Source organism: Peromyscus californicus, unplaced genomic scaffold, assembly GCF_007827085.1.
Source record: "Peromyscus californicus insignis strain IS unplaced genomic scaffold, ASM782708v3 Scaffold_16__1_contigs__length_79575227, whole genome shotgun sequence".
Lineage (NCBI taxonomy): Eukaryota > Metazoa > Chordata > Mammalia > Rodentia > Cricetidae > Peromyscus > Peromyscus californicus.
In genome coordinates, this window is record NW_026294458.1 from 45,664,887 (window position 1) to 45,809,065 (window position 144,179).

The following is a 144,179-nucleotide window of genomic DNA, read 5'->3' on the forward strand; positions in this document are numbered from 1 at the left end:
AAGCTCTAGAAAAGAGGACCTCAAACTTCTGAATATAAAATAATGATCAAGAGACAGAAATGTTAATTGGCCTTTATTTAACCAGCTCACATTAGCTACAGGTATATAATGATTAAGATGTATTGAAAAACACTGGAAATACATACTCATAATTGTTACTAGTTAGTTATAAAAATACATTTTTTTTAAATTAAGAGACGTATTGGACCTAGCAGCACATACCTGAGGACTCAATATTTGGAGGATTGCTGCAGGTGATTCCTGAGTTCAAGACCAGCTATAAGTGCATAGTGAGACCTGACTTTAAATAATGCTGAGAGAACATAAAATCATATCCATTCAAAACAAGCAAGGAGCCGGGTGGTGGTGGCGCACGCCTTTAATCCCAGCACTCGGGAGGCAGAGCCAGGCGGATCTCTGTGAGTTCGAGGCCAGCCTGGGCTACCAAGTGAGTTCCAGGAGAGGCGCAAAGCTACACAGAGAAACCCTGTCTCGAAAAACCAAAAAAAAAAAAAAAAACAAAAAAAACAAAAAAAAAACAAAAACAAAAACAAGCAAGGAAGGAAGGATACTTTCTGCAATGATAATGGAGGAAAATCATTTTAAAGTTAGTTATTTAAATGTTTACAATTGAAATAACATTGCAACTTTTAATCTTCTCAAACCTATTTCATAAATATATATATATATATATATACACACACATATATATGGAATAATATACAGCCATGTTTTAAAAGATGATAAAAATCAAAGCACAACCTTATGCATCAATTTTGACTTCACCTCCTACATGCAATTACTACACTTGAAACTCTGTCCACAGTCTTGAGGAAACTTAATTGAATAAGCCTGTTTAGAGAAACAAAGGAAATGTCACATTTCTCTGAAAGAATTTTGTTCCCTGGGTGTTACTGTTATTACATTGCTTTCAAGATGGTAAACATAATCCCATTATTCTATTCCTAATACATGTTTGAATATAGATTTGTAGGAGTGATTTAGAAGATGTGGAAGACTAGATTTCCATTATTGTCAAGATGTTTAAGGAGCAGAGATGCCAAAGTGGATGAGAATCATCCACAATGTCTCATCCCTACATGAAGAACTACAGGCAACGAAGCAGCTGTGAGAGGAGGAAAAATGGTCTTCCCTTGGGAAGATCACACATTGGTTCTGTGATCCTGGTTGGTAAGTTCTGAAAACATAGACATGCAAGTAATACTATACAGACTGAGCAAGTTACATTTATGAATATTTATGTATACCCATATACATATATCATGCAATATCAACTAATGAAAAAGAAGCCATGAATTTGAAAGAGAGGCGAGGAGGGGTATAAGGGAGAGTTTGAAGGGAGGAAATGGACGGGAGATATGTTGTAATTATATATGCTGCTGTATAGATGCAACGTTATATTTTTATCACATAAAATCTCAAAACTAAGACGCTTAAAAAAACATTACATATATTATACACATTAACCTCATGATACAGATTTGTAAATATAAAATTCCATCAAAATACTGTCCTTTCTGTATGTGAGCATCTTTAGGAAAAAGAAACACTCAATAATCTAACTTAAAGTATGTTTAGAAAAGTGCATGGTCTTTAGGTTTTTATGTGGCTTTATGTGATTTTTTTATTTCTGTTCTGTGTGCGCAGCTCTCTGGAGAAAGATTTTACCTTTGATGCTACAGGAAATCAGAGGAAACATAAAAGAAAAGAAGGATCTTAGAGGACGTATTGATGGTTGGCTGCAGCCTTTTTGGGCTCTGCTTAACAATCTGTGGAGAATGGAGCCTGAACTGAACATCGAGCAGACGTATTTTACTCGCCTTGTGAGAGCGACAGGTGCAAAGAAGCTTGAGGAAAAAGCATTCATTATGGGCAAGGTTAAAATTAGGTACTTAAAAATCGTCATCTAATTTAGGTCATTTATCATTCTGCTCAAAGCCCCTTTTGTACGACTGAATGCCGCAGTGCTTACTTTACTATTAGATCATGTCAGCTGCTCCAGGATCGCTTAAAGCAGATGTTTCACAGACAGAGAGGGCCTGGCTGATTCTAACAGAACCGTGGTAACAGCGAGTCACTTCTTGGCAGTTCCAGTGGTGAACGTGGTACACCATGCAGGTGCAACCATATGCAGCGAAATAGAGGATAAACGCTTAGAGAAAGGGAAAGTGATATTGGTGAGAGACCCTGAAAGGGTTTTATTCCCAGCAGGTTAGAAACCCAGAGCCTGTGGGCTGACGTTCCCTGTGATGAGATTTAAACTATTCTTTCCACTTTAAAGTAGAAGAGAAAAAAAAAAAAAACACATACACACACAACCATGAAATGCATGAAATGCTGAGCTAAATATAATGCATTCTTCCAAACATTTTCCTAACCAACTTAAAAAATGGAAACAGAATAGGTGAGGAATGTCTGTCATCTAAATGATTAAGCCGTATATTACTACCTTCTTGAAGTATGTCTGCCGAAAGCAAGTTATATATTTTTATATGATTAAGCATAAGAATGTGCATATATGCAGAGCAAAGAGCACTTACAAAATTTAGAAACATTGAGCACATAAGAGGACCACATTGGCCAAATGTTTATTATAATTCAAACTATTAAATTTGTGTGGAAGAAGTCTTTTTTACTTCCAAAAGTCTGATGCAAATATTTTTACAAGAAGCTACTTTAATTCTTAGTTTTTATTTGAACTAAATAGAACAGAGCCCACTGTTTTACTAATAAGAACTTTTAGAAATAAGAATTACAACTCTTTTATTTTTAATACTTTTCAAATAATCATCCAGAAGAATGCATATCTATCATGTTAACTTTTGGAGGGAATACGTGAATGAGCACCTATTTATCCCAGCGAAGGCACTGAAGGCAGACCAAAGAAATGATTCCTTCCAAGTTTAGCTCAGGGAACCAAAGAGTTTTTCTGGAGGTAGTTATAGAAACATGGGTGAGGACTTACCATGAGGAGCATGGACAACTCATTGCCAGCTACACTACTGGAGAAAGTCTTCCTCCAGCAACTGCTCCACAACTATTCTTTCTCCAGGACAGGGCAGACCTCACACTTTTAGTGAACAGCCTTGGGACCTTTTCTTGACTCTCCTCTGAGCCCAACTTCCCACTCATGAAGAAAAGCTAGTGGGTCTAATATTGTACTCACTTCATGAGAATAAACACGGCAGCTGTGACTGAAATAATAGTTACCACAGCATGCTAAGAGGGCAGAATTCCCCAAAAATATCTATCCTTACGTAATATCCATCCCTAATTTATTTGTTTACTCATTCATTACTCACTTGCTTTCTTACTTTTCTAGCTCTGGAAGTCCAACGTTATATTTCTAAAGAACATGGAGAAGGTAGTTTTAGGCATTGTTGCAAGTGTAAAAAGCTAGGTAATTGTGTTGGTTTCCCGAAGCTCCCAAGAGAATGGCTGAAGACGACAGCCACACATTCTCTAACAGCTAGAGTTTGCATTCCCTGCCATGGCTCCAGCTCTGAGTCCTTCATTGGTGTTTTAGCTTCAGGTAGCGACAAATTTTCTTTGGCTTTTGGCTGTGTAACCATGACCCCTCCCTGCATCTTTACATGGTCTTCTCCAATTTTTCCCTGCAACTCCTTTCTTCTGCCTCATGTAAAGATGCCTAACATTGGATCTATAGCTGACCCAAATAATCAAAGATGACCTCACCCCTGATTTTTAATCTTACCCACAAAGACAAGGTCACATTCACAGGCTCTGATATATAATTGCTTTGGAGATTTCTATTTCACCTATACTAGGTGTTGTACGTGTGCATATATGAAGATCAAAGAGAGACTATAAAACATAGAAACACTCGCCGGGCGGTGGTGGCGCACGCCTTTAATCCCAGCACTCGGGAGGCAGAGCCAGGCGGATCTCTGTGAGTTCGAGGCCAGCCTGGACTACCAAGTGAGTTCCAGGAAAAGGCGCAAAGCTACACAGAGAAACCCTGTCTCGAAAAAAACCAAAAAAAAAAACAAAAAAAAAAAAACATAGAAACACTGAACATGCAATGTAACTCCCGAATACTTATTTTTATAATTCAATTTATGTTATACTCCTATCCTTTAAGTTGTGATACTCCAAATGTAATCCTCCCATGGCTACCAAATTTGTGGACTGTCACTTGCTTATGCTGAGCAGGATATTGCACAAAAACACCAATCAATTTTCCCACAGTTAGATTCAGCTGCCTTTTGGGGAAAGGTTTTCTTGGATAAATGAAATTGTACAATGCTTTAGTTTCTTAGTACCATTACCTCATCACATTATGCAACAGTACTTTTAGACTTGTAAGGTTTTGAAATATAGTGGTTAAATTGACTCTACCTTCTTTACTTTGTACCCTCATTGAGTTTAGAGTCCAATATGGTTGCTTTGAATGACAGTTTATTGAGAAAGAAGCAATTAAATAAGATACTTGGTCATCACAAGAATTATTAATTATTTCTACAAGTAAAAACTATGTTAAGCTTGATGTCGAGAAGTGTGATGGACTAAAATGAAGGAAAGGAAGCCTAATCCTGTTGCATACTGTTGTCTGACCTCTAGGGCATTGGCTTGGCATTTGTTTACTAAATTACATTACTCTTTTGCCTGAGTAGTAAAAACTGTGTGAAAAAATATAATGTTAGTTTTTATTGTTATTATATAGGATACATAGTGTGAAAATCCCAGCCACTGGATTTTAATATCACCTATAAAGCTGATGTCACTGTCTCTGAGGTGCTATTTGGGAGTACTGTCTTCTGGCCCTTTCAACACTGTGGGTATCTCAGTTGGCTAAGGAAATTTAATTTGCCTTCAGTTGTATTCAAGACCCCTTCCCTTGGATTATTTTGAAATCTGACATGTTTCTTAATATATTTGAGCAAGCAATCAGATACTGATATTTTGTTTATAGTGCCATATTAATTTTTTCTAATAATTTTTCTCCAAATATCTTCATATTTGCTAACCAGAATGATTCAGGGTTATCTCTACATCTAACTAGCTCTTAACCCCTACTCATTGTTTATTGTACATTTCTATGCTTATCTTGTAACATATTGTTTTAATTTTCAAAGCTATGACCATGAAGTTGTATTTCTCAACTATAAAAAATTCTGTATCAAATTTTAAAAATATATTCTGAAAGCAGCATTAAGTGTTGCATCCCACCTTATTACACCGTTGAACTAAGAAGTTAAGATTTTAATGTCAGTCTAAATCACAAAATTAAAGTCTCAGGTCATCACAGCCCATTCAGACCTGTCATTTGAGTATACAGTATATAGCATGTCCCCGTAAAACTCCCAACATATTTTAAAAATAATTTCCTCTTTTTTCTTTCACTCCAGGGAACAGTTTTAGGCAAAGCATTTCCATATGGAAGGAGTGAGGCAGTTTAATGAGCTGTATAGCATCACTCATGAATAGTATTAAAATCTCAAGAGCATAACTTGGGCTTGAAGAGCAGGGCATATAAAAGCATCTCATTTTTGAATATGTTCACATATTGTCAGAACAGGAAATGCTACAAACATAATTTTAAGCAACCCCAAAGCCCATTTTATGAAGCCTGCCATTGTAAGATCTCACTAAAACATAGGTGCTCCTATTTTAATGGCAAAAAGGAAATCAGCACGACAGTGTTCGGTGCAGTTATTCCTGTACAAATGCAGTCACAATGCGCATCTCATGTTTAATCTTGTCTCAAATGGTGAAAAGGAGCCTGGAAAAGATGAACAGGCTTGTATTTAGTGATGCAATAATCATCTGTCAATTACTGAAATTAAAAAAAATAAAATGTGTACTCTCCTTCTTGTGCCTGCCTATATAAACTTGTAGGTAGGCAGTGGCTCAAAGTCCTGTGTACACAGGTGATATGAAGTAGCTGATGCACTTTACTAGTACCAGATGCTCAGGCCCGATGCCCACTTAGTACTGCGGCTCACTCTATTCAACTTTTTCAAAGCCCCCAGGTGATTTGAATGTGTCAGCAGGTTGAAGAACCAGGGATTGTTCAAGAGGAATGATTACCAAATTCTAGCATGTAAGAACCACATGGGAGCTCAATAAAATGCACTCTCTGGTGCCAAACATCCACAGATTTTGATGGAGTAGTTCTAAATACAGGTTTCATGATTGCGTTTTTGGGAGCATCCCAGGGGATCCTATGCCCATGTTCTATGTACTTTGCCAGCTGAGAAAAAAGGCGGAATCCTTAGGGAGAAGTACTACCAATTCAAACAGTTTTATACAAGACTGATTCATAATAAAGTTTATCTTGGCTTATATAATCACATTCATGTGCAGTTTTCTTCTACAATAGAATTAAAATTATATGAAAATTCCATTTTTTATATAAAGAAACCAATTGACAGATTGTTAAAATGACGGTGAAAGGGTTGTATCACTTGTAGGATAAACCCTGGCTTATTTCTTAGTTATCGCTTCACAGACATTTATAAATGTGAACATGTTAAAAGCATGTGCCCATGTAAAACTGAACAATCAAAGTTTCAATTTTGTCCAAATACAATTATGGCAGTCTAGTTCTAGGTTCAAAATCCAACGCTAAAGTAGGATTGAAATCTGATGCCAAAATATAGCCAGCCCAAGAACATCGCCCATTTAAAAATGTGTATAGAAAACAAACAGGCAAACAAACCAAAAAGCAAACCAGAATTTTTTTAAAAATAAAAAAATATGAGAAATATACACACACACACACACACACACACACACACACACACACACACACACACACAAAACCCACACACACAAAAAAACCCAAATTGGAATCTAAAATATATAAGCAAAACAACAACAAAAAGTAAGACAAAAATTGTCCAAACAAAACAACGTGAGACAAATGTCTACAAAGATACCATTGAGTTAGTTTTGTGTTGGCCATCTGTGGTTGGGCATTGTGTATCCTTAGGTATGGCTTGTATACCTAGTGAAACTCCATTGGAGAAAACTAATTTTTCCTTTGTAAGTGTATATCAGTTGGTGAACGCTTCATCATTAGGGATGGGAGCTTATGTCCAATTTCTCCTGTCTGCACTGGGAACCTTTCTGGCTTGAGTGTGTGCAGGCCTTGTGAGTTCGGCCACAGTCTCTGTGAGTTCATATATGAACCAGCCCTGTTGTGAAAGGAAGACACTGTTTCTGCGGTGTTATCATCCTCTCTGGCTCTTATAACCTTTCTGTCTCCTCTTCCACAGAACTTTCTAAGCCCTGAGGGGAGGGGTTTGATGAAAACACTACTTAGGACAGGGTGTTTCAACATCTCTCACGCTCTGCAAATTGTCCAGTTGTGGGTTGTAACTGTATTAGTTCCCATCTACTGTAAGAGAAAGCTTCTCTGATGGACGTCATTGCTATATTCCCTTTGCTGAGCCATAGCATTTGATTTTCCCCTGGACCTCAGGCCTATCTAGTCTCAGGTTCTTGGCCATCTGAGTAGTGTCCAGCGTATGCTCCACCTCATGGACTGGGCCCTAAATCCAATTAGATAATGGTAGGTAACTTCCACAATATATGTGCCACTGTTGTACCAGGATATCAAGCGGGCAGGTCACCACTGGAGGTCACGGGCTTTGTAGCTGCGATGATGATTACTTTTATCTTTTAATAGTGTGCATAATGCCTTCCAGTACCATCATTTTGAGAGGCGGAATATTCTAACCATGATGGTCTTGTTCCCAGTAACCAGACTGCAAAATATATGTCAACCTTATGCATGACATACACTAGCTTTGTGAGGCTAGGAAATTACACAATATCTTTGTTTCCTAGGTTCCTCATTGTTAGATGGTGGTAACTACCACTGGAGGAATTTCCTCTTTCCTAAGACTTGGAAAGTTCTATGAACTGTTTTGTGGCAAATCTAGGAAAGCAATTGTATAATGAAAATCACTACATCGTTTTAAATTATGAGTAATTGGCTTTGTCACTAGACAAGTAGCACCGGATATTTGTTGAATTTATAATTGGTTTTGATATTCATATTAAAGTCATATTTACTAAAATGCATTCTAGTAAAATTTTTATCAAATTGTAATTTGTGTTTGTTCATAAGGTACAGTGAGAATATGTTTCTATTTAGTTAAATGAGTTGGAATTGCATAATAAGGATATATTCCTCAAAATGTAAAGGGATCAGTTCTATTTGTTTATCATGTGACTATACTTTCTGAATAAAAGATGAATGTAGAGAAAAGAAATTGCCTCTCTCTCTCTCTCTCTCTCTCTCTCTCTCTCTCTCTCTCTCTATATATATATATATATATATATATATTGAAAAATAGTAAAAAGTAAAGTCTGATTTAGATGTGAAAGCAAAGATTCCATCCAGCAAATGAAAAAGAATGCTTTCAGGCTCATTGTGAGAGCTGGGGGGTGCTGAGCTGACCTCCTAGGTAATCACCGCATAACTATAGACACATCAGGGATTGAGTATAGGAGGAAAGACTCTTAGGAGACATGCTCTTTACACAGTTCCAAAGGGGAAAAAAGGAATCAATCATCTCAGAGCATCCCCACTCACCCAGCTCTAAAAGCTATCCTGACATTTCTCATCAGCAGGGACACCCAAGAGCAATAGCCAGTGCCTGAACAAACTGCAAGTAAAAGACTCTAATGACATTGGATGGCAGCCATAGAGAGTGGAGACCCTGCCAATGTAATGAGCAACTCTGAAATGATAATAATGACTGACTGAGAAGAAAGGTTTTAAAGCCTAATTTTAGGGATACATATAATGGTCATCTCTTAGCACCTTCACCCCATTGCCTACTGTAGCTTATTGGGTTTGACTTTGTAATTCTCCTTCCTCCTAAATCACTCAACTACACAGGAAGCCTTTTGGTATATGTGCAAAGGTACATGGGTAGCTTTAAGTGTGTCTTTCTGCAACAGAATACAGTGTCAGGATGTATAAATGAGTAACAATATTTCGATAGATGAAGGTGAATTTGGTCAGCAGTGTCTGTCTAATGAACTACTCTCTGGTTGTGCTTTATGTGGCTGTTGTACCATAGATAATGCTAGACTAATTTTGAAAGATATACCTGGGGCACAGCTCAGCGATACAGTGCTTACCTGGTACACACAAGGCCTTAGGTTCAATCCTGAGTCCCACAAAAAAAAATGAAATACAAGAAGTCCAGAATCGAGAAGGGTATTTTACTTTATCCTCAAACAATTCTGTCTTTATTTACGTAAAGTACACGTCATGTTACCTGCTGTTCTCATAAGGTAAAAATGTTATGCTATCTTTCCTCAGAAACAAAGTCTTATTTTGATTCACAGTCGGCCATTTTATTTCATTTCCTTTCTGTGATTGCAGTTGCTTTATGAGAAGAGTGAGGTCTTGGAGCATCAGCTTAATGGAATGACTTCCTGAGCACTGAGCTGGCAGGAGGAGCCAGAACTCTGTGTATTTAGGAATGAGCAGTGCGTACTTCACTCTATACAATCATCCCTTTCAACTCATTTCAAATGCAGCTGGTATTTGCCAAGTGCTTTAAACATCCGAGGGTTTATTGCTCGGGTTGACCAAAACTCGCTGACCTAACATTACTTGTAGTACTAATAAATCTTTTATAATGAAGCCATCCTTAAACCAAAAATAAGAGGTGGAGGCAAAAAGGAGATACCATGCCATTTTTAGATACTGTCCATTTCCTGCTTTTGCTGGATTTCTTTTCGTACTTACTAAACCCTGGTTTCTTCGTGTCTTCAGCTCAAATACTGTGCATGGGAATATGTACAAATGAATGCTTTAAGGTTAGAAAATAGGTGTTTCAAATCTAATCCTCAAGATGTACTTAAAAAAATCTTCTTTAAGACTTGGATGACTTGATTAAAAGCTGATAGATATTTTTAGTTAAATACCTCACTTTTTTATTGATTACCTGTGAAGTTAAACTCACTACAACTTACTACATAGAGAAATTTTTTTTGACTCAGGCAAGCTCTTCCCCTTGAGGTTCTACAACCACTTGATGGCGATGTTGTAGAAAGGATCCAGCAACAGTTGGGGTTAGATAGACAGAGGCCCTTCTCAGTACCTGGGTAAGTACTGTGATTTACTGAATTACAGTCCATAGTTATTATTTAGATGGTCTCAGACCCCAGGCCGGCTCAAATTTTTAATGGCACAGTGATAAAAGATGTCACATATATGTACATTTCACAAATACATCCACTATATAAATGAACAAAAAGCAAGCTGAGTTAAGGAATCTTGATTTTCTTCAAAAGTAATTAGAAAATTAGATGAAATATAAAGTAAGTTAATAAGTAATACAAATTTAAAACCTAAACTTAGTTCATGCTGTATAAAAAGCATAGCAAGTCCTTCCAAGTCTGTATCTAATTTACCTCCATAGCTTCTCAATCCTACTCAATTTTCACCCTGAATGAAATGCTGAATCCAAGGTGAGCTCATTCCCCCCTAAAGATTCTTATCCTTTAGCACATCCTTTTCCATGTTACACTCTTTCCTCTGGTCCTAGTGGACTTTCACTCCAATACCTGAAACCAACACATGTTGTCTCCCCCTTCTTGTTAGTGTCCTTATTCCCTGTTCCTTACTTCTCACCAAAATGTCACAACTCGGCCGGGCGGTGGTGGCGCACGCCTTTAATCCCAGCACTCGGGAGGCAGAGCCAGGCGGATCTCTGTGAGTTCGAGGCCAGCCTGGACTACCAAGTGAGTTCCAGGAAAGGCGCAAAGCTACACAGAGAAACCCTGTCTCGAAAAACCAAAAAAAAAAAAAAAAAAAATGTCACAACTCTCTTAAACTATGTGCACAGTGCCTATCTGTTTCCACAAGAACATGTTTCTCCAGAGGGTGCTTTCATTCATGACTTGCTGATCTCCTATTTCCCTTCCCTCTCTCAATTCCTCCTTTGTAAGTAAAGTAGACTAGAGGGGACATTCTGTAGTTATTGAAGATACGATAAGTTCCGTGTGTTCCTCTAATTCATGGTATTTATATTCCAGTAAGATGTGGAATCAAGTAAACAATCTCTCTCTCTCTCTCTCTCTCTCTCTCTCTCTCTCTCTCTCTCTCTCTCTCTCTCTCTCTCTCTCTCTCTCTCTGTGTGTGTGTGTGTGTGTGTGTGTGTGTGTGTGTGTGTCTATGTCTGTGTGTATCTGTGTCTTTGATGGAGGACATGCACCTGTTATTACAACTAAGTGCCAAGAAATACTAAAAGTGGAAAAATAAAAAATGGCCATGTATGATATCTTTAAAGCTCTATAACAAACCACTAATATTACACTCATTTTAAGGGTGAAATCTACAATTTTAAAGAGATTATAGCAATACATCCTAAGACAAGGATCTACATTTTTAGTGAATAGGCTCCAGAGTATAGACCTTTCACCATTCATAAAACTGTTTCTTTTTATAGGGAGAGTAGAAATATGTATTAATTAATTAAATATGAAAACATTCTAACAACTTTTATGGCAGAAAGAAAAGACAGATTGTACTTAACTAACTACAATGTGGTATATTACTTGAGGAATTACTGTGAAAATTTTCTTTTTAGACATACACTATACTTTTAATCTTCCAAGTACTGAATTTTTCTCTGAATTATGGTCATATTCTCACTTAAATTTTAAATTCTTACAATACAGACATCTTCTAAAACACATCTCCTTCAAATTTTGAAGTTGTTCTAGACTCATAAAAAATTTACAGTAGATTTTTAATAAAAAAATTATTATACTTCCAGTGTGGGTTAACCTTAAGCAAGGTTTTTTTGGTGGAAAATTACTGATTGATTCAATTTAATAAAAGTGCAACTCAGTGTTACCTGTGGAATATTTATTATGATATATGTAATTTGATTTCATGCCAAAGTACTCACTGGTCTGTTACTCAAACAATTAAGAGAAACTTGGTCTTCCTAGAAGGTGTGAGGCTTGAGAAATGAACTCAAGAAAATACTGACACGCTTGCTACGGCTCTCTCTGTTGGCCCAGTTCCGTGTCTTCCAGGCAGCATATGCTGTTAGTTTGTGTTAGCTTGCACTCAGTGCACCCATCTGTACTTGTGAAGTGGCCTCGGTGTCATGCTGTCCTCTGTAATCTCCAGCTTCAGCTTTCTTTCCATCCTTGATTATTGCCTTAGACACATTAATGCAGGCTTTTCTCAAGTCCTTCTTTCCCATGACTAACATCCCATCGAAAATCATACTAAATGCCCCTTATTTTATCCTCCCTGATATCTTTTGAGTCTTTTAAATGGCCAGATAAGATTTCAGAACACTTAAATGAACCTGGTACAATAATTACTGTCATGGTTTCTCCTATACTATAAACTCCTAAGCTGTCATGTGGTCATATTCATTTTGATGACTGGTATGACACATACTCTGGCATAGTGACTTGAATTTATTGATTAATACATTGTTTAAATGAATGATTTTGAATGTATAACATGATTTCAATGTAGGTATTTAATTTCTTTTTATAATTCCCCAAACACACCAAAAATGTTTTGCAACCACAGAAGTACTGGTAGATAACTTAGATGTCCAAGGTTTGTGCTTTTTATGTAATTTTAGAACAGTTAGAATATATAACAATGGGTTGATTTTGAAACCAAATATTTATACAGTATTTTTCTTTGTATCTGTTGGTTCAACAATTGCATCTGTATGAAATGTGCATAGACCTTTTTTTCTATGTCATTATTGCCTAAATTTTGTGGTATAGCAACTATTTACATATCATTTACATTACACTATGTACCACAGGCAATCTAGAGAAGACCTAAAGCATTCGAGAGGGTGTGTATAAGTTATGGGCAAATACAGTACCATTTTATGTGAGGGACTTGATCATCATCAGAGTTAGGTATCTGGGAAATGCTGAAACCAATCTTTGAAGGGTATGATGGAATTCTGTATTAAGTTTCTTGATCTGAAAAGTTCCATGAATAGTGAAATGAATACATGCCTTTCACAACTAATCAGTTGAAATTATGTTTTATTCAATGTACAGACATAGGTTAATTCCTTATGACAGACTTACAAACATTGTCTTTCATGCATCACCAGAGTTATGTGAAATCAATAAGAGTTCTGCTCAGTAGGAGCCACATGTTCAAGGTTCACTGACAAGATATTAAATATATCAAAGCAGCATGTAGGAAGAAAGTTTTCTTTGGTTCTAGGTAGTATTTTATTTGATATCTCTGTTTATTCTGCCCCTCCTTCTCTATGTGAGCTCTCAACTTCTCTGAAAACTATTTAAATCTCAGAGTTGGGACTCCTAGCATCTACTCTGAACTAATGAATATCTATCCTCAGTGTATAGATCTAGAGTAGTCCTTACTAATGATACTATCAATTACAAAGTACACAACGAAAAATACATAGATTTTAAAGGTCATAGAAGCTGATTTTTATTATTTCATCATAATATTTTCTCTCCATATGCAATTATAAGATCTCATGCAATATGAAGAATGCTACACTTTCTTGGAACATAAGTAAACTGAGAGCAAAGGAAGATGACTCAGAAATGTATGGTGTGCTAACAGACACTGTAGATTGCAAATATTTGCAAAAGAAAAAGGATTCAAATTTGAATTTGAAGATGTGAATTTGAATTTTGGCTCAGGGCAATGTGTCAATATAAGATATGATAGTTTGTGACTTAAACTTTAGGACAAAAAAAAAGACCTTTCAGTAATGAGTGGATAATACTTTAGAGGAATAATATTTGCTGGCAGCAGGGTAGTTTGATGACTGTTAATTGGGAACAGGACAAAAGCATTGCTTTAAAAATTCAGAAAGCATTTTAAAAATCTAAGGAAAAGAACAAAACATACCATGAACAAAAATGTTTCTTAGGTTTCTGGTTTTGACAAATGAAAGATTTGTGTTACTGAAATGCTACCCAAATATTTGCTCAACTTTGATAATTTAAGTATTTGATATATTTAAATATATCAAGAAATACGTTAATGGATAATTTTTATGCTGACAGAAGTAAAATATTGAGGAGTGGAAAGTGTAGGAATGATGTCTTTCTGAATTTTCCTTATTGTTAAATGTTGACTTTTATAGCAAAGCATTTCATATATTAAAAAATGATAGGATAATAAATAGTAAATCTATTAGGAAAATATTTTGCAAAAGTAGAAAACCCCCTTATGTAGATATTTTCTTAGCATTGAGACATCCCCTCTTGTGGGGAGGCTCTTCAAGACTCAGGAAGTAAATAAAAACCCACTAAGCCTAGGAAGCTCCTGATGCAAGATTCACAAGGCCACTCTATGAGCTTATGCAAGCAGAAGGAATTGCTGCCAAGACGAGACTCTCTGAACACCAGAGCTGCCTGGAAATTGTACAGTGTGGTCCCAGGTGCAACTTTTGTGAGCCCCCACTTTTGTGAGCCCCAACATTTGTGAGCTTAGGTTTTGGTGATGTTTCAGCCTTTGTGAATTTATGCTCTTATAAGTAGCCCTAATACATTCACTGGTACGTTATGCTGGACTTGAATAGAATAGTTCCTGTAATCTGTTGTCAGTGCACTACCTGGTGTGAATAGATCCTTGTGCATGTCTTCCCAAGGAGGGTGAAAAATCATACACCAGCTGGGCAACATATCTGTTTTGAAGTTGTTTGTGTAATGCATGGTAAAATAAATGCTTTAAGTGTTTTTTGTTTTGTTTTATAAACAAACAGAATTTGTTTTCCATGTTCCTGGGGTTTAAGAATGTCAAGATCAAAATTCCAGTGATTTGTCATTTGAAAGGGCCTGATTTTGGCTCATAGGTGTCTTTGTTCCCACTTCATCATGCCATGTTGAAGCCTCAAACACCTACTAGAGTACAGATTTGGAAACATGTACCTCAGCACACGTGTTCTTAAGACAAAACTAGCTCTCAAATGCATTCCTAGGACATATTGCTAATCACATTATTGGTATTTTTACAGAAAAAAATATTACCTGTTTGTTGATTTTCAATAGATTATCTTTCAATATTGTTAGGAACTATGAATGTTAAGGAACAACACATGATAGTTGGAAGACTTATTTTGGTTCTAGACTATTAATATGAATTTTTATATTATTTTTAATCTGTTTCAAGCAGGAGGTAGCAAAAATGCTTAGGTTATGCTCTGTAAAATTATTTTTTTAAAAAAACTGAGAACTTCTGAGCAATAACCAATTTTAAGTACCAACATGTGCAAGTAAAAGGTTAGTATTGTTAGGTAGTTGTGGGAAGAAAAAAATTGTGGACTATTAGTTCTGAATCCTTCCAGGAAACGATATTAAGAGGTGCCAGAAGGTTCAATTTGGAACTCTGACCACAGTTTAATAAGCGTGCATTAAATTTCCATAACCTCAAAGAATTAAATAAAATGATCTTTAGAATACTAGAAGCTCTCAAAATTATGAGTCTAGACTTTAGTTTTAGAAGAACAACATTGGTACCTGATTCAAGATACTGCCATGACTAGCAGAATGTAGAAGATGGTGCTCGTACTAGAGTTACCTTGTTGAATGAACGACTTACGTGTGGTGGGGCAGAAGACCTACTTCATAAAATCACTACTGTCTCCTTCCCTTAGCATGAGAAATTAATTTAAAATAAGTTATAATAAATTTTCTTTTTATAAAATTTTGTTCAATTCGAACTTGTTTAATTATAATTAAAATTCATCAGGTAAAAAGTATAAAAATAATGTGCCTTCTGTGATTTTATACTGCCCATTTTAAACATGTTTATTTTATTTCATTTTGAATTTCTTTTGCACCAGTATCTGAGGGGTTCACATCACCTTTGACTTTTTTTGCCTAGGCTTCTTTCCCAAGCATTTTATCGTCCATATGAAAGAGGACTTCCTGCCATCTGCCTTGAATTTCCCCCTCTCCCGCTCCTGCGCTCTCATCTTGCTATCTCCTGTAAGTGGAAAATCGTCTGCCTGACATCATTTCTATCATGTTTGGCTCTGTATTTTTCAGTGAAATCTTTCTTAATTATTTTCTTCCCAAGGGAGTACTTAATCTTTTTCAGACTGTCTTTATAGATTTTTACCTGTTGGCCTCAGGATAAACTCCACTGCTTTTAAAAACAACTGTGATAGTTTGCAAGACTTAGGTATTCTATCCAAAGGAGCCCCCTTAAAATAATATTTACAAAATATACAGACTCAATTTTCATACATTGGAAGAATCTCTGTGAAAATAGGCAGAACATCTGAAGAATAAAGGAAGGAGATTAAATACAGTACATCACTCAGAAATATTTTATTCCATTTCTTTTCTCTTTTGTTTATTACCTTCAGTGCCTTGAGGGTTCAAACAGAATGATGAAAGATTATTTTAAGTGTTCACTTTTCTTTAATGTTTACTTCATACTCAACAGAGCAGAAAGATCTAATACTTGGAAGAGATTAAAATTAAATTAATCTTACTATTTTAGTTGTTTCCTATATTTATTAACCTCAGGTCAGAGCAAGAAAGGGGGGAAGGATGAAAGAGAGCCATTATGAAATAAAAGAGAGAAGCCAATTATTACTTTGTTTTAATGGTCGATTAAGACAATAAGTTTAAGATTCACAACTTGAAATATAAAAGAGAACACACACGTTATCAGCGATACGATTTTTCCAATATACAGTGTGAATGAACGACTCTTTGTGTAAACAACAAAGGAAAAGGACTCATTTTCACAGTGCCAAGCATTATATGTTTCTGTATTAGAGCATCCCCAGATAAAAACGATATTCTAAAAGAATGTAATAGCTGACGCTATAGCAAAGATTATTTTAGACTGCTTGCTGTTTCCTGTGCATATAAAAAAACAAAGCTATTTAATAGAATTATAGAATAAGTAGTGTTCAAGTTTGGATCTCATGATTATTTTAGTGAATGTTTCATTTGACTAGCTTTTATAATAAATATGTAAATTAATAGATTTTCAAAATTACCTCTAAGTCAATAATTTCATTAGAAGTGCAGCAGTGTTAGGAATCCTGGATACATGGTCAAGCAAGGCAAATCTAAAAATATTCCAGAGCTTTTACATCTTTTATTTTCCTAGGAGAATTTACATCAACCCAGATCTGTGAATGACTCAAAGAATATACTTTTTTTGTAGATGCATGGGATCTGTGTATGCAGAAAAAAGTGAGATGGGGCTTTCAGACACAAAGATCATTCACTTAATACATAACTAGATTCCTTTCCATCATTGTGTATGGCAAACCTAACATATAAAAGCATTATACCATAAAATTGTATTTAGCAGTTTTTGCCTCTTTCCTAAGCAATTGATAGAGGCTTAATACTAACTATAAATGCCCAGCCAATAGCTCTGGCTTGTTACTAGCTAACTCTTAGATTTTCAATTAACCCATATTTTTTTTATCTACACTTTGCACGTGACATGGTACCGTTTCTCAGTATGGCATATTCATCTCACTTCTCTCTGTGCCTGCTCACTACTTCTCTGACTCCACCCTTCTTCTTCCCAGCATTCTCTGTTTGGCTCCCCCCCTAACATTATCCTGTCCAACTCCTGGCTGGTTAACTTTTTTTTTTTTTTATTAAACCAATCATGGAGATATACATTCACACAGTGTAAAGGAATATTCCATACATTCATGCCATTATTGTATTCATGGACATATCTTTCCACCATTGGAATCATTATTGAAGTTCACAGTGTTTACAGATGGGGAAGATTGTTGATGTCACTCCATATAGGGATATATGATATACCAGGCACTAGGATTTTGGTTTTGTGACCTATAATTTCTGGGGAGCTACTTTAACTCTCCCTGCAGAGCAGCTCTATTCATACTGCTGCTTCTGCTGCTGCTCTGTCTGCCTCCACTTTCTCCAATTCTTGGTTCCTACATGGATTTTTTTTTCATATTTTCTTAGTACAAAGTTTGTAAATGATCATCCCTTCCAAATGCCTTTTTCGCCCATCTCCATCCTACTGCCAAATCCATATTATTTGCCCCCTCTATTGCCGTATCACATGTGACTTACTATCTCACTTTCAGCCCCTCTTCTACTCGAACGGTCTTCTCTTGCTTTCTGGCCTTGATAACCATTCACTCTAACTTAGCACAGAAATGTAAAATTTCACAAGTAGAATCTACACATGAGAGAATACATACAGTGTTTGTATTTCTTGACCTGGATTACCTCACTCAGTATTGTCTTTTCCTGTTCTTTTCATTTTCCTAAAATTTTCATAATTTTTTCTTTGTTAGTGCTGAATAAGATTCTACTGTGTAAATGCATCACATTTCCCTTAGCCATTCATCTGTTGATGGACATCTGGTCTGGTACATGGTGCCACTTCCTTGCTATTGTGAATAGTGCAGTGAGAGCATGAATGGGCAAGTATCTCTGTGGTAGGTCGAAACAAAGAATCCTTTGAGTGTATGCATCTGAGTGATACGACTAAAGCATATGGTAGTTTATCTTTTGAAGGAATCTCCACAGCGGTTTCTGAAGGGGCCGCTCCACTTTACAGTCCTACCGACCGTGAGAGACAACAGCTAGGGAAGCCACAAACGATGTGGAACAATTTGTTACTGATGTTTTACTAAATGAACCTATAGTAAAATTTCCTACTGAATAATTACATTTATGTTTATAGACTAGTGAAGCTCTTAGCCTTAGTCAGAGAAGCCTCATTTTACAATGGTCAATGGCCAAAGTAGAGAACATAACCTAGTAAAGTGCTGAGCATGAGGGGCTGCTGAGTAGTCAGTTCTATCATCCACATCAAGACACAGGGCCTTTCAGGAGAGGCATGTGGAAAGATTCTAAGAGCTGGAGGATCGGGAGGAGGACTTTAAAGATGCTGCCTTCTGCATATAGCATGGCTGTTGCAATAGTGAATGTAGCAGCTGTGACAACCAACACAGAATCTGCACAGATATGAAAACAAGGAAGGGACTAGTAGGGACAAAGCATGAGGTCGGCAGGAGTGGGAGGGGAAGAGTGAAGCTGGTGGGGAAAATATGATCAGAAGGCCATACTCAGACAAAACTGTCCAAGGAAAAAGAGAACCTTGGTTTTATTGTTTTGTAAGTTAGCACGTCCTATCTCCCAAACATTATTGTCCTATCTCCCAAACATTATTTCTCTTCTTGAGAAAGAGTTGGTTGCTTGGAGTTATTTCTTTCTACTCTGGTTCAGTCCCTTTCAAACATGAAATGCTGCGTTAAAAGTGGGAGCTTCCAGCGAGTGGTGCTGTGGGATGGTCTGTATGTCAAGTGTGTTGCTGATTGGTCAATAAATAAATCACTGATTTGCCAGTGGCTAGGAAGGAAGTATAGGCTGGACAAGGAGGAGAATAAATCTGGGAAGTGGAAGTCTGAGTCAGGGAGACATTGCCAGCCACCAAGATAACAAACAGCATGTGAAGATGCCGGTAAGCCACGAGCCAAGTGGCAAGGTATAGATTTATAGAAATGGATTAATTTAAGCTGTAAGAACAGTTAGCAAGAAGCTTGCCACAGCCATACAGTTTGTAGCCAATATAAGTCTCTGTGTTTACTTGGTCAGGTCTGAGCAGCTGTGGGACTGGCAGGTGAGAGAGATTTGTCCTGACTGTGGGCCAGGCAGGAAAACTTAAGCTACAGAGTGGTGTTTGAGTTGCTCTTCCATAGATGAGCCTCAAAAGTAAGGGCACCCTATACTCACAGCTGATGAAAGTCTGTCCTAGTGAAGAAGATGTTGGTGATCCCTTGCTTTTAAATAGTAATTAAAGATGACAACACAAAGTGAGGCTGCTTATGCTACTTCTTCTTTCTTCCCTGTATTATGTTGCTAAATAATCCTTACCCCACTGAATCCTTTGTGACCCCAATTTTATTACTTATTTATCAAACTCAATCTGTTTTCTCAGTAATATGTTTTTTGGAGTTGCTGGCAAATAGATTTTGTGTAATTATTTTTTTTCTGGCTAGTTTTAAAAAACCTTTATCCTTTACTTTCTAATTTTAAGCACCATAATGTTTTGGTGAATTTAATATGTTGTATTTTAATGAAGGTTTTGAAACTATATTCACATGAAGCAATTAATATTTGTGAATGGCACACATACAGTGCATTTTGAACATACTTTCCTCCTCCAACTCCTATCAGGTCCGCTTTCATCTCTCAATCCACACATGTTCTCCCCACTACCCTCCCTCTCTTAAACCCATCCATCCCAGTTTGTGTTGGCTAACTACTCTACAATGTAGAGCCTGCCCTTGGGTGTGGTTGATATACCAGGAGTCACACCATTAAAGAAAACTGACTCTCCCCCTCCTAGCACCTATCAAATGCAACAGCTCCTCAGCTAGTGGTGGACTTTATGCCCACCTCCTTGCCTATATTCTGTCTTTTTCTGGCTTGAGCTTATGGAGTTCTTTTGCATGTCATTACAATCTCTGTGAGTTCATATCTGCAACTTCCTTATTGTATCTGAAAAACACCATATCCTTGAAGGCACCCATCACCTGTTATACTTAAGATCCTTCTGCACCCTCTTCCTCATAGATTTCTGAGCCTTGAGGGGAGGGGTGTAATAGGATGTCCCATTTAGGGCTGAGCACTCCCAGATCTCTTATTCAAAGTTTCTGCCCTTTGATCAGATGGAGGGGATGGTTCTATGCTAATTACCTTCTACTGTAAGAAGAAGCTTTTCTGATGAGTGTTAAGAGATGCACTGATCTATGAGCAAAACAAGAGGTCATTAGGAGTCATTTTAATGCTATGTACATTTAGAAGAATAATAGTAGGGTCTCTTCTAGGGTCTATGGCCTCATTGACAGTGCCAGGGATGGGTTCCATGTCGTGGAGCGGATCTTAAAGCAGTCATAATGTTGGATACTCCTATAATATTCATCACATTATTTTGCCAGTGGCCAGGCAGGTTTTCATTGTAGCTTTGCATAGTTCACTTTTTGGTGAAACTAATGATTACTTTTATCATCCAATAGTGTGCATAGCATCTTCCCAAACTGTGAAAGCTAGCCAGTAGAGATGGAGCTCCTAGATGAGTACTATCCAGATTTTTCTGTGTTCTATGACTCAAGTACATGGTGTCTTCAGCACTAGTGTCCCTACAATCAAGTTCTAGAGAGTAACAAAGAGCAATAGCAAAGATTAGTACTCGGAAGTGTATGGGACCCCATGGAATAACAACACAAAGAGAGGTAACCCATTCTTGATGTTGGAATTAATATTTCTATTTTCATTGATTAAAATAATGTATTGTGGAGATTTATCAAGGAAACTCCATGCAGTTAAAATGGAGGTTTATTTTGGGGTAACTCACAGCCAGTAAAAAGGTTGGTTGCAGGATCTGAGAGAGGTGATGTGCAGTCCAGCAAGGTTCTCTGGAGGACTCTGACTCAGTCTGTCTTCCAGCACCCAGGATCACCAGGAACCAAGAGAGCCTGCACATCCGGATCTCTGGTCTTAAGGGCTCCTGTCTCAGCCCCTGCCCCAGGATTCATCATAGGTAGGTGTGGCAGTTACCAGAAGCCTCACTGGGGGTTGTACTTCCAGGTCAAAGCTGCAACAGCTACCCACTACAATAATGTGCATACAATGTATTTCGATCATATTCTTTTCCCCTAACTGAAGTCCTCCCAGATCTCCAGATCTTCCCAACCTCTCTAACAACCTAAATTCGTGTTTTTATCTCTCTCACACAGAATAGACTCCATATTTGTTATTGTTATTATGTTTTTTTTTGGTCTTTTTGGTTTTAGCTTTGTTGTCTTGGAGTTGCTATTCTTAATAAGTGGCTTTAAAACAAGTTACTGTGACAAATACAAAAATTCTGATTTTTATGATATGAAAAGTTTTTTAATGAGTATTGAGGTTTGGGGCAAGTAACATTTTTTGCCCTTCTTTATCATCATGTACAAAGTAGAATTGATAATATTACATCCCTTACAAATACTATCAACTGTTATTAGTTCTTCTTACTGGATTTGTGTGCTCAGTCTCTAATCTAGCCATGAACATTAGCATTGACTATGGCCAATGTTATAACAATTAAAGAAACACTAAAAATAACAGATTTTTCTCTTTCTTTTGTTTTCTCCAAACAAAGAATATTTTGTACATAAGAAAATATTTTATGGCTTACTTTCATTCCTAAATTATAAGAGGCACCTTGATTAGAGAACATTTATATTTAAAATCAGCTGGTAGTTACATACTATTATGGGGAAATGAGTGTATTTTTCTTTTAAAATGACACAATTTTGAAGGAAAATCTAAATTTTAATGTACCATGAAGTTTCTGATTTTAAATGATTTCACATCAACTCTAACTGACAATTATACAATTTTCTTTGTTCAGACGCAGCATATAACATGTGTTTATAGAATGTAATTTTCATACTAAATGAGAAAAATCAAGAAGTGGATTATTTTTTAATATAAATAAAAGTTTGGTTTTGATTCAATTTTATAATGAGGTGCCTAGAAATATAAGATGATAAGGGCATATTTTCAAAGTATTTAATTGGGGGTATGCTATTAATACCTGACCAAAATACTGATTACTACAGGTTGATCCTATTTAGGTTCATCTCAATTGAATACCTGTATTTTTCTATCTAAATGTATTATTACTCAAATGAGTATGCTCCCACTAACTATTTTGGCTGGGAATCAAGAATAAATATATTTAATTAGGTAAAATTATCAAATGGTTTATGAATGCACTAAATTGGCTAGAGAGTAATCCTGGGGCTAGTGAATATATATGGACAATTTTAATATCCCACCAGTATAGCCAATTTAAACAGATGTCACAAGGACGTCATTGTTTTTCTTTCAATCTTGAAATCTATAGAAAGAGTACCCTTGTTTTTGTCAACCTACCCAAATATCCTGTCTAACTCATTCTGGAACCATATTTCTCTACTAAGCACAGTTCCCCAATAACTCTGTCACCCGGGAGTGTTCTATCTTCTTTATCTTTTACATGAGACTTCAAGTCCTGAGCATAGGTGGTATCCTTTTTTTCTGACATTTCATGTTTTTTTTAAATATGCCTTCTCTTACAGAAGTTCAGTGTCTGTTAAGTACATGCTATCAGGATCCAGATGAAACCCTTTAGTTGCAGCCATGTCCTCCCCTCTCAGTCACTTTCCACCTACATTACATTTACGTATGACCTTCATATCAATAACAGCAACCTCCTCTACATTACTATGCCTGGGCAGATTATCATTTCTTTTATGTTTCAATGCCTTATTCTTCATCCGCTCTACTTTTTGTACATTTCACAGAAACATTTGAGATAATTCCTTTAACAATATTTGTATCACAGCACACAAATCAATTTTAGCCATTGTACTCTGACCATCTACTTCTAGCTCATCTACACTTTCACAACATTCAGAAACTTGTAGCCTTCTTCAGTGTGGAGAATTCATGGGTTTTTGTACCATACAATCTAGAAGGCAATCTGTAACATGTTACTAAAGTACCACCAGTAAAAATACCTTATACAGTTGTGCAATTTCTTTCTTTCTTTGGTCTCTACTTTCTACTGAAATATTTTATAACTTACTTAAATGTTTATCTGCAGCAGTGGCTGGAGAGATGGCTCAGCAGGTAAGAACACTGGCTGTTCTTCCAGAGGACCAGCATTTGATTTGCAGAACCTACATAGATGCTTGCAACTGTCTGTTACTACTGTTTCAGGGGATCTGTTGCCATCTTCTGGCCTTTCCAGGCACTGCACACATATGGTACGCAGAAATACAAGCAGGCAAAACACAAAACACTATTTACATGTACAACAAAAATTGAAAAAAAAATTTAAAGTATATCTATATAGTTATATAATTTGTCAAGTGAGATCAGGCTCAAGTGAGTAGTTTAAGAACATAACTGTGTATTAGGCTACAGGTGGCTGATTCTTGACAGAATCCAGTAAAGAAGTAAGCAGTAAGCAGTTGTCTTTAAATATACTGAGAGCAGGCCACCATCAAAAGGTGGACTGTTGAATCACCCTAACTAAATTGGTTCAATTTATTGTAAATTAGAGGAAAGAGTGCAAAGGAGTTGTGCTTATAACAATGAGTTGCGGGATATAATTAATTAGAGAGTTGAGTGAGCACATGAGGTTGGTGGGTGGAGAGAATGTTGACAGAAGGTCCCATTGGCCTGGTAAGTTTTTAACCTGATTTCTTCAGTTGTGCTTTGTGGGCAAGCATCAGAAATTGAATGATAAGGTCAAGGATTTAGATGTGTGAAATCAAGATTGTGGATGCCGTGTAATTATCATTAACAAGGTTTAGTGAGCAGTCATAGGAGAGAAATGGAAAATACATACATATCAACTGATTTTTAAAAGCCTTGGTTTGTGAAAACATCTCCCTGACAACAAATGATTTAAGGAGCTACATGCTGTTTCATACCAAAACCTCCAATGTATTTTTTACTTTAATTATCTTGTACATCCTAGGGTAAACGATCTGTATTTATAATCTCAGTTGCTTATCATAGACTGTGGGAATCTGCTCCATTATGCACAATGCCCTGCAAATTGTGATTACATACAAAACAAGCACATGTAAAAAATTGGGGGATTTGTATCACTGAAACTTACTGTTCAGTCTCTTGAGATAAGTATCAGCTGTAGAAATGGCTCCTGTTGCATTTTTTCTAGTACCTTTTAGCTTTTGATGAACCAGCCATTTTGGTTTTTAAGCATCCTATGTTAAGGTGATAAAGGCACTTTGTGGTAAAAACCTCCAAATGAGATAAATTGCTCTATTTAAGCCATCGTCTCTTGATGAGAGTCCTCCTTAGAGACAGGTGTACAGTGAAACACATTTTCCTTTTTAGCTCCACATCGTGGAATTCCAAACTAAACTCAACTGCATAAATGAGCATTAAAATATCACTGCCAGACTCACAAGACTTGCAGCTTTTCTATTTCAAGCCTAACTCATATACTTCCTTTATTTCGGAACTAAGGGTTTTGGTAGGTTTCCTTCCTTTCCTGTGACTTACAAGGCAGGTAGCTTCTCTGAAAATGCTGTGGGCTGTGACCTAAGAGATCTACATTGTAGTCCTTTATCTTTTAGAAGTGTATGTGTGTGTGTGATCCTGAAAATTCATATTTCATTTTATTTTTCTTAATAGTTATCACATTTCCTATTCCACCTAGTGAGTCTGAAAGATAATTAAAATGAATATTTAACATAAAAGTTCTATCATACCATAATGACATTGTTAAATAGTTTTCTAGATAATATACTGCCCATGGTCTGCATGCCATGAAAATATTATAAATGACATCAGTATTGATTATCCAGTGCTTCCTAAGACCTCATCGGTTTACCAACAGAAACCTTTATAATTAAAAGGTTGAACATTGTTCAAATATCTAGTGTTCAGATTGTCTCCATCATTCATTATGTTTAAGTTTAATTAGTTGGCTGACTAATTGCAAATGATGGTGAACAAGCTACTGATCCTCATGTTGTGACTACATTAAAGATAAAGTACAAGTCACTGGATACATTTGCTAAGTTCTTATGCTGTGTTGAGTGCTGTACTCTGTAGACACTGTCAGAGATATGAAGATGGAGAAAAAAATCCATGTTCTTAAACAGCATACGATCTATCTATCTGTGATTAAGTGCAAAATTATGTCCTTACATTTTGTTAATGTAGACCACTAGTTTTATTTAATTTACTTATACTGACCATGCTCTCAGGTTTGCAGGTGATGTGAATTATACAAGGCTATTTCAATAAATCTCTCCAGTAAAGATTGTCCAGGACAAGAGTTGTGCAGAGCTGCATTAGTTCTAAACACTCTATCACCACAAGTTTGGGGAATTCAAACAATATATTTATAATATCCTAGTTTCCATGGGTCAGAAGTCCAGGCATTGTGAATGTGTCCTCTACTGCAAACCTCACTAGAGTTGAATTCTAGAACTGGCCAGATTGCGTTCCTTTCTGGAACTCACAACTTTCTTCCCATCTCACCTGGTTGTTGGCAGAACTCAGGCTCCCAAATTTGCAGGCCAAGAACCCTATTGTTTTGCTTTCTGTAATCTCATGGCTATGCAGAGCTCTTAGAGCCCCCCCCCATTTTTTTTGTATCACCTTGTGCCTCAGAAGCTCTTTTACAAGGCACATCTCAAGTTCTAAACGCCAATGAGTTACTGTTCCACAGCAGTAGGCTAAATCAGAGTCCAATACTTAATCATTGGAATAATAAATCCATTATTCTTGATTGGTTAACCACATGGAAGAAATGTCTAATTACCGTGATCTACAGGTGAGGAGCAACTCTGGGAGGACCGAACGCTGTGGGATTGTGACTCACTGGAGATTGTGTAAGATGCTTCCTATGACAAGACAAACACCGGTGAGAGGCAGTATAGCATCTCCCAACAGACATATTTTATGATGGGAAATATGTCTTCATTTCACTGGTCTTCCTATGCATAAAAAAATCAATTCATAAACTTGATAATGAATAGTATTTTAAAGTGGCATATGAGGGAGAAAGAAATGCACAGAGAGATAGAAAGGAAGGGATGGAAGGAGTGATGGATATAGGGAGAAATAGATAGATAGAGAGGTAGATAGATAGACAGATAGATAGATAGATAGATAGATAGATAGATAGATGATAGATGGTAGATAGATAAATAAATAGATGATAGATTGATAGATAGATAAGATAGATAGATAGATAGATAGACAGATAGATAGATAGATAGATGATAGATGGTAGATAGATAAATAAATAGATGATAGATAGATAGATAGATAAGATAGATAGATAGATAGATAGATAGATAGATAGATAGATAGATAAGATAGATAGATAGATAGACAGATAGGTAGATAGATAGATAGATAGATAGATAGATAGATAGATAGATAGATAGATAGATAGAGGATAGATAGAGAGAGGATAGATAGATGATAGATAGATAGATAGATAGATAGATAGATAGATAGATAGATAGATAAATGATAGAGAAAATGGAATAGTGGAACAACCATAATAAGTCCTATAAATTTGTTACTGAAAGACAGTGACTTTTCTAATGAAACTATCTCAAGTGAAAAGTGACGACCCGAATAACAGGAGTGAGTTCAGCAGATTAGTGAATATCTGAGGAAGGGACACATTGTTGGATGCTGATATTCAGACAACAGACTTGGAGGATTTAGTGAGAATTTGGACCAGTTGAGCAAAGATCTGGAATTTATGGCATAACTTATATTTCTGGATACTGAATAAGCAGGTTAGCCAAAGCTAACTAATGATCATATTCTGTGTAGTACTCTCTAATTTAATCTCAGAAAAACTCAACAATGACAGCATCACTGTTCTTGAGGTAGATTATTATATTTTTTTCATGATCACACATTCTGAGTAAGGTGGTTCCTTTCCTGGAAGAAGAAAATCAGGCAAAATAATTTTATATTTATTTTGTGTATGTCCATATGTGTGTGTTGGGGAATGGGTGTTCACATGCCACAAAATGAATGTGGAGATTTGTCTTAGTTAGAGTTTCTAGTGCTATGATAAAACACCATGACCAAAAGCAACTTAGGAGAAGTTTTACTTGGTTTACATATTCCAGGTCATAAGCCCATTGAGGAAAACTAAGGCAGGAACCTGGAGGCAGGAACTGAAACAGAAGCCATGAAGGAACATTGCTTACAAGCTCGTTCCCCGTGCCTTGCTCACTTTGCTTTCCTATATAAACCAGGACCACCTGTCCAGATGTGGCACTGCCCCCACTGAGCTGGGCCTTCTCACATCAGTCATTAATCAAGGCAGTCTTTAAAATTTTCAGTGTTTTAACAGATCAGCTTTGCTTTAAAAATTTAACATCTCTTTAAAAGTTTCAACTCTCTCAATTAGGGGCTTGTGTAAAATCAAAACTAACTTGCATACTTTCTTCAAGAGAGAAGAAAGAAGGCACAGTCATAACCAAATGGAAGTGAAACCAAACTCTACCCACGACAATACCTTAATGGCTGAAGTCTGGGATGCTTTTCTGGGTCAGCCATGCCTTTTTGGGCTCCAATGTGCCCCATGTCTCCAGCTCTCCTACCCATAGTACACACTACTTGATTTGTAGGCTCAGGTGGGCTCCACTCCACACTTGCTACTGCCTTTGGCAGTCATCCCATGGTACTGGCATTGCCAATATACTGGAATCTCCACTCCAACTGAGGTTGTACCTTCATAAATAGCGTCCCCTGGTCTCTCTTCAGGGCCTGTAGCTCTGTCCCATACTAACTCCAGGATCTCTCCATGACCCCTTTATGCCTTCAAAACCCCAACTACCTGTATGATATGCAAACATTACCAAGTTAGTCTACCAGCATGAGGAGCTTTGCTCCCTAAGTTCAGAGTCTAGACAATGATTTCTGTATGCTGACCCTGGGGAAATAGTTACAGGAGACCTCACCTCAATAATACTGGTCTCTTTATAATCACTGATAATTTCTCAACTCCAGCTAATTAGCATCAATTGTCTCAGAAAAGTGAAGGTTTCACTTCAGTGGTTCTGTTTTCTTCTTAATCTCACCTGATTTTTCAGCCCCAGTTGACAAATCCCAGAGTCTTAATACAAAATAGCAAATAAATGACCTCAATAGAGTCTTTATTTCCATCTGAAACTTTACCAGCCAGGCCTCCATCATCTGCACTGCTCTCAGCATTGACTTCTTGGTTTCCACAACAGCTCATTAAGCTCAACCTTCCAAAATCCTTCGACAATCTTCCCTAAACTAACCCCACATCTGTCATAGCAATATCTCATGAACCTGGTGCTAATTTCTGTCACAGTGAGGGGATTTCCATTGTTGTGATAAACACCATGACCAAAATCAATTTGGGAAGAAAAAGGTTTAATTTCACCGCTTGGGTTATAGTCTATCACCAAGGGTAGTCAGGGCCACAGAGGAGCTCTGCTGCTAACTTGCTCTTGATGTTCTCTTACACCAGCAAGATCTATTTGTCCAGAGCAGGCACTGCCCACAATGAACAGGGCCCTCCCATGTCAATTACTAACCTAGAAAATGCCCAATAGTTGTCTACAGGCCAAATTTATAGAAGTATTTTCTCAATATTCCCTTTCCCCAGATATATCTAGGCCTGTGTGAAATTAGCAAACAAACAAACAAACAAACAAGACAACAGCACAAGTTTATATAACAACTTGTTGCTCTCCTCTAGCGTGTAGGGTAGGGACATCAAACTGAGGGCATTAGATTTGGCAGCACGCACCTTGATCAGCGGAATGATCTTTCTGGTTCCATAACATCAGGCTTATGATTATGCTATTTGCTTGTTTCCTTCCAGATGTTGTTTCATGAGTGTTTTCACTTAATTTTAAAGAAATAAGTTCCATAACACAGTAGAACCGACTCCTTCTAGTACTAGTTTTTTAAACTTTGAAGCTTGTTTATATACTATACCTTCAGCATTTTTCTAGTGAAAATCTTTGATACATCCATTTAAACTAAATGCAAATCGGATAACATATATAGACAAATGCAAGAAGTCTCAGACAGATCTTGTAGTCAGTCGTCACTGTGGGAATGAACATCCGAACATCCCATTGAAAGGAAACATCACGTCCCTTCTTATGAAATTACATATATAACTTGGTTACAGTTTTAATTTTAATGTATGCTTTCTAAACATCTGGAACAGAGTTACTTTCTGCTGATTTAGCAACTTAGAGTTTTTCATCATTCTTAACTGAACTATTGACATCTTTGCCTCATTGGTTCTGTTCATGCACTGTGGTTTACAAAGCAAATATTGCCTTAATTATACAGAATGATGAAACACTTTTCTTTATTCATTGTGTAGGGTGGTTATATTCTTTTGTCTTAGTACAAGTTAGTGTGGTTTTTATTTTACTTTAGTTTTAATGTTTTTATTTAAGTTCTACATATTTTTAAATCTAGCTTAGAGTGTTTGTGTTTTATTATTGCATAGTATCCTAAGATCAATAGTTCTTATATTTTAAACATTAATTTAATTTTAATTGTTATAGGTATATCCTTGCAGCCACAGCATTGAAATGTTTCTTTAAGTTAACGTACAGGTTTACCTTTTTCCATGCAATGAAACAATGGTGATAAAAATTTTCAATGGAAACCTCACTTCTGTTTAGTGAATGGAACAGGACCTTGACAAAGATTCATTTACCAAATGAAAACAGTTGTGATTCAAATGTCCAACCTGTATTTTAAGAGGCTTTCTGACCCTTGTATAGGGAGGCTATGGTACAGATGTAGCAAGGTACATTTAGGACTGAGCATTTCATACACACCTATTCTCTGTAATTTTGACTAGTTGTAAGTTTGTTGGTTTCTGCATTAACCATCAGCCACTGAACAAAAATATTTTTTTTTCAGACATAGATTAGCCAATCCTGTTCTCAAAGAGAAATTTAAGTTTCTTTAATTCCTGTGAGGTATGGTATCATCTTTCTTTGGATATCCCTTCCACATATTTATAACGTAAAGGTCCACCCATAGTCATCTGTGAATTCTATGATGAATTTCAAGTAATCTTTCTTATTGTTACACATACAAAAATTTAAAAGATCTTGTATGAAAAGTATTGGAAATGTTTGCATATGTTATATTGACAATAATCTGTGTTTCAAACTTGTGACTGGCTTGATTAATACTTCGACTTCAATTATTTGTAGGGGACTAGCAGGGGACTTTCAACACTGACAGGGACAAAAGGAGAACAAGGAAAGCTTAGAAAATATTATCCATGTGAATTACTTGGGGAGGAGTGAGTGGACTTCATATATTTTGCTTCCTTGATGTCTTCCTTCACTCGCTGTGTAATTTGGAAACTGCCACTCTCCATATTGATAACCTACTAAAAGTGTGGGTAGGTATGTGTCACTTCTCCTCCCAGGGCAGCAAAATGCAGTCTTATATTTTTGTTTTATGTTTAATGCTTTCCTAGTTTTTATTCTCTGTCTTCTGACATCCTCACCAAGCCTTTCTTATTTGTGATCAAGAAAAGCTTTCACGCCGGGCGGTGGTGGCGCACGCCTTTAATCCCAGCGCTCGGGAGGCAGAGCCAGGCGGATCTCTGTGAGTACAAGGCCAGCCTGGTCTACCAAGTGAGTCCCAGGAAAGGCACAAAACTACACAGAGAAACCCTGTCTCGAAAAACCAAAAGAAAAAAAAAGAAAAAGAAAAGCTTTCACAACCAATGTTTGCCCCTCTGCAGTTAAAATGTTGAACTTTCATGTGTCAGAGACTGATTGTACCTGATAGAATTAAACACTTAAGACCTCTTGTCTTAGTTAGGGTTACTATTGCTGTGAAGAAACACCATCACCAAAAAGCAAGATGGGTGAGGAAAGGGTTTATTTGGTTTACACTACCATATTGCTGTTCATTATTGAAGGAACTCAGGACAGGAACTCAAGCAGGGCAGTGTAAATGGAGGCTTTTCTGACCCTCCCAGTCCCACAGCCACTTTAAAAATAATCACTCAGAAACTTAATGTTAATTACAAACCATTTGGTCTGTTGTTCAGGCTTAGTACTAACTAGCTCTTTCAATTTGATTTAACCCACTTCTATCAATCTACATTTTGCCATGTAGCTTCGTGACATTGCCTGTTCTCTAGTACATCTTGCTGCTCCAGGGGCTCGCTAGTATTTGCTCCCGACTCCAACCTTCTTGTATTTCTGCTTGGATTTCCTACCTGGCTCTATCCTTCCCTGCTGTAGGCCAAAACAGCTTCTTTATTAGCCAGTGGTAAAACATATTCACAGCATACAGAGGGGTTATCTGTGGGAGCCCACAGAGGTTTCCTAGTAAGAACTTACTCAAGGTCAGATAATCTGAGCTTGCTTTACCCAGCAGGGCTGCATAATGGGATGATTTGACCATGGGCATGGTTACCAGGTGTTTGGAAGGGTTTACACTTGGTTGTGTTTTGATCTTGCAAGGGGGAGGTCTTTTGCCTCTCCCCTTGGCCTGTCATAAAAAACTCTTTTCAATAAAGAACGAGGCTGTTTGGTATTTATCCAGGATCTCCCGAAGCAATCCTGTGTTTCTCTTTTTTCTCATCGTCTAGGTTTCTCTTTCTATCTTATATTTTCTTATGCCTCTCTCCTCCTCCTAAGAACCCTAGAAAAGGTGGAAAAGGTAGGAGCTGGACTCCCACAGTCTCCCACAGTTATCCCATATCAGGGAAGGATCCTGGAGGCAAGAGGTGATGCATAAGCCATGGAGGAGTGTGACTTACTGGCTGGCTTCCCATGGCTTACTCAGCCTGCTTTCTTATAGAACCCAGGACCACCAGCCCAGGGATCGCACCACCCAGCATGGGCTGGGCTGTCACTCATGGATCACTAATTGTGAAAATGTCTTATAGCTGGGTGTCATGGAGGCATTTCTTCAACTGAGGAACCTCCCTCTCTGATGACGCTAGCTTGTGTCACGTTGACACATAAAATCAGACAGTATTCCTATTTATTCAAGTTTCTTGCAATAGGAGAAGAAGACTGTCCCCCACACTATTGATAGCAAAAGCCAGAGAGTATGTAGAGATTCTGCGCAGTCTTAAGAACTAGGAAGAAGCCGGGCGGTGGTGGCGCACGCCTTTAATCCCAGCACTCGGGAGGCAGAGCCAGGAGGATCTCTGTGAGTACGAGGCCAGCCTGGACTACCAAGTGAGTTCCAGGAAAGGCGCAAAGCTACACAGAGAAACCTTGTCTCGAAAAACCAAAAAAAAAAAAAAAAAAAAAAAAAAAGAACTAGGAAGAAATGGTGGGAGTCAGCCCTGATGCTCTTGGTAATTCTTAAACACTAAGGTAAGCTACTGAGAAAGCATCAAATGACATTTGATGAGACTGGTCCTGTATATAAAGTGTTTTCTCATTGATATTCGTGGTAGTGGAGCTTCCACCTCCCCACAGAAATGAAGGCATATGGACTATGAACATTTTTAATGATTATCTATCAAGAGGATAGATTCTAGGTCCTTAAGAAAGACATAATTGCCATGTAAAACTGGAAAGAGACATCTTATAACTTCATAGGGGCAAAGAATGAATCTATAGCCACAAACGTTGTGAAACAAATCCTCTGATAAATGGGACATCTAGGGTCAGGCAGAAATCAGTCTAAACTTTAATCAAGCTGAGGGGAATCATGAACTTAATTACTTTTTGTGGCACAGTGAACACTGGGTCTGAGTTATAGTGACAAGCCAAATATGTGTTGTCCTTTTCCTAAAAGTCAGGTTTCTTTCAGTGCCTATGCTAAAATCTATGTTAAAGCTTTTTCTTAACAAACTCCAGATTTGCTTCATTAAAAAAAGGAATCAGTGAATTAACTTAAGTGTATGAAAGTAAGTGGCCCTCAGGAGAAATTAAGTCAAAGAGGTTTTGGAGGATTTTTCTGAGAATGTTTCCTTAGGTTAGGTGAGGCTAAGCACCAACGGTAAGCCTCGTTTCTATCCAGTTTGGGTGATCTGCCTCCAAGGGCTCTGGGCTATTTTTGTAAACATTTAAAATATCTTTCACTTTATTTCCTAGAATCCAGTTTTTATGTGAAGGCAGTAAATTTTAATTACTGGCTGTAGGAATTTGGCTTTTTATTGTGCATATACTATCCGGTAGATCCACATCGTTTTATTAGCTGGCATAGAGCTGAGAGGTGTGAGTTAATGGTCGGTTAGGACTTTTCCTTTGTAGTTTTGTTTGCAGATGGATAGCCTGGCCTGCGGCTGCACATTAGATAAACTGTGTTCTAACCTTTGCTTGAAATGTTCATTTCAGTATTTAGATGTAAATATTTCCTCGTTTGTTGGAAAGACATGAAGTATTTAAAATAAGGCTTTCCTAAGTCATTTCGAAGAGAAACCTTAAGCATAAAATCATTGAAGTTTCGTAAGTCTGTATTGTCTTTAACTGTCTGTAGGTGTGTGTGTGTGTGTGTGTGTGTGTGTGTGTGTGTGTGTGTGTGTGTGTGTATGTTTGGTGATATGGACAACTATTCAAATAATGACGAATTTAGACACTGAAATTCAACTTCAACTAGATTTTTCTTTTATATAAGATGAAGTGCAAAATTCCTTGATCCTCTTGTCTTCACGAACAGTGCTAGGTGTGTTTGAAGCACATTACAGTTCTGCTAAGTGTTATGTAGAAGATATGAATTATGTGGTTGTAGTTGCAAAATATTTTTCTTCTACCCTACTTGCTTGAGAGGCATTAGTTTTAAATCCCCCCCCCTTTTTTGAAAATCAAGGTTTATTTAGAAATTATTATTTTTATTTCAAAACAAAAGTCAATAGCTAACTGTGGTGTTTTATTATTATGTGTAGGGGGATTGATTTACCTCCTTTGGTAGAAATAGCTTGGGTTGGTACATTTTAATTCAATATTAAAACATCCCTGATAAATATTATTGCTATAGGCAAAGTTGCATGAAATAGCCTATGGCCAATGAAACTGATGAAGTAATTATTTTTATTGATAAAGCAGTTATTTTTATTTTCTCTCAAGTGACATTTCTTCAAAATAATAGCACATTTTTTTTTCTCTAATGACATCACTGAAACAAGAGATTCTTAATAATAGACACAGTCTCCCTTGGTGACAGTAAAGTGGTCGTCCAAGGAAATTTATTGTGTGATTTTAGTTTTCTATGAAATATTTAAGGGTTTTTAAAAATAAACTCACTAAACTGTCGAGGAAATTGACACAAACGTACAACTAATGCGTTAGAAAGGACAAAATGCAGCAGCACTAGAAGGACTTGGCTTCTGAGGGAGCCTCAAGCATCCATCACTGCTTGTGTGTCAGGCATTTTATTGCCTGCAGGAAAGCTGGAACCTCAGAGTGAAGGACTTTGTCTGACCCTGTAATCGGTGTGGACCATTCAGTCAGCAGGGAAATGAAGTACAGTTTTCAATGTCACTACTTTCACTTTTACTTGCTCTTAATTATGATGCAAAATATCCTATCTTCAGTGAGTAAAAATAACCCCAAAGAAATAGTTTCAAAGTGTTTTCTGGATTTTTTTTTTTTTAAGTTGACAGTCACTTTTATATCTGGTACTATTGGTCTACTGAAGTATAGACCTTCCAAGTGACTGATCCATAGGCTAAAATTGTAGTACAGGTGCTCACAGAGAAAAATATCCTAGTTAGCATTCTGAAGGCTCATCTGCATAATGATGCTGATGTGAGGATGTAGAAGGATGCAGATAAGCATCCTAATTTCAGGTAGTATTCCAGTTTGAAAAGTAGGCCAGTTCCTGTCATCTGAAGATCCTAAGGAAGTGGGAAGATTTGGCTGAAATTAAGATGTAGGCACTGCTGAGTACTTTAAAATAAAGAATATCAGCTTACAAATTCTTAACCCAAAATGTAGTTTCCCAAGTTAATAGTATTAAGCTACTACAAGTGATGTGATAGCTTCTGAGAACTCAAATCACCTGCAGAACATTCTAAGCAATATGAACTAATTTCGTATTCTACCTCATGCTTGGCTTGTAGGATAGGATTCAGATGAACTTATAAATACATATACAGTTATTACAATTAGTATTGTAGAGTAAACTGCATTCCCATTTTTGTAGTTAGAAAGCTATTAGTTTCATTTATTGTTATCAAACAATATTCAAATAAAGTAAGCATTAAAACTGTTCACATTTGAATTCTTGTAAATTTTCCTATCATGTCCTGCTTTGTAGCAACTCTTGGAAATATCTTTCTTTATTTTCTATACTCCTAATTCATGTTAGGTGATGCATCCTAGATCGCTCTTGTATATCACATATTCATATTGTTAGATATATTTGAATTTGGAAGCTTCAGAATTTGCATCTGTATCTCATTAATCAACTTTCATCTTTTCAGGTGTTAATGATGTAATTACTGCCAGGTGCACAGTCTGGCTTCATGGACTCTTATTAGTTGTGCATCACATTATCACCTTTACTATTTGGCTCTAATTGCATTTTCTTGACTACCTAGAATTCTATAGGATTTCTTATTGCATTAGTATTATTATATACACTGTAAATTGCTGAAACTACATAAGTGGGTTAAAAGAAAATGTTGGAATCACATATCTCCCGAGAAGGATGACAACACAGTTTCTTTTGTATTTCTCACTTTATGATCTCATCTCTGACTTTACTCAAATGGAAAAAAAAGACATCGCTACTTATTTATAGCTTTTATGTTATTTAATTGAGGTACCTTGTTTTTTTAAGGCAATTACTATTTTCTGAAATAAAATAATATATATATATATATATACATATATATATACTTCAAATATAGCTTCAGATATAGAATTTCAGATAGAGTCTCACTATATAGCCCTGGCTGACCTGTAATGTGCTATGTGTGTAGATCAGGCTGGCCTTGAACCCACAGAGATCTCTGCCTTTCTCTGCTTCACAAGAGCTGGGATCAAAGGTAAGCACTACTACAAAAGGCCTAAGAGAAATTTTTGAAGATTTCCTCATCCATGGATGCATTTCTTTGATCCTGGTTGTCTTTATCTCCAATGTCATCCAATTATTCATGTAGAATTTACCTACCTAGTCACACACCTATCTCTTCATCCTTTCACTTCTTTAGGAGTGTTCAACTCATATTGCCTTATTTTGATACCCAGCTATTCATTTGCTTGAGTATGGAAGGGCATAAATGATTGCTAGAAATCATTCCATTAGAAAGTAATATGCAGTACACATTTGTCCTATGAAGTTCTTGCAATTATATCCATACTCAGTGTAATAATAGCTTCTGAGTCTTACTTTTAATCATGATATTGAAATAATGTCAATCTTCATTATTGCTTTTTCAATCATCAGTATCTCATTCATTTTTCTTTTCCTTGGAGTATGCCTTGGGAAATTGAAATGAAGTCACTGTTTTGTGTGGTGTTTCTGACAATTTGATATTAAATTGTTGTGTTCTGGGAGTAAAAATGAAACAAAGGAATTCACCAAATTAGAATATTTGTTTGATTCATCTATCCATTTGCATTTTAAATTTTTCTTTCACTTGTTTTTAGGGCCAGCGCATTAGTCTCCAGACTGATGTACTCCATACCCACTGATGTCCTTTATCATCCCATATTGACTAGATTCTTTTCTAAAGGCAAAATATCTACGTTCTAAAATTTACTCCTTAAGTCAAAAGTTATAGTTTTAATCATAAGTGTAACCATAATTTTACATCAAAATATTTAAATGAACTATGCTTATTATCACCATTCTATATGTTTTTTTTTTTAAATATTCAGTAGCAATCTGAAATGAGGCAGAATCTTTACTTTCTATCTTCATGTGGCATGTTTTGTGATTTTGGGTGTCTCTCCCATGCTGTTGTATGAAATTGACAGTTTGGAGGAGCACTGATGCCAGATGTCTCTCCCTCTGCTGAGACTTGCCTGTCCTTTTCCTCCTCTTTAGATTGAGGTTATGGGTTTGGGAGAAAGGTAAAACAGGATTTCATCACACTTAATCGAGGTTGTGCTATCAAAATGATTTATCACCTTAGATGTTGACCTTGATCTTGTATCTGAGCCAGTGCCTATCAGATTTTCCCCTGAAGTTTTCTTTTTTTCTCAACACACTGTACTCTTTGAAAGGACAACATGCCATACAATATATTTGTAAGATGTCTGGTGTTCCAATCAACTTCTTTAAAGGTGGAATAGCTGCATAAATAATTTGGATTCTGCTTGAGAAAATCATCTCTTCCTCATAATTCATGCAATTATTCATCATTTATTTATGTAGATATGGCCTCAGAGATGTTTGGGTTTTATTTTTATTTATTTTTTTGTTCTCATGTCAGTCTTGACTGATGAGAATACTTTGTCTTGGCCCTTTGTCCCTTGAGTTCCCTTATTTTATGATGCTATAAGATGCATCAGACTACACTTATGTATTTTCTGTCTAATCTGTATAATTAGCTACTACTTCAAGGAGCCCTGATTTCTCTTTCTTAATACTCTACAATTATAAATCCATTCTATGTCTGATGAATGTAATGTGTAATGTTTACTGTGCTTTATCTAATCTGGTTTCCCCAAGATACTTTGACAGGCAACATGGTCTAGGCTGGTTTCTAACTCAACTGATCCTCCTACCTCCTACCATGAGTTTGTTCCACTGTGACTGGGTTCATTATTCTTTTGAATGAAGGTATTGCTGTCAATTCTAGGGTATATAAATTTCTTCAGGAATACAGAACAAAACCTTGCAGTCATACTGAAACCATTCTGGCATAAATGAAAGTATTCAAAAGAGATACCTGTGGCTCTCACCTTGGCTATCAACCAATAATGCAATACATCCAGAAGAGCCTGCTATTTCCCCAGGAATGGTACACCAGGAGAAGAAAAATGCTGTAAAGCAGAAGGAACCTTTGGTGCCAGCCAGGAGAGGAAGTAGTCTCTTGGAAAGCAATTCCACACTATTCTAATAACTTCTTAGACCAGGAGGTACTGGAAGCTAGACAATGTTATAAATGGAAGTCCTTACCAGACCACTTACATATTCATAACTTTCATTTTCTGTTTAAACCTAAACCTCTTATCGGGACCTTAGAGATGGATTTAAGGAGTTAATGAATCTGTTACTTTCCTCTTCCCAATGTGGCCACATTGCATACATTTCCTTTTTCTGATTTTCAATACTGCTTGTTTAATTGGCATGCTAAGGATGGGTGGCTCAGCCTGGATTGTTGGGGGGCTACTAGGGCCCCAGCTCTGATGTAACAACTTCAGCAACATCATAGCATCCTTTCTGGAAGTATGTTGCTTGAACATTCAAGAGAGACAGATATCCACAGCTCTCATGATCTTTTTTTTCCCTCAAGATTTAATGAAAACTTCTGAGAATACGATATCATATGCATGTTTGGGTAATTAAAAAAAGGAGAATTGTCATTCAAGGTCACTGCATGGAGAAACTTACCTTGTATAAAGGGAGGGTAACCTGCAAGGAAGTTCCCTGGGCTGGAGACGGGAATTGGACTTTTCACAAAATTAACACTCCAAATCACACTTTGAAATTAATAGTCTCATGAATACTCCATAACTGTCAGATGTGGAAAAAGCTCTTGTATAATGATTAAATCCTCAGAAAACAAAAATTAGTTATGCTAAAGGAAGAATCTACTTATTCTTCATTTTAGAAACAGCTCACATTAACTTTGCTTGAAGAAAAGTTTACACCTTCTATCAACTTTATAAACACAAATTCATCCAATAAAAAGCAAAAACTATAACATTTAGCATATGCAGGTATAGAACCAAATGAATTTGGAATATTGATGTGTTTGGAGAATATATATACATATATATGTATGTATATATATTGTTTAGAATTTTATAAACAACAAAAATCTGGTTTAAAATATCAGATATAATATTTGTGATGACTGAATAGTATAATGGACTTAAATGTTTAACTCGCAGAAACTGTTCTACAAATTTTAGCCATTAACACAATTGGCAATACTAACAATATTCAAATTAGTATTCAATTTAAGGAAATGTTTCTGACATTTATATATGTTTCTATATAATAGAAAACACAAAATTTAAGGTTTTTGCTTTACTCCTATGTTGGAACTCAAACTCAGGGCTTCACTATTTAGTAAAATGTTCCAGCAATGTTCTATATAAGTCTACACTAAAATATTGTTACAATATAAGTAGGTGTAGATTATTTTATGAGTGAATGGATATATTCTTCCATTTAAAAACTACTGAGTTGTAGCAGGTTGTCTAAATAATGGCAACATTGATTGCACAGGTTTAAATAATTGAATGTACTCAAAGGACTCCACTGAGTACACTAATGTACGGCCTCAATAAAAATGAATGATACAGTAAAGAAGGAGAAAGAAAACAAAGGAAGGTATCAGGGGATCTAGAAACTTCCAGGTGCAGTTCCCTAGGTTCCTCAATAGGTCACACGGGATGGACTTTGTTTTAGGATTGCAAAGCATATGGTCAGGAGTCTGAGTTTAAAGACAGCTTAGGCAAAAGTTACCATCTGGGTTTTCCCATATCACTGGTGTAGCTTTACTGGGATGTGTAGTAGGTTTAACTGGGTATAAGTCATGTTTCTGGTGATCTCTAAACAATATAGACAAGTTAGACCCCACAATGGGGAATTTCAAATGACATACACAGCACTTTAATTTGCTAGCTAGAACAGCAGTGCCCTTGGAGAGGAGTGAAGGCAGTCTTTTGTCCAGCTGTACAGTCACTCTACTGTGTGCAATGGTTGGCAACAGTCCCTGCTGTCACTGTCTGCAGGCCATGTCTCCTCAGGAGGAACACTTCACTTTGCCTTGTTCTGGGTTTTTGTCCTGTCTCTAGTAATGAAAGTAAATGGAAGTGACATTGTCACTATATTATTAGAGAGGGCCCCTAGCTTCCACATTTGCTTTCTTAGTCTGAGCTTCTATTGAGAAAAGTCAAACCTAACTAACTTCTTACAAATAGATTTCCTATGGTGCAGTTCTTGACTCTAAAATAGATTTGTATTACCACCCCCAAGGCTCAGGGAACTTCACCAAAGAGGGGGCAGAAAAGTGTAACAGCCAAAAGCTGGGAGTACTGCTAGGCCACAGTGACTTCTTGACACAGCATGGCTGCGTGACTTCTTTACAGCTGTGGTTACCTGTAGTGGGTAGCCATTCCAGCTTTGATCTGGAAGTTCCAACCCCCATTGAGACTTCGGCAACTCTCACCCCTACAAGGCAGGGCCAAGGGAGGCACCTGGAGACCCGAGATCTGGATGGGCCAGCGCTCTCTCTCTGTTCTGGGACCCTGGATGGTGGAGGTGGGCCAAGCAGAGCTCCAGAGAACACCGCTGGACTGCGATACACCTTCCCCAGACCCCGCAACCTACCTACCCCTCAATTTGTAAGTTACGCCATTAAATAAATCTCCTTTTAACTACGTGGAGTGGCCTTAATAATTTCACCAATATCTGGCGTCCAATGTGGGGCACGAACCCATGACCCTGAGATTAAGAGTCTCATGCTCTACCGACTGAGCTAGCTGGGCTTTTTTTTTTTAATTTTATTTATTTATATTTTATGTATGAGTGCTCTGCATATATGCCTGACGCCAGAAGAGGGCATCAGTATTTTCTACTTCTGTTTAGGATATTCGGTATATTGATATATATTTAAGATTATTGTCATAATGCATATCGCACTATATATTCCTACCTCTGTTATAAATATCTTGTGTATTGTCACAATTTTGAAGTCATTGTTCTTTACCATACATTTGCTTATAGACTGTTTACCTTGTTTACTTGAAGCCTTAGTCCTTAGGTTTTTTCGGTAGATAAGACTTATAGATTTATAGTCACCTATGCTTGTCATCTCTATAGTTACGTTAGTTAGGTTATCCAGATTTACAGATACATAGGTCAGATGGACAGATAATCTTCAAACACTTCATAGACCTAGAGAATATGGCATTTAAATAACTTAGAATTCTGTTGACGTGAGACACAATTGCTCCTGGCTGCACCAATTTGATCCCGAGAGAATGTTGGGCTTCTAAGACATTTCCATTTGGAAGTTTGTCTTCTTGGCACAAAATGGCCTATTGGGCAAAGAACTGCCCTTGCCTCGATGGCTGACAGTACAAATGCAATGCTGTCCTTTCTGGACAAGTGGGACACAAGGAAAGCGACCACTGTACTCTGCCAAGACAGGGTAAGATGGTCTTTCAGAATTCCTGCTCCTGAAAATGGTCTGTCAGATACTTTAGGTCTGTAGCCAATTTTGAATGCACCAACAATACTGAGAAACATTAGGTGACTGTCCAGGCTGCCAGCTGTCTCAGTCTACTCTTACAAGATTCTCGAAAGTTGCTTGCATCCATCTACCATTTCTCAGGTACCATTATATTCCTTCTCAGGTCTTTGATGGGATTAAAGACTAACAGTTATAGTTACAACTTAGTAGATAGAGCATATTAAGTATTAGATTCAGGTTCTTTAGGATAGGACACCTTTTGGAATGATCTTTGTAACATTTCATTTACCTATGCTCTATACTTCTTTGGATTTTAGTATGTGTTTCTTGCTTGATATTGTTTGCATTGGTTGTACTTCCATCTTATCTAGGTCATTATCCCTCATTATTCCTGGACAATATTTGATAACCATTCCTTTGTATATAGTCTTGTATTAGGTTAGAACTTTCTTATTTAGACAAAAAGGGGGAGATGTAGTGGGTAGCCATTCCAGCTTTGATCTGGAAGTTCCAACCCCCATTGAGATTTCGGCAACTCTCACCCCTACAAGGCGGGGCCAAGGGAGGCACCTGGAGACCCGAGATCTGGATGAGCCAGTGCTCTCTCTCTGTTCCGGGACCTTGGACAGTGGAGGTGGGACAAGCAGAGCTCCAGAGAACACCGCTGGACTGCAATACACCTTCCCCAGACCCCGGGACCTACCTATCCCTTAATTTGTAAGTTACACCATTAAATAAATCTCCTTTTAACTACGTGGAGTGGCCTTAATAATTTCACCAATAGTTACCTGCAGAAAACCTGAATAACATGGGACATGTGTCTATTTCTTCATGCACAGGGGAGGCACTCATGTGTCACACCCCTCTCTGAGGGGCTATGGTCAGTTAATAAGTGCTGAGGGAGAAGGTGGGACAGTCACGTATATGTTGCCCATGTTCCAGTGAATAAGCCCCAACTCATGCCAACCAATGTAGTTAAATTCAATGGGGAAAAAAAAACCTAAAACTCAGAGTGGACTTGTTCAGATGAAGCAGGGTTCCAGCAGGAGAGAGGTAGGGATACAAGATGATGAAGGGAGAAAATGGCCCAAATTTAGTATATATGTTATATGAAATGCGTGCGGAATCATCAAATCATTTTGTTTTATTTTTTGAGACAGGGTTTCACTATGTAGCTCTGGCTGTGAGTTTTAGCTCAAACTCACAGAGATGCACTTTCCTCAGCCTCCCAAGAACTTCACTTAAAGGCATGAGCATTACGCCTGGCTGTCATTTAATAATTTTTAAAAGAAAATGTAATAGATACCCTAGAAAACTAGAAACCCTACAAACAAAGAGATCATGTGGAGGAAATCTCCATAAACCTGTGCTGGCTGCCAACATCATTACCCTAGGCATGAGAAGGGACTTGGAATTCTTGAACTACAATCATGGATCAAGGTTCCATCCAATGTTTGTTCCAGTGATACCTAAGTGAAATCTAGAATATTCACATACAGTTGTGCTGATTTATAAACTTTAGTTAGCATTGACTTTGTCCATATTTTGTTACTCATAATTACATCCCATAGAATGAAATTTTGTACATTCCGTAGAGCATGTGGTGGTACTCAATCATAAAATTTAGTATTTGTATACAAAATTCTATCATTTACATGGGGATTCCAAATTTTTACATAAGATAGAGCTTTTAGAAGTGTCTTCAGAAAACACACATATGTGATTGTTGGAATAAAAAGATATTTAGATATAAAATCAAGAGTATTATGAAATCCAAATAACATTGGTTGGAATTGGGAAGATAACTTTTGGACTGCCTAGTTCAGTTTAAACCTGTCAATTCATGTATTCTTTCTCCCTGGTTTATATAATACTTTATAAACATTTGTATTCTTCTTACACTGCTAATACAACTGTAACTGGAGAGTTTCTCTCCAGCTCCCACCAAGCCCCGACAGTCCGCAGCCCACTTATAAAATAAACACACAGACTCTTATATTATTTAAACTGTTTGGCCTAATGGCTTAGGCTTCTAGCTGACTAGCTCTTACGTCTCAAATTAACCCTTTTTCTATAAATCTATACCTTGCCACATGGCTTGTGGCTTACCAGTATCTTACATGTTGGTACTCATGACGGCAGCTGACAGTGTCTCCTGATTCAGTCTTCCTGTTCCCAGAATTCTCTTCTCTGCTTGTCCCACCTATATTTCCTGCCTGGCTACTGGCCAATCAGCATTTTATTTATACAGAGCGATAACCACAGCACACAACCTTTCTGTCTTTCACATACTTTGTTTCTGTACAGTACATACCAACTGTCACTGAATTCTTAGTGCATTTTCTTTTTCAAGATTATTATCACTATCAATTAATAATACAAAACAATGGGTTTCATTATGGCATTTTCATGTGTGTAAATAATATACTTTGATGATATTCATCTCCCATTCTCCTCCCGTATGCCTTAACTCCCCCTCCTGTTGGCCTAGTTCTGCTTTCCAAGTAATAGTCCCTCCTTTACCTCCATTTATTTTTAAAAATTACATATATTGGGCTCAAGAGATAGGTCCATGTATCAAGGTAGTTTCTGCCATGCCTGACAGCCTGAATGATCCCTGGGATAAACATAGTGGAAGGAGGAAACCACTCATGCATGTTGTCTTCTGATCTCCACACATGGGCATTCATACATATACACAATAAATAAATAGGTGTGAAAAATATTAATTATAACAAAGACATACACTACATACAGTGTTTTCAGTGACCATTTAGTGAGTTTCTTAATAAGCAACTGATTACTGTATATTGTTCTATGTACTTATCTGTAAATACAGAAATTCTACATCAGATTTCAACAGGAGTAGATTTAACAAAGCCTATCATCCCTTTTGGATCATTCAGGTGGATATGTAAGCCTCTCATCATGAGGGATCCAACAGCACTCAGGAATACTGTGGAGAGATAGCCCTTCCAAGGTAGCCTATGTCAGACACACAGAAATAAATATTTGTTTATTACAATGATGATGTAGTGTTGTTCTGGATAATTTTATAAGACAGCTTCATGAGGCCAAGGGATATACTGACATCTGATAAAATATTATTTCCGGATGTGTGAGGGTCATTCTAAGAGAGCTTGGCAGGCTATCCTTCTCCTGGTGGCAGCTATTATCTCATTGTGGATGGGCCTATGAGACCAGCAGGATATGGGGGGTCTCTCTGCCTGGGAATCTGCATGAATTGTAACATTGGTCTTCTTTTGCCTTCCACTGAAACTTGTAATAGTTACTTCCGGTTTCCACATCTTTGAACTGAAGAATTACCTAATAACAGCCAATAACGTATTCTGCCAGCTTCCATAGCTGAAACAAGCACCTAGAAGCTGCCTTTGCTTTAAATTATTGTCTCTCCCTTGACTGAGAAGACAACTAAAAGTATGATAAAAACCTGACATCTCTGCTCCAGTCTGTGTCCATTACTTTGGGCCACCAGCTTCCTTGTACAGGCCAGCATGTTAATCACTCAAGGGGTGCCTGTGTATCCAATCTCATGCCCCTCTAGAATGCTGTCCCCTTTTCTCTTGAGTCATCTTACATTCCAAAAGAAGAAAAAAATCATACAGAACAGGACCCATCTTTCCAGGTGAGGATAGTTATCCAGGGTGGATAGGAGAGCTATTCCATATGTCAGAAGTAACCATCTTATAGGAACCAGATTGCTTCTCTTGGGTGATGACAATGATAAACAGATTAATAATTTACCTCACCCCCTTGCAGGGCCTGGCCAGAGACAAAATGAGTAAAACCACACCTTGACCAGTTTTTAAATCTAACCTTCATGTCATTACGGCGAAGATGGATAGTGTCACTAGACTCCTTATTTGTTCCTCTTCCCAATGTGGCCATGTTGAATCAATCTCTTTTCTCTGCTTTTCACCATTACTCATATGGTTAGTTGGTATATTGTAACCAGTGGCAGAGCCTCATTTGTTGGCAGTGCCAGAACCCAGGTTTTTGCTTTAAAATATCATGCTACATAATTGGCTGAACATATTCCTTATGATAAGTGTCGTGTTGAGGGAGAATCCTAGTATAAGCACTTTCTGTCTCCAGCTTCACTGGATGATACAGATGGATTATTTGCTATCACAGATTCAGCTCAGTCCAGTTATGTTTATTTCACATTTTATGTGATCAGGTTCTGCATATTGGTTTCTTTCATAAAACTATTGAAACTTTTGGAAAAATTGTCAATAAGAAGTTGTGAAGATTCTGACACTTTTTTTTCAATTTTCCAGTATAAAGAGAAATGATCTTATAAATAATTATTATAAAGTAGATGAAGAGATAACAGCAGTTTTCTTATGTGAAAAAAGTGAAATTGCTCTATCAGAAAAAGGAAACATTAAAAAATTGTGATATTAGTAATGGCTGTAGATGAAATATTTTCAAACTAAAAATCACTCCTTGGTGAATTTTGGATTTTTAATTATAGGCATGGGATACTGTGTACTCAGTACAGATGGATTCCATGGAGAACAGAGTTTGATCATTATCTTAGCTACTCTCACCCCCCCCCCCCCCCGGTGGTGTGATCTATTTGTTTGTCCCTCCCTCCAGTTCACATGTATTTATTTTGTTTGCCAAGGGAGAAATCACTGGGGCTGTGTTAAGGCTTCATGGACTATTGAGTGACAGGCACACTGAATAGTGAGGTCTAGTCATGGTTTGTAATGATTTTTTTTTCTGCTGCCTCTGCTGTTCCTTTATGCACTCTATGATTTAAAAAATACTGAGCACAAACATTTCTCTGTTTCTATACTGTTCACTTATGCTAACAGTGTTTTGATGCAAATATAGCCCCATTGCAATCCAATAAATAAAATGGATAAATAATTCAAAGAATCTATGTATTTTTCAGCTTTTTTTCATACAATGACTTTATTATTTTTCTGAATTGTAGACAGAACAAATTTCTTCCCTTATGGATGGAAAGTAGCTTTACAGTTGTGTCATAGGGATTAACTACCATGGAGGCCTTTTTTCTCACTGTTGACTTTGGACACCACTTCTTGTTTCCATGGTAACACTAGAAAAGGAAGCTTATATGGAAAAACTGGAGGTATCTGATTTTTGTTGATGCAAAGTTACTTCTTCCTGGTCACAAGAATATTTCCTAAGTTTTATCCCTTGCCTTGCCTTTGGTAGAGACCAGACACCCTGACACCCTAACCTACTCAAAACATTACATACTATTGTCTTCTCTTAAGAACTAAAAAAAAAAAAATAAAAATAAATAAAAAAGTTTTAGTTCAGATGAGTCTGTCAATCACGTGTCCAGGAGCTCAGACTCTCCAGACCCTGAAATCTGTTTTACCTGAAGATCTAGTAAGAAGGATGAAGAATTTACCATATCCTGTGACACTTGCTGCACTTCTTTGGAGCACAGCTGCAGAACCTACTTGTTTTCTGAGTCCTAACTCAAAAAGGGTGATTTTACCTTTTCCTTCTATCACTTTGTCTTCGAGATACTGGCCCAAACCCTAAGTATGCTCTCCTTAGTCCTCTGGGCTATCTCAGTCTTTTTCTGCCTTCCCCTCTGCCATGGGGCTGCTTTCCAGTCTCCATTTCAAAAGGCAAGACTTTCTCTCAGTGCCCCTCCTCCTGGCAACTGCCAAGACTTATGTTTGCCCACCCTATGGTTTGTCTCTCCAACTGGAAATCTATCCTAGAGCTTCCTCCCAAGTCTTTTAAAAACTTCTTTTATTAACAAGACTAAAAACCCAAAAGGGAAACCTTTGATTCCCTAGTAATAGTTGTTCCTATGATTTGAAAGAGAAAGGGAGGAACAGAAGGAAGGAAGGAAGGAGAGAGAGAGAGACAGAGACAGAGAGAGACAGAGAGACAGACAGAGAGAGAGAGAGAGAGAGAGAGAGAGAGAGAGAGAGAGAGAGAGAAATAGGAAACAGTCAAAGTCTCCATCTAATATATAGTGTGAAAAAAATCAATAAGTAAACGTACTTTACTCTTGCAGTATACATCAAGCAAACAAACCGTGTAAGTATAATTCATTTTTCTCTCACTTCAAAAACTGTAGGATGATCTATAAAGCCAGAGTGTTTGAACAGGAAGAAGTATATGTCCAAAAGGATGCTGAATTTGCATATTGCTAAGTCATACTTGGATGAGGGCAGTGAATGTATTTAGGGTGCTTTCTGGATAAAGGCATCATGTGTGAAATGACATGGATTGACTTTCTAGGTCTGCCTCCCTGCTGCTTGCAAGTAGGCAGTAATGCTACTTGGCTGATCTCCTAATAAACTACAGGTGGCTGGGTGTTGAGGTTGTGCCATTACAAATCATCTTCTGTTAGATCAAAGTGCAGAGAGAAGGACAGCAGGTGTGTAGTATTAATAGCTACATTTATCTCTCCAGTCATTTAATAATTGGTTTTGGTGTGGCTTCCTTGTAACAGAGCATTGCATGGCCTCCAAAAGCATTTTGATGAGTCTTAATGTGCTCCATGCTGGCAGAGGTCTCCTGTGCTGAGTGTAGGGGGTGTGTATTTCATTTTCTAATGAGGTACAGGGTTAGCAAACAGATACAGGGAGCTAAGTGTGACTTCTCATTCATGCTCCTCTTCTGAGAACAAATACTAGGGAAGGCCATTGTGTTCTTCACATTTGAAAATCAAAGCTAGTTTATGAGTTACATTTTTACAATTTTTTTCTGATATTTTGCAATTGCTGACCTATATCAAGTGTTTTCTGTATGCCAGCCCAATGCTTTCTTAGTTTCTACATACTTATGTACTTATAGTTTCTCTAATTTTTGTGTCACCTACTTTTAATTGAAAGCAATGCTATCATGAGTTATAATAGTAATCAGATATTGAAGACCAACAGGCTAAAAACATTTGCCATTTTTTTGTCTTCTTGAATAACTTAAAACTTACATTGCTATGGATGAGGGAAGTCTTTTTCAGAGACATGAAAGATTTTTCTAGACTTTCGAGTACTTCTCTAGTTTTATGTGCATGACAAATCAATAGCTGAGTTTTACAGCGTTTAATATGACTCTGATATAAAACTTGGATGTCATTTGACTATGTTTACATGTTTGCATTTGATTTTGTACACTATAAAGCTAAAGACAGCCCTGGCAGGTGAAAGGAGATGCAAATTGCAAGACACGTACTGTGTGTATTTCCGTATACACAACTACAGCGCAGCACTGCTGTGGTCTCATTGATCCCCAGTGAACAGTGTTTGTTTTGCTTGTGTTCCCTGTTCCCCATTCATACTAAGTAGCCATGGATTCATAATTATGTTCAGTCTTCCTTGTTGCTGTTTCTCAGATAATGACTTTCTTGGCTTTGGAAACAGCAAGCCAGCTGTCTCATTCTAAGACACAGAGATGCAGACATTAGAAAACGTGGAACTGAAATGGAAAGATAGTAGATTTCTTCCCAAAATGTGAAGTGATATAATGTCATTGAAGAATTTGTTAAATGTATAAAAATATGAATTCTGTTAGTTCTTGAGGGGACAAGTCTGTGAATATGTTTAAGATGTGAGCCGTTTTTATAAAATCATGAATGATGGATGTGTTTACATCATTTCATTTTCTTCTACAATGTTAATTGAATAACTTTAATGACTAATTTTTATTCTGCTCATTACAACAAGAAAATCCATTTTATTGGAAACTTCTGCATTTGCTAGTAACATTTCTAGGTTATTTATATTTCTCTACAACACAGCATGAAAAGCAAATAAACTTTCTCTGGGAAGAAAAGATTATGTGAAATCTTTATCTTTATGAAGAGGGAAGCGTGTGGGGGGTAATTGGACAGGAGGTGACCCACTCTAATATAATAGAGATCCCTACTTGGTCAGACACAAGAGTTTAAGAATCTCGGTTGAAACCGGCACTGCCTCAGCTTTTATTACCCATGAGAGAAGAGACAAGAGCAAGGCTTGGGAGAGAATGGTTTTAAGATGTATGCAAGAATGTAAGCATGTAGCTATGATACCCCAACCTCTGATCGCCCTCATGTAGAGTCAGCCCTCTTATTATTATTGGATCCTTTAGGTGTGGACAGCAGGAATTAGGGGGACTCTAGTACTTCAACTTTTACCTTTTTTCAAGCCCACAAATGCTTATTTAAATTTCTAGCTATTCTTTAGCATCACAGAAGAAGAAATCAAGCTTAAAAAGTATGCTTGAGATAGCACCTCAGAACTTGAAGAGCAGAACGTAGAACTTTGTTCATTTGTTTGTTCTTTTCTTCCTTGTGGTTCTGGACATGAACACCAGGAATTTGTCTCATCTGCAATTTGGTACATTTTTATTAGTTGGAAAAAAATTAGAGTTTGGAGTGATATTTGCTTTTGGAACACACACACACACACACACACACACACACACACACACACACACACACATATATATATATATATATATATATATATATATATTGCCTGTATTGATCATGGTTTCATAGAGTAATTTCTGTAGTACCCAAATAAAACAGTATATGGTGCAAAAGTTCTACATTGCCCTTTCTTTCTTTTTATATCTAATCACTAAATGCTTTGTTTATTTGTACAAGGAATCATGTTTTCCAAATGTACTACAAATTAGCTATAATAGGAAATATCCTTTCTATTATTTCATTGCTAATATACAGAAACATTTTTATTAAATTTGTTTGTGTGTGTGTGTGTGTGTGTGTGTGTGTGTGTGTGTGTGCAACATAAAGCAGAAATGGAGGTCAGAAGACAACCTGTGGAAGTCAGTTATTTCTTTCTACCATATGTGTCCTAGGAATCAAATTCAGGCTTTCTGTTTTATGGTAGCAAATGACTTTACTCTCTGAGCCATCTTGCCTGCCCCTAGAAATGATTTTATTGGTAATTTGGTAAGAAGATAACTTGTAGGTCTTTTTTTTTTCAATACCACCATTGCCATTGTTTTTTAAAAATTGAAAATAGATTTTTCATACATTATATTCTGATTTCTGTTTTGCCTCCTCCAGGTCCTCCCAGATCCTCTTTGCTTCTCTACATACTCTAGTCCACATGATTTCTTTCTAGCTTTCATTAGAATAAAAGCAGGCATCTTAATTGAAATTTTCTTCAACTTTAGAAATATAAGATTTTTATTTCAAGGCTCCTACAATAAAATAGTCACTTAACTTACATGTCTTTTTTGGTTTTGTTTTGAGGCTTGTGTACTTATTTATTGCCGATTATGTTTGGATCAACTACAACCAAAATAAGAAACAATAGAATTATCAGGCAAGTCACAGACACATCTTTTGTTGGCACAAGCAGATCTAGGTTTACCCCATATTTTTAGATGACATACTCTAGGTTTGCTCAAAGGGTAATTAAATTAAACTTTCCCCCCACTTCGTTTTTTTTTCCTTATTTGTATACTCCAAATTTGATAATATAAAGATAAGTCACAGTTGCTCATTAGTAATTGTAGTTTGTTTTCTCACATATCCACACTAGAGGTTCATGTGTCAATATCATGACAAAAGTTTTTTCTGCTAGGAATAGAAACACAAGGAGAAAGAGCAGGCAAATGCAGGTTAGGATCCCGATAGAGTTCTGGAACAGAAAAAGAGGACTAGGTACAAAAATTAGTGAAATTCAAATATGAGCTTAGATTTCATTAATATGTTAATACCGTGATCTTTATGTTTTAGTTTTACAGGATCTTAACACTTGGGAAAACAGTGTGGAGGATGTAAGGTGGGCTTTGTGCAATTTTACAACTTTCTTATGAATCTAAAATGAGTTTTCATGAAATTAAAGAAAATTAAAGTTTTGAAATGCTTAGAAAACTGTCCTGACCTAAAATCACTTAGCATATCATTTAAAAAAAAACTTTTAAAAGAGTTATTGATTTTATGTGGATGAGTGTCTGCCTGCAGGTATATATGTACACCAATTGTGTGCTCACGGTGCACAAGGAGATCAGAAGAGGGCACCAGTTCCCCTGGAATTGGACTATGGATTGTTGTGAACCACCATGTGGGTATTGGGAATTAAAGCTGAGTCATCTATAAGGATAATAAGACTCTTAACAGCTGAGCCATCACTCGGTTCTTCACTTAAAAACTCTTAATGATGCTTTTGATCTTCAAAGAAAACCATTCTAAACTATTAAAATGATTTCTCATATGTAGTTTTCTCCAAGGGACTCTTGGGGAAACAAACTAATCTGAAGGGTAGACTGCATGCCCAGTAGTAGATGACCCAAAGAGAGCAAACTTGGGGCATCTTTGGACGTTCCTTGTGTCATAATGTTGTGTCAGGGATTTCCTTTTTGAATTCTCTCTCTCTCTCTCTCTCTCTCTCTCTCTCTCTCTCTCTCATATATCTATATATGTATATATATATACATATATATATGTATATATATATGTATGTATGTGTAGAAGTAACCAGCCATCTTATTAAATGAGAAACACAGAGCCAATACAGAGATAAAAGCCAAGAGGTCAGAGCAATAGCTAAGAAGCTTACCCTTCACTATCGCGGGGTCCTACCTCTCTGAAAGAGACTTACTCCCTATGTGTCTGTCTTTATAAAGACTTTCTGTTCTGCTTTCTCATTGGTTGTAAACCCAACCACATGACCTGCTAGTCACTGCCTGTCTGTCCAGACCTCCAGGTCTCCTATGGTTGGTATTGAGATTAAAGTCATGTGTCTCCATGCTGGCTGTATCCTTGAACACACAGAGATCTACCTAGCTCTGCCTACCAAGTTCTGGGATTAAAGGCATGCACCACCACTGCCCAGCTTTCACTATGGCTTGCTAATAGCTCTGACACCCGGGCAACTTTATTTATTAACATATAAATTACATTTCAGTACAAATAAATATCACTATATATATATTTTTTTCCTTTTCTCTTTTTACCCTACAGCTCCTTTGTGTGCATATTATAGCTTCTAGTTTAGTATGTTCATGGGAGAATATAGGGAGTTAATAGGGAAATGTTTTAGAAGTAGATGAGTTGGGGGACAGAAATGGTGACATCCCTTGTAGGGTGTGACTCTTGGCTAAACAAAGCTAGGAGGCTGAGTTTGCTCTAGAGAGTCTGCCAGTTGAGCCTTGAACAAAAGTCTGACTACATAGTAAGGAAAGACTTGCCCCCGAGTCACATGTCTCTAAGGGTTACTGGGCTGGTACTAGACTAGAACCGGCTTTCATATGAAAAGAGTGAAGAGTCATTGAGCTGTCACAGCAATCAATTTCAAAAGAGTAGATATGAAGAAATATATACATATATTATATATAATATAAATATACAATAACATCACACACATATTTACTATATATTTATTTACCATATATATATATATATATATATATATATATATACACACAAAACAAAGATACAGTAGACTTTCTTTGAGACAAGTCATCTTTTGAAGCTCATGCTGGCACAGAACTCAAAATTTTCCTGCCTGACCAGATATACAGATGTCTAAAAAGAGATTATCTGGTAAAGTCATCTTAGATTATCCAGGCATGTAAATAGGGTCTTGCTTGGTAATGGTGCACTTTGTTTTCTTCCTGACCAGGAGAACATGAGCTTGTGCTGTCACTGAACACTGGTGGGTAGCTCACGAGCCCAGGTATCAGAGGCATCCTTCAGTCTGTACCTTCTGGATAAATCTCATCTGTCTTCTCCACTGTCTCTTAGAGCAGTGGTGTAAAAACCACCGTCCTTGGGCCAGGTATGTGACTAGCCCCTGCAGACATATAGGCAATAACTAGACAGTCTGAATCAGGAAGGGGTGGGACATAGTAGTGTTTTTCACCAAGCTCTCTAAAGTGTTCGGATGCAGTCACGTTCCATAACCCTAGGCTACAATAATTTATTCCAGTGAACTATTCTCAGCTCACTAATTGTTAACATTACTTTGGGTACTTACGGGTCTTCTCTGAATGTCTTACCTAAACTTTAATGCCAGGCATTCTTCAGTCTTGCCTGTTCATATTTCTCCCCTGGAAATCCTGACAAAATGACAGAAAACATTTTGACACTCTCTGTTGTTCTGGTAGAAAAACAAAATAATTGTGTTAGTGCAGGTTGTAAAAACAAAAATAGGGTTATTTTCATCTCTTAAGTAACTGATTAAATTGAGGTCACAGAAAACTTGCAACCAGGTCTGTGGAACACTAGTTGGATTGAATCAATTCAGGAAATAGTTGAGTCTTTCATGTGTAAGCATTCCTAGACAGACATGACTTGCACCTGTTCAGCTATTTCAAAGAATAAAAATGCTTATGTACTTGAGCCAGAAAATGCTACTCGTGGCCAACTCCACTGTGAGGTATCATATAATCTGAGACTCACAGACAGGGCAGTGGCCATTTCTTATCCCAAAGTGTCACGAAACAACTGGTTTTCTTTCTTTCTTTCTTTTCTTCTTTTTGAATTCTCCAAACAGCTGTATTTACAGAAAGTAGCATCCTGATTAGTTTCAGTCTTGATTTCTAACTGTGCAGTTTGGTGGTCTAATGATTTTAGTTTGTGGTACTCATAAAATCTGTATGCTAAAGTAGCTTGGACGTTTTTCCCTTTCTTCTTTTTCATGTTCCCATTATTTATAATGAGTCTTCCCAGAAAGTTTTCAGTGTGTTCCTCAACGGCATGGACATGGCCAAAGCAGGCGAGATAATCAACTCCAGGCTGGAGCCACTCAGCAGCGCCAACAAGCTACTCATGACTCCTGCAGATGTTTCTGCTTTGGGGGGGGCAACAGAAATTTTATAGGGTTTTTCCTCCCTTTCAGGGAAAATTGCCAGAACAGTCAAGAAATGGGAAATATATAGGCATGCTCACATTTCCAAGTTGGGAGGGATATTATAGCCTATAAAAGGAATCCTGAAGGAAAGAATTTCTGAAGACACCATTTCATAATAACTATGTAAAATGTCCACCAGGAGGAAAGGGAACCAAAAAGAGTGTGCTTGCATCGGATTTCTCTGTGTATGGGAAACTGTGGGAGTGCTATAGTAGTTAGAAATGATATCCATTCATGGCAAAAATGCACCTGGGAGTCAGAAAGGATTCCCTCGTTCCACACATATACAAAACAGAGTGAAATTAAAACGAGAGGAAAAAGACACAGATGCAGAACTCTGAATCTCTGCCTCTTTTACTTTTGCCTCTCTTAAATTATTGTGAATTGTGAGTCTAGTGAAAGACAGGACACATGCAGCGCTGTGGGTCTTTATTGTAGCTTATCTACTGACTATGTACCACACAGTATCATTTTACTCCAGAAATGAGAAAAGTAGCAACAATTTCTTTTTGAGTAGGAAGATTTGAGATTTTCAGCTACCCTGGAATAATTTCCTTGATTTTTTTTTGCTCTTTGGGATCTTAGGAGATGTGCTATGTGCCATGTGCCATGGTGTTGAATATCAGACTACTATTCACATGATATTCATGTAAGGGAATCCATACAGCAGTACATAAACATAGTTAGATAAAGTTAGAGATGCATGGAGGGGAGGAGCTCCAAATTTTTTGTCTGGTTTGTATAACAGGACTAACGAGGACTGGTTTGGAGAGCAGGGCTTTTGGGATTTCTGCTGTCCTTTCTGTGTAGGAAAACTATCTGTATATAACGAGAGCACCGAGCAAAGCCATTCCAATAAACTCTTGCTACTGTGAATTCAAAATCACCCACAAACAATTAACACAGGGAATATGACTGATGAGAAAAGGTAGTCAAGCTTATCCGGTTCATCTTTCATATTTTCCCAGCTTATGCTTCAAACGCTTGACAGAATAAAAGTGATTTGAGATGATTCTGTTAAAGAATAGTACTATTAAGGAAATACATCAGCAGTCTATTATACTTCTGACAGGAAGGTGTCCACTTTAAAATCCATTAGCAATTTTATTGTGGGAAATGGAAATGCTAATTGAAATCCTAGCAAAATGTTAGGAAGCCCTTTGTGAGCTCCGAGAAGAGGCCACCTCAACCTGTTAGATGCTCTATCACAATAACAGTCTATACTTTTTAATGCAGTCCAAATTACTTAGCTTATCGCTGCATCTTAATTAACACTTGATGGGTGAATAGTATTTGGGTGACATTAAGGAGTAGTCTACCAAACTGAGAAAAAATGTGCAGAATAAAACCTAGAGTTAAAAAAAATGAGATACTTTAAAACTAAAGTTAATACACATAAGTATCACATATATTATAAGGGAGATGTGAGAGATGAAATGAATATTTTCCAGACGTGAAATTTAAAATCTGACTTCCATTCCATAACAAATGCTTTGGTAGGAGAGAAGTCAGTTTCAATGTGGTGAGATTGTTCTTAACACATGGTATGTGGGGAAGTGGAAGAATTAGAGAGAAGCTCGTAGAAACAGAAGCTACTAGAAACAGAAGCTACTCAAGAGTTTTAGTTGACATACTTGGTCTTGGTCTTTGAGTGTGTGGAGAATGATTGGGAAGGGACCTCCTGGTTTGAACAATTGGTTGGGAAAGAGCCACCCTCTCAAGGATTTGCAGGTTGGAAAGAAATTGTGATGATCTTTGTGTAGTTTAACTGTAGGCCAATTATTTCCATGTATCCCAATCATGTGTGTGTTCTCCAACCCAGAACATACTTTTATTTCTCTCCACAGGCTTTCCTGTAGTTCAGGCAATTAATGGTCAGCTGAGAAAGAAATAACAGGGTCTTTCTCCTCGGTACCAGTGTGACCATGGCTGTCAGAATCTTTTTGACATACCAGTTATAGCTGCTGGTCTGTGGAGGTCTTGGCTTTTGTCCCAACAATTACTGAAGAAGCTGTTCAGCCTACCTCTGCTCTGCATTGTCACCAAAGGCCAGATTATCATAGATTGTAATGATGCTATTGAACCGTTAACTGCATGATCCTTTTGTTAGCATTTCAATAGCAGCTCAGGATTACAGACTGAAATATCATCTCATTCCTCTCTTGCCAACATCAGCTCTTCTTGTGTGACTTTGACTTTCCTTCACTTCACACTAAAACAAAAAACATCGTACACTCATGTTTGTGTGGAAAATTACATATCCAAAGAGATCACTATTCTTTTCTTATACAGAAAGCTAACGCAGGGACTTTATTATGAGCTAATGTGGGCACTCTCCTCAAATATCAATCCCTTATGCTGTGTTTTTAGCCCAGCAACCATGGGTAATTGACAAAGATATTTTGAAGTTAATCTACATAGTGCAAACCAATAAATACAGCGCTGTCCACTTATCAACTGAATGAGAAAATGAAGATTTAAAAATAAAAAAGAAAGTGCAGTCCACATCCTTCTCACTATAAACCCGAGGATCCTTCCACATTGGAGTCTAAACAAACACCTGTTTCTCCCATAGAAACATCTCTGCAAAGAAGGTGATGATAGCCAACAGAAAAGAAAGCCATCTGTGATAGGAGTTTTATAGTTTCTCACTAACCAAAACTGATTAGATAACACTTTTCTAGTTGTCTACGCTACTGGATGTGATAGTTTATTAAACCTTTATAAATGTATACACAACACATTTCCTTAAACGATCTTAGTAGATGGTGTTTGATGTTCTGTATTAGTGATACTATTATTCAGCAATATGAGTGACTTCTCCTTTTAAGGTGTTTGCATAAAAATTACAGTATAGGGTCTGTTTTATTATGATTTTGCCATTTTCCAGAAGAAAACTACTTGTTCAATTACAAAACACTTTACTTTCACCTCCTGCCCTGCCAAAGCAATTCTACCCAGAAGAGGTCATGGGTCTTAAACCTAAGAGGAAAAGCAAAACTAGAAAAGTGACAACAGGGAGAACTCAGCATCATTGGATTCTAACACTGGATGGGAGTGCACTCCTCCAACCCAACCATCTGGCAGTCAATGCATACCTGGATTTCTTTACATTTCATCCTTTGCCTGACCTTTTCCCTTCTTTAGGTTGCTATCCAAGTTTAAATAAATGCTGTCAGGGAGCAGATGGACTCCACTCCAGGATGGGGAAGAGCCAGTAAGACATAATGCAAGGTGTTCTCTTTTGACCTAGAGGTGACTGTAAACCTGATCAAAAGGGATCTTTCCCTCTAGGGAGGAGAGGTAATGCAGCCTGCTGCTGGCTCAAAACTCCTTGCTAAAGGCAGCCAGTTCAGCTGTGGTTTCTAAGGAAAGTCCACCGGACGATGTCCTGAAGCCATCAAATTCAGATCCCATGGAATGCCTCCCGGGATTCAAGCACTGGCCAGAGAACAGAAATGAAGTAGCTGTTTCCAGCAATTTACAGTTCTCTTAAATATGAGGAAGAAAATGCATGGAGACATTTTAGCTCAGCAGGCTCTTCAGCTGAAGACTTTAGAGAAGTTTCCATTGCTGCCAAATGCATCGTATGACTCCACATGTAAATGGATGCTCTACCATCTGAAACATTTCAGGACTACTCAACCCAGTCTGAAAGGATAAATCCATCCTGTGTTAAACAGCAACATGTAATATTTATTGAAAATCTTAAACTGTCTTCCCAAATTAATATCTGATCCAAAAAGGAGCCAAATGTGGAAGCAGCGGTCAGGATATATATGCATATATATTCTATTCATAAATCTCTCAAATAGAAGGGATTAAACAGCCTTCACCTCTATTAGAAAGGTTTGAGGGGCCTATAAAAAATGGAAATGTATTAACTGTGTCTATGAAAATTTATATATACACATAGCCATGGGTTAAATCAAGCTCTGGACCTAATGTAGAATATAAAATACTCAATACTTACTTTCTCTTTTCTGAGCAACTTTTGTAAAGGGATCCATTCAGCATTTGGTAAATATGCTACTTTGGCTCAGACATATGAGTAGCAGAAAAGGGGGGATCAACAGTGGCTTTGAAAAAATGAAGACATAGCATTAACTCATGGCAGTGGGTCCAATATGGAATTTTTTTTTTTTCGAGATAGGGTTTCTCTGTGTAGCTTTGCACCTCTCCTGGAACTCACTTGGTAGCCCAGGCTGGCCTCGAACTCACAGAGATCCGCCTGGCTCTGCCTCCCGAGTGCTGGGATTAAAGGTGTGCGCCACCACCGCCCGGCTGGAATTTTTTTTTTTTACTACAGAGAATCTTAGTAAATAATCTGGGGTAATAAGCCCTTGCAGAAGGGAGGGAAAATTATTCTATCTAATAATTCATATACACAAAATTGTTATAATTTTTAAATATTTTGAAATATGAACACACTTAGAGAATATCTAGATCATGTTACTATTTGGAAATGGTTTCCTTTATGTGCAGGACCAGCCCCCACCTTTTACAGGGTTCCTATATGAGGAAAAGAGAGGAATAAAAAATATTAGGTAGAATGATAGGCCTAGCCGATGAGAGGAAGAAAGACAGAAACACAGGATAGCTTTAGGAGGACCTGGGTCAATACCCAATGTCCCCGAACTTTATTCAAAAGGGCTTTTCATAACAATGCCAAGGGGCGAGGCAAAAGAACTCCTCCTGCTAGATACAACCAAGTGTAGACCCTCACAAACACCTGGCACCCAGGCCTATGGACCAATCATCCTCTTAGGCAGTTCTGCTGGGTAAAACAAGCTCAGATCTCACTAGGAAACCTCGGTGGGCTCCCACACCTTTATAAAACTTAACTAGTTAGAACCATGGTGTTATCTCAGATGTCTTCAAACGTACCATATAATTTTAAAATCTGTGTTATAGAAACTATTGTGCAATTGTCCTGCTCTTTCTAAAAATAGATAATTAAATAGGATTGCTTATTTAATTATCTTTTTTTAGTAAGAGCAGCACAATGCCACAGAAGTTCCTAAACAAGAATATATATATATATATATATATATATATATATATATATATATAACACATATATATATATAAAATATATGTACACACACACATACACACACGCACACACACACACATATATATATATATATATATATATATATATATATATATACACACGCTGCAATTGTGTTTAGGTTTAGAAATGATTTTCTAGTTAATATAAGGTTTGATCATTCCTAATATTCTTATTCAGCTGCTTCACACCTTTAAATTACTTGCTTAGTCTTTGAGGGAATGTCAACTTGCCGCATGGCTTTGCTATCTGACTTCAAATGTTGTCGTCTTTCCCTTGATATTGTACACTCTTTGAAAGTGACATAGTACTTCCTTGATTTCCTTTAGCACCAATTATCACAGTTTCTTAGGAACTGGATACTTCTTTCCTATTTTTCATGTGATCCGCAACTGTATACTGTGCATTTGTTCTGTTTTAAACAAGATTTATCTCGTTGGCTGAATGGTCATAAGCCAACGAGATAAATCCAGTTACCACTTTAATGAACTTTAGTAGTGAAGTGAGAGAAGCTTTGTTCTTTAGTAAATGAATTATAGCTGTATGAAGTCTTTTGTTATTATACCTTAGATCAGAAAAGGCATTATTATTATCATTCAATGAGTAATGATAAAAATGTATATGATGAATATTATCCCCAATATAGAGATTTTACAGCCTTCATGAACAGAAGGAGATTAAATTCAGAGACAGTCTTTAAATAAGCTAAATGAGGTCATGAGGGTAGATCCTTATCCAAAATGAATATTTTTATAAGAAGAGGAAATTAGATACAGAAGAAGGACCGTATAAAGACATTAGAAAAAAGCACCCATCTTCTAGCCAAGCATAGAGGCCTCCAGAAAAACTGACATTGTTGACTCCTTGATCTTAAGAATTGTAGATTCTAGAACTGTGGAAAAATAAATTGTGTTGCATAAGCAACTAAACTCATTTTGTAGAGCTGTGTTCATGATGGATAGATAATAAGCTACATTGTGCCCTGGCCCTTAGTCTCAGGAACCTATGTAGTGGTTGGATATAAGGCCTTATTAAAAAGAAATACAAACCTGACTTAAGCAATGGATTATAAGTTTATAGCTAAGTAGTCTGATTGCATAATTTGTGGAGACCTCTTTTTTGTACTTATTAACTATTTTAGCAGTCTTGGATTATCCAAAATAGACAAGCAGGGCAGGAACTGATTCTCCAATAGATATAAATAAATAATATGTAAGGATGCAGACAGTGACATTTGAATCTTCACTTTATTTCTAATATCTTACCTTAAGGACATTGTCAGATATTCATACAAAGATTTAGCCCAATGTTTTAATTATCTACAGAAGAGAATACAATAAAACTCTAGACTCCTGTCATTATATAACTTATTATGCAACTGTATCTGTTGTATTGACAGATATTTAAAATAAAATCTTAGTGAAAATATGACACATGGTATATTTCAATTGTTTTTAAAATAATGCAATACAAATATTCATAAAATCTAACAAATTTATGTATCAAAATATGCAGTGGTTATTATCTCTAGGTTATCATGTTAAAATACTTTTATTTAGTCATTCATATATAAGATCCAAATATTATCCAATAAATGTGTTATTTCAAAATAAAAGTCATTTCAAAACATTGTTTTATTAAGTGGAATTATAAATGCCAAAATTCCATTCTGTGGTTATATGCTTTTACTAGATCAGCCACAAGAAAATTTTCTAACTAACACTAGTTCTCAAAATATTATAGGTGTGAGTAGCAGACAAGTCATCCTTGTTCCACATCTAGTATCCTGCTATGAGTGAGTACATACCATGTTTGTCTTTCTGAGTCTGGGTTACCTCACTCAGGATGATATTTTCTAGATCCATCCATTTGTCTGCAAACCTCATGATGTCGTTGTTTTTCTCTGCTGAGTAGTATTCCATTGTGTATATGTACCACATTTTGTTTATCCATTCTTCAGTTGAAGGGCATCTAGGTTGTTTCCATGTTCTGGCTATTACAAACTCACATCACCAGGGAGGCTACCTGGAAAACAGGACCCCAAGAAAGACACGGGGATCGCCCAATGACAGAGAAATGGAATGAGATCTACATGAACAGCCTGAACATGAGTGGGAGTAGTGAAAGGCGAGGGTCGAGGGAAAGAGAGCTTGGGGGAGCGGGAGATCCCAGCTGGATCAACAACAGAGAGGGAGAACAAGGAATAGGAGACCATGGTAAATGAAGACCACATGAGAATAGGAAGAAGCAAAGTACTAGAGAGGCCCACAGAAATCCACAAAGATACCCACACAACAGACTGCTGGCAATGGTCGAGAGACAGCCTGAACTGACCTACTCTGGTGATGGGATGGCCAAACACCCTAATTGTCATGCTAGAAACCTCATCCAACTACTGAGGGATCTGGATGCAGAGATCCATGACTAGGCCCTGGATGGATCTCTGGGAGTCCAATTAGCGAGAATGAGGAGGGTTTATATGAGCGAGAATTGTTGAGACCAAGGTTGGATAAAGCACAGGGACAAATAGCCAAATGAATGGAAACACATGAACTATGAACCAGTGGCTGAGGGGTCCCCACTGGATCAGGCCCTCTGAATGGGTGAGACAGTTGATTGGCTTGATCTGTTTGGGAGGCATCCAGGCAGTGGGACCGGGTCCTGTGCTCATTGCATGAGTTGGCTATTTGAAACCTGGGGCCTATGAAGTATTGCTTGCCTCGTCCTGGGAGGAGGGGACTGGACCTACCTGGACTGAGTCTACCAGGTTGAACTCAGTCTGTGGGGAAGGCTTTGCCCTGGAGGAGATGGGAATGGGGGGGGGGGGCTGGGGGGAAGGTGAGGGGGATGGGAGGGGGGAGAACAAGGTAATCCGTGGCTGATATGTAGAACTGAATTGTATTGCAAAATAAAATAAAAAAAAAGAAAAAAAATATTATAGGTGACCTGGCTTTCAATATTTAAAATGGTAACTTTGAAACTCTGATTGAAAGTCTATATATGCTTAGTCTATATATGCTTAGATACACAAATACTTGTGGAAAACCCAAGGTGAGCTCCCAGTGAGTAAATAGTAGTGATTCCATTCTCAGTAACTGGTTGATACTCAGAAGATTAAAACTTCACCCAAGTGCGTGCAGACAAATGCTACCTTGGTGTTGGCTTATTATTGTGTTATTTTTCAAATTCAAAATACTGTGTTGTTTTCCTTTATAAACACTTTTTATGCAGTAGGCATCTGTTTAAAAATTCATTACACTTACATATTTATTTATGTGTGTGTGTGCATTCATGCTAGAGTGTGCATGTGGAGATCAGAAGAGAAGTTGTGGGAATTAGTTGTTTCTTTCCACCATGTGGGACCTGGAGTTTACATTCGAACTGCTGGACTTGGCAGCATACATCTTTCTCCACTGAGCCACCTCACTGGCCCATATAGCAGGATATTAAATCAATTTCTTAAGCATCTTTTGGTGGTTAGACATCAATGACTTAGATATACATTTACCCAGCTCCCCACTGGCTAAAACATGAATCAAAGATGAATAAAACATAATCACTGCCCAATCCAATATGTACCTGTGTGGTTAAAAAAATATAAAGTCATATCCAATGTAAAATTTTATTTTCCTGAATTATTTTGTAGTCAGCTAAACCATGTGTACTATCTACTTCATTCAGATATATTTATGACATGCCAATTTATATCCGGCACATCTTTCTCCAAATTGTTCATTCCATCATTACAAAAAGTCTTATCTCCCTACTAAATTAAAAATTAATATTGAACCAAAATATTCTTATGGTGATATTTTATTTGTGCTGAAATGTGATATTATTTGTATGTTAATAAATAAAAGTGCCTGGGGGTCAGAGCTAATAGCAAGCCATAGCAGAAATCTGGCAGTGGTAGCACACCCCCTTAAGCTGATCACATGGCAGGCAGAGTCTGTGTGTTCATGGACATAGCCAGCTTGGAGACACATGCCTTTAATCTCAATACCAACCATAGAGACCTGGAGGTCTGTATAGACAGGCAGTGACGAGGAGGTCATGTGGTTGAGTTTACAACCAATGAGGAGGCAAAACATAAAGTCAATAAAAAGACAGACACACAGGAAGTAGGTCTCTTTCTTAGGGGAAGAATGACAGCGGCAGGGGGTGGTAAGAAGGTGGTCTTGGTCTCAGCTCTTAGCTACTGCTCTCTGACCTCTGGGGCTTTTAACTCTGCATTTGGCTCTGTGTTTCTTATTTAATAAAACCATTCAGAATTACATCTACATATTCTGCTATATTTGGAGGTTTTTCAACAATGCTAAATCCCAAGATGAGTTTTTAAATGATCAAATAAATCAAAGAATCTACAGATAATAGAGTAAGAAAAATCACAGTAAAAATTAATCTATTTTTAAAAGCCAGGAGAAGACTTATTTAAAAGTTGTTTTTTTCAGCCTGGCAGTGGTGGTGCATGCTTTTAATCCCACTACTTGGGAGGCAGAGGCAGATGAATCTCTACGAGTTCAAGACTGAGTTCTAGGACCGACAGGGTTGTTACACAGAGAAACCCTGTCCCGAAAACCAAACCAAACCAAGCAAACAACAACAAAAAAAAATGTTTTTACATTTAGTGTGTGAGGATTGGTTTGGGACATGTGTCGTGGCATGCATATGGAGTTCAGAGGACAACTTGAGAGCCCAGTGACAAGAATTCAATCCCCAGGACACTCAGGGAACGACTTTTGAGCTTTTGAAGGATAGATAAAGTTTCAGCTGAATAAGGAAATGATTATGTATATGGGTCAAATATCATAGGCAATGAAATAAAGGCAAGGGAATTTAGGGCAAATTATAGGCAGAATTAATGTCTTATTTTGGCAAAAGAATGAAAATGATGAAGCGTTGGTAAGAAGGTAGGAAATGTAAGCAGGAGATAGGAACTTGGGCCGAAACAGCTCCCTGGAGGACACTTTGTAGAGAAGGGAGAGTCATGTAAATACTACTAATTTGGCATCATTTTAAAGCAAACTCAGTTTGTGACATGGATACGTGAACAGTTCAACACACACATGATTTGATATGCAATTGAGAAAAACCATTTGTACAGATATTTTTGCAACAGAATCACGTTTAATTTTAATATGTTAAGTATACTAAAGCAACTGATACAAATTTATAGGGAATCATTTTGTCAATAAGAAATCCTTTCAGGAACTTTCCTCTATTTTATACAGTGTGGATTTTTGATTTTATATATTTAACAAGTTTAATGTAATATTCGATTAATTTTGCAGCTATTTAACATTAGTTTGTCCGTCTTCTTTAAAGATGAGAAAATTGTGAAAACGTGAACCTTGATGTTCAGACAAGCTTTTCTCTTTTAAGTAACTTTTGAATAGTATGCAATTATTTTGTGGAATTAAACATAAGTATATATCCTAGATAGGGTTACTATTGCTGTGATGAAATACCATTGACAAAAAGCAACTTGGGAAGGAAAGGGTTTATTACACTCCTATTTCCTTATAAGAGCTCAACATTAAAAGCAGTGAGGGCAGGAACTCAACCAGGGCAGGGACCTGGAGGTAGGAGCTGATGCAGAGGTCATGGAAGGGAGCTGCTTATTGGCTTATTGACTTTCCTCTGGATTACTCAGCCTGTTTTATTATAGAACCCATGACCACCAACAGAGTGATGGCACCACCAACAATGGGCTGGACCCTACCTCATCAAACACTAATTAAAATGTCCTTCATGCCTGCCTACAGACTGATCTTAAAGAGATGTCTTCTCAGTTGAGTATCTCTCCTCTTTGAAGACTCTAGCTTGTTTCAAGTTGACATAAGACTAGTCAGCATGGCATATATTCTAATATAGAGTTATATAATAATTAGCTTCCACAATATCTGGGGAATAATGATATCAAATAATGAACAACCTAAACATATTGCATTTTACATACAGGAATATCTGTTCAATCTGTATATATGAGACTAAGCAGATTCAAATGAAATACAAAAAGCTAAAACATTGTGTGTCTCATTCTTTTTTATTAGAAAAACAATAAACTTGACTGGACTTAGAAGAAAAGTACAATAAAAAAGGTTTCACTTTCCTGACAAAAAGGTGATTAAACATCCTGTTGTCTAACATATGCTATTTCTAGATAATTCAGTGGTCATGTGGTAGCCATAGAGGAAAATGATTTCATAAGTAAATGATCAAAATTTAACTCTTACTTTCATTTAGTCTATGTATAGAGCATTATCTAGCAAAAAATGGAATTTTTGGTACACGTGAAGTTGTTAGAGTTTTACAGTTTTTGTCATTCTCTAGGGTAAGTACACATAAAGTAAACATTACTTAGTTTAAAATTACATTTGATATAAGTATGTGTGTATACATCCATGTATTTATTTGTGGGCAGGTAGTGAGCACAGTGTGTGTATGTGTAAGTCAGGGGACAACTTTAAGTGTTGGTTCTTCCCTTCTGTTATGGGAGTTCATGTGACAGAACTCAGGAGACCGGGCTTGCTAGCAAGTGTCATTATCCGCTTCATCATTTCGCTTGCCCAACAACATTTGCGTCTAAACGGTATTTCACGCATGGCTCTAGAAATACTTTTCACTGCAACTTTTGGTTAAAATTATAAAATTGGATACTAAAGCACAAAACATGGCTTAATCAGTAGATGTTTACTATTTGAATTTTTTAATTATTTCAAAGAGAAATATTTAACAGATCAACCTGTTTTATTTTTTAATTAATTGGTTTTAATTGATTGGCAGTGGCAGGTGAATCTTTATGAGTTTGAGGCTAATTTGGTCTACAGAGTGAGTTCCAGGTCAGCCAGGACAGCACAGAGAAACCCTGTCTCAAAACAGAAAAAAGAGGAAGGAAGGAAGAAAGAAAAGATAAAAAAGAAAAACAATAACCTCCCCCCTCACCAAAAATTAACAAACAAAACACCACAATACCTTCAAAATATTAACCATCACTCAAAATTTAGGACACCGTTTTTGTTTTGTTTTGTTTGTTTGTTTTTGAGACAGGGTTTCCCTGTGTAGCTTTGGAGCATGCCCCATCACCGCCTGGGTAGGACAAATTTTTAATATGCAAAACGTTTTACAAAGATTTAATATACCCTAATCAGATTTTTAATTTTTCTTTCTTCCATATGTCCTTCAGAATATATTATAGCTGGGCAGTGGTGGTGCATGCCTTAAATCTCAGCACTCAGGAGGCAGAGGCAGGTGAATCTCTGTGAGTTCGAGGCCAGCCTGGTCTACAAAGCAAGTTCCAGGACAGGCTCCAAAGCTACACAGAGAAACCCTGCCTCAAAAAAAAAAAAACAAAAAAAAGAATTTATTATGAATATTAATCTGTTATATATAAAGATAATTATAAAAATTGCTATTATCTAACATTTTTGTACAATGCTTTTAGTTATTAAGCAAAGTACAATCTATTTAATTAAGAGAGAATGCCAGAATTGTAGATACTTTGCTCTCCCTAAATTTCTAAAATTCTCATAAGTTTTCTCTGCTAAAAGTAATTTCTCTATAAATAAATTAGTACTTTCTTGCCAGTTTTATTTCATAGGTTATTGGAAATACAATTGCTGAGCCAAAGATTATAAACATATCTAGACACACTGGTAAATCTTGTCAAAGAAAATTCCAAAGAGTTGTATCAATTTACACCAGTGGAGCAGAAAGTCAAGATCAGCTCCAAGTGATGTCGCTTCAGCACGGTATTCATTTCAGATGCAAAAAAATAATTGCTTTCACAACAGTTCCAAATGAAACTGAAAACCTGTCATACATTTATAAGCCATTTGCTTTTATTCCTCTATGAATTTTCCTTTTGATATCTTTTGCACACTTTTCTGTAAGGGCATATGTTTTCATCTTAAAGAGTCATATGTTCTCATAAAGGATTAATAGTGTCATTTGTCTGCCTTATATGTTGAATTCCTTTTAGGTTCACCTAGAAATTTTAATGGAGCTTGAGATTATTTTGATGCTCTAAAGTTTCAATTGTATATAGTCAGTTTTTTCTTTTTTCACTTTTGATTAATATCATTTGTTTATGTGCTTAAAAGAACTTTCGGATAAATATTAATTTTTGACAAAGAAACTTCCATTAAACATTTATTGCGTTAATTCTAGCTTCCCATTTTGTAATGAAACAAAAGAAGTTAATAATAATAGAGCAATAATTGAAATAGAGACTCCAGGAAAACCGAAAGTGCTTCCTCTTTCATGGACTCTCAAGAATTTGCTGTTCTTGTTATAAACTCATATCATATTATACCTTTAGGATGCCTTTTCCTAAAAACTGTAAGTTATGTTCAACGACCAGAAAGTTCTAATGATTACAGGACTACTCTAGGATTCTGTATGGCACACACTGCTTATGTAGTGTATATGGCAACATTAAACTCAAATATTCTGCTCTTGCGAGTGTTTTGTCAGGTCAGCATCTTATATATTAAGGCTGAACTGTAATCTCCTGAGCTTAGTCAGACCCATAGATAATTTTCACTGCATTTTTACAGTCTTTGTTATCTTGGTTGCATCTTCATTGGTATTTTATTCTTCTATGAGGATGGGAGTCCTGAAATATACATGATACATGCCAATTTTAGTGGAAATGCATTTTCAAACTCATTGGTATTTTTCAAGGATCAAATTGACTATCATGTTTCTAGTAGACTCTAGAATAACAAGTGTTAAAGAGAATGACCAATCAGAAAGCCATAGCCTTGATCTAGGAATGGGATTGTTGTAGTTTAAGAGATATCACAATACTAAACAGTAATGTAATTGGAATGTGGTTGTATTTTGGCTGTAAACCTAAAAATATCCTAAATATGATAAAAATTTCCTACCATCTCCAAGATATTTAGAGTGGAACTCTCTAAGGATAAATAGTCATTATTCTTATGGGAAATATTGGAATGATCAATTTATTCCATTGAAGTGATCAATTATTGAACAAGAAATTCAGTTTTGGTCAGGATAAGCACAAAAAAATCCCATCCTCTCTAGATATCTATGGTGACAACTAATCACCAATGTGATAGTATCAGGAGGTAGACGTAGTTTTTCATCAGCACAGAGGCTGTGCTTTAATCTACTACTGTTTTCAGCCATCAATTGCAGCTCTACAGTTACTGGCCTGCTTCTCTGGCAGCTGTCCTGCCACTCTTGCCATGGCTGGGTGGGAATTCTGTTCCTGCAAGCACTGGTTATGTAGCTGTCGCCAAATATGACTTTTAATTAAATCTCTGTCATTCTATTTATCAATAAGACTCAGGAGTCAAAGGCTGGGGTGAAACCCTGCTGGCTCAGAGAGGTTGAGTAGCACCTAGCTGATTTTCACTTTGCTGGTGCCTCTGAAAGAGCACATTCTTGTGCTCTTTCATGGTGCCAAAAGAAAAAAAAAACCATGCCACACAAGTTCCTCCCTAATACTTCCTGTGCTTCTCTCTCTTGTCTTACAGATACCCTCTGACTCTTTATGGTTACTTTCTATCAACTGGTTGCTAACTCAGTCTCCTGACACAAGGTTGATTTTATTTAATTAACAAACACAAACTCACAGTGTGATCAAATATCCCGCAACAGATGGCATGAGGGTAGAGCCTTTATACACGGGAAAATATCTTGAGAAAAGGGACCTTAGGGGGCTGTCATGACCTACCTATCATTAGAAGAGACAGCTATAAGGAACATCTATGCCCAGAGAGTAGGCCATCCCCAGATACTGGTGTTAGCATCTTGGTTTCAAATGCACAGCTGTGAGAAATTATCTTATTGCTCAGTCCCAGAGTTTATGGTATTGTGTTTCAACACAATAACAAAACATTTTAAATGAACTAAGAACAATAATATATTTATGTTCTGTTTTGGAAGTAAAATATTTCCTCAGGCTCATGTCTTTGATTCCTTTGCCACCAGCATCATTTGGGGAGGTCATGGGACCTTCAGTATTATGGTTACCCATGACAGAGGTTATCCAGAAGTGATAGCCAGTGGCAAAACTTAAAGGTGATATACACTTCTTGTCACCCCAAGCTCCCTGCTTCCCAATCCACTAAGATATGAGGTGTGTCCCCTTCCCTGCCACTGGACTGTTATTCTCTATAACTATCAGCCAGAAATAACAGTTTCATTCCTTATGTTGTTTTGTTTGGGTATTTTGTTCAAGACAAGTAAATGAACTAATACAGAAAGTGGAGTCATGGCGACAAACCTGATAATGTGTTTTTAAGCCTTGAGAGTTTGGAGATGTATACTAGAGAAGCATTGCAACGTTGTAAGCAAAGCTTAATAGGCCATTCTGGTGGGAGTTCTACAGGCTGAATGCTCATAAAGACTATATTCATAAAGTTTTAGAATACTTCAGTAACCCTTTTGTGAAATCAATAGAGGCCATTCATATTATGTTGTGACAAAGAATTAGACTATGTTGTGCCTGTGTCTGAATATTGAAGAAGGACTGATCTTAAAATTCATGGGTGCCCATTACCCTGTGAAAATGCTTGGGTAAAGTAGGAAGATGCTTTATGAAATTAGGCTTAATATTGCCACTTGGGCATAGTAAAGGGAAAAGAGCCACGGCAGTTAAGAAACCAAGGCAAAAGGCTACAAAATGACAAATCACTTGTTTAAACTAAATTAAAGGAAATGAGAAAACCCCTATAGCTTCACAGCCACCATCAAGAGCTCTCCATGTCATCATGTGGGCTCAAAGTTAGTCCCTCTTCTACTACCCTGCCAACAGCAGCACAAATGCCCCCCTTTGGGCCCAGCTTCCCTTGGTGCCTGCAGCTTTCCTGGGTAACAACAACATGGGTTCTCCCCTGCAACCTAGACTTAACCTGCACAATTCTGTCACTCTTAATTAACTTCACTCATAATTCTGTCAGGAATTCCATATAGGAACTCCAACTGTAGTACACTCTGTCTGATGCTATTATTTTTCCCTCAAACCTTGGTATAAGCCCACAACTCTTTTACCTGTAAACCCAAAACACAGCACATCATGGATGATGCCAGGTCCTGCTTCCATTTAAGGATAAGGCTTGACTGCCATGGCTGCAGAAGCCTCTGGCTTTCAAAGTGACAGGCATTGTTAAAGAGAAACATGCTATATTCTGAATTGCATCTTTAAAATTGTTGTAATGATGGCATACATCAAATGAAACTTTGGTGCAATCAAAACACACTTGGTATTCTTATCTGGCTTAAATAAACCCCTGTACAAAAGGATTGTCTTACATCTTTTCTTTTGGTCTCAAACACAAACTAATTCTTCCTCAATTTCCATTTTCAGTTGTTGTCATTACATCTGATTTCCCTTAGATGTTATTAATACTATGAACAATAGACACCAAAAGCAAAAACAAAACACAAAGTTGCCACAAGCTTTATCTGAGTAGATTTTCCAATTTAGCTCCCTCTACATCTGGAGTCTGTTACATATTGTTACAACAGAACTGATGTATGTGCTGTATTTTTGTGCTAGATTCCATCCTTCTTGCTTTCCTAATATATCAGTCCTTCAATACATGATGTTCTGTGTTAGTATTTTCACATTCAGTGATAAATTTCAGCAACAAACATAGTCATACCATGCATATTCAAGGATATTCTCATGAATATACAATTAAGCAGACATCAACTGAAACAGTTGTATAACTTTCTCTCTCAAAATTCATCTCTCCCGTTCTTCCCTAAATTCATTCCAGTCAAACTTTGGAAGGAGATGTTTACCACAAAAGAGTATGTAGAGAATTCCTGAAGGGAGAGAAATGCCCTGTATCTTATTCCTTGTTCCATGTACCTGCACAATTTGTCAAAACATTTTGCACTGAGCCCTTAAGAGCTATGGCTTTTATTATTTGAAAAGGATAACAAAGAAAACAAGAAAAAACACGAAGAGGGGGCCATGGCCTTCCATGTGCTCTTTGCCTAAAAGAGGGCACATATGGATAGAATCACTATAAAGAGGGGAAAAGCCAGAGAGAAGCGTGAGAAAGTGCAAACCTGAATAAAATTGACACGTGGCAGGGACAAAGCAACTAAGAGCAGTAACCTGTAATCTGTAGATATTCTAATTTCCAAACTATGCAATTTTGTCCTTTAGGGATTAATTATCTAAATTGGAGGATAAAGAGAGTAAAACATAACCACATTTATTCAGGGTAAAGAATTTGTGGGCAGTTAGGCAGGGGATGGACCCAATGAAATCCCTGAAATGATAGGGCAGTAATCAAGCAAAGGGTATTGTGTACTCATCCATGGAAAGCAGATGTACCAAGAGCACAAAGCCAGACTTCTCAAAAGAGGAAGCATTAGGATCAGAGGATAGAGTGTTAGGGCCAAGCTGTCCTCTATGGACAAACAGGACGGAATGGGCATTAGCAAAGACATCTCAGATTCAGGCCATTTGCCAGCTCAGTTGCCTTGAAGTCATGTTTTACCTGCCACAGCAAAGATATTTATGAACTCAAATTATGACAGTGACCAAGAGTGGTTACACTAAAATACTAGTCTATTGTGTCATGCACACATTTGGGGATTTCTGAAGGCATCTTTTTATCATCAAAAGCTTAAGATTACTTTTCTTTCATTTTTTTGAGATTGTAATGTAATTATGTATTATGTCCCTTTCCTTTCCTCCCTCCAAACCCTCACATATACCCTCCATTGCTCTTTTTTCAAATTCATGGCCTGTTTTTGTTAATTGTTTTTGCATGCATATATGTATATATTCCTAAATATAATCTGCTCCATCTGTATAATGTTACTTGTATGTATGTTTTCAGGGCTGGTGTTCTCAATAACTAATTGGTGTTCTCTTCGTTGGGGACAGTCTCCTCTCTGGTTATCCTGTTCCTCAGTTGCCTGGAGTTTGCTGTGTAGAGTTGAGGTCTTTTGGGCTTTTCTTTACCAACTTTGGCATGTTACTAGTCTTATCTTTATTTAGTTCACAATTGGGCAGTCATGATGGTGATATTGTTTGTGTAACGAAATAATTCACTGCAACTATTTTGTCCAACCTATTTTTTCTTTTTTGGTGTGTGTATATGTGTGTGGAAGTGGTTTTCACACATGTGTTCACAAGTGTGTATGGCTGTGCGTATGCTCACGGAGGTAAGAGGAGTGCATGGGTATCCTGCTCTGGCATTCTCCACCTTAATCTTTTAGACCAGGGTCTCTCGTTGAACAGAAAACAAGGCTGCTGACCAGTAATCCACAACATCCTGCCTTCTCTATCCTGCACAGAACAGACAGTGAGCATCCAATCTCTAGCTTTCCACCTCGGTGTTGGGATCTGAACTCAAATCCTCATGTCCCCACAGCAATTGTTCTGACCTATTCTCAGTCTTCTACCCAGATTTCAAAGATCCTTTTCTCGGCTTCTTAAACCTGTCTTTTGAAATGTATTATGACACAAAGCCAATCACTTTACTAAGCCAATTGAAAACATATTTAGATTTTCATGAGAATACCTTAATTTTAAGAGATTTACATGAAAACAAGGGAAAGCCAATGGCTTTTTATCTAAAACAGCACTTCTCTGCAGAAGTTCCTGAACAAAAGCCTCATGGCAGATGCTCATATAATCAAAATTGTGCTTATTAGAAAAACATTAACACACTGTATTAACTTGACATCTTCTTTGATTAACAAGCACTCTCATAATCTAAAAATTACTCTGATGTTATTAGCACAAATATATATGACATTTTTCCCTCTGTAAATGTAAGAGGCAGGAAGTGGGAGAAAATATTAAGCTCTTGATGGAAAAGTAAGCAACCTATAGACTATGTATTTCAGCTTTATCACAATAATTTGTCTTATTATGATTTACATTATGTTAGTCCAAATGTGAATCCAGCTATTAAATTGTTAGCTTAATTATGAAAGACATGGTTTCTCTTTTTTTTCAAGCTTAAATTCTTTTTTTTTTTTTTATTTTGCAATACAATTCAGTTCTACATATCAGCCACGGATTCGCCTGTTCTCCCCACTCCAGCCCCCTCCCTCCCCCCAGCCCACCCCCCATTCCCACCTCCTCCAGGGCAAAGCCTCCCCCGTGGACTAAGATGCCCCATCCAACTACTGAGGGATCTGGATGCAGAGATCCATGACTAGGCCCCGGGTAGATCTCTGGGAGTCCAATTGGCGAGAATGAGGAGGGTTTATATGAGTAAGAATTGTTGAGACCAAGGTTGGATAAAGCACAGGGACAAATAGCCAAATGAATGGAAACACATGAACTATCAACCAATGGCTGAGGGGTCCCCAACTGGATCAGGCCCTCTGAATGGGTGAGACAGTTGATTGGCTTGATCTGTTTGGGAGGCATCTAGGCAGTGGGACCAGGTCCTGTGCTCATTGCATGAGTTGGCTGTTTGAAACCTGGGGCTTATGCAGGGTCACTTGGCCCAGCCTGGGAGGAGGGGACTGGACATGGTTTCTATTTTGATCGGGTGAAAAAGGCACACATTTGTCTTGCTTAAAATACTTTTCGCATCTGTATTTAAGATGATTTGCTTTAATTGTGTTCTTAAGAATTCTGTATACAATAACATGGTATTTTAAAAGAAGATACAGCAGATCCCTTGGCATAGATATTAATTTTTAGAGCTACTGTAACATACTTCTGAAAGCTGGGTGGTTTAAAATGAAAATCTATTCACACAGTTGCAGAGGTAAGAAGTTCAAAATCTGAGTGTGCCCCAGGCCGTGTTTTTCTATTGGTGCCCAGAAGGATCCTTCCTTACCCTGTCCTGGCTATGAATGATAGATGTCACTCTCTGCTGTCTCTGAGTTTTCAGCTACATAAATCTGTTCCCTGGTCTGACACCAGGTACTATTACCCCTCTTGTCTTTATCTTCCCTCTCCTTCTCTTTTGAGGTCTCCAGTCCTGTTGGGTTAGTGCCTTTTCAGACATTGTGTGGCCTCATCATAATTAGATTATGTCTGCAAAGAACCTATTTCCAACGGAAGACCCTACTACTCTTCTTTTTTTTTTTTTCTGTCAAAGACATAGAAAGGACAGTTTCTATCAGGACATAGAAGCCTACAGTTTGATTCAAATTCTAGGTAGACTTTGAAAGTTCTCTAGGAAAGTCTGTAAGATGAGCGTCAGGAGGAATAATACCTGGCCTGCCACTTGGGGTTCAGCTGTAACATCTACTGTACAGATGCTAAGATGGACAGGATGATTTTTAATCTTGTTTGACAGCAGTGATAAAACCATAGGTAGTTGAACAAATATTACAAGAAGTCTATATGTATTTCACCTGGTTACATTATGCCTAATTATAATGTTCTATGAAAATTAGGAAGTTGATATTGCCACAATGGGTTAACTCCTATGTTGTTTAATCTCATATGAAGATCCCTACAACCATTAATGCAAAGAAGATACAGAACTGTCATCACCTCAAAGATCTCCCTCTTCTTATATAGTCCCACTGACCACCTAGCTCATAAATGATAGGATTCTAAGACTTACAGAAAACCAGGATTTGGGGAACATCTGTGAACCAGTGTCTTTTGAACGTTACAGGACTGTTGCACTCATGAACTCAAGACAGCTGTGTTTGCCTATATGATACTTACACAAGATAAGTCCTACAAAATCCTAGCCTGCATGGGGAAGCAGTTCACAAAGGCAGCTGAAGAGCTACTGGCGGTTGGTAACTGCTGGGGGAAGAAGAGTCAATTTTCTTCAGGGCAGTGTTATCTGGTTGGTTTTCCATTCTATAATACATGGGCACATTCATATAGGCAGCATTAATTGGATTCAGTGGGTTTAATAAAGAGGTCATGATATCAGAAGGGAATGTATTGGTGGGGTTCTGGGAAGAGCTGCGGGGAGAATGATTTACAGATATGATCAAAATACATTTTACAAATGTATGGAACTCTCAAGTAGTAAGTTAAAATGTATTTTTAAATGAATTAAATAAACAAAAAATATGATTTCTTTGAAGCACATAAAGGAAAGATGAAAAAAATATTTTAAGGGATGATGAGAGATAATACACAGCTAGTGAAATTGGCTGCTATTTCTGAAGATCAGAAATCAAATCATGCTAGGCCCAAATCCAGGCTATTTAGTCATAGAAACTTACTTAAACCAACCCCTGTTTTGTTGAATTTTAACCAACCCACTTTTCAGAATTATTGTGACAATGAAAATGGAAGTGTCCTCAAATTTAAATCACAATCCATGAACTTATCCTTTCTAGCAGTTGGCTAATGGTTGCAAGGCACCTTTCCTGTGGTCTCCACTCACCTGAGCTCATCCAGTTCAAACATGGAACTTGAAGCAAATCCTTTTTATAGTCCCCATTCCCAGCACTTTCTGATTCTCACCCTCACTGCCGTCTCCAAATGTGTATGCACCGGTGGGATAAGAAGTGAACCTTGTGATAGTAACTTGAGAAAATGGGAATGGGAAGAGTAACAGTGCTTCAAGACATCACCAGTTTGCTGTTTTATCTTGCTATAAGTCAGTATTTCTTTAAGATAATCAAATAAACAAGGCAAAGTTTTATCATATTGAAGGAAGTACATGGACAGAGATTGAGCATGAAGGACTAAAATCACCATGTTTCAGCCTAATAATTGATGTATTTAAATTTTATTTCTCTTAATTTTGAGATTATAATGTAATTAAATAATTTCCCCCTAGTAATACATTATATAATTTCTTTGTAGAACTCAATAAGCAAAGGACAAGCAGTAGTCTTTTCTCTTTCCTCATTTGAAAATACAAGAGTTAAAAGTTATTTTGTAGAGTATCAATTTAAAATAAATTAGTTGATACAGTCAGTCATGCATTGTGGCAAATAGAACATTTAATTTTTAAACCAAAATTCATAGTTTCCGGCACAAACTATTTCTTTGTCTTCTAATCCATTTTATGTGGATATCAGGTTTAGCAAATTTTTCTATGTTGACATATTCTTTCCTCAGAACTCTTGAAAGATACGTAGAAAATGGTGGGAAAAAACTTCAAAACTAAGTTAAGAAGCTAAAAATAGATGTGTAAATGGACACAAAAGACTCATTACTTAGCCATTTAAGAGAATCTTTCATGTCCCCATATCATTAATGAATGGCTTTCCCCAGAGAGTCCACAGACAAACAGGTTTCCTGGGTGAGTCTGCTAAAAAATGTTCCTGCTTCCCTGGAAATACCTAGTTTTGATCAATTTACCAATTTACAGTAAACCAGTTATCTTTTATTTTATATTTTATATTTTATTCAAGTACACATTTTTTGTGTAGTATACAAACTTCCTAGTTATGTTATAGTGCATAATTATGCTAAAATAGTACTGTTCAACTGAAGTTAAAAGGTAAGAATATCAAATACTTACCATCCAGCATCGCTTATAGGCTTCTTTTGGATCCCCTGTGAACTATTGTAATGAGTTCACCTTTGTGTAGATTCAAAGCATATGGTATCCTTGAACTTGTCTCTAAGAGTGTCATGTGTCAAGATCCTGGATGAAAAATGTTAGTGCTTCCCCAATACAACTTCATATCTCTTTTCTTTGTCATTTTCTTGTAATATAAAGAGTCTTAAATCAGACAGAATGTTCTCAAAACCAACTAACACATTTCTTACTATTTTGACATTTACAAGAAATGAAATAATTGTCATAATTGTCATGCTAACACAATTGTAGATTTAATTTAGTTATCCCTAGGGGTCCTTCCATTTTAACTGGGTGTTTAGACTCCCTGAGGATGGGCTATCGTGCAATTAACCCATTTCTTAAAATAAATGTGAGAAAGAGCCTCACGATTTTGCTGCTGGTGTTGCTTTGTAGTCTTTATATTTTGAAAATAACTGAATCCTATTTAATTAATAAGTGTTCACTGCTTGCAACTGGAATGTATGTATATGTGTCATTACAAATGTGTGTGTTTTAAGACAGGCTTTGTGTTTAGTTTCACTTGCAAGCAAACTGGAATTGGGTTATAAATGTGCTATGATGTAAAGAAAAAAAACCTGTTAATGTGACATTTCTACTAGAGAAGCTCAGAGGAATGTATTCTTATTTGAAAAATAAATGCCTCCAATATGTGAAATACCCTCGTCACTTGTCACAAGCTCCTTCTGTGGTGTTAGAATATTTTTCCGCTAATATTAAAAACGAAGCATCCCTAGTTTCTAGTTTCTTCTCTCAAGTTTTTAAGCACAAATGAAAGAAAATCAAACTTTCCCAAGCCTCTGCCCTTCTGCCTTTTGTAGGACTGATCCTTATGACTCCATTGCCTGGTGCACACCCGACTCTCTTTCAATTTAAACATTAGTAATTGCGGTGAAGACTGAGAAAAATCATTTTCTATAATTAGAGTGAATTTCAATGTGGTTTAAAAATTCTCTGTATGTGTGACACACACATGTGTGTGCATGTTAGACATCCTTATTCACACTCCATCTTACTTCTCGAGGTGGTTGTCACTGTACCTGGAGAGCCTGTTTGAGCTAGACTAGCAGCCTCAGAGACCCAGGGGTCCCTCTGCCTCCACTTCTCCAGCCCTGGGATTATAAATATATGCTACAGTGCCTGATTTTCATATAGGTACTGGGTATCTGAACTCATGCTCTTATTCTTGCAAAGCAAGCAATATGCCTACTGAGACATCTCTCAAGTTCCAGTATGGCATCTTACCCCTTGAAGATGATTTTATCCTTACTGAAACACTGTTTCTCTTTACTTTTGAATGCTGATTACATTTCTCTCTCTCTCTCTCTTTTTTGTTCTCTCTGGAAAAAAAAGAAACCACATACCACTCACATTTTGTTTTTACTTCCTCCTTCTCTTCCTCCTCCTCATTATCATCACCATTTTGCAGGCCAATTTTGTTCAGAAGTCACTAGGTAACCTAGACTGGCCCCAAACTTGTGATCGTTCTGCCTCATCTTTCAAATATTACGATAATAGCTTTAAGCTACTATGCCCAGGAACATTTTGCTTTTATATGTAACATAACTACATTAAGGTAAAATCCACTACAGAAATTGCTAAGATTGGCATATTTAATAATATATAATGTAAATATGCATATATAAATATGCATTATTTGAGTCTATTATCTATGATGTGCAGGATATGAATATGAATCTGCCTTAGACTTTTTCATCTGAAGCTGGGCATCAGGGTAATATGCCCAAAACTGCAGAATATCCATACCTAGTGATTTATAGACCTGTAGAAGGTACTCATTTTAGAGCTAAGGGAAAATGAGCCAAATACCAAGAGCACCTGTCTTACTCTGTCTGTAAGTCACCTGCTTTCATATAGCAGCTATGAAGAATATGATCAAATATTTCCCAACTGGTCTAAGACATTTAATTTTGATAATTTTATGTTAATGAACTAATACAATTCAGTGTTAAAAACCAATGATTAGAAAATAAGAATAAGGGTACAACTTTTTTTTCCGGAGCTGAGGACCAAACCCAGGGCCTTGCGCTTGCTAGGCAAGCGCTCTACCCCTGAGCTAAATCCCCAACCCCATGAAATTTTTTTTATCCAAAGATGATATACAAATGACTAGCAGATACATGAAAAGGAACTACACATCACTGATTATCATGGAAATATGAATCATGATGATAATGAAGCTGTCACCATCAATCTATGGAGACAACTACTATCAAACTCCAAAAGAAAAAATGATGAAGAGGAGATGGAGATAAAGGAGACCGAATTGTGTCAGAAGGAGTGTACATTGTGGTGGTATTGTGTTCCCCCAAATATTGTGCATCCTAATAAACTTATCTGGGGTCAGAGAACAGAACAGCCACTAGATACAGAGGCTAGAAAATGGTGGCACTCACACCTTTAATCCTAGCCTTCTGGAGGCATGGATCTCTGTGAGTTCAAGGTCACACTAGATATAGCCAGGCATGGTGACTCACGCCTTTAATCCCAGGGAGTGATGGAAGAAAGCAAAAAGATACATAAGGCATGAAGACCAGAAACTAGAGGCATTTGTCTGATTAAGCTTTTAGGCTTCTAGCAGCAGTTCAGCTGAGATCCATTCGGATATGTGGACTCAGAGGCTTCCACTCTGAGGAAACAGGATCAGGTGAGGAACTGGCAAGGTGAGGAAGCTGTGGTTTGTTCTGCTTCTCTGATCTTCCAGCATTCACTCCAATAACTGGCCTCAGGTTTCTTTTTATTAACAAGACCTTCTAACAATTCATGCTACAGTACATTGATAATGTTGTAGGAAAGACTATGGAGATGCCTTTAAAAATAATTAAAAGCAAGACAACCATGCAGTCCATCAATCCCAACATCAGGAAATGTATCTGCAGGAAAACACCATATCCTATTTATAAGTGAGATTTAAATTCCACTTTAAAAAGATCTTACTCTCTAATTCAGGCTACCCCGAACTCATGATGTAGTCAATACAATCTTGAAATTTTCATATTCCTGCGTTAGTATTTCAAGTGCTGGGCTTGTAAGCATTCATTGCCACATGGAGCTTAATGTCTTGCTATATGTGACAATGTTGATGAGCCTAAGGGTATACATGGTAATTGAAATACTTCAGACTAGAGGAATCAACAGAAACAATGCACCTGAGTGGGAAACGGTATCAGGAAAATGTTCTCCTTAAGAGACAGAAACATTTGAAGGTTTGTAGGTTGGTAGAATGATTCAGTACTGAGGTCTAACATGAAGCGGTCTGGTTAGCCATACCTTTCTCTAGGCCTCTTGCCAATATGATTTTGCTACCCCCAAGACATTAAAGTTCATTTCCTTGTCTCTTACCTACAACTTGGCCTTGGATTTATTTTGGCAATCCCACCCTTGAAGAAGTGACAGTCTAAGTCTTGCAGGTGCAGGTTTTAGGAAGTCTCGAGGTGTGCTTTCACCTCCTTTGCCCACTTTCTCCTGGATTTAGGGGAGTCTTATCTGCCCTAGTGTTGGAGATGCCCTCAGTGGGGAAAAAGGCATGGAAATTCAGCTGACAGCCACACAACCATTAGAGACGTGAAACAAATCTCTCTGGGACAGTCCCATCCTGTCAGACTACCAGATGACAGTAACTCCATGAGTGTTCCCAGAAATGAGCTGCAACGCCGGTCTAGCTAATCTCAAATTGCTCAAAAACAGAATTGTGAGATGTAAGGAATTCTTGTGTGTCTATCAGTAACTTGTGGATGATTCATTAACATGAATAGAGAGAAGAGAGGTGCCAAACACTTTTTAAGAAAACTTATACAGTTTTGATTTTCTTTTATTTGTTTTTATGCTCATATTAGATAAACTAAAGAATGCTTTATGCACTAAATTCAGTTAATACTTGAACATGTCTGTGTCATAACTAGATATATAATTTGTATGAGATACCTAATCAGTACATTATATGTGCTATAATATAATGCCAATCACCGCCATCTATTTTAGGGCATTTCCCTACCTATTTACTATAGAATGAACAATTCAGGCACATATGGTCAGAGCTGAGATATTTCTCTGATAAGTCAGGTAGCAAAATTAACGTTATGACTATAATTTTGAAATTGATATTTTGTATATGAGTGTTCAATAACAAAGAATACCATGTTCAAATTTAAATAAACGTTTAACACTAGAGACTATGGAGTTATGATATGAAGGCTTAAAAAATTAAAATTAAGCTACTGAAAATGAGTTATTTTGTCATAAAATTTCATGATTTTGGAATAGAATGTCTTGATTTCTCATGGCCATGATTTTTCAAAAGGTAGATTTGGTAAATAGCTTTAAATGTTCTGACCAGTCACACCTTTATTTTTCTTCTATGTATATTATCTGAATTCAAGTATCTTCTAAATTGCAACCTAAGCAACAATAGGATTTATCCTCATCCATAAAATCATTATTAAATTTAATTCATTTTACCTATAAAATATAAATGGATTTGGGGAAGTGCATTACAAAATGAAAGCTATGGTTATTAGTTAATAGTTTTAGAGTGTATTGTCTTCAAAATAAATGTTTCTAACAGATTCTCCAAGAAATAAATGAAGTCACCATGTAGTGCTTTAGAGAACTTCCACTAAACTCTTGGGGAAAGGGTAGGAATGCATGGTTAATGATGACTAACCAGGCCCAGAGGAATTCATGACTTCATGTTGTCCCTATGCTGAGGTTGTACCGCACATGTTACTGTAAGACATCTTGTGGCTGCTGTCCTAGATTGCAATTCATACTAACAGATGTTTGGGGAGGAAATTATTTGTTCAATTTGTTTATGAGTCAGAGGATTTTTGTCTGAACATAATTACATGAGGAGACCACAATTTATGAATGAATTGTATTCCAGCAGTCCATTTGTGAGTCAGTTGTTTGGGATGAAGAATATATATTTTATGTATAAACTAGTTTAAACATTAGTGCTTCCCAAGAAGACCACAAATAGCTGCTTTACTACATTATTTGGCTGACAGAATCTTGGTCCTGAGACCCCTGAGAAAGGATTTGGAGAGAAATGTCCCACTTCTTGCCTGGCCAGTTTGTTTGTTTTGAATCTACACAAGAGAGACTTTTCTCTTTCTAGGTTGACTTTTGCCATCTTTTTATTTTCCCAAAATCACTTTGAATGACAAGTCAAGTCTGACCCATCCATGACAAACTTTAAGCTATTCTAAAATCATGGGTCTCTCCTCAGTCACCAACAGGACCCGTTATCGTGAGGCAATAAAGAATGTGTCTTAAAAAAAAAACTTAATGAAATTAATAACTATCCAAAGAGAATTTCTAACTTTACAAATATAACAATTGTTCATGTAAATTCCTGTACTTGGTGGACTTTGTGATTTAAAAAGTGAAGAAAAAATCCCAGATGTTTAGAGAGAGGACATTACTTGGTCAAGGCTGATATTCAGGTCTTCCTATGCCCCAAATCCTGCTTAAGTCATCTTCTCTGATTAATTTTATGACTTACTATTTTTCCTTTTTGCCCTTTATGAACTAAGAGATTCTCTAAAACTTTCACCATTCTATTTCTATTTTACAACGAAGTATGAATATTTAGTTAAAACAATGAGCAAAAAATGATGTCATTGGTATATAAATTGCAATTTCTCTGATTGTACTTTTTTTTCTTCTTACAACCCAATAGAGGTCACTATTAATTATTTTGCTTCTCTGTGTTCTAGGTAGTGTATTGCCATGATCAGTCTAGCACTCAGTATACTGGCTGAACCTAATCAATCCTTAAAATGTATTTAAGAAATAAACTTTTTAAATTGGTCCATATTTCAAACATGTAATAAAAGAGACATGAAAATACTTGAGTTAAAATATGCTCCTTAGACTTGCCGCATATTTGAGGAGATGGACAACATGATCCTTTGGCCATTTTACTCCAGGCAGTTTTTGTTCCTGTTGATAGACATAATAATTGACTTTAGATTTTATTACAAATAATAACTACACACTGTTTCTGTGCATAAAGTCATTTTGGTTTGCTTCTGTAGCAGCAGAGAGAAGTGAAAAGTTGAGAAAGGAAACTACTATTGTTTTCCGAGCAAATCCCACATGTGTTTGAGAAAATTTGGCATGTTTGTAAAGAAAACTAATTTAAATAGGAAGGAATACATGGAATGGGAGCTCCAAGCTTGCTTCCCACATGTGTTAGTGAAACTGAAACACATGAAGTATGGTTACAAGAAACCTGAGTTTACAAACGTAACCTGACATGAGGGCAACGTGAAGTTCTATCTAGTGAGCTAATGCCACACAATGCGGTTGCGATGAACTTACCATTTGTGCAGTCATGCTGCATCCACTTTTACAATTTAAACAACTCTGCAGTTTGCAAAGTGTTTGGGTGGCCCTTTCTGGTTTGCACATGGACCCTGACATATAAAGCACGGATGTGTGAGGTCTGGAGAGGGCAGACAGCACAAGACACATGGAGTTACTTGTGTATTAGCAGGGATCGGTTAATAACATACAGCCACCACAAAGCCTCGCTCTCCATGCAACCCTCTCAAGACTGTTTAATGCTATTAACTTCAGAAGTCTGCGGCAGATGTCAATATCTGGTAGATTCTTTTCTAATGAGATATCTGCTCTTCATTTCCAGTCATTGTTAAATTAATTCTTTAAATGCTGTTTTTGACAGAGCATACCATCTAAAGAACCCATCAGGATTAAATTCATTGCACCAATCAGTAGCTTATTTGTTCGAAATATTTGCATAAAATTTTGACCTTACACAATAAATTACTTGTAAACTAAATATTCCAAATTAAAAGCTGATCTGTCCACACATTTTTATAACAAACATATCAACATTTACTATGAAAAGTGAAGTTATTCTGGATTGGTCCCTCTAACAAATTACAAAAACCAGAATTTCTCATTGGAAGCATTTCTACACACTAAATATCTGCATTGCATAGTTATGCATATATGTGTGTGTGTGTGTGTGTGTGTGTGTGTGTGTGTGTGTGTGTGCGCGCGCGTGTGCGTGCGCTCACACACACAGGCACAAATGCATGAAAGTCAGAAGACAACTTTCAGGAGTGAGGTCTGTTTTCCACCTCGTTCATTCATCCTCTCTCTCTTTTTTTTTTTTCTGTGATGCTTAGCTTTCTTCAGGCTCTGAGCCCAAAAGGATATTTCCCAGTCCCACCTCCTATCTTGAAATAGGAATGCTGGAATTACAGATGTTCACCATCACATCTGGCTTCTCATATGGGCTCTGGGGAGCAAACTCAGATTATGAAGTTTTGTGGCTAGCATGTTTACCATTGAGGGCCAATTTTAAATGAAAGTCTGAGACAATTCCTTTGGGTTTTAGAATTTGTAATTCTTTATGCATTCTACAAATCAAGAAGTATTCAAAGTTGTTGATCTGGGATATCAGTAAGAGCAGATAAGATATATTTGTCTAGATCTATCCTATTCTTTTCTATCTGTAAATGTGTTTCACAGGAAAATCAGAACATGCACACATTAATTACCTACTAGTATCTGAAGGTTTGTGCAAAATGACATAACATCCCTGTGCTGCTCATGCTACCCCAGTTTGTGGCAGTAGGCCTGACTGTCCCATCTGTTTCATGGGTGGTAACACAGAGGAGTAAGCGAGTAACACAGCTAACCCAAAGTCGCTATCAGCCATCACAACAGTGAATCTGTATGGAATGAAATGAGGCTCCTTTATCCATCATAGTCGCTATTCTATAAATATCTGTGGTTTGATTTTCAGTCCCGACAATATAAAATTTATCTTAAAGTCTGATCTGTAATTCTAAGTTGACCTGGAATTGAACTCTGACCTCTCACCCAGTTCTATGCTCCCTATGTTCTGTTACATTCAAGCTATCTATGGAGCACACTCCTGATTTTGTATAATACAATTACTCTGTTTCTACCACTTCTGGGACCTCACTTCTGCAACTTATTTCAATATCAGAAAATAGGATTTTCTCATGCACTGCCATTGAATTAACTATGTGGTTTCATAAAATATCCAATTCCTTTGACAGTGGTATAATCTTGTGAGGCAAACCTGATCAATAGAAAGTAAGGTAAGCCAGGCAGTGGTGGCACATGCCTTTAATCCCAGTGCTTGGGAGGCAGAGGAAGGTGGATCTCTGTGAGTTCGAGGCCAGCCTGGTCTACAGAGTGAGTTCCAGAACAGCCAGGGCTGTTACTCAGAGAGACCCTGTCTCAAAAAAAACCAGAAAAAAAGGAAGATGATGTCTGAGACCCAATTTCCTTGAATCTCCTTGCAGTCTTAAAAAGGAATGCAAACAGGGAGTCCCTTAATTTTTATACTTTTTTGAGTATTGTGAAGCCACCAAATGTTACTGACCAAAATCACACAAAGTTGTTACTTGGCCAGTCTGAAGGCATATTCTAGAATCGCTTTGTGTGAACTGATAAATCACAGATTGAAATCTGGTTCTTCAGCCTTTATTTGGATGGGTCTATGCAAAATGCAGAAAAACTGCTTAACAAATGGTCAATGGACACTCGGTGATTGGAAAATATCTTGGCGCTATGGCTTTTGTATATCTAATAAAGTATTGCCACTTGGAGGAGTTTGTATATATCGTTCTTTCCTCGGTTCACAAAAGTGAATAATTCCTGAAGAAATAAAATAAATTGTTAGCATGAAAGAAATTAACAAAGGAAATGTCAAATGAGTAACTAAAGAGAAGTTTACATCAGTTGTTTATTACAGAATGCTGTGAATCATTATAGGATCTACATAATAAAAGATGCATGTTTGCCTGAGATTTTGTTCAAATTGTAACATATGTTTCCATACAGAATGTTGAAAATTTATGATTGAACAAAGCATTTACGGTGATCACCAAACACGTTTACAGGGGAAAAAATAGAAAAATGCTCTTGAGGACTAATCAAAGCAAGATGGCCTTGATCTTGCTGCATTTGCTTCCTTCCAAATACCAACTGGAGCTCCCTTGTTCTAGTAACTCTGGACTCTGAGGGAGAAGATGAACAAAGCACCCCAGATTTGTGGATCTAGCGGATCTTGACAGGTTGCTGTGCACAGCATGATTGATTAGCAGGATGAGCATAGAATTGAAAAGCAGGATGAAATCTTGCCAACCTGTGGGAAATGAAGGCTCTATTAATGTTTTAATTAAGTTTTGAATACAATGAGCTGATTTTTGCTTTTTAGAGTTTGTTCATCACTTTGATAAATTTAAACCATTCAGCAAAAAAGACATAAAATTTGTTTAGTGTATAATCATCAAGTCTGCCCCATGGCTTATAGGACAAAGACATTGCATTTTTCTTTGAGTTAGCTAAGCAATTTGATTATATTCCTTCCTTTATTGTACAAAAGGAGTCCTTTAATTTCTTGCCCTAATATTCTTAAATTTTTATTATTTTTTCACTGATGGTGACATGACTTTGAATAAGTTAAGTCCTTGAGTTCCATTTAACACATTTGCAAAATGGGATAATGTTACCTATATGTGAGCATAATTGTTTTTAGATTGCTACAGACCTGAGTTACCTCTTCACAGCAGGCCTCAAATCTGGTCAGAGTCCTGGTCAACCCACATGACTAGGCAAGTCAGAGGCCCAAGAGGGGACCATATTCCTGTTGTTTTGTTAAGTGAAAATTTTGTTAACTGCCTTCTGAATATTTATGTTTGTACGTGTAAATTAGTGTTGCTTTCAACCTTGGTCATTTGCAGTGAGATGCAGTTAGTGCAGAGACTCAGACCTGGCCAAAGCGCTTACACTAAATGATTGCTGATGGTCAAGCCCTAAATGGGATCTTGTGTAGCAGCTCCCATCCCCAAAGCTCAAGGAACTTCACAGAAAGGTTGTAGAAAGAACGTAATAGCCAGGGCATAGGCAGCAGTGTGGTGAAGCACTGTGTCTGGACATGACACAGGGTTAAACTTTTACATTTATGATTTCACTTACTGTGGGGAGGGGATGAAGTTGTGAGTGTATATTATTAACATGAACATGGCCATGTCAAGGACCCTAATGCCTTGGACCTGTAGAAATGGCAAAGCCTTCCCCCAGACCTTGTCCACAAATGGTGGCCCTTTAGCTGAAACTAGTGTATACAGAATCTATCACGAAAGCTTCCTCTCCCTTATATCCATAATAGGAGATTGCTCCCTTACAGAGACCTTTACTGAGATCAGCTAACTGCTTCCTCTTTTTGCTCCATACAATGTTAGTGCATTTCCAGGTGGGTGCTGGTGCAGCTCCATCAGAGGGCATGGCTCATCTTGTTCCCAGCTCGTCTGGACATGTGTATTCTTTTATTTATTCTCTCATCGCCCCAGTGAGGTCAAGTCCTAAGCAGTACAGGTCAGGCCAACACATCGAGCCTGTGAGTACCTATGAAAAACCTGTACAAGTTTGGGCCTGTCGATCTTCTGTCATGCGTGGGGGAGTGGTTCATGAGGCCCCATTCCTTTCTGAGGGTCTGTAGGCAGTTAATGGTTTCTGGGGGAGGGCCTGCCGTTTTCTTCAGTGTTATAGTCACTGATATATTGCGTGCGCTCTGGTAAATGACCCCAGTTCATGCAAACAATCATAATATAAATCAGCAAGTCAATACTATTCTAGTTTACTGTCCATTGCTGAAGCAAAATGTTGACAAAAATAAACTTGGGGAAAGAACATGCTTATTTCCTTTTACAGCTGACAATCAAAGGAAGACAGAGTGGAAGCTCAAGGCGGGAACTTGGAGGCAGAAACCGAAGCAGAGACCACTGAGGAGTACTGCTTTCTGACTGACTCACTCTCTCTGGCTTACTCAGATACCTCTGCTGTGGATATCACTCTGTATAAATAAAACACTGATTGGCCAGTAGCCAGGCAGGAAGTATAGGCAGGACAAGCAGAGAAGAGAATTCTGGGAAGTGGAAGGCTGAGGCAGAGAGACGCTGCCAGCCACAGCCATGAGAAGATGTTAAGATACTGGCAAGCCACGAGCCATGTGGAAACTTATAGAGTAATAGAAACGGGTTGATTTACGATATAAGAACAGTTAGCAAGAAGCCTGCCACAGCCATACAGTTTATAAGTAATATAAGTCTCTGTGTGTTTATTCGGTTGGGTCTAAGCAGCTGCGGGACTGGCGGGTGAGAGAGATTTGTCCTGACCATGGGCCAGGCAGGACTGGAGAAATCTCTAGCTACATACCTCTGTTTTACACAGCATAAACTCACTGACACCACCCACAGTGGGACTGGCCCTCCTACATCCATTAGCAATCAATGACATGTCCAGAGACAGATCCACAGGCCCATCTGGAAGTGGAAGCAATTCCTCAGTTGAGACTCCCTTGTCCCAGATGTATCCAGTAGACAAACAAGGCTAGTTATTACTCTCTCTTTGTCTCTCTGTCTCTGTCTCTCTCTCTCGCATGCACACACACACACACACACACACACACACACACACACACACACACATGCTCAAAGACATTGATTCAAGTAGAAGGGGGACTTGGAAAGAAGAAGGCTTATACTGGGAAAGGTGATGAGGAAAAGCATAATGAAGAGTATGGGAGGGGCACATTAAGTATATGAATGTACAAAATTGCTACATTCTAATTAAAAAGAAAAGCTGTATTTCGTTGTGTTCGTAAAAATGTGAAATTGGCTATGCAAGATTTTTTTTAATCTGATAAATTGATTTTATGCCCTATCCTATTGATGCGCTTCATGGAAGCCAGAAGAAATACACCTTACATGGCTGAGGTACGAAGAAGACTTCCAGAAGTGAATGTTATAAACATGAAGAAAACTGTCACAAACAAGAACAAACACATGTGAAGTGAAATAGCTGATGACATGAAGAGTGTATGAAAAATGAAAGATATTTATATTGTTGGAGCTAAGTTTCAAAGTTATTTTTGTAGCAGATTATAGTCCAACATCCTCTTTTTAAAAGTAAATATCAGCATGTAGGTCCTGGTGGTTCAGAGAAATTACAGACAATGACTTGAGGACATTATGATCAATGAAAATCATGAAGCAACACCATACAAACAGGTATCTACTCAACCCAAGAATGATACTAAGTATACTAAATGACTATAGAAATGCAATTGTCTTGTGTGGAGTAGATCAAGTGATCTTAAAAATGGTGTGAGTGACTGGCATATCTCTGTGAGTTCGAGGTCAGCCTGGTCTACAGAGTGAGTTCCAGGACAGCCAAAGCTACACAGAAAAACTCCATCTTGTAAAACAAGACAAAGCAAAACAAAACAAAAACAAGAAAACAAAAAAAAGTAATTTAAAAACAGTGAACTTCTTTTAAAAATAATAGTAAATTTCTTTTTAGTTGTAACATACAATGTTAATTTCTATGGCAAATTATATGATAATGAGAAGCAAAGTGAGTGGGTGGTACATTCCTGCAGTTCCACTATGCAGGAAGCTAAGGACAGAGGATGGTAAATTTGAGATCAGCCTTGTAGACATAGTGCAGCTGTGTCTGAGAGGAAAGAGAGAGGGAGGTGCTCAACTTTGACTCTCAGTGAATGTGAAAAACCTGTAGCAAAACTGGAGTCAATGAAATTATCCTTTAATTATATAAACTGGTACAAGCAGTGCCAACCCTCCCGTAAGCACCACATTGAGCTGTACCTTTTACTGGAGTCCAGGAAGGAGCAGAGATACCAAGTGAGGATACACTGTTGTGCAAAATGCGATCGATGAGAGCATTCTGTCCCTCCTGTGCAGCAGGCTGCAATGGATCACCCTGGGGACTAAGGACAGGGGCAAAATCGGGCCCTATGGGTGTCACTTCCGTTTTTATACAACATGTGAAATGAAAACGTAGCAAGGAACAAGAGCACGATCACACTCCCTTTACCGTTTTCACGGGAAACCAACATTTCTAGACAGGCTTTGTGTCTCCTAAGAACAACATATTATGAAATAAAAAAGTGCTCATTTAAATTTTGCCAAGCTTGTTTGGTTATATATGATAAACTGTTATGGGATTTGGGATTTTATTTCCATGACTCATTAGTGAAAAAGAAAACAGTAAGACATTGTTCCTGCAGAAAAAAAATACGCTGGGGAAGTATTGTGTAAAATCGTGGTGCTCTCACATGATTTTTAAATGAAGGAATCAAAAATGATTGAATTTGACTTTTAAACAAAAAAGAAAGAGAAAGGAAAAAGAAAAAGAAAGAATAATTATTGATATATAAAATGCTTATCTGTTTCTTTGCTTTGCAGGAAGGGCTTTCCCCTGATGCTTGTCTCTTTATCATCTAATGATGATTTCTGAACTGTAGGTATGTATACATATATACATACATACATACATACATATATGTATGTACCAATTTTTGTGTGTGTGTGTGTGTGTGTGTGTGTGTGTGTGTGTGTGTGTGTGCATGTGCATGCTCATGTGCTTATCTGTGCTGATTGAACTACTAATTTGGATAACTGTACATGCAAACCAATTCTTTACTTGAGAACCTTGTTGTTGATTTGAATAAAAACAATTTTAATTAAATGTGTGGCAAACTGATAATGATTATATCATATATTGCTGAAATACAAACAAATGTTAGATTTAGCATGTGCTGTTAACATTAAAGATAATTTTTTCAATGATTTTTAAGTTATTGTACAAAGTTATAATAACAAAAGCCCCCCCATTGTCTATTTAACAAAACTCTATACGAAGAGAAATAATTAATTATTTTTATTCCTATGGCCAAAACTATGACTAATTTGTCAAAGTGATATTATGGTTAAAAATAATTAACACTTCATTCAACTTAATAATCAAATAGACCACATTGTTGGATATTATCTCAATAGCTCCCATCCTAAATAATTTATTAAGTGACAATGATAGACGAGGAGGGAAACCAGATGCAATGTTCAAGACGTGTGTGCTGCGAGGAATCCAGAGAACTTGTTCTTGATGCTTCCCCTGTAGTTACGGTGAACATCTTTTGCCATAAATCACACTTTACCTGCACTATATCATCATCATTGTCATCCAAAGACAGTTAGAATCTACCAAACTATAAATTACTGCTCAAGAGAAAGTTAGCCACACTGAAAACTATCTTCATATTTCTGAGCTTCTGATGAAAAATTAACCAGATTGTACATGGTTTGAATATTTATTAGGCATTGGAGTGAATGGGTATCAATCTTCTGTCTTCATTTCTAAAGTGTAGATAAATTGCTTGCTAGGTGCCTCCTACACTTAAGGGACTTTATTGAGAACAGATTTAATTTCTTGATGCCCTCAATATGAATTGTGAGAATAATAGGTATACAATTTTTCTTTAAAGGGCATTCAAGAACAAAACAAAACAACAATCATGTAAATCCTCAATTCATTCAATAAATTAAAATCTATTGATTCGTTAGGGAAAAATATGTTACTTGATCTTTAAAATTTAACATTTCTCCCTGGAAAGCATTTTTGAGTTCAATGCATAGATTATGTCTTCACTGTACTTACCAGAGAGTACTGTGAATATATGTATTACTCATTTAATTCATGAAAATCCATAAGACAGTGGGGAAAGATCTTTAGATTTTGTTTTTCAGACTCAAGGCAAATGCCATCTGGATTCCAGCCAGTATTTAAGGAATGAATACAATGAAACAAAGATGAACAATATGCCCATTTTGATTCATTCACTCTGAACAAGTTTGTGACTAATACTGAGATTCATTTAAAGGAAACTCTTTATTTTGACAAATTTTAAATATCTAATAGAACTTGTTACTAACAGACAAATGGATGGATCTAGAAAAAAATCATCCTGAGTGAGGTAACCCAGACTCAGAAAGACAAACATGGTATGTACTCACTCATAGTAGGATACTAGATGTGGAACAAGGATGACTGGACTGCTACTCACATCACCAGGAAGGCTACCTGGAAAACAGGACCCCAAGAAAGACACGGGATCGCCCAATGACGGAGAAATGGAAGAGATCTACATGAACAGCCTGGACATGAGTGGGGGTAATGAAGGGCGAGGGTCGAGGAAAAGAGAGCTTGGGGGAGCGGGAGATCCCAGCTGGATCAACAACAGAGAGGGAGAACAAGGAATAGGAGACCATGGTGAATGAAGATCACATGAGAATAGGAAGAAGCAAAGTGCTAGAGAGAACCACAGAAATCCACAAAGATATCCCCACAACAGACTGCTGTCAATGGTCGAGAGACAGCCCGAACTGACCTACTCTGGTGATGGGATGACCAAACACCCTAATTGTCATGCTAGAAACCCCATCCAACTACTGAGGTATCTGAATGCAGAGATCCATGGCTAGGCCCCGGGTGGATCTCTGGGAGTTCAATTATCGAGAATGAGGAGGGTTTATATGAGCGAGAATTGTTGAGACCAAGGTTGGATAAAGCACAGGGACAAATAGCCAAACGAATGGAAACACATGAACTATGAACCAATGGCTGAGGGGCCCCCAACTGGATCAGGCCCTCTGAATGGGTGAGACAGTTGATTGACTTGATCTGTTTGGGAGGCATCCAGGCAGTGGGACTAGGTCCTGTGCTCATTGTATGAGTTGGCTGAAACCTGGGGCCTATGCAGGATCCCTTGGCTCGGCCTGGGAGGAGGGGACTGGACCTGCCTGGAATGAGTCTGCCAGGTTGATCTCAGTCCGCAGGGGAGACTTTGCCCTGGAGGAGGTGGGAATGGGGGTGGGTTGGGGGGAAGGTGAGGGGGGGCCATAGGGGGGAGAACAAGGGAATCCGTGGCTGATATGTGGAACTGAATTGTATTGCAAAATAAAAATAAAAATTAAAAAAATATATGCAGCAGGTATGAATGTACCTGTGGCTTTTATTAAAACATATCCTTGTTTTGAATTCATTAGATAATGACTCACAAGAATCTAATGGAAACACACAGCTTCAAAATAAAACACTGTATCTTCTTATTACTATTCTTAACTTGATAACAATTTTACAATTACTTAAAAGTTGTGTGGATAAAAAGCCAATAATCAGGACATATATGGTGGTTTCTGCCTGCAATCCTATCACTAGGAAGGTTGTAAGATGAATGTGAGTTCAAGGCCTGCCTTGGTTATAAACAACAAGAGATAATAACAGTAGTCAGAGGTCAAGACATGAGGCTATATATATAAGTTTATAAAATTGGGTTCTAATAGAACCATAATACATTTTGCAAAGACCTTATTAATGCAGTGTGGGAAAACTAGCTGCTTCAATAAATAGCCATGGAAATGTTAGGTATTAACACATGAAACGTTGATATTAAGTTGAAATTAATCATAGGCTCAGATAGAAGAGTTGAACTTATTATAAAGCTTGAGAAGTCAAAAGAAAGAGGAGATAAAAAGTGACTCTGAAGCCCGTGATGGTGGCACATACCTTTAATCCCAGCACTTGCGAGGTGGAGGCAGGCGGATCTCTGTGAGTTCGAGGCCAGCCTGGGCTACAGATGAAGTTCCAGGACAGACTCCAGAGCCACACAGCAAAATCTTGTCTCGAAAAACAAAACCAAAACCCAAAACAAAAATAACTGACTCTGCATTAGGTAAATATTTTTAAATAGAAATCCCCCAAAGCTATAAATTACATGATAAAATATATTATTCTTTACCAGTGTAAAAGCAGCACTGATTTGTAAAGTGATGGAGAGTGAAGGAACAAGACAAGTCACAGATCAGAAAAAATACTTGTGAGACATACACCTGATATTAGATTTGCATATGAGGTATATGAAAAATTATTACAGCTTAAAAGGAAAGCATGTCTGAGCCAGGCAGTGGTAGCCCACATCTTTAATCCCAGTACTCAAGAGGCAGAGGAAGGCAGATCTCTGTGAGTTCAAGGCCAGCCTGGTCTACAGAGTAAGCTCTAGGTCAATTAGGACTATACAGTGAAACCATTTCTAGAAACAAACAAACAAACAAAACCCTAAAAAAAAAATAAAAGAAAAAACATTTAAGAATATGCTTTCTCAATATATCTCTTACAGCTGGGCAGTGGTGACTGACTCCTTTAATCCCAACACTTGGGAGGCAGAGGCAGGTGGATCTCTGTGAGTTCATGGCAAGCCTGGTCTACAGAACAAGTTCCAGGACAAGTTTTAAAGCTGTGTAGCAAAACCCTGTCTTGAAAAAAAAACAAAAAAAGCAAATAAACAAAATATATAACAAGATTCATTGCTCTCCCTCTCCATTCCTCTCCCAAATCAGCCTTCTGGAACCCTCATGTTCCCACCTCCCATCTCCTCCCCTTTACTCATCCCTCCCAGTTTACCCAGGAGGTAAACGTTCAACTTCCTGGTGTGATCCATGTGTGTCCCTCTTAGGGTTCTCCTCTTTACCTAGCCTCTCTGGGGTTGTGGATTGTAGCCTGGTTATCCTTTGATAAGACACAGGGGGTTACTCCACTTTTTGTGTGTCTATTGAGAGTTGTTTTGTTACTGAGTGTGTGGTCAGTTTTGGAGAAGGTTCTGTGAGGTGCTGAGAAGAATATATATTCTTTTGTATTTGGGTAAAATGTTCTATAGATGTCTGGTAGGTCCATTTGAGTCATAACATCTGTTAGTTCCCTTATTTCTCTGCTAATTTTCTGCCTGGCAGACCTGTCCAGTGGTGAGAGAGAGGTGTTGAAGTCTCCCACTATTAGTGTGTGGGGTTTGATGTGTGATTTAAGCTTTAGTAATGTTTCTTTTACAAATGTAAGTGCCCTTGTATTTGGGGCATGAATGTTCAGAATTGAGACTTCATCTTGATGGATTTTTCCTGTGATGAATATGAAATGACCTTATCCATCTTTTTTGATTAATTTTAGTTTGAAGTCTATTTTGTTAGACATTAGGATGGCTGTCCCAGCTTGTTTCTTATCCCCAGGAACTCACAAGGCAGTCCCTAGCTAAGACCCATAGTAATGGTGGAGAGGGTACTTGAACTAGCTTTCCCCTGAGCTCAGATTGGTATCTACCCTGATTATCAACATAGAACCTACATTCAGTGACTGATGGAAGCAAATGCAGAGATCCACAGCCAAGCATGTAACCAAGCTCCTGGAATTCAGTTGGAGAGAAAGAGGAAGGATTATAGGAGCAAGGGGATTCAGGATCATGATGGGAAAAACCACAGAGACAGCTGACCCAAGCTAGTAGGAGCTCATGGACTCTGGACTGACAGTTGGGGAGCTTGCATGGGACCATACTAGGCCCTCTGAATGTGGTTGACAGTTGTGTGGAGTGAGGTGTTTAGGGTGCCCTGGCAGTGGGACCAGGATTGATCCTGGGTACAGGAACTGGCTTTATAGCACCCATTCCCGATGGTGCAATGCCTTACTCAACTGTGATGCAGGGGGATGGGGCTTGGTCTGGCCCCAACTTGATATGCCAGCCTGTGTTGATTACCCAAGGGAGGCCTTACTCCCATGAGGAGGAGGTGGGGTTGGATCCGGGGGAGAAGCGGGGAGTGGAAGAGAGGGAGAGGAAACAGGGGTTGGTATGTAAAATGAAAAAAAAATATATATAATAAAAAAGGAAAAAAAAACTACAAGTGAAAAGGGTATTAAGGTAGGAGAAAGAAAAAAAAGAATACAATTAACAAATGTAAGTAAAAGTCTTGTGTGGTATTAGGAAGGCTAATATTTTTAAAGGGCCCAATGCCCCTTACAATTAGGAGCAATTAAAAATCTTTCATATTCAGAATGCTGAAAGCAGGAGAAATGGCCATCTCCAGGGAAGAGCATACCAAGTCCAATACCAAATGACCAGCCCTGAAAATAAACATGCAAGTAGCATTATACAGACTAAGCAAGTTGTACGTAATCATGTATATAATATACATATATGCATATAACATATTTTTATGAAAAAAAGAGGATATAAATCTGAATAGAGCATGGAGGTGTATATAAAAAAGTTTCAGGAGAAGGAAAGGGAAGGAAAACATGATGTAATTATGTTATAACCTCAAAATTAAAAGAAATAATTAGAAGAGTGGTTTATAACCCTTCCATACTACTCTTAGTTCTTTCTTAGAGAAATGGAAATATGTGTTGACACAGAGGCTTGTATGGAAATGATCTTACCATATTTATTAGTAGTAGTAAAAAAAACATGCAAATACTCTTTAGACAAATTTTAGTATATTCATTTAATAGAATATTATTCAACTGAAACATGAAAATGAAAATCATTTTCATATTAAAGAAGGATTGTTGTCCTAGCTTGTTCTCTTAGTATTTGAGATCTGAGATCAGGAGTATCGAAAGTTCAAGATTATCCTCAGCTACCCAGTGAATTATGGGCCAGCTTGGGCTACTGGATAGGCCATCTCAAGAAAATAAACACCTTATTAATTTATTAATATATCTAACAGCACAAATAAATCAGCCAAAAATTGTTAAGTAGAGGAAAGCAAAATACTGCATATTACATGATAACGGATATTCATCCTAGAAAAGTCAAACTTTATAGGGACAGAATATAGAAGAATTTAGGATGGGAGCAGGGAATTGACTGAGAAAATAAAAAAAAATGATTTGTGTAAGATACTTTGTTCTATATCCTATATAACTGTGTTTTAGAACTAAATACATCTGTCAAAACTTGAAACTATATAAATAAAATATCAGACACACCATATCATCATTAGCAGCGTATCCTTAGCTGGCATAATGAACTTGGTCCAGCTATCCTATAGTAGTGAAATATATCCCCACCCTGATCTTCCTTATATGGCTTAACCTTTAATTAATTTCAGAGTACTTACAAGTTTATACTATTAATTTACTCATTTATTTGATTTGTAAACCACATCTTCTGCTAGAATTGATCTTTTAACACAAATACAAGTAGATGGTACCTAGCTTCTCCGTATATGGTAGACTGACTATTGTAAAAATCAGTCTTTCTTTATGATTTTACCACAAACCCAAGAGACAAGTCTAGGTCCTTATCACAACTTACTTTTGAGGGAAATAAACATTTATTCATTTCTTTCAGATCAATAAAATATGGCTCATAAACAAATCTGGTCTGAACACCCTGTGTATAGGACACTAAAGGTAAAAATGCCTCTGCTACATTTTTAATTATCATAATAAATAAAGAAAGATGACACAGAGAAGGAGAAGAAAGAATATATGACAGATAATAGATGAGATTTAAAAAAATCCTGAAATATTTAGTTTTCTTATAGGAAAAACAATATGTTAACTCCTGACCAAATGATTTCCAAGGGATAATGGACCTAGCCCATCACAGACACACAAGTAATATATTTATTTGTATCTTATTTACTCCACATATATAGTATACTCCACTTATAGCAAGTGCACAGAATACTCAGAATCATACAGAGAAAGCAGAATGGTGCTTACTCCAGTCTGAAGGGAGAGAAAAATTGTTCTATGGTTAAAGTTTCAACTTGGTAAGTTGAGAAGAATTCTGAAGGTGGGTGGTGGAGATAGTTGACCAGCAATAGGAGTTTCTTTAGGGTCCAGGAATAGTATAGTAACAATGGTTAAGGAAATAAATTTTATGGATGTATATTTAGCTACAAAAGCTTTTGGAAAATTTTTGCAAAGCAGCATGGCTACCATGACAATAAAGAGAAGGAAAAAAAAAGGAGATCTTAAATGTCCACATGTATTAAATCTCTACAAAGAAACATCCGGTAGCATGATATCTGATAATGGCCTTTAGAGGAAATTGCTTATTAGTGACTTAAAGGGAGCCATGACATCTCTTGAATTACTTGCATTGTATCCTCTTGCACCTGGGTTTTCTTTGGAGGTCACCCTCCCCAACATTATCCAGAGTTGACCCTGTTGAGCTCCAGAGCTCTGATGAGCTCATTGCCTAAGGTGGTGTAGGTTTTAAGACTACATTGCAAAGGAGTCGAGCTGTCACAGAAGAAAGTGCTGGAGTGTATTTATGTCTTCATGTAATCCATACATTTCTACTTTATGAACTTAAATTTCTCCAGGGAGTGACACAAATTCACATAATGTTCCTATGTGTTACAATTTGTATTTTGATCTCTGCTTTAGCTGACAGAGGTTTTAATAATAACCAGAATACTCCCCAGTGCATGCACACATACAGACATTGAAAAAAAAATTGCCATAGTAATTCAAGTTAAAGTATATAATTTCTTACTCAGAATTATTTTTTATTTCATTTGCTCTTATTATCACTAAAAAAATGAGTTTTCAATTTTTAAGTGTACTATCTCTGGCCTTCCTGTGGCTTGTATTTTGATGAGTCACCAATGAGTTGCCACCTTGAATATTCTTGATTAATTCTCCACAGGCATGAACAATACAAAGGATTTTCTTTCAATACACTAATATACACAATATGCAATAATAATTTATGTAATAATAGAATAACTTTCAATATCATTCTAATGGAGAGGTAAATAACTTAGTGCAAATCAGATTGATAGGGGAGTTTGTAAGTAGAGTACCACACTGAGAGCAGCAAGAATTGTTCCAAGAATGCCCAATGAGCCCAGCAGATTATATGGAATAAACATGGGTGGGGGCATTGTATGAGTTGAATGCTTTGGCTCTGGGAACCAAAGCTCTCATGGAGCAGGTGGTGAAGGCTGTTCTCAAGCTCTCATCACCATCAGAAGTTCCTGCAGGATCTACACCAACATTCGCTGGTTCCTACAGGCTTTGCATCACCATCACATGTAGACACGGCCACATAATGTGTTGAACAAAACAGGGGGTAGTAAGGTCAGCTATATGATCACTGTAGGTGGTGATCATTTAGAATTCTTGAAAAGTAAAGTCCTTCCTGGGGTGAATGCTCATATTAATGTTTAGTTCCTATGCTTAAATAACAAAGTCAGCTTAGTGTTTCCACATCTCCTCTTGCTGTTACCTAGAGATTCAGCTAGTGACTGAGGTGACCAGATACCCTTAGACATTTTCATAGCAACTCTGCTCATTTTCTCCCCAGGGATTTGTCTACTACATTCCTCAAAATTACATTTATATTTCCTAGTGACTAAATCATAGTGCATTTGAGGGTACATCTGTTTATATTTTGCTTGTTTTAAGAAAGTGAGTTGATTTAGTTTAGTTTTCTTTTTGAGGTTAGCTTAGTCTGGCTAGCTTTGTCACTGTTAATGACTAAGTATAGAAATAAGTTGCCCTTCTGCTGCTAGGTAGAAGATGATCGATCTAGTGAAATAAACCTTCAAATAGTCCATTGAAACTGAAAAATAAAGCTTTGCAGACATTAAAAATGCTAATATAAATATTTAATTCCTACAAAGGCAAGATGGAAATATTCATGTAGTGTTAATGAAGAACTGGTTCCTAAGCATCTCTGTGAATACTGAAACTTTGAGCAGACAGTAGAACGATGTTCACAGATATATGGAAATATGTCTGACATGAAAGAAATTACAAAATGGAACAAATACCATGTTGAAGGAAAAGAAATTAACCATGTACTGGCATAAAAACCGACATGTGGACCAATGGAATCGAATTGAAGACCCTGACATTAATCCGCACACCTATGAACATATAATTTTTGACAAAGAAGCCAAAAGTGCACAATGGAAAAAAGAAAGCATCTTCAGCAAATGGTGCTGGCAAAACTGGATATCAACATGTAGAAGGCTGCAAATAGATCCATATCTATCACCGTGCACAAAACTTAAGTTCAAGTGGATCAAGGACCTCAACATAAATCCAGCTACTCTGAACCTGCTAGAAGAGAAAGTAGGAAGTAATCTTGAACGCATTGGCATAGGAGACTACTTCCTAAATAGAACACCAGTAGCACAGACTCTGAGAGAAACAATCAATCAATGGGACCTCTTGAAACTGAGAAGCTTTTGTAGAGCAAAGGATATGGTCAACAAGGCAAAGCGACAGCCTACAGAATGGGAAAAGATCTTCACCAACCCCACATCTGACAGAGGACTGATATCCAGAATATATAAGGAATTCAAGAAATTAGACATCAAAATGCCCAACAGTCCAATTAAGAAATGGGCTATAGAACTAAACAGAGAATTCTCAACAGAGGAAACTCAAATGGCCAAAAGACATTTAAGGAACTGCTCAACATCCCTAATCATCAGGGAAATGCAAATCAAAACAACTCTGAGATACCACCTTACGCCTGTCAGAATGGCTAAGATCAAAAACACTGAAGACACCTTATGCTGGAGAGGATGTGGAGCTAGGGGAACTCTCCACTGCTGGTGGGAATGCAAGCTTGTACAACCACTTTGGAAATCAATATGGCGCTTTCTTAGAAAATTGGGAATCAATCTCCCCCAAGATCCAGCTATACCACTCTTGGGCATATACCCAAGAAATGCTCAACCACACCATAAGAGCACTTGTTCAGCTATGTTCATATCAGCATTGTTTGTAATAGCCAGAACATGGAAACAACCCAGATGCCCTTCAACTGAAGAATGGATAAACAAAATGTGGTACATATACACAATGGAATACTACTCAGCAGAGAAAAACAATGGCATCATGAGGTTTGCAGACAAATGGATGGATCTAGAAAAAATCATCCTGAGTGAGGTAACCCAGACTCAGAAAGACAAACATGGTATGTACTCACTCATAGCAGGATACTAGGCATGAAACAAGGATGACTTGTCTGCTACTCACATCACCAGGGAGGCTACCTGGAAAACAGGACCCCAAGAAAGACACAGGGATCGCCCAATGACAGAGAAATGGAATGAGATCTACATGAACAGCCTGGACATGAGTGGGGGTAATGAAAGGCGAGGGTTGAGGGAAAGAGAGCTTGGGGGAGCAGGAGATCCCAGCTGGATCAACAACAGAGAGGGAGAACAAGGAATAGGAGACCATGGTAAATGAAGACCACATGAGAATAGGAAGAAGCAAAGTGCTAGAGAGGCCCACAGAAATCCACAAAGATACCCACACAACAGACTGCTGGCAATGGTGGAGAGACAGCCTGAACTGACCTACTCTGGTGATGGGATGGCCAAACACCCTAATTGTTGTGCTAGAAACCTCATCCAACTACTGAGGGATCTGGATGCAGAGATCCATGACTAGGCCCCGGGTGGATCTCTGGGAGTCCAATTGGCGAGAATGAGGAGGGTTTATATGAGCGAGAATTGTTGAGACCAAGGTTGGATAAAGCACAGGGACAAATAGCCAAATGAATGGAAACACATGAACTATGAACCAATGGCTGAGGGGTCCCCACTGGATCAGGCCCTCCGAATGGGTGAGACAGTTGATTGGCTTGATCTGTTTGGGAGGCATCCAGGCAGTGGGACCAGATCTTGTGCTCATTGCATGAGTTGGCTGTTTGAAACCTGGGGCCTATGCAGGATTGTTTGGCTCGGCCTGGGAGGAGGGGACTAGACCTACCTGGACTGAGTCTACCAGGTTGACCTCAGTCTGTGGGGAAGGCTTTGCCCTGGAGGAGATGGGAATGGGGGGGGGTTGGGGGGAAGGTGAGGGGGACGGGAGCGGGGAGAACAAGGGAATCCGTGGCTGATATGTAAAACTGAATTATATTGCAAAATAAATTAAAATAAATTAAAAAAAAGGGAAAAAAAGAAAATTCAAGCTAAAAAAAAAAAGGAAATTAACCATGTGATATGAGAACACAGATGACTTTGAAAAGGTAGATTCATGGCAAGACTGTTTAGGATAGTGTAAGATTTTATAGATTTTATTTAGTGGAGAGTTATTAAAATTTTAGAAAATTGGAAAAAGTTGACTTGATATCTTAAATATTTAAACCTCAGTGATGTATGGTTCAATGTTTAACAACATGCTACCAGGGAGATAAGGGACAGGGTCAGTGGAGAATAATCAATGTGAAAGTGTGCTCAGCATAGCTGAATACAAGCTACCAATGTAGGACTAGGGATTTTGATGTTGGGAAGAGATGCTCCATTTGGCTGTCTGCAACTGTAAGAAAAAATGGAACATCTCCTTGGTTGTTTTTACTTCCTAAGCATTTGCAAGGTTCTTTACCTTATTCTGACACTTAGTCAGCATAGTACCACTGTTCTTCCTTGGCCCTTGTTCTAAGTCCTTGGTTTCCTGATTTGTGCTTTTCAATATAGCAGACCAACAACTATTTTGCTTCTTGACCACTATGGAAGTGATCTGAATATTTAATTTTCCTTAACTTTAATTCATTGAGTTTTAAATTGTTTTATTTATTTATTTATTTATTTATTTATTTATTTATTTATTTTTATTTATTTATTCTCTGTGTGTGTGTGTGTACATGTCCATGTATGTTACTGCATGTGTGTGACACAGGCACGTGTCTACCACAGTACATGTGCAGAGATCAGAAGAAAACTCTATGGAGTCATTGTTGTTTCCTGCCTCCTTGTGGGATCTAAGGGCTGAACTTCAGTCACTGGGCATAGGCAGCACTGTTACCCCTGAGTTACCTAGGTGGTACTTAGTGAATTTTTAAAACATGAAATATGACCATTGTAAAAAGTTGGAGTTAGTAGCAATCAACTCAGCTAGGCAAATGCTTTCTTTTCAACTATAAGTTTTATGAACTCTGAAGATTTCCAGTGAAAATGTAGAGTTGAAATTGAAATATGTTGTGTGTAGAAAATCCACACTGGACATGTAAGATGTAGCATGAACAAAAGAAGGCACACCATCTGGAAATGAGTCTTTCAAAAATTGATAAATTGTTGAAATGTCTGTAGCTGGAGCATTTCTATGTCCACCCAGCTCCCACAGCCACTCAGACCCAATTAAACACACAGAGTCATATTACTTATGAACTCTATGGCCGTGGCAGGCTTCTTGTTATCTAGTTCTTACATCTTAAATTAACCCATTTCTATAAATCTATACTTGTCACATGACTCATGGCTTAAAGATATCCTTACATCTTGTTTCTCATGGCAGCAGCAGCTGGCAACATCTCCCGCCTCAGCCTTCTACTCCCAGCATTCTCCTCTCTTTGTCCCACCTATACTTCCTGCCTGGCTACTGGCCAATCAGCACTTTATTTATTAACCAATCAGAGTAACACATTCACAGCATAGAGAACATCCCACAGCAAATGTTGAATCAAATATTAATTTTAAATAGGTCAGATATTAGAGTAATACATATGTCAGTAATTTGGTCTTTGAAAATACAGCTGCTGAATAAAGATATTTATATAAATGGATTGGATCTATTTTATTTTATATATGCATGAATGTTTTTCCTACATGTGTACCTATATACCAGGTATGTGCCTGGTGCCCACCAGAGGCCAGAAGATGTCCTGGAACTGGAGTTACAGATGGCTGTGAACTGCTATGTGAGTGCTACAAATTGAACCGGGGTCCTCTGCAAAAGTAAGCAGTGATCTAATTGCTGAGCCATCTCTCCTGCTCTGGATTGTATTTCTATTAGTGATGATCTCGACTCTGACCCTCAATCCATGATCCACTCACCCCAGCATTGACATTAAAAAATGCAATGTCATAGGGCCATCTGTTAGCCTATAAATATAAGCTTAGCTTTAATAGGTTCCCTGTGAGCACATTAAATCTTGAAAACATTAATTTTGACAAAGGTCAGATTGCAGTTTGAAACATTCCCCTTCCAGCTATCTTTCCCATTACTGCTCTACCTAAAACACATGGAGCCTTGCTTGGGAGTTGTAAGTGGTACAAGTCCTTCCTTATCAGACATGTATGTGGCCTCGCTGTGGTTTCTGCACAGGCCCCTTGTTCATCTACCACTTTAGACAGTTATCACTCACGTCTTTGCTGTTCTCTACAAACACTTTTCTCTTTCTGCCATGTGTTTTCCTAGTCTACATGGGAACATATTCTTGTTCAGAACCATTATCCATACTTTTAAATAGTGTAAAAGGAAAATTGCAAGTCCTTTCATATTGAGGAGCCCTTTATTAGAGCCACTGAATGATTGCTTAACGAATTTTGTGGAGTTTTTGCTTGTCTGTCTGTTTATTTTCTGAGACACTTATCCTGTTGTTTGGCTGAACTATTATTTAGCAATTAATGACTCAGACCCTCTGAAATTACATGTTAACTTACATGTTTGTGACTAGTCACTGTGACAATGATTTTTATCTAATGAAAAGATGACTGTGAAGTTTGTACATACCTACATGGGGAATATTAACGTTTTGTCTGTCTAGTGTGATATCACTGTCATATCTTCTTTCCTTAATTAAATAAGCTCCTTTTCATTTTTCATTCTCTGGACATTTTTACCAAGGATTTTCTGAAGTTGTGAAAGCTGGTCCACCCCCTGGGCGTCCTCACGGCTCCCAGCCCTTGAATGTCTGTTACTCTCCTGTTTCCTTACATCTTTGTTTCTTTCTTTTTGTTTTGTTGTTTGTTTTCTTTTCTAGAACCTGGGAACTTTAGTTCTTACATTGTAGCAACTGTGGGCACTAATTCCATCCCGTGTCGGGAATGTATTTCTAATTTGTTTTGGCTAATAATTTAATGAGACCTATGTTCCTCACCGTGTGACACTTGAGTCACTTCCGAGGACGGGTTTGTGGCCAGGACATGTGTAGTTCTGATGGCCACGGTAGTAGTCAAGCTTCCTTGCATTGTCTCCTGACTGGATCTCAGCTCACCCCTCTGGCTCCTTTGACATCACCACGGCTGATAGATATCCCACTGATTTCTAGGTTCAGGTTTATCCCCATCAAGTACTTGAACCAGGAGGTGCTCTGTGCTTTGATTTAAATATGGTCCCTCGTGTAGAAAAAGATTTTGAGGTTTGTTCTGAGCTACAGGGTCCTTCTGAACTGTCTATTCTCTGGTAAATATCTGACTTACACTTCTGCTTGTTCATATGGAGCTACGATCACCCTTCTAATTGCATACTGCCAGAAACACTACGGACTTCAAGAGTGACTTCCGGGGTGAACTTTCTTCTACTCTGTTGTACGGTGATTTATTTTTGTGGAAGTGGGCACTCCTTTGCTGCTTTGGACTCCTTTTCCTATTAGTAAAATTTCTGAGCCATGTTTTGAGAGAGGATGTCAAGGACACTGGAGTGTCCTTCTCTTGGAAAGATGTTCTGATTATGAGCAGAGGCAGGCAAGTATACTGACACTCTCATATTCCTTATTTACACACGGTCATTGCAACTGAAGGGGGCTGGAATATGACTCCACCTTAGACAGGGGCCACACCTTGTGTGTAATGACCTAAGCCCCAATTCAGGAAATTCCCCCAGTCAAGTTTGACCAATCAGCCAAACAGTTTTAGAACCTGACCCTCTAGGGCAGAAGGTCTCAGAGTTACAGGATACAGCTGTTACTGACCATCCTTAACCAAAGCTAGTCTTGGGGCCAACCCAGCCCAATCAACACATGCCTCATGTAACTGTGCCCCGACTGCCCAATAGAAACTGAGATACTTCGAATTTCCCAAGGCCTCCTTTAAAAGGTCAGCACCTTTGTCCCTGGTTGTCATCGCCATTTTGGGTGAATGATTGACCCCTGCAAGCTGGCTGTTTCTGCAGAATAAACTCTTCCTGCTTGTATACTGAGTCTTAAGTCTTTCTTCAGCAATCCTCTGACCCTTATGAAGCTTAGAGGATTTTCTTCACAGCTGTGTGCCTCTATGCTCTTAGAACAGTTTCAGAGACTTTAAAAACTGTTGATTTTTTTTTTATTTTTTAATCTATTTTATTTATTATTATTGTGTGTGGGGACATGCACATGTATACGATGGGCAGGGAGTTTGCACATGCCACAGTACAGTATGAATGTCAGGGGATAGCTTTGTGGAGTAGGTTCTCTCTTTTCACCTTCATGTAGGTTTCGGTATCAAACTTCGTTTCATGGTCCCATGAGGCAAACACTTCATCCACTGTGCTGTCTCATTATCACTTAAATAATTTAATCTTTTTTTTCAAAAGTCGTTTTTGTTTGTCTTTTTCCTTGCTTTATAAATCTCATCCTAGCATTCTGGAAACATATTGCTAACCCTGATTATGAACTCATCATATTGAATGATGTACTTTAAAAGTAAAAATGTCCTTTCTGATGGTTTCCATAAAACTTTATTTTTTTTCAATGGTTATGGAAAATCTTGGCCATTAGAAAGGTTCTCTTATTCACAATTTAAAAAAAATATTTGACACATTTGTTCTTCATGTTTAAAAACCTAGTAGCAGGATTATGCATTGGTATTATGATAAAGCATGCAAAAGTTCCATTATTTTCTATGTTCTTTTTTGTTTATTATTTCATCTTTGGTGTTGCTATGTCAATGCTTATTAAGCCACCTGAACTTTTCTTGTGAAGAGGATATCCTGATTCTTCCTTCAGAATAAAACAATCCTGCTATCTGCTAACTTAACCTTGTTCAAAGTGTAATTGCTTTTATCGCGCACTGTGGTAACAGTACACCTACTTCTGTTTATGCTGATGGCATTCGATGTTAGAGATTATAACACACTGAAGTAACAGTACACCTATGTCTATTTGTGCTGATGCAATGCGATGTTAGAGATAATATTATGGTCATACTGCTTTGGTTACCTTTTAATCCAAGTTCCCAACTTTTGTTGTATTTCATCTATATTGGTATATTTGCCCTTTCTGTGAACTGTCTAAAATAATATTTGGAGGAGTTATAAACACAGGGTTATAAATTCAATTGAATCAGTAGATACCCTCTCTGGGACCTAATTTCCTCATTTATAAAATGATGGAGGTGAACAAGGCCAGAGACCACAGTCTGCTCATCTCTTCCTTAACAAAGTTTTGATATATTACTTTGGCTAAAAAAAAAAAATCTTTCTTTAAATTACTTGAACAGATATCTTCTTTTCTCCAAGAATGACAAGTAAAAGAAAAGAAGGAGCTGAAGAAGAAAACATTTCAGTTCTAAGATACACACATATAAAAACCAGTTGAGTCACAAGACTAAAAATGCACACAATAGCAATACTGAACTCTGAATTTTAATTGTATAGCTATCCAGCACAAAACCACGTGCACCTGATTGACTATTTTGCCACTTACTCTGAGTTTAGAATGATGCTTTCAAACACTCGTATGCAATTGTTTCAAATATCCAATCAGTAAATTCATATCTAGAAGAAAGCAGTGAAGTAAGGGCAGGTCACCCCCTACTGTCTGCAGAGGTCATTTGGAAGCACGCATGTCTGCAAAAGGCTGAGGGACTAATCCCCTATTATTAAGAGAATAAAACTTCTTTATAAACTTTCTTAACGAGGTGAATATTCTTCCCACAGGTAGCTAGCTGGAAAGACACATTTAAAAACTTTAATACATAGATCATATGCTATTTACTGTAAGAAAATGTTTGAGTTAATTATGAAGTCCTGGTACACAATATTTTGGGGAACACAATACCACCACAACTGTAAAAGATGGAACACTTAATCCCTTTAATAACCATTATCTTTCCCCAACCATATAAGGGCCAACTACATATGGTGGGCTGTGATCATCATCATAACCTCATCGTGTTTACTGTGTCCACCTGCAAGGAAATCAGGATTTTACAGGATGGATCTGGATCTTTATAACACTAACAGTTCTGTTTCCATTTTAATACTGTCTTATTTAACTAGTATGGCATAGTAGCTGGACTTCCATTTGAAGCATCTTTTCCAAAAGACCCTCTTAGTTAAGTTTTCTAGTTCAAACAAACGTTATGCTCAGGATTTTAATCATTTGCTTTAACTTTGTAGTAATTTGAGTTTTCATTAAAATTAAGTATCAGATTTGATGGATAATTCTTTAAGACTATGTGTAAATCTAATATATATATTAAATCTATCTAGTATATATACATATATATATATATTATTTAGACAAAGAGATGGAAAGATGCCGGAATTCTGAAAAAGTCTGCAGTGACCTCCACAGTTGATAGGCTCTGAGAAATACAGTCTTTCTTTGGCCTAGAAGTGACTAGCAAACTTGACGATCCCACCTTAGACATCATGAGAAAACCAAGATGCAGAGTCCCTGATGTGGGTGAATACAGTGTTTTCCCTCAAATGCTCAAATGGTCCCAGACGAACTTAACTTACAGAATTGTGAACTATACTCCCGATGTGCCCCATTCTGAAGTGGAGAAGGCCTTCAAAAAGGCCTTCAAAGTCTGGTCTGATGTGACACCTCTGAATTTCACCAGAATCCATGATGGAACTGCTGATATCATGATATCTTTTGTAACTAAAGAACATGGTGACTTCTACCCATTTGATAGACCTTCTGGTCTTCTGGCACATGCCTTTCCTCCTGGACCAAATTATGGAGGGGATGACCATTTTGATGATGATGAACCTGGATGAGCAGCTCCAAAGTCTATAACTTGTTTATTGTTGGTGCCCATGAGCTTGGCCACTCCCTAGGTCTGAACCACTCCAAGAACCCAGAATCCCAGATGTTTCCCATCTATACCTACAATGGCAAAAGCCATTTCATGCTTCCTGATGATGATGTTCAAGGAATCCAGTCTCTCTATGGTCCAGGAGATGAAGACCTCAATCCTAAACATCCCAGAACACCAGAAAAGTATGACCCAGGCTTATCCCTTGATGTCATTACCAGCCTCCGAGGAGAAACCATGATCTTTAAAAACAGATTCTTCTGGCGTCTGCACCCTCAGCAGGTTGAGGCAGAGCTGTTTTTGACAAAATCATTTTGGCTAGAACTTCCCAACCATATGGGTGCTGCCTATGAACATACATCCCATGACCTTATGTTCATCTTTAGAGGTAGAAAATTCTGGGCTCTCAATGGTTATGACAGATATCCCAAAAAGATATCTGACCTGGGATTTCCAAAAGAGGTGAAGAGGATAAGTGCTGCTTTGCATCTCAAGGACATGGGCAAGACCTTCTTCTTCTCTGGGAGCCAGGTGTGGAGATACGATGATGATGAAAACTATTCCTGACTCACAGTAGAAGAATTCCCCAGAATTGGTGATAAAGTAGATGCTGTCTATGAGAAAAATGGCTATATCTACTTTTTCAATGGGCCCACACAGTTTGAATACAGTATCTGGAGTAACTGCACTGTTCGAGTCATGGCAACAAATTCCTTGTTGTGGTGTTAAGCATCTTTTCAAAACTGTTACTTAACTTCTGGAGAGAATTTGGGATGACAATTTCAGATGTGTGGGTGGGGTTGGGAGACAACAGAAAGCTTAGTTCTGGGAACAGGCTTCAGTAAGATATCTTTGAGCATGCAGTATCTATATGACTATTTGTGGCTGGAACCACATTGAAGAATTTTAAAGTAATGAAATTGAGAACCCCAAGTATCACCTGATTCTTGGGTGCTATGAAAAACAAGATTGATATTTTCCACAGCAAACATGGGATCCATCTGTTGATGAGAGTGAACATAATTATTAATATATTTATAAAAATTCCTAAAAGGAATAAAATAAATTATATTTATATAACTGTAAATTGTCTTTACAAAAAGATATAAACTTACACACACATGGAAATTTTGGGGAGTGTATGGTAGCCACAGGTGAACATAGATAGAGGGAAGTGCCTGTAAAATACACATTAGCAGACAACTTTCCAAAGGAGTGATTTGGGCTTTGCACTGTGAATATTCAGATTTAAACCCATTTTCACATAAACACTAAGAAAATACCAAAGTCACTACAGGAAGGGGATAACAGCCACTTTAAGTATAGATGGCTTTGCATTAGGCTTAATTTTCATTTGGGGTCATCACTCAAGGACTGTGCACCTTGATAGACAATAGAGACACAGGGATTTTCTCTTTTTATTAAAGGATTTCAGGTCTTTCAAAGGCCATAGAGTAAAAAATTAAAATTGTTATAAAATACCTAAGCAATAGCATAGCTTTTTCATAAATCATTTGATTATTTGAGAATAAAACTAGTGTTTCAACCCTATTTATCCACCTAATTGTTTTCATTCCCCCGTTTTGATACATGGACACTTTCCAATGACTTACATGACAGGGAGTAAGGCAGACAGAGTGAGTAGAAGCAGATCTTCTAGGATGGCCAGAATGAAGACCGTGTCAGCTGGCCGGTAATCCTTCTGCCTTTGTTCCTTAATTCCTCATTGCTTATTTAGTGTCTGACACTTGGCAACTACTGATACATGGTGGTCACCAAGAAAACAATGATTTTGCTGAGGGATGGTGTTTATCACACTGGGGCAATGGAATAGAAGTGTGTATTTGCACAATGTGTTAGACTGTGTTTATGTTGTTTCTAATAAAAAATGTGTTTTAAGTTGAAAAAAAAAGAGATGGAGAGAGAGAATGGTCTGATAAACTGTAGCATGAAAAGACTATATGCAGAACTAATGATTTTTTTGAGACAGGGTTTCTCTGTGTAGTTTTGGTGCCTGTCCTGGATCTCCCTCTGCAAACTAGGCTGGCCTCAAACTCATAGACATCCGCCTGGCTCTGCTTCCTGAGTGCTGGGATTAAAGGCGTGTGCCACTGCCACCCGGCCTCAGAACTAATGATTTAACATTTGTGTTTCTTGATTCAAATAATGTATAAAATTATCTGATCAGTAGTTAGTGGAATAAAACGTTTGGGATGTCATCTGTGTCCTTTTGCTCAGCATGAGCCGCCATTTTTGAAATTCCCTCAGGGGCAGATAACTGCTTAGGTTTCAGAGAGAGATTAACAAGACAGAAAACAATAAACAATTGAGAATAACATGAAGCCCTCCTCAATCTCTGGCTTTACTTGCAAAACCTTGAACCCTTTGTTCTATATGAAATTCAAATGCATGGAAAGAGCGAGGGAGGTCGTGTGAGGTGCTGTGGATGACTGATTGATAAATAAAACACTGATTGGCCAGTAGCCAGGCAGGAAGTATAGGCGGGACTAACAGAGAGGAGAATTGAGAGAACAGGAAGGCAGAGAAGGAGATGCTGCCAGCTGCCACCATGACAAGCAAGATGTAAGGTACCGGAAGGCCACGAGCCATGTGGCAACTTATAGACTAATAGACATGGGTTAATTTAGGATAGAAGAATTAGATAGCAAGAAGCCTGCCATGGCCATACAGTTTGTAAGCAATATAAGTCTCTGTGTGTTTACTTGGTTGGGTTTGAACAGCTGTGGGCCTGGCAGGTGAGAGAGATTTGTCCTGACTGTGGGCCAAGGAGGACTGGGAAAAACTCTAGCAACAGTGAAGAGAAAAGCATTCTTATGTGTGAAAAATAGGAGTGGAAGGTTACTAGTGAATGGCACATAACTGTCTCAGTTTTTTTTTTTTGGTTTCCAAGACAGGGTTTCTCTGTATAACTTTGTGTCTTTCCTGGATCTCACTCTGTAGCCCAGGCTGGCCTCAAACTCACAGAGATCTGCCTGCCTCTGCCTCCTGAGTGCTGGGATTAAAGGAGTGCACCACCACCGCTCAGTCCTGTCTCAGTTTTAAGAGGTATTAAGAACAAAACAGAAGAAATAGGTCTGGTCCTTAGATAAGAAGTGCTACTTGGGCACTTCTTGGCTTTTGTTTTATTGTTAGACATGTAGGCAGAAAGGGATTTTAAAATCCAGATTTAAAAAAACAAAAGAAATGGAAATTTTAGCACTGGAGATGTAGGTCATTGCATGTGCAAAACGCTGGGTTAAATCCCCAACATTTCACAAAGCTAGGCATGGCAGTGCACACAGGTAATCCCAGAAGAACGAAGGTAGAGGCAGGAGGATCAGAAGTTCCTAGTAATGGGTGCAGCTCCCCCTCATATATAGAGGATACCATCTCACCATAGAACTTGTAGTTCTCTGGCTTTCCATGTACACCCACTTCCAACATGTTCCTTGCCCTTAGGGGTAGTGATTGTATGCGTATAAATTGGGTTGGGCTCACCCTGATCAGTTTTCACTGCATTTAGACCAGTTTGTGGATTCCTGAAATACTCTCCATCTGTTTCAGAGCTTCTCTGATGAAGAGTGAGAGCTATACTTAACCTGAATGTATATGGAGAAGTATTTAGAATGCAGTTAGGAATTATACTGGCTTAGGAAAACGTCAATAGTAGATTCTCCTCTAGGGTCCACAATCTCACCAGGCATGGATAGTTAGGTTTACAGTGCCAGGCATGATTTCTCCCATGTTGAGTGGGTCTTAAGTCCAATTAGACAGCTCTTGGTTACGCAGAGATTGATGTATCAATATTGTATCCTTGGGCATGTCTTGCTCTTCTCATCGCTGCTTCGGTTTCTGGGTTTTCAGACGGATAGGACTAGTAATTGCTTTTCTCCCTGGACAGCCGGCATAGCAACTTCAGGCACTGTGGAAGCTAGTCTTGAAGAAGAAAGCGTCTTGGTCGGTTTGAGCTCAAGTCGTCCACATCAGGTATGAGAAGTGTGTAGCATCTTCAGCAATAGCGTCTTATCACCAAGTTAGGGAAGCAACCAAGGGGAATGGCAGCAGCCCACCTTATTTGTTTTATACATATTCGCTATGAATTTTAATAAGAAGACTAAAGCTTTGCACAAGTCAAGTGAGATGAGGTCTTGATAAGATAGAGTTAATGAGAGCAAAACTAGTTTATCTGAATTTTAAAATGCTATATCTAAGATATTTATAACTTGTTGCTTGTATATACTGTTCTTGTTTTTCTCTTCCTACATAAAGAATGACTCTGGGCAGTGTAGTAGCTGGAAGTTTTCCTGTGTCCTGGCTGGTGGTCGGTCGGGACAAATCTCTCCCACTCATGTCCCCCAAGTAAACATACAGAAGCTTATATTATTTATAACTGTCTGGCCATTAGCTCAGGCTTATTACTGACTAGCTCTTACACTTAAATTAACCCATAATTCTTATCTATGTTTAGCCATGTGGCTTGGTACCTTTTTTCAGTTCTGCCTTGCTGTGGGATGGTCTGTATGTCAAATGTGTTGCTGATTGGTCAATAAATGAATCACTGATTGGCCCGTGGCCAGGCAGGAAGTATAGGTGGGACAAGGAGGAGAATAGAGCTGGGAAGTGGAAGGCTGAGTGAGGGAGACACTGCCAGCCGCCATGATGAGAAACAACATGTAAAGATGCCGGTAAGCCATGAGCCACGTGGCAAGGTATAGATTAATAGAAATGGATTAATTTAAGCTGTAAGAACAGTTAGCAAGAAGCCTGCCACGGCCATACAGTTTGAAACCAATATAAGTCTCTGTGTTTACTTGGTCGGGTCTGAGTGGTTGTGGGACTGGCGGGTGACAGAGATTTATCCTGACTGTGGGCCAGGCAGGAAAACTTAGCTACACTGCCTGGTCATCTTGCTTCCTCTATGTCTGGCTGGTGACTCCTGACTCAGCCTTGCTCTTCCCAGAATTCTCCTTGTCTGCTTATCCTACCTATACTTCCTGCAAGGCTACTGGCAAATCAGCGTTTTATTTATTAACCAATCAGAGCAACACACATTCACAGAGTACAGAAAGACATCCCCCATCACAGGGTAATTTGTTCAATCTAAGAATATATTTTTGTTTTAAGGTAATTTTAAGGTTCATGTATTGAAAGAAGGACACAGTAAGCCTATAATGGCATAATGATGAATCTTTTAAAAGTGCAAATTCATAAGTAAGAATGCTGATATAAAACATGAACAAAGTTACAGAAATTAATGTAAGGAATATTTCTGACAGAAAGCCACATGCTACACAGGAGAAATTGTAACTGGAAGCAAAAAGAGGAAACAAATCATGAAATAAAAACAAAAATACAAATGCAAAATCAGTCTCATAATTATTTTCTTTCTGTTATTCCTAGAATAACTTTTCAGTTAATATACAGATTTTATTAACTATTTAAATTTTTTTCTCTAATTCTCCTACATAAGTTTTAAGACTGCTTTGTCTAAAATAGTACTTGAACTTTTCTTGTAAGGCTAATGTTAATGAATAAAAAAGTGAGTTATGCAGATATTAAAAAACCCTAATCTATGAGCTAAGCAGTTTACTGGCTGTGTTGGCTGTATTGATTATCATGCATGGGATCTTCCCAGAAGACATGAATGTTCAAGGGTGTGGGAGGAGTTCAGTGGTAGAATACCTGCAGAGCACATATGAGACCATGGTTTCAGTTCACAGCACCATGAGAAAAATAACAAAATAAAATGGACTTGTAGCTTTAAGATTGTAATTAATATATGTGTGTATGTGTGTGTACTCATCCATAAACTAACAAATACTGCTGTGGAATGATGTATACTAACTGAATTCTGTGATACTTAAGAAGGATGAATAATGGTTTGACCAGTCAAATTTATCATGATATACAGGTGGTAGTAGTCATTCAATGACTCTTTTCCCTTCACCAATTTTTGAAGTTTAATGTCTTGTTATTCTTTCATTTCAGATTGGCTGTTTACATTGATTCTTTCTTTGTTATAAATTACTTCTATGCACATGTATTCCTTCTATATCGAAGTAAAATCTTTTCTATTTCATTGTCATTTTTATTTGAACGAACTCCTATTTCAATTGTTGATTTTTTTTAAAATATCTGCTCTTATTCTTTATAGCTTAAATTATTAGTTTATATTTTTAACAACATTACACACCTTTATATTACTGCATATAGTAAACTTAAATATTTTGTGTTATTCTGCATATTATATACCTGAAGCCTAACTTTGACCATATTATATCACCAGCAACAATGACACAATGGATAGAAGGGATATAAGATATGGACTGCAGAGTGGAATGCCCATCTGTATGAAACATGTGCACACCAGTAACTGTGAACGTGTGTGGTCAACCAAGTGGCATTTAATAACATGTGTTTACAGGATACTAAATTTTAGTGCATCCACAGGGTTACTAAAACTTTCTTGTTACCAAGAATTGCTATTAGGGTCTCCAAGTCCTCAAGTTTACTGTTATAACTGCAGGAAACGCGTCCAGCTGGAGCCAACTGGAAATGAATGTTCAACATAGTGGCAAGGCCAAGTCTGGAGCCTGGGCTTCCTGCTTGTTACTGATGAGCTTGCAGCCAAGAAGCAGTTTGGCTCGATTCATAGAAAACTAAGCTTCTAAACAATGCCTGAAAGAGAGGGGCCATCTTGCTAAAATTAACTTCAGGTGGGTGTTTCAAAGATTAGATTGATGATAGATACATGCTTTAATGAAGTAGAAATGTGTTCATTTTCTGACTAAATGCAAGGTCCAGAGAATGGAGTCATGTTTTTTTGTTTGTTTATTTGTTTTTGTTTTGTTTTTAACAAACACTTTAATGTTTAGAACCAGTCTGGCAAAACCCGAAAACTCTCTGAGAAATAGTGAACCAAACCAAGGCAAGGTGAGTGGTTGCTTCCCTCTGAGGTAATGTAACTGACTGAGAGATTGATTTACACTCAAAATGATTGACTTAACACATATATCATCTGCTAACAGTCATTAACCTCCAGAGTTTTGAAAAAGGAAGATGGTCATTTGGTTCAGGAAATAAAATTCCACCAATCTTACCCCAAAGTAACAAAATTCTCAGTCTCCTGGCCATGTTGCTTAAAAATTCTTCTTCCCTTTATAGTGAACTTTGAATTCCAGCCTTTTGAATAGGATCACAAGTATTTAACCCAGTGATAAAATTATTTAATGTAGTTAAACTTAAGGCAAATTAGGGCATTTAAATCACTTAAACACATTGTTTTATAAAAATGTTCAACTACTGAGTTTAATTGTGAGGACACCCGATGAGCAGCAAAAAAGATAGTTACAGACACAACATCAGCATCGCTCTTGAACTCACTGTGCTCCTTATTGACACAAGACTTGCACACCATTGTGCTTATCAGCATTTCAACACAGATGGGGGAAGGCTCATTTTTTCAGTAATGTAGACTCTGCAGTTAGTCACCTTTGCTCCAGTAAATACACTCTTACCCATACTCAGACAAGATACTGAACCAGTGGTTACACACATACACATAAAGACATAAAAGGAAAAGAGGATTTGTTAGCATACATAGGACAGGGAGAAAGATGTCAGAGAGGAGTGGGGATGAACATGATGGACACTCATTATATAAATATATGACACTATCAAACAATACCATACAATTTAAAATAAATGGCAACATTTATGAAACTTCTTCAGGAAAAGGACGTTATTGTTTGGATTATTCCAGCAGTTATAATTTTAAAATATTTTAGAATTTTTTTTATCCCACTAAGTGAACTTGGTTCTTTTATTTCTGCTTTATCTCCTGCATTATTTCAGATGTAAAAGAAAAAATTTAAATGTACAGTTTGTGTAATTTTCTTAGTTTTCTGAGTAGATATAGAGAGACATTAGCTAGACACAGGGATATTGGCAAGCAATTCCTGAGGGATTCGCTTTTTGTTCTTTTATTTTTACATAATTATTTCAAATGCTCTTTTTAATCATCTATGAAATACTTGTATTAATAAAAAGCAGTATATTTAATAATTATTAGTTTTGATATTTTTCTCTTTTTTCTGTTTGCCTTTTTTATTGACTTTTCACAACTTTCCAAATGTGATTTCTGATGAAATTTCATTATAAAACTAATTATAGAGATAATAAAAAGATTATTTTCTCCAGTTACTCTAAATAACTATTTTATAACATTATTTTGTGAAGAAAAGGAATATTACAAATTTAAATTACATCAGGAAAAGAGTTTTTCAACATAGAAGCATTAGGAAAATAAAATGCTATAGAACTTATAAATAATGAAAGCTTAGTTGTTGCATTCTCTAATAGTATTAAATGTCTTTACTTAGAATAACATCATTGAACCCAGAAAATAATATGACTACATTAGTGTGTCTGCATTAACTTTTATGAAGGGTGATCTCATTAAATAATTTATGTAGTATGAGTTTTACACATTAAAACACATTGCCTTATTATGGTTTGGGTATGATGTTACCAAAAGGTCAGGTGTTAGATACTTGATTCTCAATGTAATAAATGTAGAGATGCTGGAACCTTCCATAGGTGAGCTTAATGTGTGATATCTGATAATAGAATGCCACTCTTAGGAGAGGTTAATGTCTATATCAAGGGACTAGTTAGAGCCAAGAGAGGGTAGAGTAGACACCATTGCAACATGCTGCTCTAAAACAAGAGTGTCACCTTGTGCCTTCTCTCATATTGTGATACAGCCTAAGGCTATTCCCTAGATATGGCCACACAAACTTGGTCTTCTGTCTCAAAAACTAAATAAGTGTAATTCTTTTATAAAATCATCAGTCTAATTATTTTGTTATCATAATACAAAATGGACAAAGACATGCAGCATGAATCTTAGAGAGTCTTATTAATAAAATCAAACCTGAGGCCAGTTATTGGGGTGAAATGCTGGAAGGTCAGAGAGACAGAACAAGCCACAGCTAACCTCACCTGGCCAACTTCTCAGCTGGTCTTGTTTCCTCAGACTGGAAGCCTCTGTGTCCTCATATCCGAATGGCTCTCAGCTGAACTGTGCTGCTCAAAACCTAAAAGCTTAACCAGCCAAATGCTTAACCAGCCAAATGCTTCTAGTTTCTGGTCCTCGCGCCTTATATACCTTTCTGTTATCTGCCATTACTCCCTGGGATTAAAGGCTCGTTTTCTGGGATTAGAGGCGTGATGAGTCACCATGCTTGGCTGTATTCTTGAACAGATGGATTTCTGCCTCTGGAATGCTAGGATTAAAGGCCTGTGCTACCACTGCCTAACTTCTATGTTTAATATTGTGGCTGTTCTGTCTCTGACCCCAGATAAGTTTATTAGGTTGTACAATATTTTGGGGAACACAATACCACCACAAAGACACGTTATCAACTGTCTGATAATTTTTAAGTTTGTAGGTTCATGTAAAGGACATAGTGCCTAGAAATTGGTAACAACAAAGGATTAAGCATTATATTACTGTTTTTCATGTTAGTTACTTTTTCTACCATTGTTACAAAGTATCTGATTCAAACAACTTAATTGAGGAAGAATTTCTTTGCTTTATGGCTGCAAGGTATATAATTTCATTATGGCAAGGACAGTAGGCACAGTGATCAGCCTGGTCTTTGGCAGGAGAATTTCTATCTTGTTCATATCAAGGCTAACCAGGGAGCAGAGAGATTGAGCAGCATTCTGGCCAGGCTAATATCTTCAAAGGCCAACCTCAGTGGCCCACTTTCCAAGCCTCGGCAAACAGTGCCATCTGCTAAGAAAGAAGCATTTAAACACATGAGCCTGTGGAGGGAGAATTTCACATTTAAACCACAGTATTTTCATACAGCTGTGTAAAGAATATACAATCCAAGGTTTCTAGACTGTCCAGTCTCTGGGTGCTGGCCCTCCAGAAAGTGTCAGGGGTGGGTGGTCTCCTTCTCATGGTTTGAGTTTCAAGCTGGACAAGTCATTGACTGGCCACTCCCATAATTTCTGCTCCACATTTACCCCAGCATATCTTGAAGGCAGAGCAAATTGTAGGTGAAAGGCTATGTGGCTGGGTTGCGGTCCTTATCCCACCACTGGAAGTCTGGCCTGGTTATAGGAGAATGTCGGTTCGGTCTCCATATCCCCCACTGATAGGAGTTTTGGCTAGGGTCACCCTCATAGATTCCTGGGAGATTCCATTGCACTAGGTTTCTGGCTCATCCCAGAGATGAACTTGATTCTAGGTGTCTTTTCCAGTACTCTGTCCCTCTATCCTTCCCCCAGCCTGATCTCTCCTGTTCCCATGCTCACCCCTACATACAGATCTCCACCACCTGTCTACCTAGGATGTCTATTCAATTTCCCCTTCACAGTGAGATTCATGTGTTCCTCCTCGATCCTTCCGTGTTACTCAGCTTCTTTGGGTCTGTGGATTGTATCATGGCTATCCTTCAGTTTATGGCTAATATCCACCTATAAGTGAGTACACACCATATTTGTTTCTGGGTCTGGGTTACCTCACTCAGGATAATTTTTTTTTTTTTGGTAGATCCATCCATTTGCCTACAAGAACCAAACATGACTGAAAAAAAAAAGCCAATGAAATGATTCCTAATGATATTCTGCTATACTCAAAGACTGTTGCCTAGCCCAGTTGCCATCAGACAGGTTTCACCCAGCAACAGATGGGAGCAGGTGCAGAGACCTGCAGCCAAATATGAGGTGGAACTCTGGGAATCCTGTGGAAGAAGGGGAGGAAGAATTGTAAAAGCCAGAGGGGCCAAGGACGTCACAAGAAAACCACAGCATCAATTAAGCTGGGCTCATAGGGGGCTCACAGAGATTGAACTGCCAACCAGGGAGCTTGCATGGAACTGACCTAGGCCCTCTGCACATAGGTTACAGTGGCGTAGCTTGGTCTTCTTGTAAGGCTCCTAACAGGGGGAGCAGGGGCTGTCTCTGGCTCTGTTACCTGCTTTTGGGACCCTTTCCTCCCACTGGCTTGCATCGTCCAGCCTCAATAGGAGAGGAGATACCTAGTCTTACTACAACTTGATGTACCATGCCTGGCTGGCATGCATAGGAGGCCTGCCCTTTTCTGAAGAGAAAGGAGGAAGAGTGGATGGGAGAGGAGAGGAGAGGCTGAGGGGAGGGACTGGGAGGAGAGGAGGACAGGGGAGAGACTGTGATAGGGCTGGAAAAAAATAATTAATTAGTTAATTAAAATTAATTTTAAAAAGAATATGCAATCCAAATTCTAAGCAGAACTGGCCTAAACCAATAACTAGAACTGTTAAGAAATACATGCCATACCATAATGAATAAAAATACAACCTGAAAATATATTAGGACAAATTTCAAAGCATCAAATAAGCCTAGGGAAAATCAAAAGTTCCTAATTTTTTTTGTCTAGACAAACTATTTTCTGATATAGGAATAATTTAAAGGATTAACACAGTGATTTTTTTAAAAAAAACTTACAATAAATCTTTTCCTACTTAAGACACAGCTAGTGACAAATTTATTTTTGTAATGAAACTATTCTAGGGAAATTAAAGATTTCTTATAAGAATCAACATAAGAACTATCAAGTGATATATCCAGAATCCAAAGCCATAGTTATGATGATAAAAAACTATAAATCTAGTAATTACATGCATTTCTTAGTTTAAAAAAGTATGTTTATGCATGTTATGTCTGCATGTATGTGTACCATGTGCATGCCTGGTGCCTGTAAATTCCAGAAGAGGGCATCATATCCCTTGGAACTGGAGTTATAGATTATTGTGAGCCACAGAGTGGGTCCTTTGGAAGAGCAGCCAGTGCTCTTAACTGCTGAGCTCCAATTCCAGCCCCGATTACCTGTGCTTTTAAACAAAGTAGTCTTTCTCCATGTTTTCATTTTCTGTGGCCAATAGCAGTTTGAAAATATTAAGTAGAAAACTTCAGTAAAAAGTAATTCATCAGTTTTTAATAGTTTTACTACATCAAATAGGTACTGTCATCCTGTGTTATTATTAGTTTGAATAGGTAATTCCTTACTGAATACATTTTAATTTTTAAATTAACTTTTTCAGAGGTATGTATGCACCTAAGAAACTACAGTGTAGGCTTTGATGCAATCATGATTTCATACCTTCACTAGTGCCTTAGACCAAATCCTCCTTGAATAACGAGGTCTGGTGTCAATCACAGTGATTCCCAAAGCATGTGGCCTTGGAAATACTGACCATCTATCACATGAAGTGGGATGTTTTCTTTCCAAATTATTTTTAAGCCTTCTGTGTGAAAACATCAGTATCTACTTTGGAGAAACAGTTCAAAGTTTTCAGGGTTATTTTGATTTCTCACGTGTCTTAGCAGGAGATATATCAAGATCCTCCCCTTCCTGCCTGACAGTTTACATTAATTCTATCTTATTTGAAATTTAAAAAAAAACATGATTTTTACAAGATAGGCAATCCCCCAAATGTCAGCAACATGGCTTGGGAAAAATATTTTTAGTGAATACAGCATTTATGTTTCTTTTTCTTTAGATATATTTGGGGTTAATCACATTCTGCTTGAGAAGCTACTGTGGTACTTTCCTCTTCCATTGAACTTGATTAAAATTCTTGGTAAGAGGATGAATTTGTGGCAGTTTGATTGGTTGTGAAATTATATTAAGCAATATCTAGCTAAGATTTGTCAGTTGAATTATCATTACTTAGATTTGTATAGGTATGTATTTATGTAGCCAGTCTGTAAACTTGGATATTTTCTGAATCACAGATTGTTTTAAAATAATGATAATTTCTTTCTTCCCTAAATGGAACATCCAGATTTGACAAGATTTTCCTGATAGTGTACCTGTTTACTATACCAGCACCCAAGAGAAATAACTGTGTGTGTATCTCTTAAAAACTTCCATTTAAGCGCTTTCTCATCGGTCCCATGAGACCAGCAAACTCTCTAATTCAAAACGCTATATTTGCTGGGTAGTGGTGGTGCACACCTTTAATCCCAGCACTTGGGAGGCAGAGCCAGGCAGATCTCTGTGAGTTCAAGGCCAGCCTGGTCTACAGAGTGAGATCCAGGACAGGCACCAAAACCACACAGAGAAACCCTGTCTTGAAAAGCCAAAACAAAACAAAAAACCCAAACAAACAAACAAAACCCAAAACTGCTATGTTCCCCTGTGACAGCCATTATTAAATGTTTACCAGCACACTTTTTGAGTCCCAGTCTATTTGATTACTGTACGATGCTCTGCAATGTGAAGACTCAGAACTGCATCCTGATAAAAGAGTCAAGAAAATACCATGAAGACTCTGGGTAGCTGGTTACTTGTCATTTCTCCAAATCAGTAGGCCCTCTGTGAGGGCAAATCATCTTTACTCATTCTGCTGAAACACTCTCATATATACTCAGACACAATGCTTTGACAGCGAGCAAATGGCCATGCCTTAGTCTAGTTTTCCAGTCAATATTTACCACAACAATTCCTATTCAGTGCTGCAGTAAACAAACAAAATGAAACAAAACCCCCAGATTTTGAATGTTATTTTACCTAGGACAGAGAAAAAGTTCTTTTCAAATGACTGAATATGACAGAATCATCTTCAAAGAATGATGTCACAGGGCAGAAGATCATGTTACCCAGAGCATGAGTGGAGACTAGAGACCCTCTACTTACTGATATGGTGTGATATCAGTAACAGTCTAGTGCCTTGCCTGACCTGAGCCCTGCTCAATGAAATGTGATGTGTTACAGGTTTCTCTTCTAGAAAGTAGTGGTGAGTTCTGAAATTCAGTATAGATTTCTTCCACGCTGGAAAACCACTGATTCCGAATGTTTCCTGAAAGAATACGAGTGACATTTGCAGTCGGCGTTGAAATTAATACAATTTCACCTGACTGTGAGGATGCCAACTCCATAGAGCTCCTTTCATGCCTTCAGGATTAAAGGCTAATGTTTGTGAGCATGGATGGTGCACAGCTATTCATTAACATATAATTGATTTTGGAGAGGAGGGAGAGAGGAGGCATTAAATATTTCAAATCACATGTGGAATTATTCTCCCCCAGAGCCACTTAATGGAGAAGGTACACAGAAGGATAGCTGAACGAGAAGAATGCAAGCATAAAGACAGCTACAACTTTACGAACGCTATTATGGACAAATGGCAATTAAGATTCTCTTAATTAGCCTGTCATTTTGTATTTGTCATCATAATGTTTGTTTTACAATGCTTTATTAAATCTGGCTTTATGACAAACAGTCTGTTGGCAAGGCACCCTGCTGCGCAGCATATGGGGTTGCACCTAATGAATATTAATGCTGTGAAGTGGGAACGGTCCTTGGGGACAGGGCTGATGGCTGGGAAACTCCCGCATATGATATTATTATTCAGAAAGTTTAAATTTGTATGTTTCTCATCAGCCTTTTTCTCTCATTGAGGCCTACTCTTTTGCCTAAGAAACCTCAAACATGCATTCAAAAGCTGAAAATGCTTGCCTTTTGGCAGTATGAGTCCTGTTCTTCCAGGTCCTAATACTGTGCTGTTTCTTCCCACCAACTGATTTCTCCTGAGGTTTCACTTCATCGGCATGCTTCCTACCCAGGTGTGTCTGTTGTCCCCAGTAATCCACTCTCAATTAGACCAGATGTTTCACTTTTATACCTATACAGTGTCTGTATTTTCAAATTCAGCAACAGGTTATTATGGATTCAATCTGGGTTCCGCCCACCTCCAAAGTAATGGTATTAGGAGGTGAAGCCTTTGGGAGAAGTTAGATCATGGGAACAGAGCCCTTGTGTATGGGATTTGTGTCCTTATAAAAGGGTCCCAGATATCTCTCTCTCTCTCTCTCTCTCTCTCTCTCTCTCTCTCTCTCTCTCTCTCTGTCTGCCATGTGAAAACAGCTATCTTAAAATGAGATAGCTCATCTTCACCTGATGCAAGATTTGCTGATGACTTCATCTTGGACTTCCTATTATCCAAAATGAGAGCTATTTCTGCTTTTCTAAGTTACTGAGTCTGTAACAATTTAATGTAGCAGTCCAATCTGCATAAGTAAGTAGTCACTTACAGAATGACCTCAAGCATTATATACTCTAGTTATACCATTTCTTTCCTCACACTCCCCAAACATTGAAATTTCCAACAATTTTTAAATATGTTGATATTTCCTAATTAGAAAAGAGGAAAGGAGGAAATGAACTGAAGTCAGAAACGTCACAGTATAAGGAATATTTTGTTCCACATCATTATCTCAAACCACACTTTGGAAATCAATTTGTGTTTTCGTAAACAAACCATGTTCAATTCAGGGACCGCAAAGCATTTCCAAAACACACTGAGTTTTCTCCTCAAGAGTACGGAAACATTTGGATAAGCAGTTGGAAAAAAAAAACAGTTTTCTTTCTTTTTTCTTTCTTTCTTTCTTTCTTTCTTTCTTTCTTTCTTTCTTTCTTTCTTTCTTTCCTTCCCTCTCTCCCTCCCTCCCTCCCTCTCTCTCTCTCTCTCTCTCTCTCTCCTCTCTCTCTCTCTCTTTCCTGTAGTAATATAGACAGTAGTTATCAAAGACTCAATCATGAATTTACGTGATAATATTTAGACATAATAGTCTCAGATATATTGAAAATGTTCAGGCTAAAAAGTGGTTTCAGATAGCATGGAATATGCCATCCTTCAAATAAATCTTTTTGTGTAGTACAGCTTTAAAAGTGCTCTCATGTGCATCATGAAAATGGATGCAAATTGTGTGTATAAATCAGCTTCGAAATAATGGGGATACCATTTAACAGCCTATCAGTATTCCAAAGATCTCTTGCCCCAAAGATAATCACAGACCTCCCCCCTTCACTGAGATGCCAGTTAATTTACGTCAGATACCCTGGAGGTGGGAGGGGATGGCATGCATTCCAAAACTTGATTTCAGCATCATCCAGAACTGAAAGTCATCTCTCAATTCAATATAATGTAGAAAGAGATTTTATCTAATGATGAATAATGATGCTTTTACTACTTGTTGGCCATTTTCTGTTTACTATCTTCTGTACACTAATTTAATTTTAAAAATCATGAGAAGTAAATGTTTAAAAGCATTTCAAAATGAAATTCTCTTATAGAAGACAGTCACCATGATGTTGTGTTATGGTTAAAGGACAGAAGTATGCTTCCAGAAAGCTTTGTGACAGATAGCTAAAATGAAATTTCATGGTGTCTTCCACATTTCCACCCTTCTTTCAGATTGGTTCTTTATCTGAGAGCTACTATTTCTAGTTCAAGAACTCTTTGTGCATAAATTTTATGAATTGTGCAGTGTGTCCTACTGGTGGGCAATGCCCAAGAGACAGAAACTCAAAGTCATGGAACAGATGGAGAGGAGCTATTCCTTAATTCAAACAGGGAAAACAAAGGTCTCAAACTGTGGATATTGGGAACTGCCTTTTAAACAAACCAAATTATATTCTGCAGTAGTAGAATATAGTAGTGTGTGTGTGTGGGGGGGTGAGTCAGGTGACAGTGGTAGCCTATAATAAACTGTAGAACAGCATCAGGACCAATAGATTTCAGAAAATGCCGGAATCTATCCTCTGAGTCATACAAGATTATTTCTTCCCAACAGGATACTCAGTGTGAAGCACTTAGTAATTTTATATATCACAATAGAATAAAGCTGCAATTATGCAATGTTATCTATTAAGCTCAAATCTTTTCAATTGAATGTAATTTTTGTTACCTTGAGGATAGCTTAATTTGGATTTTTGACCCTAAATATTCTGCAAAACTTATAGTAAAATGTGTACTAACCTTTCTTACAGTGTGAATTTAGTTACTTTAAGTAAATTTGCTTGTTGCTTTTTATTTCTTTCATAAATACATCTCAAAGATCATTGATGTCATAGGTATGTGTCTAGACAGGTGAATCACAACCAGGGATTGTGGTCTGATGCCTGAAGTGGCAAAAACTAGCTTCATAACGCTGATCTTTAATTGGACTTAGATTTTCACTACTTTATTATAAATCCTTTAGTGATTTTTTCCACATTTAAACATCAGTTACTTCTACCTCACCCCCAGGATGTTACTTGGAGTATAAAAGAGATGTAATTTATTTTCTGGGTCTGATCATGGAGAATAATGCACAATAGGGCAGCATACAGCTGAGGACTGAATTATGAGAGTGTGAATGTTCAGCAGAGAGAGGGCGAGCACACATTCATAGCGCATGCAGGATTAGGAGCAGCAATGTTACCAAAAATGAGTGTTCCAGCGGTCCATGTTTGCTGCTCAAGGTGCATATGTGGTCTGGATTTCATAAGCACACTGTCAGGAGCTTCCGGATCCTTGCCTACGAGAGAAGTAAGGTTGGTCCAGCTTTAATGTGTTTCAGAGAGAATGTGCAAAAGAAAAAATTGTACCTTTTATTGTGTTTTTGTTGTGGTGCAGAGTAAGGACTGACTAACCTTCTGGAACTCCATTCCAATAAATACAGAAATTAAGCATTTTTTTTATGTTTCCCTTAGAAAAACTTCCCTTTAATGTCTCTGGATTAACAAAATAACTAGAGAATAGCAGTAAATTATGCTCAAACATCGAGTACAGAGTGGGAGGCACTAGTGTTTTCAATTTGTACATTGATTTGATGACAGTGTTTTATTTTTAATAGTTGTATTATGGATTCTTCTCACATTTTCCAGTGAGTTGAAATACCACTGGAGAATGACTAAAAGTTGCATACTCCATATAAATCATTGAATTCTTTAGATTCAGTTTCCAGCAAATAACATTTTGGGGGTAATAATCAGCAATCCTATTAATCTAAATGGATTTACACTCTTTGAGAAAATTTTCATTCCTCCCAAGTGTGGCCCAGTACACATACACACACACACACACACACACACACACACACACACACACACACACACACACACCCCATATGCCACCTGTCTTTTGCATGGATTCTGAGATCCCACTCCAGTTCACATGTATGCATAGTAAGTGTATTATCCTATTTTCTATTATTTCTATCTTAGGAAACAACAATATAATACAAATATATTCAACTATCTCTCTCACTCTTTTTTTTTTTTGTTTTTGTTTTTCGAGACAAGGTTTCTCTGTGTAGCTTTGCGCCTTTCCTGGATCTCACTCTGTAGACCAGGCTGGCCGCAAAACTCACAGAGATCCGCCTGCCTCTGCCTTCCAAGTGCTGGGATTAAAGGCTTGCTCCACTCACTGTTTACTCAAGTTGGTCTTATAACAAAAAGTCTTTTGTTGTTGTTGTTGTTTGATTTTTGAGACAGGATCTCACTATCTATCCTTGACTGGTTGAAACTTTACTATGTAGATCAGATCTCTGGTTCACAGAGATCCATCAGTTTTTGCCTCCAGAGTGCTAGGATGAAAGTCATGCACCACCATGCTGACCCAAGAGACTCTTAATGTAAATATAGTATGAGGATAGTTTTGTTGTGTTTTGCTTTGCTTCTCAAATGAGTTCATTTTTGCTCAGTATGTTTGACAAATAATTCTCAGAACATTGGTTTAAATCAAGTAAAGCTGACTAAAGTAAGTTTAGGTCAAAATGAGATATATTATTCATAAAAACAAAGCACCCAAAGTGACAGGCACAAAGAAATTCAATCAGAAATGAGAAGAGGAATGCTTCAGGTTTTCCTTGCACCCCTCATTGCCAAGTTCAGTCCTTCATTGCACAGGCGAAAGTCCACCCTGCTGCCGTCAGAGACAGAGATGTCTGTGTCAAATAAAAAACGTGCACTCACTCTCCAAGAGGGACTGCTTTTCTTCCTGTAGTCCAATTTCATAATTCCTCCAGGTGATATACAAATGCACATCCCCAGGGGCGCATGCAACCCTCTCTAACCAGAGCCGATGGATGGATTTGTAACTTGTGAGCTCTTATTGAAGCCACAATGTTGAAGCAGTGGGAGATGACAGACAGGAGGGTAAGATTTTCCCAAACAGTGGAAGAAGCAACAGATTCTACTATAACATAGCATGAGGTCTAGTTTAAGACTTTTCTGATTTTATGAAGTTAACAAAATTAATTCTCATGATTTTAAGGGAATACACATTTTTCTATGTAACTGTTGCCTACAGCCATAGAGAAATGGTAGATAAAGAGAGTCTAGGTTGACACATATTTTGAGTACTGCATTTTCCATCTATTAGGAGCCATGATAATATCTTTCAATATGTAAATTATTGACTTTTCAAATTAATAAAAGTTTCTGCACATTGAACGTTGCCTTGAGAGACTAGGTAATATTTCAATAACTTTAGATATATCACTCATTTGTTTGTAAAATTACAAATTATTTGCATATGAAATTTAGTCTTCAGGAGAATTTATAGGTTTTCCAAAGCCAGAGTTAGTATTTATTTTTAAATTCTAATAGGTCTAAATTGACTTTAATTATTCCACCATAAAGTTGTACTTTGGTGAAATCATAAAATCCTTTGTATGTTTCTAAACCACAATGCAGAAAACACTATTAACACGTATTTATTTTTATTTTAAAGTATAAAATTTGTCCTGAGACTATGTCAGTTTCAAAACACAGGAAAACAGTGGTTAACAGAAATTGATCATTTTCTTCAATAAAAATTCTTTTTTTTTCTAACAATTTTTTGATTCCTTTGAGTAGGTTGAGATGGGTTGTGGGCAGGAAAACTTTAGCCATGTGTTGAAGGAAAATGCTTTGTTTATCTTTGCTCCTGCCCTCCCAATAAACACACCATGATATCCCACAATGATTCATTATGTGACTTGCTAGACATGCATTTAAAATGTCCCGCCAGTCATTAATCAAGTATTTATCAAATGGTTACTATGTGACATGGACAATTCAACATGCTGAGAATGATATTGAACATGATATACAAGAAACTTAGTTTGGAAGAAGAATGACTGGAAAGTAATTTCAACTTGGACCCTTAGAGAAAATCTTAAGAATTAAGACTGAGACCTAAATGATGGAAGGGGCTAAGTAACAAAGTATCTGATGGGAGCATGTTCAAGGAAAAACAAAATTAAGTAATGGAACTATAAAAACTAATCTCTTATGAAGAAAGATACACACTGAGTATTTTCACAATGGTAGTCCATAAGCTTATACATATACTCTAGGGCATTTTTGAATCAGGCCAGGATTTTAAGCCAGGCACCAATGCAAACGTACTATAAAACAATTTTTTTGAATCCAAATTGTACAGAACTATTTTATTTGGATAAATTGTATTGGTGGAAAGAAAAAGAAAATTAGAGGGTTATTAAGTAGGGGAAGGTATGATAGAGACTTGCAGTCTAATAATATTAGAATTGGGCTAGCATGTCTAATCCCCACAAACTGAAAAGGGAAACACTTTAGTTGGAAGCTGGCCAAGCAGGTAGCATGTCAACACTTCAGTGAAATGTACTATTTTCTCCAGAAGACACAACCTAATTCCAGACAAGAAGTGGAGATGAACTCAGTAGTAAAGTAGGAAAGTAAACTCAATGGGGGCATAGTTGGGGAGAAAGAAGAAAGCATTGTTTGACCAAAGTGAACAAGGAGTGTGTTAGAATTCCAAGTGGAAAAAAACCAATTTGGAGTTTTAGAGAGACAGATCACATGGTGATGGTATTTGAAGTTGCAGGATTTCTGTCAGATCACATAGAAATGGTAAGAGACTTGTGGTTGAGGAAAACTGGGAGCTCGGGAGAAGCATTGTAGTGCCATGTAGAGATTGAACAGGGCAGGGCCAGAGGTGGACAAAGATGAGGGTCAGAGTGAGAGGAACACCAAAGGTTCAGAAGAACTGGTATTACAAGCAGTGTTTTATCGTGGGTTTAACAACATGTGTGTCTGTGATCATTGGTGGTAAAGCTGGAGCCCTATCATAATGGCATGAGGAAAGAATGTCAATAGATAACGGGCAGTATTGGCCACCAAATGAGGCCGTTATAAAGATCTGACTCTTCCTGTGACCATCTGTCCAGGAGTAGAACATTACTAAGCAGTGACAAGAGTGTGAAGGCTGATGATAGGTCATTATTGCAAGAAGTCTTTGCTTTTTATATTTCTTTCAAATAAACTGATACATGGGTGTGCTGTGTTAAATTAAGTCTCTTCATTGACAACTGCCAGATCGCCATCTCGATTATCTGTTTTGACCTTGGTAGACACCTGTCAATAAAACTGACCCCTCTTTGACAGCCTATTGAACCATCATCATAGAAATCCATTTGTTTTGAACATTCTGTGACCCATCCTAGGAAACTTTCCTCTAGCTGCAAGGACCACTATAACCACAGTTACTACTAAGGCTACAACTCCAGCTTTAAGAGACCTTGCATCTGTCATATGCTGCTGTAGGCAACCTGTGATGACATGGGAAGACTCTACTCTGAGTAACATAAACCTGGGATAACTCTTCTTCACCCTGCTCAGGATAGAAAACTATAGTCAGAAGGTTTTTGTTGTTGTTGTTGTTGTTGTTTGTTTGTTTGTCCTGCCAGGCCCTGTGGTAGGTATGAATCTTTCCCACCCGCATCGTGCAGCTGCTTGGCCCCAAGTAAACACACAGAGGCTTATATTAATTATAACTGCTCAGCCATTAACTCAGGCTTATTATTGACTAGCTCTTACACTTAAATTAACCAATAGTTCTTATCTATGTTAGACACATGGCATGGTACCTTTTCTCAGTTCTGCCTTGTTTCCTCTGTGTCGGCTGGTGGCTCCTGACTCTGGCCTCTCTTTTCCCAGAATTCTCCTAATCTTCTTACCCTGCCTATACTTCTTGCCTGGCTACTAGCCAATCAGCATTTTATTAAACCAGTGTACAAGAACATTATCCCACAACAAAATACAATATATCTCCTAACAATGCAGCCAAAAGTCCAGTGTGACTGGTAGATTGTGACACAATTGACCTTTATTGTTTGTCTTTAGAGCATCTCACTTTTGCCTAGGCTAGACTTGAACTTGGGACATTTCTAAAACTCCTGAACATAGACAGGAGTAACCAGGTAAGGCAACAGATTCTTCATTATGAAGGCCCATGCTTCATTATGTTTAAAGCTTATGATTGGAGAATCTTGACCTGTAGAGCAGAACTAATATTGGTGGAATTACAATCCATTCATAAGCATGCCACTCACCTCTTCCTGTTACATGAGTAGATTACTACTCAGTTATTTTCAACTGTTTTTTGGGCTATTTTATGAGGCTTTTTTTCCCTGTATACTACAGATGTTACTGTATGAATCATTCCAAAAGGTTTGTCATGAATTTTTTTCCAAAGGTGTTCTTTATTAAGGGTGAAGCAGACTGATCTGCTTCCATAAGGAACACACACACACACACACACACACACACACACACAGAGAGAGAGAGAGAGAGAGAGAGAGAGAGAGAGAGAGAAAGACACACACACACACACACACACACACACACACACACACACACACACACACACACCCTTCAGGGCTCCTAACTCTGGCAGTGTCTGAGACAGTGGAAAGTGCAAGAAGATGCTTAAGAGTTCTAAAGAGTCACCAGATGCTAAGGGCCTAAAACCAAAAGGTTGAAGCTGTAACACCAAAATGTGGGTAAGAATTGAAGAAAGTTGCAGAGTGGTAAGTTAGTGTCCCATACCCAAATCTCTGAGTAGTAACCCTAAGAGATGGCTGAAGGAAAGAGGATGAGAGGAAACTCTGAAGGAGTTAAAACTACAAAAGACAACAGGGCTACAAAGAAGATGGACAAGTGATACTGAGATCGTGGAAGAGGAGATACTCTGAAGAACAGAATGCAGTGCTTATATTTCAAATATTGAATGCCCTTGCTGCTAACTGAGCTTAGGAGAACTGACTATGGTCAAAGAGCTGAGGTCCTTAATACTCAAAATTCAGAATCTCCAAGCAATCACTGGCAGTGGTGCTCGAAGTTCAGAGCAATGATATTCTACTTCCACAATGTAGAGTAGTAGCAAAACTTCAGCTCTCAGCCCCCAGGCATAGCTGCTGGTTGTCAAAGCTTAGAGTTGCACTCCTCCAGATTTGGAAGCTGAGCTTATCAGCATCTAGAACTCAAGTCTGTCAAATTATGGAAACTCTATTTGTCTCTCGGTGACTTCTACCTAGATAGAGCAAAAAGAACTCCTGGCAATCTATTTGTGACAAATAAGTAAATAAATAATAAAACATAAAAAGGTTTTCTTAGTAAGTTTTGCTGTGGGAGCAACAGAGAAGATCACAGAGAGAGTCAGGATGGAGGAGTAAGGTGGAGGTCAAGCTGTGCTTTGGTTTATTTCTCCTTTTGTTTTGAAAAGCGTTTGGAAGTGATCTGTCATTTGGGAATCTGTATGCAGAAACCATGGAAAAGCTATGGTAGTGAAATCTTTGCATGGACAAAGTGGTTCCTAAAAGAGCTTCAGAGGATGTGATACTTTCCATGGTCTAGCCAGTTTCAGCTAAAGAAAGGGGACCAAGGGAACATTTAGAGCAGCGTTAGGCATATCAGTGCTGTGCTGTTGACAGAGGTGCTTTGTGAAGGGCAGAGTTGAAGGGTTTGGGAGTTAAGAGATTAGAGGAGATTAATGGACATGCAGTGTAGTGTGGGAATGTGCATTCACTTGATGATGGATGGCAGCGGAATCGGGGGCCTCCTCAAATGGCTATGGAGAATCAGAATGTGAGGAATGACGGGATTAACCCTGAGAGTTTCTTGAGTGAAGGTAGGAAAAATTCAAGCTGGAAAATGCAACATTGTCTTGCACGTTCGCCTCCTGCAGCTCCTACAGTTTAGTAGCTGAGGGGTAATTGAAAATTCCTCAGAGACCTTCTCAACTGGCTGAAGGATGAGTCTATGTGATGATGAACTGTGTCTCTTATGCAGTAGCATGGGGATGAAGTGGCTGAAAACAGAGGATAATGAGGAAACAGGTGGCTACCTGACTGAATGAAGAACAAATGAATGAAATAAGTTATTAGTAATTCATATGCATCCTTTCAGAATGAACAGGACATTTCTTTGGGGTCTGAGCAAAAGTATTTTTAAAATATTGATTAATCATCCACTTTTGTTGTCTTAGAGAACAAAGCTATAGAATTTCTTTATGCTTTCAAAAATCATCTGACTAGTCATTTATGAAACATAGTATGAAATCTATACTTATTCCAAGAGGGGTGGGGTTGCTAATTCTATCATCTATTTACAAGGTTTGTCTTTATTCTCTGTATCAATCAGTGACATGTCACCTACAAGTCTGCCTTTGTTTTCTATTTTTTTGCTACTTCTTTCTCTTCTTCCCCATTCCCCTCTTCCCCTCTTCCTCTTTCTCCTCCCTCTTAATTTTTCTCCATGTCAGGTTTTTATTATTACCAGTTTCCTTTATTGGGGACTGAACCTAGGACTTCATGTCTCATACAATGGGCTAGGTGAGTTCTTTAAGACTGAGCTATTCTAACAGCTCCGTTTTACTTTTCATTTGGAGACACAGTAAGTTTCTCAGGCTTTCCTTGTGCTAGCCCCATGATCCAGGCTGATCTCATCTTCCTGACCAAATATACAGGTCTGTGCCACCAGGCAAACCAAACTGTGATTTTCTACTCTAGTATTTTTAAAACAGGAGGTATCTTTCTCTGTTTAATTTCTGTTTATTTTCATGATGATAAAATTATGTTAAAACTGCAGTATTAAAAGCAGTTTGGAATATAATGAACACTATTGCTCTCTTCTCAGATATTCACCCATCAGAAACCATTTCTGAAATGGCTAGAAATATTTCTGCAAGAAACAAAAACTCAGGATTTTGTAGTCCAGATAGAAGGAGGCCATTTTACTTGTTAGGATTTGTTTTAGACTGTTTTTATGAGTGTAAGGTTTTTTTTTAAATCAATCATGTCAATTTTATTAATATTGTTTGATTATTGCACATATCATTTGTTCAAAACTTATCTGTTTTCCCATTTTCTTCACTTACATATTCCTATAAAATATTTTTTGCCTAATAGATCTTTAAATTAAAACTTTGATTTTTTTCTATTTAATAATGTGTCACAAAACACATTGTACCCTCTAAAATAAAATACCTGCATTTGAAAAAAAATTAATTTCAGTATGAATATATAACCAAAAACTATAGAATGAAAAATAAAATTATCAATGGAATAATATCATAATTTTAATAAATCATTAGAACTTGAAACATACCTGTTATGTATGGAGAAAGATAAAAAATATTCTAGGTGCTTAAAAATAAAAGGTATCACCTAGTTTTACCTTAGGATCTTTCTGGAATTAATTTCTATTTTGTTGTAAATCAGAACTACAATTCTTTTCATAACTGGGATGAAGTTTATTGTAAAAGTCAGAATCCTTGCATGTTATTCCGAAGGGAAGAAGTTATCATTAGGAGTTTGAAATGCTAAGGGAATGTGAGAAACATTGCAGGTACCATATTAATCTGAAAAAATAGTGTTTAAAAAATACCGTCTTTAATATGAGACAGTGAAATCACAGCACACCTAAACAAAGGCTCATTTGCATTAAATATATTAAATTCTGAAAAGAAATCTTTTAAATGATTAAAAAAAGTATTACACTTCTGGCTCATTGTCTGGCTTAAACTAGACAAAATTCTCAAAGACGTGAAGGTTTCTCAGCACTGGAGCTCAGTCAACAATAATAGCAGAAAGAGTCACCCAGGAATTCTACAAATGTCCCAGTGTGTTTTGTAGATGACATGTCTAAGACACAGGACAAGGAGAGGGAATCCAAGCAGTGCATGACAACTTTCCAGAATCTGAAACAGAACTGAGTGTGTAAGGAGAGCAAGACAGGTGTTGTTACAAGGGCAGCATGAGAGAGAGAGAGAGAGAGAGAGAGAGAGAGAGAGAGAGAGAGAGAGAGAGAGAGAGAGAGAGGTCTTGACCTATGTACAGAGACTGCAACCAAACACACTTGAGTACAAAAGTGAATGGAAAATGCCCGAGTCTGGAGAGAGAATGGAAGACAGGAATTAGAAAGATTGTGACGTTTTCTTATATCATCTTCAATTTCTTTCTTCAGAGACTTAAAGTTCTTGTCATATAGGTCTTTCACTTGCTTAGTTAGAGTTACCCCCAAGGTATTTTATATTATTTGTGGCTATTGTAAAGGGTAATGTTTCTCTGATTTCTTTCTCAGTCTGTTCACCATTTGTATATAGGAGATCGACTGATTTTTTTTTTAGTTAATCTTGTATCCTGCTACATTACTGAAGGTGTTTATCAGCTGTCGGAGTTCCCTGATAGAATTTTTTGGGTCACTTATGTGTACTATCATATCATCTTCAAATAGCAAAAGTTTGACATCATAGAGCTTTCCTCCAGTACGTGATAGAAGCAGATGCAGAGATCCACAGCCAAGCACCAGAATAAGCTTCAGGAGTCCAGTCAAAGAGAGAGAAAAGGGATTCTATGAGCAAGGGGCATCAAGATCATGATGGGGAGATCTACAGAGACAATCAAACCAAACTAGTGGGAGCTCATGAACTTTTGAATAACAGTTGTGGAGTCTCCATGGGACTAGACTAGGCCTTGTGCATAAGCAATACAGTTGTATAGCTTGATCTTTTTAAGGGGCCCCCTGGCAGTAGGATCAGGATCCATCCTTGGTGCAAGAGCTGGCTTTTTGGAGCCCACTACCTATGGTGGGACACCTTGCACAGTCTCACGGCAGGGGGTGGGGATTGGACCTGCCTCTACTGAATGTACCAGTCTCTGCTGACTCCCAATGGGATACCTTGCCTTGTTGGAGAAGGGAATGGGGGATGGGTTGGGGGGAAGGCAGGAGGAGAAGGAGGAGAGGGGGATCTGTGATTGGTATATAAAATGAATTAAAAAATCCTTAAAAATAACAAAAATAAAAAAATAAAAATAAACAGATTTTAAAAAGGGAAAGATTATTACCCTAATTTCACAAACTTGTTAGAAAATTGTTTTCTTTGCAATAGCCAGCCCAGAAAAGTCTCACAGTTCCTAAGAAAGATATTAGGCACAGAAAGACTAGTTTGGCAGGGGGAAAGAATTCATCCTAGACTAATGGCTGCTCTGGGCTTAACCAACAAATGTTTTGTGTTCTATTCTTTAAAAAGTTCCCAAAGAAGCAAACTGTCTCCAATTTACTTAGCATCATCCCAAAGCTTATGAGTGTTTATAGAAATATATAGATCTGTGTGGACACTAAATCAGGTAAAAATCACAATCAAAATCATTATGAATGCAATTAAACAGAAAAAAAGTAACCCATGGTGAAGTTAAAATTAATCCAAGTTTTAATCAATTACAGATGGAGCTGCAGTGATATTAAATAATTCAATATACTCATTAATTAAAAGGAAAATTGAATATGGTGAGGAACAAAACAGGAAATATAAAAGAAATCAAAATCAAAAGTCTAGGCAAGGAAACCAGAACATCTGAGATGAACAATTCAATGCACATGATCATTTTAGAAAAATAATACTGAATTTGAAATTAAGGAAACAAAAGCTATCAACAACAAACATGGATGCATAAACTGTTAAGGTACTGCACACGGTTAAGTGGCCTACTGACAGTGTAATGGGGAGCCTTAAGAAAGAGGGGATACATGAACTAAATGAACAAAAATCATGCTGATTCCAGGAGTGGTGGCCCACGCTTGTAATCTCAACACTTGGGAAGTAGAAACCGGAAGATCACGGGTTCGAGATCATTTTCAGCTGCATAGTAAGGTCTAGGGCCAGCCAGGGCTGTGTGAGACCATCTCTAATCAAAACAAACAAGAAAAACGTCCTAAAGAAAACTGCACTAGGCAAGGGGGACTCACATTACTGAAAATAAGATAGGGTCCATAGGGGAACAGTGTTGCAGAGCCACAGAGAGAAAAATAACAACAAACAAACCAAGAAATGTGGCAGCTTACTGTAAGGGCGGGCAAGATGGCTCAGTCACGACAGCCTAGTCTCCTAACCAAGATATCAAGAGAATCCTGTTTTTAATTATTAAAACAAATAAAACCATAATCCCCGAGACAAGTAGTAATACACAAGGCAGTTGTATATCTTAATATAAATTATTAAAGATTATAGATAATACAACAAAAGTGATAAAGTAATCATGAACATTCTCTATCACAAAGAAAGAAAAAAGGAGGAAAAATATGACAAGGAAGACATAGAGCAAAATTAAACAAATAAAGAATGGTAGGGGTGCTATCCATCCATCTCTTTCAGTGATAATACAAGAAACAAACGCCCTGTCTACCTCAAATTGAAGACAGAAATACCACTGAAAAACAACACTCAGTATATGTCACATATAAGATATCCAAGTCAAATATATTAAAACCATAAAAACACAGATGAAAAGCAAATGCTTAAAAGCAAAAGATGGAGAATGATATATTTTTTGTAGAAACTAAAACCTAGTCAAAAATAAAAAAAATATTCAGTTAACTGTTCAAAATCTCAATACCTTTCAGAATATTAAAAAATATTTTAATATTTTTTTTTCAGAGTTACTTATCGAAATACCAGAAGGAAATAAGAAAAGACTTAGATAACTGAAAAATACATGTCCTGGTTGTTTTTTGTCAACCTGACACAAATCTAGACATATCTGGAAAAACAGCATTTTACTTGAGAAAATATCTCCATAAGATATCATATATATCAATGTGGTATTTTCTTAATGGTTGATGTGTGATAGTTTGACTGAGAATGACCTCCATAGGCTCATATATTTGAACGGCTGTTCCTCAGTAGGTTTGGGAAGGATTAGGAAGTGCGGCATTTTTGGAAGGAGTCTGTCACCTCAGGTATGCTTTGAGGTTTCAGCAGCCTGTACCATTTCCAGTTAGGTCTTACTGCCTCATGCTCGTGCTTGTGGATCATGATGTGAGCTCTCAGGTAATGCTCCAACGTCACGCTTGCCCACCTGCTGCCATACAGTCCTATGATGGTCATGGACTCACACTCTCTGGAACTGTGAGCTGCAAAATCAAAGGCTCTCTTTTATAAGTTACCTTAGTCATAGTGTTTTACCACAACAATAGAAAAGTAACTAAGACAATGATGTAAGGTCCAGCTCACTGTGGGTAGCACCACTCCTGGGTAGGTGGTCCAGGGTTGTATAAGAAATAAGGCAAGTCAGTAACCTCATTCCTCTGTGGCTTCTGCTTCACTTCTGCCTACAGGTTCCCGCCCCGCTTGGGTTTCTGCACTCTCTTCCTCAGTGGTAGACTGTCACCTGAAAGTGTAAGATTAAATAAACCATACCCCTTCCAACTTGCCTTTGGTCATGGTGGTTATTACAGCATACAAACCAACAGCGGCACTGTTGAAAAGCATGACCTGTTTGAAGGCAACCAAATACCACACAACTCCACAAACTGAAATGGAGAACATTCATTAACAAATATCTTCCATAATTCACATGATGGACACGTTTCGGTATATTCAAAGTAATTCAGTCATGTTCAAAGTGTGTGCCAGGAGGACCACAGAGTTAATCTGGAAATGAAGAACCAATGATATGAGGAAATTATGCAGATTTTATCATCTGTGGGCTGTGGACGACATCAAAATAAAATAGCATATTAAACTGAATAAAAACTACACAATATATGAACATTTCTCAGACACAGTTAAGGAAGTGTGAGTCATAGTGACATAAACAGATGAAAAAGAAAGGTTTTCAAATCAATAGATTCTGCATCTACATTAAGAAAATATTAAAGAAGATTAATCTAAAACATTTCTCTCCTCAATGAAAAGAAAAGAGAGAAAAGCAAAATAATAAAGAGAAGTAATTAAAAAAACATAAACACAATAAAACTTTTAAAACCAATGCAATCTACTTTTATGTCAAATCTTTTTTTTTTAAATTTTGGGTGAAGAATAATAAATTTGAAAACAAATATAGAGAGAATTGTCAAGATACCAATACATGGCACAAAAGAAGAGATCTAACTAAATATCCTGTAGATACTGAAAGAATTACATGGAAGTCATGAATGAATATAAACAACAAATCTGAGACCATAGATGAAAGATAAAATTTTCTTGAAGCACACAATTACCAAAGACTATTAAAAAGAAAGAAGTAATGCCATGCATGTTACTGTATTTTGTATGGGGCTATGGTATGATGTGTGGAGAAGTAACCCAGAGAGGGTTAACTAAAGACCCCAAGGAAAATTTTGGACATAATGGAATATGTTACTTTTTTCATTTGTTCATGGATTTACAGGTATATTTTATAGCAAAATTTGCCAAAGTATACATTTGAAATAACTACAATTGATTATTATAATCTTGGATTATGTTTATTTGTTAATGTAGTTTTATGAACATTTCCATATGTTATATTGGAAGCAAATTTCTAAAACATTAATTTGGCCTGGTAATACAATAACGTATTTTCTAAAAGGTTTTTGAATATATCCTATAGGCATAATAAAACCTGAATCATGACAAGCACGTTCTTCACAGGAGTTTTCATTCTTACTACCTGAAGTAAATTCTTCTTTCCTCTTAAGTCAGTACTTTGTACTTGATTTGCTAGAAATATATTAATTTTGTCCCTTTTCTTTAACTTTCCAAAATACCGTTGACAATGAATAAGAGTGATTTTTGTTTGGTTTTCCTTCATTTCAAAGAATAGGAGCTGAAAATTATGTTGGAGACTTGGTCACTGTCTTGAGAACTGACATGTCATAATTGGGGAGTATTGACCATGCCAAAGGAAATGTGAGTGAAGTGTTTATGAAAAATTCACATAAAAACTTACTCTCTTGTAATCTGATTACAAAATATAATTTTAATTGCTACTCTTAGAAACTATAAATTAATTGCTAAACAGAAATCCCAGGGCCAGGTATAGAATACATGTGTGTGAACTGTTGATCACAAAGGCCCAAGAAGTGTACAAAAGAATACAGGCTTTTGCCATTCTTCTGAGCTGTCCACCATAACTAGATGGTAAGACACCACACACTTGGATTGCAAGGTTTGGAGAAATCAAACTGGAACTCTGCTGGAAATTCCATCCTTGTTTACTAGCTTTTAATGTACTTGAAGTTTTTGTGCAGACAGCCATGGAAATAAAAACATCAACAGTAAATTCAGGTATGGTGCCTAATATCCTCAATAGTAACACACTAGGTAAGATATACCCACTATTGTAATAGTGGCACAACCCTTATCGGAATAACAAACCACACTTAGATTGGATTCAAGGCCTGCTCCACAAGATGAAAACCCATGCCTTGTACTGTAGATGTATCCAACCTTCTTATTAAATAAGAAACACAGAACCAATGCAAAGAAGAAAGCCAAGAGGTCAGAGCTAAGAGCTAAAACCTTACCCTTCCTCCTGCGGTGGACCTACCTCTCCGAACCAGAGCTACCCCTGTGTTAAAGTCTTTATATAGAGTTCCTGTCCTGCCTTCTCATTGGTTGTAAACCCAACCACATGACCGCCTCCTCATGGCCTGTCTGTATAGGCCTCCAGGTTTTCCATGATTGGTATTAAGATTAAAGGCATGTGTATCCAATAATGGCTGTATCCCTGAACACACAGAGACTTACCCAGCTCTGCCTACCAAGTGCTGGAATTACAAGCGTACGCTACCACTGCCCTGTTTTCCTATGGCTTGCTAATAGCTCTGACCCCCGGGCAACTTTATTTATTAACATACAAATAACATTTTAATACAAATAAAATATCACCATATTGTACTGTAAACTTGGTCAATGGGGAAAATGTCATAAGCCTTACGGAAGAACTTGAGTTAAACTTATATGGCATCAAACCGACACATCAGTATCTAGACTCATAGACAAATGATACCCACAGCCTTAATTAGAGTAGTCTCCTTTTTAGGGAAGGCAATGCATGCATAGAACCAAAGTTGCTCATGGTGCTGAGAATAAGTGAAGAGTGAATGCTCATACTAAAATAAAACATTTACACCACTTCCTTTACATGTTAGGGAACACTTTAGAACTAGAAGGTAGAAAAAGGGCTGCAAAACGCCATCTTCTTGGCATGACACAGCATTGCAATTTTTTTTTTTTTATGCTGCAACAACAGTTAACTTTATTTGTTCAAGAGCTCCTAGTGCAAACATCCAACGAGCCGGAGCTTTGATCTGTGACCTCATGTCACATGTCAGGGGAGAAGCAAACTGTGACCTATGTACAAGGCCGAAGACTAAAGGCTCATGATTAGTGACATTGGAGGTTGAATTCTACAGCCTAGAACCGGACAGTCACAGGTCCTTGAGGTCCTTCTGGATGTCCCACAGGGTGTCCGCACTCTTTCTGAGCTGAGCAACCTCATCATCCTTCAGCTTCTGGTTGATGACACTGGTCAGTCCCCGGACATTGAGGATGCATGGGAGACTGAGGAAGACTTCGTTTTCAATGCCGTACATCCCCTTCACCATTGTAGACACAGGGTGGATCCGAGACAGGTTTTTCAACATGGATTCGATGAGGTCAGCCACACTCAACCCAATGGCCCAGTTGGTGTATCCTTTTAGCTTGATGACTTCATAGGCACTATCCACCACCATCTTATGCACTTCCTTCCAGTTCTCACTGTCATTGTCCGTTCCCATTTCTGATGCAGATCTAGAGTCGCCTGTGCAGTCTGCTGACTTTGTGGAGGTTTCCCTTCCTCGGCGTGCTGCAAAGCCTCCTCTTGTCCGGGCAACATGGCAACCCTTAAGGAAAAGCTCATTGCCCCAGTCGCAGAAGAGGAGGCAGCCACCCCGAACAATAAGATTACTGTAGTAGGTGTTGGACAAGTTGGAATGGCATGTGCTATCAGCATTCTGGGAAAGTCTCTAGCTGATGAACTGGCCCTTGTGGATGTCTTAGAAGCATTGCAATTTTTAACTCACAGCAGTGTCAGTGGGTCCTGTCAACAATCAATCATGGATAGGGGAGGGGCTCATCGGCCCTCCCTCTCCTTGCTCATCTGTTGGTTGCTGATAGATTCAGGAAGAAGGGATGTCTTTGCCTTGAGTTGTGTGTCTACTAGTGAGTACAGAAAATTCACAAATCTTAATAGGTAATTTCAAATCCATAGTCTCTCAGATTACTCTTGGTAAAAACTCGAATCAAAACAAAAATTACATGAATATGGGAAAGGGTATTATAGGAAGGAAGGAAGGTTTAACTAGGGTGGGAGGGACAACAGAATGCAGAGGAATCTGAGAGTAATTAAAATTGCATGGCTAGCCCGGCATCAGTGGTGCACACCTTTAATCCCAGCACTCGCGGGGGAGGTGGGGGGGGGGGGAGGAGCCAGGCAGATCTCTGTGAGTTTGAGGCCAGCCTGATCTATAGGGCAAGCTCCAGGACAGCCACCAAAACTACACAGAAAATCTCTGTCTTGAACAAAACAAAACAAAAATGTGCAGAGCTAGAGTAATGGCTAGGTGGTTTAGAGCAGTGGCTGCTCTTGCAGAGAACTCAGCTTCTATTCACAGCAACTCCATGGTGGCTAACTTCAGTTCTGGGGCACATGACCCTTCTTCTGGTCTCTGCAAACACCAGGCATGCATTTGCTTCACAGACATACATGCAGGCAAAACACACACGCACATAAAATTTAAAATAAAAATTAAAGATTAAAAGAATGCATGGTCCAAAGTTGTCAATGAACAAATTTTTCTTTCAAAAGGTCTCTAAATGAAACAATCACGCCTATATTTTTAAAATATAAAAGTTCATCAGATGTTATTATAATATGAGGCTAAATTAACAGTAAAATATTTTAAAATGCTGATACAAAATTATCAATAATAGTTGTAGACAGATAACTTAGTAATGTGATGATGATATAGAATCAAGATATGGAGAAACTCACTGCTAGTAAAGGTGATATATAAATGAGAAACTGCTCTAACATATTTACACAAGTTTAACAAATGCTTTCTTTGCCTTTCAAATATATTTTATCTGATAGTCATGCTAAGCTACCACAGAAATGAAATTAAGGCAATTATAATTTATAAAATAAATTTTATTATTCACCTTTGCACATTTTAAGTTGTTAAATTTAAGAAAGATGAATTTTTTCTCAGTTTTTTATGGCCATTATCATCAAAATGCTTAATGCTTTTGTATTTATAATTTAAATATTCAGCTATATTTTCAAAGAACTTTGCCAGGACTAAAGAAAAACACACAGATTAGTATATTAAAATAATATTTGAGACTGAGTCAAAACTGAAAAATTGGTCAGAAAGTAAATGAAAAATATACCTGCCCACATAAGTTATGGAAGTCTCTTAAAAATACACTTTACAGCTGTCAATGTATCACAGTAAAACCAGTGCCCGGTCCATGTTGGGTTCACTGAAGACTGCATTAGAGAAATGTTGTCTTGATTTTGACTTGAATTTCCCTCTGTGACATGGTATTTAACCTGAGTTTAGCGTAGCCCAAAGCAAAAGCATAACCTAAGTAATTCCAAAACGGACAAAAGACATCCTTTCCAATGGAACCCACAGAACAAAGGGCAAATGATTTACACAGCAGTTGCAATCTGCAGGTCAGAAACACTTCAGAAGTAAAAAAGGCTCTGCGGGAGTTCTAAAAATTGTACTGAATTTGATTTTGTTGCTTTTGCTAATCCAGGGTCCAACATTTTCTTCTCAAAGGGATATAAAAAAAAAAAGGTAACTTATTCTGAGTGAGAACACACAAAATTGCATGATTGATTAAATGCTGTCTTCACTTTCTGTTTTCCAAGTAAGCAACTCAAATGAAAGTTCCGCTCTCTCTTTCATCTCCTCACTATAAAGACTTTCCCTGGTAGAAATGAGGTTCCCTTGAAAAGTGGATCGGAGGCAGATGACAGAAGCGTGGCTTAGGGTCATAGGCAAATTTTCAAAGACATACATTTCCTGCTAGTTTTAATACATAATCCAAAAGAGGAAACCTCTTTAGAAATAGGTCAGAGGATACGGAGCAGCTCATGTGGAGGACGAACAGGTAAGAGAGATCTAAGTTAAATTTCAATGTGAAGACTATAGGTACCAAAATTGTATAGTGTATAGAATTCCCTTGAAGAGATTAGAATTCAGCTATTCTTTTCACAAAAGCAAAATGAACAGTAGCTAGGTAAGTTGTTGGAACGTTTGCCCATTTCTTCTATTATTCTACAATATCATGTTATATCTTCAACATACATTGTAAATTGTCTACATTTTATTTTTATTTGAAAATAGTTTTAAGATTATATTCCAGCAGGTAACACAGGTCTCAAATGCTCAACACTCCCTGCCTCAGCCTCCTAAGTGCTGGGTTTACAGGCCTGTATAACCATATACAGCTTAGATTGTCTAGTATTTAAAACATATAAGTGGTTATCATCACTGTTTCAAAGGTTATGCACACAGTATTTTTG

The 144,179-nt window shown here is 37.6% G+C and overlaps 1 protein-coding gene and 1 pseudogene across 1 annotated transcript; one reads left to right on the top strand and one right to left on the bottom strand.

Annotated features, from left to right (window-relative positions):
• Positions 1 to 1,085: 1,085 nt before the first annotated feature.
• Positions 1,086 to 109,436, top strand: LOC128111436 (collagenase 3-like; annotated as a pseudogene).
• A 31,402-nt stretch (positions 109,437 to 140,838) lies between these two features.
• LOC128111560 (L-lactate dehydrogenase B chain-like) lies at positions 140,839 to 141,387 on the bottom strand. Its single transcript, XM_052739813.1, has one exon. It carries the CDS (start codon positions 141,376 to 141,378, stop codon positions 141,028 to 141,030), a length of 351 nt encoding a protein of 116 aa, XP_052595773.1. The 5' UTR covers positions 141,379 to 141,387; the 3' UTR covers positions 140,839 to 141,027.
• Between the last annotated feature and the right edge of the window lie 2,792 nt (positions 141,388 to 144,179).

Excerpts from the sequence above, each read along its gene's own strand:
- LOC128111560 (XM_052739813.1), bottom strand. The coding sequence starts at position 141,378 with ATGGGAACGGACAATGACAGTGAGAACTGGAAGGAAGTGCATAAGATG.